This window comes from Equus asinus, chromosome 29, assembly GCF_041296235.1.
Source record: "Equus asinus isolate D_3611 breed Donkey chromosome 29, EquAss-T2T_v2, whole genome shotgun sequence".
NCBI classification, from domain to species: domain Eukaryota; kingdom Metazoa; phylum Chordata; class Mammalia; order Perissodactyla; family Equidae; genus Equus; species Equus asinus.
In genome coordinates this window covers 34,152,822-34,297,000 of record NC_091818.1, presented here as the reverse complement: position 1 = coordinate 34,297,000, position 144,179 = coordinate 34,152,822, and the positions used below count along the sequence as shown (strand labels likewise).

Genomic DNA, 144,179 nt, shown 5'->3' with positions numbered 1-144,179 from the left:
ACTCATAAGAGTACAAATACAAAGAAGCATGGCTCGTTGAGGGCCACCAAAGTAACAATCTGTCACATCTGTCAAAATGAACACGATTTATTTATGGTTGAGCAAATGATTTAGTACACAATTGTCATTATAAAATCATTTTGTTAATTATAAGACAAAATAAAATCATTTTTATGTTTGCATTTTATTTTTCAAAAGTCATACCTATCAAACCCGTTTTACACTGTCTACAATGACATTTTAGTCCCCACTTTAAGTGGATTCCAGCTGAATGGCTTTTTTCTAGTATCAGTTATCCTCAGATAAAAAGAGGTCCTGTATTTCGTTTTTCATTTAGCTTTTCCACCTTCAGTCTCACTCTCAGGTCAAGAGCGCTTTGCAGAGGAGGAGTGAGTCACAAAACAGAATTTGGGCAGTGCTGGTTCCTGGAAATAATACCATCATAATAGCACCCAAACTTTGTCCCTCATTCTGACGTATCTTTTTTTTGCTTTACTCATAAAGAAGAATTAAGCGGTCATTTTCCCACCAGCTTTCTAAGTAGTCACTGATAATTGGTGTGGCTTAAATTATATGCAACAGTACTTTCCTCATCAAGCCCTAATAACCCACAGCTTTTACAAACCACTTTCGTATGAGAGTTCTACGGAAATTAGTTCTGAAAGCCCTATAGTCTTGACAAGGAACGTTTGGAATAAAGCTGCACTTTTTAAATAGAGGTTTAATTTTGTTCTCTACTACATGCTTAAGTTTTAAATGAAACTTTAAGAGCCCTTCATGTTTTATAGTGCTGTGCAGTCTGCACTTAGCACTGAATACCCGGGATATGCCTTCTTTACATAGTGATAGAAAAAAAATCTAGTGTCTGCATTCACCGAAACTTAGAAAACACTCATTTAATTCTTGATGAAACTACAGGGAATTTCTTAAAAAGGGATTTAAAATCCAGCCAAGAAGCATATATGCTAACCATTTTGTTTTTCTCCCCAGAGATCCTCAGTTTAATCGTGTAATAGTCAATGTAACATAAGCCTTTTTTCTTTTTTTTCATCCCAGCATGAATCCGAGAGGTAGTGTAACTAAACTCTCTCATCAAAATGCTTCCACAGAGCCAATGATTTCAACAGTGCTGTTTGGGGCCTCCCCGAGGGAGGTGTTACCTATTCTTTCAGTTCCTCCTGTTGAATAGATCTATCATTTTAACAGGCCTGAACTTTCCGTTCCTTTCACATCTTTTCATAAGCAATTAAGCAAAGAATACCCCCTGCCTTGGAGTTTTGTCATTTTGCCTTGAGTTTCCGTGGTAATCTCAGTCATTTTTAAAGGACCTATAAATACTGCTTCAGTATTAGCTCTGCTCCGTCAAACTTGCAAACAAAACTGCCAAAGGCCGGTGAACTGGTCTCGTGGCAAGCTGGAAGGTAGGGCTGTTGCAGGGACGAGCTTATGAGAAGGGTCTGTGTCTGAGCTCATGGGCGAATCTCAGGAGCAAGTCTTCTGCTAACAGACATTTCCCAGAACCGGAAGCGCACCTCGGGGGCAAGTGTCTCTATAGTGAACTCTTTCAGTAAATGGATACTGTCTTATTTTCAAGAACCTAATGAAAAAGAGATTCGAAGGCTTCCTTCGGAAATAGTTCCTATTCATCACGGTTTATCAGGAATTTCTTCACATCCCATAATAATATGAAGTCTTCCCCTTGGTCCCCTTTCTCTCTGACTTTTCACTGCACTGGGACACTAATCATTAATTCATTCATAGTTACCATGCATTGAGCAGCCGCCGTATAACCATACTATTTATCAACATTCTCCTGGATACTTTATCATTTAATCACTACAACCCTTTAAGGCAAATATTATCAGCCCCATTTTATTGATGATGAACTAAAGCAATAGTTTAGAGAGGTTGTATTAACTTGCTCAAGTTCTCATGGTCATACAACTAGTAAATGCTGGAGTCAGCATGTAAAGCCCATATTCTATCTTTTCAATTAGTGGTGGAAGCCAAGGTCAATACTCCTCTTAGGGAGATATCATTATTCTGTAGTAAAATGTTTACCATGTGTTTGACTGGGACCCCTTGATTTACAATGGCCAGGTTGACACAATATACAGTGTCACATTTCAATAAGTCAGTGGAATAGCTCAAAACAAAATTTAGAACACATGTGACCCAGACCACCCAGACACTTGAACAACCTCACTGAGATTTCAAGTTTATTTTTTTCTAATGTGAGTATTCAATTCTCAGTTCATAGAGCACCCACGGATGACATAGCAGAACCAAAACTTTAGAGATTTAAGCAGATTGTCCTATTTCACCAGAAAAATGGGTATTGGAGTGAACTTACAGACTATTGCTAGTCCCTTGGCCCCATCCACTAAATAACTGGTTTGGGTTAGAGTCCTAGAAGAACAAATTGATGTCATACAAATACACATATATAGGAAATAGAAGGACTATAGTGGCAAGTCCAAAGGACACTGTCTCTCTTCCTAATAATCAAATCCACCAAGACCAAGGTTCCGCCTCTTTACAAATAATGAATTATTCCAGGTATTGTTGGACTATAAATGATACAAGGACAGGTAGCATAATGTCTCAGTCCCTACCACACCATAGCACCCTGCAAAATGGTGGCCATATTGTCAGCTCAACAGATATTGATTGGATCAATGAGTGATCTAATAGTGTGTGGAATTTCTCTCTGATTTAGCGTAGCCTGTTCTACAACTAAACAAGGTGTGTGGGAGTGAAAGCGGAGGCAAATGTACTCTGATACCAATGTCCCCACCCCGAATTCTGCCTCCAAGTCCCAAGCTTCTGGAAATTTCTTTGAGATGAGGAAAGCTGTTTTGACACTGCCCCAGGAACCAGTTTCATTTTGTCCATTTGTGTTAAAAACAGGAGGGACTGAAGGAATCCAGTCTTGGCACCATTTCAGGAGCCCCAAGTAGACAGCACCATTGCTCTCTCCACTTGTGGCTGGCAGTCTTACAGATGGAGACTTTACCAGGCGGCAGTGGCCTTGCACGGCCTCAGTGCATTTTACTCCTGTTTTTGCTCCAGCATGTCTTCCATTATTTTTTCTGCTAACCTCCTAAAAGCCAGACAAAAGAAATTCTCACTTTCTGGCATGACTGCTATAATGAATCTCGTAGTTCAGCAGCTATACAATAAATATGAGCGACAAAATGAAAATAAACACTACCCAGTGAGGAAGACAAGCCTTAACTAGGTTGTGGAATGAATGACAACATCCTTCAAAAACACCTTGCCAAGACAGGTCTCCTACCCTAGGTGACCTTTTCAAAAAGTTTCAATTTTCCTGGGTTTCCATGTTGTCTTTTTGGTTATACCCGTGAGTTTGTTAAGGGCACTTGCTACATTTATATGTGTTCCGTTGAACCAAGAATGTTCTGCTTGTTTGATTCATGTTAAGGAAAGGACCACATGACTCCAAGACTTTTTTTTTTTTTTTGCTGAGGAAGACTCGCCCTCAGCTAACATCTTTTGCAAATCTTCCTCTTTTTTTCGCTTGAGGAAGATTAGCCGTGAGCTAATGTCTGTGCCAATCTTCCTCTATTTTGTATGTGGGTCAGCCACCACAGCTTGGCTGATGAGTGGTATAGGTCTGCACCCGGGATCTGAACCCTCCAACGCAGTGTGTGGAACTTAACCACTATGACACACAACTAGCCCCAAGGCATTCTTTTAAATATCAAGAATACCAAGGTCTTATGGTCACCATTCACGTACAATTTCATGGTTCCTTGACTTCAGGTGCCCTGGAATTGAAACCACTCAGGAAGACATTTCAGAAAACGGACTTGAGTAGAAACAAACCAAGAAACAAAACCTTTTCCCCTGGGGAGAAAACAGCAAAAAGGTGCCAAAGTGTCCAATACCACTGGGAAGTCGCCATCCACCAGTATGAGGCAGTAATAACAAAAAGAAGAATGTGGAGAACATATTGCCCTGAGGGATGGGCCCTGCTCTAGCTCCTTTAACTGTTGACATCGCTGAATTTAGCAATTTTTCCAAAACCTAAAAAAAATCCATAAACTATACAGATTTTAAACTTCAGCTAAACTATACAAAACTTTGCAAAGAGAAACTTATTTTCCAAAGAGCTGTAATTGGTCAAATTCTTGAAAACTATGCTCTCTCTAAGCTGGACAGAAAGTAAAGTTCTTATATATGCTGAGTACCTTTATCACATAACTAATTTCCATATTTTTAATTAAAATGTTTAATTTTTCCTTGTTGAATTGTTTAGATAAAAATTTCCAAATAAACCCAAAAATAGAGTATAATAAACCCCAGGGGCCAATTATCCAGCTTCAATAACCATCAACGTTTCGCCATACTTGTTTCATCAATAGTCACCTTTTTTAAAGCTAGGATATATTAAAGAAAATTCAAATTTTCAAGTCATTTTACCACTGAATACTTCAGTAGGCATCTAAAAAGGAGAAAATATTGTGCCATATAACCATAATGCCACTAACACACCCGACAAAATTAATTATCTAATACCCAACTTCATTGAACTGCCTCAAATATCTAAATCTGTTTACCGTAGGTTTATTTGAAACATTCTGTAAGGCGATTATGTCTATTAAGTCTTTTTTACATTTCTTTCACACTAGAACATTCCCCTCCCTCCTCCTTTTTTCTTCTTATGCCACGGGGTAAAGAAACTAGGTCCATTGTCTTGAAGAACTTGCTGTATTCTGAATTTGGTTGCAAAGCCATTTCTTAAGCTTTGAACACTCTTGTCAGCCACAATTTTCGGAGAAGCATCCTTGAATCTCATGGGCACTCTGCATTACCTCATTTACTGAAACTGTTGTGCACACAATCCGAGCGTCCACACCTTCCTAGTTCTCCCCCAGAGCCAGGTGGAGGAACGAAACTAATCACTTAGAACCCTAAGAAACATCTTTTCTCAGGGGGAGGTCTCTAATAGATTTCAAAGGCGAGCTGGAGGTCCAGAGTAGTGTTCCCACAATTGAGTTAGGAGAAGGAGCAGCCTGGGGCTGTGCAGGAGCTCTTCTGGGAAAGAACAAAAGTTGATTGCTTAAGGAAAAAAAAAACCACCAGCGTTTTTGTTCCAGAGAGGAAGCTCCTATCACAGGCAAATATATAGGACTTGCTGAGGCTTAACGTCTCTTGTTGGAAAGGCACGTAGCAAGAAGCAGCCTGGGGTGCTCAGATGCATTTGCTTCTGTCTACCCAGCTCCATTCCATTCTTTGTATTTACAGACACACTGCCCAGGATCTGCAGATTAGAAGCAACAATAAGGCCGATGTTTGTACAGCACCTTGTTCCAGGCAGCTCGGAGCACTTGGCAGGCAGCATCTTGCTCCGGCTCTTGGAGTGCTGGGAGGGAGGGATTTATGGGCTGGCGGGTGCCTCTTCTATGCACCCCACCCAGCAGCACTGATGGCTCATTTTGGCCGCATCTTGCACACCTGCTTCAAGGTGACTCCCTTAGTTCTCATCCGCTCTGGACTACATTTGAGTTTCCTCACCACAATCCAGGAGAGCCTGAACAAGAGCCCTGGAGTAATTAAACACGAAACTCCAGGGGCTGGCCCCGGTGCGTAGTGGTTAAGGTCACGCACTCCACTTTGGTGGCCCGGGGTTCACAAGTTTGGATCCTGGGTGCGGAGCAACACACCGCTCATCAAGCGATGCTGTGTCGGTGTACCACGTACAAAACAGAGGAAGATTGGCACAGATTTTAGCTCAGGTACAATCTCCCTCACAAAAAAAAAGGAAAGAAATTCCAAGAGACAGTTTTTGACAAACTATCTTGGAGAGCAGCTCAGACACAAACATGCATGTTCTTCAATTTGGATGAATAAACAATGGCTGACTGTCAGCAGCATGCCAGGCTGGGTGCTTGGCACTGGGGTGTACAGAGAACATTCCAGACCTGCTCTCTAGGAGCTGTCAGTCTGGGGACAGTTGTGTTCTTCTATGCATCTCTGACCTATCCTTTTTTTAAAAAATACTTCCAGAATGGATTACAATTTAAATTATTATTCTGTAATTTATACTCCTGCTGATAGAAACTTGAGCTACAAATAGATAAAATTTGGCATAGTTATTTAGTATCTTTTGCCTAGGACGTTAAAGCATTTCACAGATACTGGCCATGAACAGTAAATTAATTCGTATGTTAATTTACAGATGCATAGTTGCAGGAGGGTGATCAAAGTCAAGAGACTTCAGAGTAAAATTCTGACCTCATTACTAATTTGCATTATGACCTCAGGCAAGGCACTCCTTCTCCTTGAACTCCGGTGTCCTCTGTGTCTACAGTATTGTCAGCCAAAAGTATTAAGATCCTGACCTCCAAACCCCCAGTATCTGGAAACATGGGAGAGTTACTGTTGTCACAATAACTGTGGCGGATGTGTTGTTGATATGTAGGGACCAGGATGCTGTTTCTCCTGCACAGGAAAGTTTTACAGATAGTTTCCTGCCCTAAATGCCAGTAGCACCCAGCGTGGTCATTTACACTTGTAAATGATCCCTAACACCCTTCCCAGTTTCACAGTCTATACATATCAGTCTCTAAATGTCCAGTCACAATGTGATTAAGTTCAACGTCCCAGTCATCCGTGCCACGCTCAGAGAACTCCACCAGTTCTTGCTGTGTAATTACAGGCAGATCATTTAAATCTTCGGAGCCCAAATTTCTTCATTTATCACGGCAGGTTGTAGCCAAGAGTCAACAAGGTAATACTTAGAGGGAAGGACTTTAAAAACTGCAAACCTACAAATTAATTCTAATTGTTGAGATGGCGATGAGTGGACTTTGGGCTTTCTGAGGGTTTCTGAGATTTGGGGCAAGAGTGAGGCAAGGAGTGTGGGGCAGGGGACCATGCTCCGGGGGACAGGTCCCATGAAGGGCCAAGTCAACATGGTAGGTTAACAAGCATGAAAGAAATGAGTGCGCGCCTGGGAGGAGGAAATTGATGGTCAGTTGGGAGTTGAGGGACCTAGACCTGGCTAGATGTGGATGCCAAACGAGAGGAGCAGCTAGGGACAACTGTGAAGCGAACACATGGCAGGAGGAACAGCCCAAAGCCTGATTTAGGATGAATGTGGGCATCTCTGGATCTCCTTTCCATTCTCCTTATGTGGTGGTGGCTGCAGAGAACTCACACTTCCTACTCAGTTACCCCTCAAAGTAATTTTTAAAAACAATATCCTTTGAAGTTAATATGTACAATATTTCTTCCTAAGTTTAAATAGTTGCAAAGGATATAACATCTGGTGAATTGGAAATATTGAACATTGAAAAGTAAAACTCACATGACTTTTTAAAAATGTTTCCAGTGCAGTCTAACATCATAGTAATTTGATATCCACCACAATTCATTTTAAATATACACCAACAAGCTCATCTTTAATAGGCAAAAAATTACTTCATTTACTGCTTAAAGTTGTATTTCCATCCCACTTTCCCCATAAAACTGTGTTATCTTATGCCTGAAATCCTTTTATTGATCACCCGTAATACTTATCTGCAGCAAAAATGTGTATATAATTCGAGATTAATCTTGTACATTTTAATTAATTTGAAATTAATTTTTTAAATTTCTTCTGATCATACAGCTCTAGGTATCAAAGAAATATCTCTGGACTAAATTATCATTATGAGTATTATTAATATGCAATTTATCAAAACAACATAAATATAATTTTTATAAATAATTATTAAATGTAAAAAGTAAAATTTTATTGGGAAAACTATTCTTCATCAGACTTCTTACTAAAGTAGATGGAGCTCCTCAACAACGTTATTCCTATTTTATAATTATTGTTGTTACAGTTGTTGTAAGCACTATGAAAGCTTTTTCATAAAAATAAGTAGATGAGAATAGAAGGAATTTTATCATAGCGATGTCAATTACTGAGCTCCTTCTAATGTGGCGATCTATCATCAAAATTATTTTTAATGATCTAATTTACTGACAAGTCAATTAGGTCTTCCCTCGACTTTCATGAAAGCCAAGAATTAGAAATCATCCAAGTTGCAAAGAGATTTATTACTCTGTCAATAGACTCATTCACTTTCTCAAAAAAGCAGCGTTTTGTCTGGCACCCCAGAGGTTTGCTTGCCCTGGGGCAATGCACCAGTGTAAGGAGAGAGGGAGTGAGGGGAACTTCTTGCTTTTATGAAGTGGCTGTTGTGAAAGGAAGACCAGAAAGGAGACCCTCAATTCCCCTGGAATGGCTCACTGCCATTCGGCTCTTGGCAAAGCAGTCTTAGGGAAGTGTGCACATGGAAGTGGTGGACCTAGAATTAAAAAAACAAACTCCATGTACCTGTGTACCCTTAGCAAGTAATCATGTGCCCCCAGGGATGTGGGTGCCCAAATGTGAATCCCACTGCCTTGGAATGTCCCCATTGGGCTGGGAGCTGAGTCTCAGTGGAGCTGGTGACTCTGGACAATTGGGGCTTCCCTGACTTTTCCAAATGGTATTCTCCAAAATGGAGTTTTGTGGGACGTTAGTGCCCTTTGAAGTGTTAGAGATTCCCAGTGAAGAGGGACTCCCAGGTCAAAAAAGTGTGGGAAAAGCTCCCTCTTATTTCCTCTTCTTAGAGACTTGCAATAAAACCTGAATATTAAAGACTAAGGAGATTTGTTTAACCTTCTTTAATGCAGAATTTCCCAAACTAACTTGATCCCCTCTGTCGAACTTTTCCTCCAAAGAATATCTATAAAGGGACTTTAGTAATCTGTTCTGGTCCTGAGAGCTCCAAGCTGATTCTCCTGTGTCTTGCTTATGAGGCCTGACCTATTCATGACAACTATGGACCTCTCTAAAACACTCAGAGGGACCAAGACCTGAGATTGGTTTGTTTCCACGGACTCTGTTACCTACGAAGGAAACCCTACCTTCTGCTCTAGCTTTCCTTTGATGTTATCCATTTTTAGATGGAGGTTCTGGTATAAGAGAAAGGTTTCTGTGCTATTGACTTTGGGCAGCACCCACTGCAGCCATGAACTTGAAAGTGCTTCCTAAATATTATGATCAACTCTCAAATAGCTACAAGTGGACGATCAGCTTGGTGCTTCTCCAACTGTCCTTCTGGGTCCCCTGGTCATTGACAGTATGAACCAAGCCAAGAGAGGATTATAATTAGATGACAGTAAAGTAAAAATCCAACCTACATAAGTGTTGTGTGTGTGTGTGAGAAAGAGAGAGAGTATGTCTCAGTGTATGACTGTTGTTCTTTACATCCAGATCCACATGGATTTGAATCATCTGATTTGAATTTTCCATCTTTTCATTGCGAAACATGAAGAGTTGGCTACATAATAATGATGAAGATGAGTATGCAAAGTTGAAGCATCATGGTTGGGGAGAGCAACCTCCTAAGTTGTTTATCGCATGGGAATGAGGGTCAGGTCACATGACTTGGGTCCTGGTTGGGGACATCTTAGGCATCTGATCTCTCTAAGAGATCACCACTGAAGATACATAAAAATAAGCCCTTGCTACCCTCTCCTTTGTTCACCAGACTACAAGACTACAAGTTAGAAATTCATTAATATTCTATGCACAAGTCCTGAACATTTTGGGTAGCATGGAGATGCAATCAGACTCTCCATTTTTGACTGGAGCTCCAAATTCAAACAAATCAGTCAGTACCTGCTGGAAAAGGAGGTTGGAGCATGAGCCTGTAGAACACCTTTTTTCTTGGAATACAGGGACCACGAAGCATTTCTGAATGTACATTCACTCTCTGCACCTACTCAGAAAAAGCCAACAATGCTGATTCCCGGCTCAGCCTCAGCCAGAATCCACTTCGCTCTTTGGAATCCTCAGCTCTCACCTGTGAAGCTGGAAAATAATGCATTTTTATAAACCTCTGTAAACCAAGGAGAACAAGCCTCAGAATAGCTGGAAGAAATGAGATAGAGAATCAAAACTAGCTTTTGATCTCAAAACCACTTGAGATTTCTTGGAGAATTATCCCCCCCCCCAAAAAAAAATCTCTTTTATGGGAAGACAAAGGCAGCAGAAATCAAATGGTTTGCCCACAGTTTCAGAGGGAGTGCGTGGGGGAAGTGTGATCAGAATGAGCTGCCAGCTCTCCAGGTCTCAGGTCCTAGGAGTTAAGCTTCAGAGAAAGTGGCCCCTGAAGTGCTTGAGAATAAACAACACACAGCAAGACCATCAGCTGGATACTTATTTGAGGGAAAGAAAGAGTTTTCTAAAGCCTCAATCACCAATCTGTTTCTATCCTTTATGGGGGAACTGTGCAGGCAGTCACGGGCCATTACCTTTTCCTCCCCAAGGAAGGGACTCCCACCCTGTTTTTGGAGGGCTGATGCTTGATGTTCTGATTAAATGCATCCCAGGTGCGGTGAACAGCTGTAGTGGATTTTCAACGTGCCTCTGTCTATTTCCCAAGAAAAAGAAACGGTGTTTTCCTCTCCATCGGCTCTTCCAGATAGTAGCTCAGGGTGGGGAGCAACATGAAAGAAACACGTTGCTCAAGAGCACTGTCTGATCCACACCCACCACGGTGGGTAAATCTGTTGTTTGGATTCCCCTGGATGGATAACCGCAAAGCTGAAAGGTGGAAGGGAGAAATTGACCCAGGTGTTAACCCGGGTGTGCGGGGGTGGAGAGAAACATTCTTTGTCTCGGATGCGCCCTGGGAGGTTTCCGTCTTCAGCCTGTGAGTGTGGCTGTGAGCTGGAAGTCTTATTTATACATGCAAAGAGAAGCGCAGCCAGCAGGCGGAGGCTGCCCTGGGCTGCGGCGTCCACACGGTCTCCCTGGTTAGCTCATGGAGTTGTCAGAATGCAGAAAGTCCACTGCAGGAGGTAGGATGTTGGCATTTGATGCTTAAATAAGCCATATGCGTAGGAGGGTGGAACCCATGGGTCATTTCTGGGCCCTGGGCTTTGAGAAAAGTGATAATAGTAATACATGGATTAGACAAAGCTCTAGACGTTGGAATTCCTTCGAATTATTATTCTGACTCTGCCTCAAATGAACCTCAAGTATTTCCAACCAACTTATTTTTCCTACCTATTCTGATCACAGCCTGCAAATTAGATCGTTTGCCTCGGGAGGAAGGAGGATGCTCCTCACCCAGCAAGTCCATTCCAGCACTCATTTGGCATCAATATAAGTGAATCCCCACCACTCTGGGCAGTGTTTAGAAAAGTCATGGGGTGTGGCAGAAAGATTCAGGCTTCGGTGCCAGGCGGGCCATTGGTGTGCAAATTTCAGCCCAGATATTCAGCTTAAACTCTCAGCCTCAATTGCCTTATCCCTAAATTGGAGATGATGTTACAAAGCTGTTGTGAGCATTGGAGGTTATCGTGTAAAGTGCAGGGCACCTCACAGGCATACAAATGGCAGCTGTCACTTCTGTTATTATTATATTTTTACTATTTCTTCAAAATCTGGGAAAAACTGTCACGGGATGGGACACTAGCCTAATAAGCACGAACTTTATATATCAGTGAGGCCAGGCTGGGCTGGAGGGGTAGGTGACTGCCAGGGAAAGCAGGCAAGAGGTCAGGAGGTGGTGTACCTGGGTCAGGCAAGCATCAGTGCCCCAGACCCAGAGGGGAAGGCAGGGGAGAGGACAGTGGAAGGGTAATGATGAAGTCAGCAGACCGGACAGAAAGTTCTCGACTGGGGAGGAGCAGACTTCAGGTCTACACAGTTCTGCCTGGACAAGACAAAGCAGAAATGGATTGGAGCCAAGGAATGTGCTGCCAGGGAGGGGAAGGAGGGAGCTCATTTCCCTGAGCTCCTCCTGTGGAAGGTGTGTGGCTGCTCAGCAGAGGGTAAGGACAGGAGGGCCCCTCTTATGCGGCTTCAGGAGGAGCCTGCACGGTGCAGATGACTAGGGTGGTATATTCTCCAAACTTTGTTGATTGCTTACCTGATTTGATCAGGTACCTTGCACATACATATTTTTATTGATGTGTTATTCATCTGTATTGATGATATATTAAGTATGGCTTAGATTAAAAACAAACACAAAGAGCCTGTCAGTAACAATGCTGTATTAGGCTCTTAGAAATTTGTCAGGAGGGTAGGTCTCGTGTTAAGTGTTCTAACTATAATTTTAAAAAAAGTTCCTGTTTTTTTCCTGCTCCTCAATGGATCTTCTTACACACCCAATTTGGGATACTCCTGAGCCCCCAAAACAGGAGGTGGGGGTCAAAGGAGAGGGTTTTGCCCTCCACCCTCAGGAAGATAACAGAACTCATTTTTCTTTCTCTAATTCCAGCTGTCTGAAGGTAGAGTTGCTTGTTTTTGTAGGTAAGAGGGTTAAAATCAGAGAGAGAAGAACATTACACAACCATTGATTTATGTAATAAAAGTACACAGAGCCGAAATGAATGCTGTTTAGAGGTCATAGAAATTCTATTTCCACTTCTACAAGTGAGGGGTGTTGATTTTTGATTCTTCTGTTGCTTACAAAGCTGAACCTGACACTTCATCTGCACACCGCTCAGACCAAAATAAGAGCTGCCTCATTTGCCCCTGGTAAGCGATGTGAAGATCGTACAACTCAGGGTGTCATCTGGCACAGTGTGGCACCAAGCACAGCTAGGCAGCCGTGTTAAAGAACAAAGGGATGCTGCAAAGGTGGGCCCCACCTGGTTTGCTGCTCTGGGCCCAACCATTGCCAACTGCTGCATTCCCTCCATTTCCCACCACGATCCACCCCTCCCGGCCTTTGTGCATGATCTCTCCCTGCCTGGAACGCCTTTGTTCCTTCCTGGCAATCCCCTTCAGCTATTCATCAAATCCTACTCATTTTATAAATTCAGCTTAAGCTTCTAAAAATGAATCGCTTCCAATTTTTCTGTCCCCTACACAATAGCAATTCCAATAACTAGTTGTCTGTTTGCGTATCTGTCTCCCTTGGCCTTGCTGTGAGCTCCATGAGGGCAGGGAGCCATCTCAAGGATCTTTGGGTCCCTGGCCTAACAGACTCAGTCATAAGGGAATTCAGTAATTTGCTGTTGGATGATTTTCTTCTATGCCCCACCATGTCTTATCCCCTGCCATGCCCTGGAGCATCCACCTTTTGCTTAAGAGCGTTGATTGCTTACCCTGTGCTTCAGTTATTCATTGCCCCATGATAAACCACCCCAAAACTTAGTGACTAACATGATTTGTTATATCTTATGATTCTGTGAGTTGGCTGACCTTACATAAACAATTCTTCTGCTCCATGTGCTGTCAATTGTGGTTGCTTGTGCAGCTGCATTCGGCTGGGAGCTCAGCTCAGCCAGAACAGCCATGAAGACTTCACTCGGATGACAAGCAGTTGGTGCTGGCCACTGGCTGGGGCCTCTGAGTTCTCCCCAACATGGCCTCTCTTCCCCCACAGTCTAGTTGGGCTTTCTTACAGTATGGCAGCTGGGTTCCAAGAGAGCAGAAGCTGCCCATGCCTAGAACTGGCACCACATCACTTCTGCATTCTGTTGGCCAAAGCAAGTCAAAACGCCTGCCCAGATTCAAGGAGAGGAAAGAGAGAATCCACCTCTTGATGTAGAGAAGCTTGTGTATACAGGGAGGGGAGAAATTGTTGGTGGCCAGCTTTAAAGGAAATCTCCCCACTGTGAATAGTTCTTGTTGCAGTACCTTTGTTTCTACTGAAGGATTTACTTCACTCCAATATGCTTGGCAACTTACTAGCTACCTGCTTTACTCATAAACAAACTCAACCACATAATGTATTCTCTCTCTGTCTTTATGCTGAGTTAATTTGCATTCTCCCTGCTAGCTGCCTGCTTTCCAGTCTGCAAATCAAGTCCTTTGTTGAGACAGTTGGGGGTAGGGAGGCCTTTAAAACCAACTTTGACAGGGACAGACACTTCCTGTTTGGAGTCTAATGTGGAAAAAAAGATGCTATTGTGCAGAAACTTGGATACTTTCTTAAACATCTTCGCCAGGAACATCGCATGGAACAGTACGGTTTCATCAGTTAATTTTGTACCAGTAAGGGTAGGCTAGTCACTGAAACAACAAACCCCACAATTTCAGTGGCTTAACACATTAGAGTTTAATTCTTAGTCATGTAACATCCCACTGAGGGTCCAAGTCAATGGGGGTACCTGGCTCCATGCAGTCATTCAGGGACCCAGGGTGGTGCTAATTCTGCTACCTTAAACCCATGACTTCCCAGGCCATCCTGGGCTTTGACTTCCAGCTAGTAGAGGTGAAAGAATATGGGAAATGTTATAGGCCAGGGCTGGGAATGGCATGGATCACTTCCTCTCACATTCCATTGGCCATAACTCAGTCACATGGCCAAATGTAACTATAACAGAATCCAGGAAATGTAGTCCAGCTGTGTACCCAGGAAGGAGAGGAAGCAAGTTCACTGATGAACCAGCAGTCCCTGCCACAATGTCCTGGACCATATATGTTACATCCACAGTATTACTTGTGCCTGTTAACACAGCTCACACCCATTGTGAGCACTCAGACCTGGGAAGAGGAAGGTGAGCATGCCTATAAAATTAAGGGAGTGCTTAGCAGGAAACTTGAGCACATTTTCCATCAACTTTCCCCGAGTAAAGAAAACGTCTTTCCAGACTTGTGCACAGTGCCATCTGCTGCTCAGAATAAAAAGCAGGAAAAGAGATTGCACTGGGCTTGGGGAGCCAAGGAGCCAGGATAGAAGAATCAGAATTTAGTACTCTGGAATCATAATTGATTTGGTAACTGTAGGAGATGAGAGGAAATTCATGCAGCAGTCACTTTCATCTAATAGATATCAGCTACAAATTGTGAGGACGAGGGAGAGGAGTTGTTTGATTGGTTTTGGCTTAATGTATTTTTCTGTGATATTACACTAGGAGTTACACAGGAATGAGAAACAAGAGGAGTAAGTGAAAGTTCTTATGTGGGAAGGCAGCTTAATCCAATGGACTGCTTGATTGGTGTCAAAAGGCCTAAATTTGAGTCCCAGCTTTGTTAGTACCCAGGCTGTAGTCTCCTAAGTTTTACAACGAGGAAACAAGAAGAATTTTCTAGATCCCTTCCAGCTGGGAGTTCTAATCCAGTCACATAGTCCTATACAACACACTTTAAAGATGGCAGTTGAAGCCATATGAATATATTGGATCCTCCAGGGAGAGTGGTTTTTGCTTTCTTTTTAAAAAATTCCAGGGGGTTAGTGTCAAGGTGGTGGCACAGGTGGACTCTGAACTTACCTTCTCCCATGGACATAACAAATTTGTAACTACTCTTGGAACAATTACCCCTGAAAGAGTACTGAAAACTGGATAGAAAGAACCCCTGCAATAAGGGACACTCCTGACTGAGGTGGAAGAGGCAGAAATTCCTTTCTGGAGAGAAGACAAGCCAAATTTGCAAGCCATGGTGCTTCATGGCCAGCTGTGAACAATCCTAAGGTACGTAGCCTTCCCTGGAGGAGTGGGGGACCAGAGCAGGGGAGCGCTACCACTATAAGGATCTTTTGGAATCAGCACAACTGAGATGAGTCACATAATATCTGGCTTTGCTGGCTACTAGCAACAATGGGGAATACCTCCAGAAAAGCTATTGGACATAAGGGCAAAAAAGCCAGCTTTTAAAGGGCCCACACACAAATTTACCCATTTCAGAAAGCAACCTCAAGTCTCTAGAAAGAAAGGTGCACAGTCCTTCGGTGAAAAGAGACTCACCTGATAGGCTATGGGTGAAGCTCAGTGAGAGGTGAGACCTCTCTGGGGACTGAGATACTGGCAGCAGCCCTTATTGTGACCCAGCTCAGGTGTGCTGACACAGATGCTGGCTGATGCCATCGGAGTTCTTCCACTGGCCTGTTAGCCCAGGGTCTGCAGCACATACTAGAGCATCAATTTAATCCAGCTCAGCCAGGGCAGGCAGCCCACCCTAAGGACTGGCCCTACCTAACAGTAAGCCCTCAGGCAACTTGTGGGCCTGCACAGGCTGGGTGCCTGGATCGTCTGCAGCCAGGAGTGTGTCCCTCTCTGCAGGATATGTTCGAGGAGCTGGTGGAGTGTGTGGGGCATTGATGCAGTGTGTGGGGCCTCTGCAGTGGGGCAACTGGGTCTGCCTCAGAGGGTTGGGGTGAGCACACAGGTCATGACTGTGTTGACGGTGTGTGTGGCCCTGTGGGCAGTGGGGCTTGCTACTGCAGAAGACTTGTGCTTCTCAAACAGCCACATAGGGAATTGACGCCACCTTCCAAAGCCTGAAACAATTCGGTGCTCCTGTGCATGGGTCCAGCCCCACTGAGCTACAATGCTGAGAGCTGACAAGAGCCTCGCAAGCCAAAGGCCTACAGGAATTGTAATCCCCCAAGCCTAGCAACCAGCCACACTGAGGGTCTACTCACTTAACAGAAAAACCACAACAGGAATATGCTATTAGACCTTGCAGCCAACTGTGCTGGGACTCTCTGAGCCTGATAAAGTGACTGAAGGGTCCCTAGCAGCCACATGCAGCTGAGCATTACAACTGGCAGGCCAGGGGACAGCCCAGCCTCCCTGGTCACCTGCAGCAAGAGCAACCCTGCCATAACAGAAGGATACACCTAGTGGACACTCCTGGAACATTTGGAGCTGGTGACAAGAGGGAAGCACACTGCTGGGCTTCATAAGGCATCTCTTACATAAGGCCACTCTTCAAGATCAGAAGATGTAGCTGATCTGTCTAGTACATAGATATAAGCACAGAGAAAGAAGCAAAATGAGGAGACAAAGAAATATGTCCAAGTAAGGGAACAGGACAAAAAACCCAGAAAAACAACTAAATGAAACAGAAATAATCTACCTGACAAAGAGTTCAAACAAAAAGTCATAAGGATGTTCACCTATCTTGGGAGAAGAATGGATGAATTTAGTGAGAACTTCAACAAAGAACTGGAAAACATAAAAAAGAACCAATCAGAAATGAAGAATACAATACTGGAAATGAAAAATTCACTAGTGGGATTCAATAGCAGAGAAGATGATACAGAAGAATGGATCAGTGAGCTGGGTGAAAGACTAGAGGAAATCACCCAACCTGAACAGATAAAAGAAAAAAGAATTAAAAAGAATGAGAACAGAATAAGGGAACTCTGGGACAACATCAAGTGCACTAACACTTCTATTATAGGTATCCCAGAAGGAGAAGAGAGAGACAAAGGGGCAGAGAATCTATTTGAAGAAATAATAGCTGAAAACTTTCCTAAACTAAGGGAAGAAATAGACATCCAGGTACAGGAAGCACAGAAAGCACCAAACAAGATAAACCCAAAGAGGCACTCACCAAGACATATTATAATTAAAATGTCAAGAATTAAAGAGAGAATCCTAAAAGCTGCAAGAGAAAGGCAACAAGTTACATAAAAAAGAAAACCCATAAGGCTATCAGCTGACTTCTCAGTAGAAGCCTTACAGGCTAGAAGGGAGCAGCATGATATATTTAAAGTGCTGAAAGGAAAAAAACTTATAGCCAAGAATATTCTACCTGGCAAGGTTATCATTCAGAATGGAAGGAGAGATAAAGAGTTTCCCAGACAAAGAAAAACTAAAGGAGTTTATCACCTAGAAACCAGCCTTATGAGAAATACTAAAGGGACTTACTTAAATGGGAAAGAGAAGACCACAAATAAGAGTAATAAAATTATCAAAAAAAAGCAATAAAATTGCTGGTAAAGACAAAATTACAGTAAAGGTAGCAGATCAATGACGTATGAATAATATGAAGGTCAAAACACAAAGGTACTAAAATTACCTATTTCTATAATAAGAGGATAATGGATATACACACACAAAAAAAGAGGTTAGATGTGATATCAAGACATAAAATGTGGGAGGAGGTGAGTAAAAGAGTAGAGCTATTAGAAAGGGGTCAAACTAAAGAGACTATCAACTTAATATAGATTGCTATATACGTAGGTTATTATATATGAACCTCATGGTAACCACAAACAAGAAACCTATGATAAATAGACAAAAAATTAAGGGAAAGGAACCCAAACATAATACTAAAGAAAGCCATCAAACCACAGGGAAGAGAGAAAGAGAAGAAGAAAGGAACAGAGAAGAACTACTAAAATACCCAGAAAAAAAGTAACAAAATGAAAATAAGTACACACTTATCAACATCTACTTTAAAAGTCAATGGACTAAATGCTCCAATAAAAAGGCATACGGTGGCTGACTGGATAAAAAAACAAGACCCATATATATGCTGTATACAAGAGACATATTTCAGACCTAAAGACACTCACAAACTGAAAGTGAAAGGATGGAAAAAGATACTCCAGCAAATGGCAAAGAAAAGGAAGCTAGGGTAGCAATACTTATATCAGACAAAATAGACTTTAAAACAAAAACTGTAACAACAGACAAAGAAGGGCACTACATAATGATAAAGAGAAGAATCCCACAAGAGGATCTAACACTTGTAAATATCTATGAACCCAACATAGGAGCACCTAAATATATGAAGCAATTATTGACAGACATAAAAGGAGAAATAGTAATGCAATAATAGTAGGGGACTTTAACACTTCACTGACACCAATGGATAGATCATCCAAACAGAAGATCAACAAGGAAACATTGGCCTTAAAGGACACATTAAACCAGAAGGACTTAGTAGATATATACAGAATATTCCTTCCAAAAACTGCAGAATACACACTCTTTTCAAATGCACATGGAAAATTCTCCAGGATTGATCATGTATTAGGTCACAAAACAGGTCTCAATAAATTTAAGAAGATTAAAATAATACCAAGCATCTTTTCTGACCACAAAGGTAAGAAACTAGAAATCAACTACAGCAGAAAATCAGAAAAGGCACAAAAATGTGGAGATTAAACAAAATGCTACTGAACAACAATTGGATCAGTGAAGAAGTCAAAGGAGAAATCAATAAATACCTGGAGACAAATGAAAATGAAAAGATGACATGCCAAAACTTACGGGATGCAGTAAAAGCGGTTCTAAGAGGGAAGTTTGTAGCAATACAGGCTATCTCAACAAACAAGAAAAATCTCAAATAGAGAATCAACAGCGCCCTTAAAGGAACTGGAAAAAGAAGAACAAAGCCCAAAATGAGTACAAAAAAGGAAATAGTGAAAATCAGACCAGAAATAAATGAAATAGAGAATAAGAAAACAATAGAAAAAATCAATGAAACCAAGAGCTGGTTCTTTGAAAAGATAAACAAAATTTACAAACCCTTAGCTAGACTCACCAAGAAAAAGAGAAGGCTCAAATAAATAAAATCAGAAATGAAAGAGGAGAACTTATAGCAGACACCTCAGAAATACAAAAGATTACAAGAGAATACTATGAAAAGCTACATGCCAACAAATTGGATAATCTAGAAGAAATGGATAAATTCTTAGAATGATACAACCTTCCAAAACTGAATCAAGAAGAAATAGATTATTTGAATAGACCAATCACCAGTAAGGAGATCGAAACAGTAATCCAAAACCTCCCAAAAAGTAAGAGTCCAGGACCAGATGGCTTCCCTGGTGAATTCTACCAAACATTCAAAGAAGACTTACTACCTATCCTTCTCAAACTCTTCCAAAAAATTGAAGAGGAGGGGAAGATTCCTAATTCCTTCTACAAAGCCAAAATTAACCTGATACCAAAACCAGAGAAGGACAACACAAAAACAGAAAATTACAGACCAATATCACTAATGAACATTGGTGCAAAAATCTTCAACACAATACTAGCAAATCAAATACATCAATACATTAAAAAGATCATACACCATGATCAAATGGGATTTATTCCAGGGATGCAGGGATAGTTTGACATCTGCAAATCAATCAACATGATACACCACATTAACAAAATGAAGAATAAAAATCACATGATCATCTCAATAGATGCAGAGGAAGCATTTGAAAAGATACAGCATCCATTTATGATAAAAACTCTAAATAAAATTTGTGTAGAAGGAAAGTACCTCAACATAATAAAGGCCATATATGACAAACCCACAGCTAATAACATTCTCAATGGAGAAAAACTGAATGCTATCCCTCTAAGAACAGGAACCAGACAAGGATGCCCACTTTCAACACTCTTATTTAACACAGTATTGGAAGTCCTAGCCAGAGCAATCAGGCAAGAAAAAGAAATAAAACGGATCCACACTGGAAAGGAAGAAGTGAAACTGTTACTATTTGCAGATGACAAGATTTTATATATAGAAAACTCTAAGGAATCCACCCAAAAGCTTTTAAAAATAATAAATGAATACAGTAAAGTTGCAGGATACAAAATCAACATACAAAAATCAGTTGCATTTTGGGCTGGCCCCGTGGCCGAGTGGTTGGGTTCACGCACTCCGCTGCAGGTGGCCCAGTGTTTCGTTGGTTCGAATCCTGGGTGCGGACATGGCACTGCTCATCAAACCACGCTGAGGCGGCGTCCCACATACCACAACTAGAGGAACCCACAACGAGAAATATACAACTAAGTACTGGGGGGCTTTGGGGAGAAAAAGGAAAAAATAAAATCTTTAAAAAAAAATCAGTTGCATTTCTATACACTACCAACAAAGTAATAGAAAGAGAATTTAAGAATACAATCCCTTTTACAATTGCAACAAAAAGAATAAAATACCTAGGAATAAACTTAACCAAATAGGTGAAAGATCTGTACACTGAAAGCTATAAATCATTGTTGAAAGAAACTGAAGAAGACACAAATAAATGGAAAGATATTCCATGCTCTTGGAGAAGAAGAATCAACATAGTTAAAATGTCCATACTTCCTAAAGCAATCTACAGATTCAATGCAATCCAGATCAAAGTCCCAACAACATTTTTCACAGAAATAGAACAAAGAATCCTAAAATTTATATGGAACAACAAAAGACCCCAAATAGCCAAATGAATCCTGAGAAAAAAGAACAAAGCTGGAGGTATCACACTCCCTGATTTCAAAATATACTACAAATCTACAGTAAGCAAAAAAGCATGGCACTGGCACAAAAACAGACACACAGATCAATGGAACAGAATCAAAAGCCCAGAAATAAACCTACACATCTATGGATAGCTAGTTTTCGATAAGGGAGCCAAGAACATACAATGGAGAAAGGAAAGTCTCTTCAATAAATGGTGTTGGGAAAACTGGAGAGCCACATGCAAAAGAATGAAAGTAGACCATTATCTTACACCATACACAAAAATTAACTCAAAATGGATGAAAGACTTGAATGTAAGACCTGAAACCATGAAACTTCTAGAGGAAAACATAGGCAGTACGCTCTTCGACTTTAGTCTTAGCAGTATATTTTCAAGTACCATGCCTGACTGGGCAAGGGAAACAACAGAAAAAACAAACAAATGGGACTATATCAAACTAAAAAGCTTCTGCAGAGCAAAGGAAACCATCAACAAAACAAAAAGACAACCTAACAATTGGGAGAAGATACTTGCAAATCATATATCTGATAAGGGGTTAATATCCAAAATATATAAAGAACTCATACAACTCAACAAAAAAACTAACAACCCATTTAAAAAATGAGCAAAAGATATGAACAGACATTTCTCCAAAGAAGATATACGGGTAGCCAACAGACACATGAAAAGATGTTCAACATCATTAACTATCAGGGAAATGCAAATCAAAAGTACAATGAGATATCACCTCACTTCTGTCAGAATGGTTGTAATTAACAAGACAGGAAACGACAAGTGTTTGAGAGGATGTGGAGAGGAAGGAACTCTCATACACTGCTGGTCTGAGTGCAAACTGGTACAGCCACTATGGAAAACAGTATGGAGATTCCTCAAAAAATTAAGAATAGAACCACCACGTGATCCAGCTATTCCATTGCTGGGCATTTATCCAAAGAACATGAAAACATGAACACGTAAAGACACATGCACCCCTATGTTCATTGCAGCATTATTCACAATAGCCAAGAGTTGGAAGCAACCTACGTGCCTATCAAGTGACAAATGGATAAAGAAGATGTGTATGTGAAGATGTCAAGAATACACACTGGCATACTACTCAGCCATAAGAAATGACGAAATCCGGACATTTGTGACAACATAGATGGACCTTGAGGGTTCTATGCTGAGTGAAATAAGTCAGAGGGAGAAAGCCAAATACCATATGACCTTTCTCGTATGTAGAAGATAAAAACAACAACAAACAATCACATAGAGACAGAGATTGGATTGGTGGTTACCAGAGGGGAAAGGGGAGGGGGGAAGGCAAAAGGAGTGATGAGGCACATGTGTGTGGTGATGGATGGTAATTAGCCTTTGGGTGGTGAACATGATGTAATCCACACAGACATCAAAATATAAGCATGTTGGCTCACATTGACATGATTTCCTTCTAAATTCCTACAACACTCTTGAGTATCCCTTCTACAAATTCGATACAACCACCTGACATTGTCATTCATACGCACATATATATCAGGCGTTAGATGTAAGTATCTTTCCAGCAGGAACTGAGTCTCTTTACATTTACCATGTCCCACCTCATGAAGTACAATGATAGGGCACCAGACGTGTTTGTTGAATTAATGTGTTCAGGAGACAGAGAATGAATGCATGAGTGGGAAGTAGGTTTGAAGATCCTCTCTGATGGACCAATCCTGTCTTTGCTTAGGGCAATGTTTGTCTAAGAGACATCATTCAATCTTCCGCATATGAATCACCTGAAATGATTGTTTAAAACACAAATTCTTAGGCACCCCCTATCTCTTTAATCATAATATCTGGAGCTAAGCCGATGAATTCGCCTCTTAACTAGGACCCCAGGTGATTCTTTAGCATGTAAATTTGAGACCACTGGCTTGGAGTATGTTTAGAAGAGATTTGGGATTTTAGATTTTAGAATCATTAATTGTAATATAATCTGTACTAAACACTGCTCCCGTCCATAGATTTTATAATTAAACTCAAACTTGTAACAACCTGGGTGTCATCCTCTTTTTGTAAGAAATCAACTCTCCTGGAAGAAAGAGACTTTTGGGGTTTTTTTGGCACCCAATATTGTAAGTCAGTTGGAAATGAGGTAAATTGCAAAGCCCGTCAAATTTGTACACTGGAATGCTTTAAAGACATTTCTGCCTGTGGCATCATTTCACTTGGGAGTTTTATAACTTGCAGGAATCCCTGAGAGAAGCAGCATTCTCCTGGGGCAAACCAGGCAGAGTCTTAGTCTTGTCTGCAGTGCTCACCTGTGTGCTCTCCTTGGAATAACTCATGAATGCTCTCCTTCTATCTGCCGTTTGGAAATATCTTGGGGTAGGTGAAACAGGACACAGACAGGGAACCATTCTCCCAACTAGGCTGATGGTCCTGTTCTGGAAGCAGCTTCTCAGCTGAGCGATAGCTCCCTCAACTGCAGCAGGAATAAATCCCCTCTTTGCATCCTCCCACCTTAGGTGAGGCAGACCTTTTCTTTTAATGGAAGGTTTTCAAAGCTTAACAAAGAGAAAGTGAACCCAACAGGTCTCCTGTTCCAACTCAGCTTTGCTTTTTTCGTTTCTCCTTTCCCACAGTAGGGAGCTTCCTCTTTCAGTACCTAACGCTTTGACTTCCCTTCCCTAACAGTGATGTGTGTAGTGTGGATTTCTCCTAGTCTATGTGAGCACTAAGTTAGAGTCCCTTGAAATGAAGAATTCCTTTGGGTTGGCTCTACATGATTTGATGTGTTTTTTTCCTAATCCTCCATTTATATGATGTTTATTTGAAATTCAAGTCACCTGTTATGAGGACTGCGAGAAATAGAACCCTTTCTTCTAGAGTTCTCATGTTAATGCTTTTAAACCAACTTCCCTAGTCTTATGCTCACTTGAGACCTCTCCCTCTTTCATCTTCTCCAACTCCATTCTTTTTATAGGTTTTTCTACAATATTTTCTCTTTGCAATTTTTCAAAGTAATTTTTTTTTATCATTTCCATTCTTTACTGTTTAATCTTTCTCAGAAGCACAAGTACACACACACACACACACACACACACACACAGCACGGAGGAGTTCCCCATGACAGCTCTGTGTTCCAGATTCATTTTACTGGGCTGTCTCCGTTTGACCTACATTTCCACTATTTCACAATATTACCACATTCCGGGAAAAGCAACCATTTTCTCATCTGCTTCATATTTTGATCCACATGTCACACTAAAATGGAGCAAAAGAAAGGGTCTCAGACAGACAATATGAGCGCTTTTTTTGAGATGCTGGCCTTATGCAAATACATTGCATGGTTTCCAAAGACGAGCCTGTGCAGTGTAGCTACGACCAGTTGTTTGGCGCCATCTGCTGGACAGAGATGAGCTATTGCAGGTTGGGAAAATCAGATCTGACTTAACGAGCATCAGGTGCTTACTTCATCCCTGGACCTGTTCTGAACAAATTGTTTTCTGCTGGAACAAGGCTCTATATCCCTCTATGAAAAATCTCTCCAGCTTCTAATAAATATCTCAGACGCTAAGGGGTCGTTCCTACTATTTCCATTTCCTCTGTCGTTTCATAAAGTGCCTTTGTTTGATTTAGCCAAGCAAGTCATGAGAATTAAGGGGCCCTATGACAAGCAGCAAAAATTAGAGAGCAGGAGCCGTGTTTCCTTCATCGTTGCATCCATAGAAACCAGCATAGCGACTGGCATATGGTAGGAGCTCTGAAATTGGTTAGTTTTTGTTTGATTTGTGTTTATGGCTTTTTTGAATGAAATAATAAGTAATTAATATCTGAAGTGTGGGAATATGACACACAGACATCTTTATTTGAAGGAGAGAGATTTTTCTAGACTTCTCTGCCTGGGTGGGTGGGCAAGAATGAAAAACCTCTTAACTTGGAACCCTCTCCCCACCTCTGAAGTTTTTAATCTGTTAATAAGGGAAGAAATACTAAATAGAAAAACAAATCAATAAATTCCTGGAGGGGGCAGGAAAGAATAAGGATTTGGCATTACAGGTACTCCATGAAACCTAGCCTACAATTAGAGAAATATTAGATGCTCAATATCCTTTTCAAAACTGGTAATTAAAATATTTGCCCAGTGTGATGGTTAATTTTATGTATCAACTTGGCTAGGCCAGGAGGCCCAGTTCATTCATGAAACACTAGTCTGGGAATGTCTTGGGGTAGGTGAAACAGGACACAGATGGGGAACCATTTTCCAAACTAGGCTGATGGTCCTGCTCCGGAAACAGCTTCTCAGCTGAGCGATAGCTCCCTCAACTGCAGCAGAAATAAATCCCCTCTTTGCATCCTCCCCCTTAGGTGAGGCAGACCTTTTCTTTTAATGGGAGATTTTAAAAGCTTAACAAAGAGAAAGTGAACCCAACATGCCTCCCGTTCCAATTCAACTTTGCTTTTTTCTTTTCTCCTTTCCCACAGTAGAGAACTTTCTGTAAAGATATATTTTAGATGTGATTAATATTTAAATCAGTAACCTTGAGTAAAGCTGATTACCCTCCATAATGTGGGTGGGCCTCATCCAATCAGTTGAAGCTCTTAAGAGGAAAAACTGAAGTTCCCCAAAGTGGAAGGAGTTCTCTTCAAGACTGCAGCATAGAAAGCCTGCCTGAGTTTCCAGCCTGCTGCCCTGTGGAATTTGGACTCAAGACTGAAACATTGACTCTTACCTGAATTTCCAGCCTACTGGTCCACCCTATGAATTTCAGACCTCTCTGTTTATCCCGACAACGATATCTATATGTATATCTAATATCCTCTTGTTTTTTTCCTCTGGAGAACCCTGACTAATACACCTAGTATGGTACTTTAATGTGTATTCTGCACCACTGGCCTCAAATGTTGATGGGCATCAGGATCCACGCCATTTGAATCATTCTCTGGAAGGACAGCCCAAGCATCTGTATATGTAACCAGTTCTGCAGTTGGCACACTAAGTTTAGAATTCTGATGTGCATCACGCCAGACTGGATTAAGAACTTCCGATGCACGTTATGTGCTTATTATGGAAAGCCCAGAAAAGCGCAAGGGAACTAACATTTGTTAAACACCTGCTATGTGACAGGTACTGGACTGGGCTCTTCCTACTACATTGTCTCCTATCTCCCCCAGTCCTCTTAATGGTATAGAATAACCTCATCACCTCAGCACGCTCAGGTAGCTTGTTCAGGACACTCATTCATTGGTTCATCAGATGTTTGCTGAGCACCTACTATGAGTCAGACACTTAGCATGGCCCTGGGGATAGTAAGATGATTGAGACATGGGCCCCTCATGGAGCTGAAATTCTAGAAAGGGTCACCAATAATAGTCAGGTGAACAAGATAGGAATAATATCGTAGGGCACGTGAAAAGTGCCATGAAGGCAACGAGTAGGGTGAAGTCACAGAATACCTGTGGGTGGATCCACCCTTAAATTAAATTAGTCAGAGAGGGTGAGATGGAGGCTTGCTGACACCTGAAGGAAGCCAACTGAAGAGCAGTGGTGTGTGGGGCGGGGTGGCATCCCAGGCATTGCTGGATAGGAATGCGGTCAGAATTGCTTTACTACAGTCACATTGGAGCTGCCTGTGTGGTGGAGGCATCTCAAGGAGGCAGGTGGATGTCCCAGTATGAAACTCAAAGAAAGGGTCTGCCATGGAGATGTGAAGTTGGGAGTCAATCAGCGGAAAGATGGGAATTAAAGACACAGGAATGATGAGACCATCTGCAGAGAGACTCATAGAGGGTAGAGCCCAGGACTGAGACCTGAAGACGGCAGGCACTGGAGAAGGTCAACAGGAGCAGTACCTGCAAAGGAAGCTGAGGAGGAGGAGGAGAACCAGGAGAGATGGGTGTCACAGAAACCCAGCTAGTGCATGACAGGGCTGGAGTTCAGACCCAGCGTCTACGTCCATTGCCCTTGCTTGCTCATGGCAATTTGGCTCATCTGGTGCATCTGGAGAGTTAAACAGTAGTGCTATGCAGCTGTATCACACTCTATTAATCACGTTGGCATACGTTAGCTCAGCTGATCCTTATGAGTTTGGAAAGCGAGCAAGGCAGGTGTTACCTGTTTGACTGGTGAGGACACTGATGCTCAGAGAAGTGAAGTAACTATTAAATGATGGAACTGGCACCTGAGCCTAAGTCTTCAGCCTGCTGGCTGAGTATCTTTCCTGCTTAGTCAAAACCCTTAGAGATCATTTTTATGGCTCCTTTGTCATCATCAAAAAATGTGTCTTTTTAAAAAAGCATCTACTGCATGAAACAGTGTGCAAAAAGAATTATTCAGTTGTTGCAAATTACTGATCAGAGGGTTATCTGTGACAAACGGAGGCAAAGTAAGAGGACCCATTCTAATGTCAGAGATCTGGACCTAGAGAAACTGAGAAAGAATATAGTTATGGATATTTCCAAAAAAACTCATGCATTTTATTTTTCTTGACCTACAATCTGCCAATCAGAGCTCCCAAAGCTTTCTCTCGACACCCTGGCTTCCAATGCACCATTTTAATGACTTTAGGAAGACTAATGGTTGGCTGCCGAAAAACCTGGGAAAGACTTTTCAGCCTCAGGAACTGCGGGAAACACAAGGAGCCACTGACCTGAAATGTAGTCCAATGTTGCTGAAAGAGAAAAACCCCATCTCAAAACCATCTTGTAGTTTGAGGGGGCTGTATCCTCCAAACACAGGAATAGATGACAGTCATTGTGGAGGGATGGGTGGTCTAGGACAGAGGAAGTCCACTTTCAATCATGTGGAAGAAATCCAGCCACCCTGAGGCAGCTGTCGGGGAGACAGGGAGGGTCCCAAGGAGCCCAGCCATTTGCGTCTTCCCAGATGTGGAGATAAATAGTTCTCTGAGATGGCTCCAGTTTCAGCTACCCTCTGACTGCACCTGCAGAAGAAACTCGGGCGAGAACTGCCTAGCAGAGCCCCATTAACCCCCAGATTCATGAGCAAAATAATCGTCATAGGTTTAAGCCACACTTTGGGGGTGGAGGGGTTTACACATGCATAGATAAATAGACAACTGTTAAACCCCACCACATCCCCAACGTGCACAAACACACACATACACAACTTTGGTAATTAAGAAGCATTTGTTGATTAATTTCAATGAGAAAGCCACTGTTGTAGGTTCTATAGATATAAAGCTGGGGGGGAACCCCAAAACGTGATTTCTCCCCCAAGAAGCATACAAACTAGTAAGAAAAAAAGACCAAAACCAAACCCCCATGAACACAAGGTTAAAAGTGCAGTGATAAAAGCTCGCTAGGTTTTACAGACACAGAGATGGGGCTCCTAAACCAACCTGAAGAATGGCTGGAGGAGGTTTTAGCTGAGCTGAGTCTCAAAGAAGAATAAGGTAGGAGTCAGGAGAAGAGGCAGGAGAATGGGGGTGAGCAGACAGCATCAGAAAGGCACCAAAGGAACACGCACATGCAGTGTGGGCAGGGTCAACCCCTCAGGGTGGCTGGAAATGACACTGGAGAGGCAGACAGGGTCGTGTCACTGAGAGCTCACTAAGCTGGTGAGAGGCGTGGACTGAATCCCCCAGGATCCATCAATGTTGTTGCAGCAGGGGTGTGGTGTGGTCACATCTGAGTTTAGAACAGGCCTCTTTAGCAGCTGGCTACTGAATGGCTTGAGGGGAGAAAAGTTTGGAGGAAGAGGGATGGGCTGAGAAAGCATCAATGAGGGCAGGGTCACTGTGTACTGGAGCAGGCATGTCCCATCTCTCAAAAGCCAATTGAGTTTTTAGGAATTTTGGGGAGGGACTGTTAAACCTTTGATAGCTTGAAATCAGCCATGGCGAGAGTATTTACACCACTGAAATTGATACAAGCTACAAATCTAGGCTCCCCTCAGAGCCAGTTGTTAACCACTGGGCAGCACACCACTGATGGAAGCAGAGATGTTGATGGATTCCAGAAAAACTTAAGAAGTAAAGGGACAGGCCTTGATGGCTCACTCAACATGGGGGAAGGGTCAGAGGTGCCTCCAAATCTCTAATGTATACGAGTGGGTGTATGTTGATGACATGAGTTGAGATGGAGAATACAGAGGAGAAACCAACTCGGCCAAGATAATGAATTCAGGGGTTGTAACATGTTGATTTTGAGATGCCTGAAGGACTGCCAGTGAGCAATTAATTACAGACGTCTGAAGCTTGGGGGAATGTATGAGCAGGACCCCGAGAGAGAGAAAGGTTGTCCAGGGTGAGGAAGGAGAGCATTGAGTGTTAAGCATTCAAGGTGCCGAGCAGAAATATCGGAACACAGATTTCAGCTGTGAGGGCGCTCTCAGGAGGAGCACCCAGGAGCAGCGTGAAAAGCACAAAGAAGCCAAGCGTATGACCACGGGTGCCAAATGCAGCAGAGGGGGTCAAGAAAATAACTCAGAGTAAGTATCTCTAAGTGATAAACTCTGTTTCACCAACATGAGGAACAAAAAGTAGCATTTCTTTAGTATTTAAACCACAGTGACAGTAACCTCTCAGCCTTCTCATTGCCAACGGCCCATTCTAACATTCTTAGAGTCCCTATCTCACAGAAGGTCTAAGAACTCCCGACGTGCTTACACTGTCCCAGGAAATGTCATTTCACAGAGAAGAGGCAGGAGAGGCGGCTAGCCCTCCATGGTGTCTCTGCGAAAAGCCACCAGTTCTGTGTCAGAGACACTTGAAACCAAGGATTGCTGAGGCTGCTGCCCGCCCAACAATATGGGATGCAGGAGGCAAGGATGTCTTTGTCCTCAGTATTACCTTGAGCCACAGTACTACATGCCAAAGGAGGCCAGAGCTCCAAGGACACATGTGTGCACGTCCACACACACACACACACACACACACACACGCAGCCATTCCCCAGGGACCCCATGGTGCTGAGTGTCTGGGACAGGAGCAGTCACAGCATCAGTTACCCTCTGCTCATGGAAAGCTCCCCTCCCCCTGAAATCCCCAGGGTCCCTTCCCACCATCTTGGTCTAGGTCTACCCACTTCATTAGTCATGTTAATACATATGAAAGTGGATGGGCCTTCCCCATTCCAATATTTCCTCATGGGAGGGAGGTCAGTGAGGGCTCAGGGTGCTGCCACCCTTCTAGATTTCTCTGCCCATTTATTTACTTCTACCCGAGGGTGGTGAGATGACTTGTCTGATTGGTTAATTTGGGAAGAATCAACCGGGCACATTTATTCCCCCCTTTTCCTCTCAGGAGTGAGCTGTCCCAAAGAGCAGAGCTCTGCTTTTCTCCTCCAGCGACCCAGGGATGCAGGAGCCTGGAGCCCTGACCGGATGGATGCATCTATAAAATGCTAAAGCTCATCATTAGCAGGCCAAGTTCCCCAGTCATAGCCACACTCTCCAGCCAAGCCTTTATCAGTCATAAAGGAAAATGCTAATCTTCCATCTGCTTTTCTCTTTTGTCTTACTTCTCAATTTGTTCAGAAGCCAGGCAGGAGGATGAGGGCTATTTTCTGAGCCCTCTCAAAGACCGTGACAGAAGAACAAAGAGAAAGGGTTGAAATGTCAATATCCTTCTCCCCAAAGCTTTTGGGCTTCCAGGCAAATGCCAGGACCACCCCAGCAACTTTTAGATATGGGTCAAGGCATGGAGTCTGCCTCAAGCCAGCATCCCAGCCCTTGCCCAAGAAAAATTAATAAGTAAGCGTGCTAGTGCACATTCACTCCGAAACCTTACAGCTCGGGGACTAAAAGGGGCCACTCCAGTGGCTCTTCCCAGAACAAACAAGGTCTGCTCCAAGATGCCTCGGTTTCCCCATGCCACAAAGAGAAATGGCTAAGCAGCTTTGAAATGTCAGCTGCTTCTGCTAAAAACAATTCTACACTCTGTTGCACATCCATTGAATCTAGCAATAGGAGGTCCTCGGGGGTCTTGGACAGAGCAAAAGGGCTCTCAGCCAAAAGCAGTGAGGAAGCGCTGAGCTCTGCATGAGGAAAGCTCATCAGCATATTAAAGGCCATGGAAAGCAGAGGAATATCCCAAGTTTTGCTTAACAGAGGCTTTTTGACCCACAATCTCCCCTTTCAGGCCCAAAACCTAGGAATATGCCATAAAACATTGAAAGTTCAGGGATTCAAATATCCCTTAAGACATTTGGGTGCAAAGAAAATGAACTGGCAAAGACAGCCACAGAGAGGCGGGATTTATCTAGTGATGGAGTTATTTTTAGAATGGCAGGGACTTCCATGTGCTTCTAGGCTGAGCGAAGAAGGTTCCAAGAAAGGTAAAGATGGCCAATAGGAGAAACAGAGAATACGTTTTGGAACAAATCCCTCAAGGAGTTTATAACTGAGTAGTTTTTACTTGGAAAATACGTCTTGTATCAATGATAAGTGAAAGGAAGTGAAACTCAAAACGTATGAGTTTTAAATGCCACATAGATGGCTAATCATTCTTTTATAATATTTCTAAAGAAGTTGGCATAACAATTCCAAGTCACTCTTATCATCAATATTTAAAACTTAAGGAGCCAGCCTTGATAGCCTAGCAGTTAAAGTTTGGCGCACTCCACTTCAGTGGCCTGGGTTCGATTCCCTGGTGAGGAACTACACCACTCATCTGTCAGTAGCCATGCTGTGGTGGTGGCTCACACAGAACATCTAGAAGAACTTACAACTATACACAACTATGTACTAGGGCTCTGGTTGGGGGCGGGGGAGGAAGAAAAATGGAGGAAGATTGGCAGCAGATGATAGCTAAGGGTGAATCTTCCCCTGGAAAAAAAACACACAAAAAAAGGGACAAAGCTGGAGCCATTGAAGTGGAATAAGTTTAAAAAACAAAAAGACTTAAGGCAATTGTTTTTGAGATTTGGGGAGTTATGGATAAAACTCCCAATCTCTACAAAAGGCTCCTACAATGAGCATCAAGAGGTTTACCACTAGCGTTCAGGTGTCTCTCCAGAGCTGTGGTCCAGGAAGTTGCAGCTGCCACCCAGAGGTTGGTAAATTCAGAAAACCACTGCCGTGGTCACAGATGCCCACAGCTCTAGGCTGAGAACAGAGGAACTCCTAGCCTCTGTGACACGGGGAAAGCTTTTAAGGGGGTATGGACAGTGCTGACATTATCTGGCACAGCCTCTGTGGCCCTCTCCCTCCTCCACACCCACCCCTGCTCCTCTCGCCATCAAGAATCAACAACAGGGGTTGGCCCTGTGGCCAAGTTGTTAAGTTCACGTGTTCCACTTCCGTGGCCCAGGGTTTCACAAGTTTGGATCCTGGGCACAGACCTAGCACCGCTCATCATGCCATGCTGAGGCAGCATCCCACATAGCAGAACCAGAAGGACCTACAACTAGAATATGCAACTATGTACTGGGGGCGCTTTGGGGAGAAGAAGAAGAAGAAGAAGGAAAAAAGAAAGATTGGCAAGAGATCTCAGCTCAGGGCCAATCTTTAAAAAAAAAAAAAAAAGGAATCAACAACAGGGCACCCAGTTACAGATGGTCAGATGGAAGGCCTGCAAACCAGCACAAGAGGGTCAGGACCCTGGAAGTGGGAAGGGTGAGACAAGAGCACAGAGGGTTATGGGCGATGGGAGGGTAAAAGGAGGTCCAAAGGGAAAGGGGCTTTCTTCCCTATCATAAGATGGTGGCTACATTGGAGCAAGAAGTATAGTCTGGGGCCACTGGAGAAAGTGCAGCAGGGAGCTAGCTGTATGGAGCAGAGGGGCCATCGCTACAACTCACCTTGTGAACTCTATACTGGGCTGGAATGTACAGCTGGAAACTGAGGGTAAGATTTATATGGTCTTCCAGACTTTCTGGGTGTGCTCGCATTAAGACTGTCTGGGCAAGGGCTGTACTGCTCCCTCCGTCTCATGGTAACATTGTAGGCTGAAGAGCTACATAAAATGATCAAATCAGGGCTCTGCCAGTAGATACAGGGCATTTGGGTGAATTAGAAAAAGGAGTTGCTTCCCTGGGAAGACACGGCCCCAACCAAAGCACATGGCTTGGTGAGTACAGTGCCAGCTCCACTTCAGCCTGCATTCATCCCCATGGCCAAGCACAACTGTGCAGTGAGCAGCCTGCACAACCGTACACAGCAGCCTCAATCAAATCCTAGCAAGGCTAAACAACACTAAACTCACGTTAGAGAATTTATTATATGCAGAATGTTTGGGCGTCTTATTCACCATTTAGTCATTTTTTATTAATGGTGGTTCCTAGTTACCATAAAAAGACCCAACAATTTGGAAATAGTGTTGAGAAGGATAGAAGGACTCACATGCTGCTCCAAAGATTGAAAGATTCTAATTCCACAGGAGAGATATAAATCTTAGAATGAATGAAGGGGAAGCATGCATTGAGCAAACCAATGTTTATAAACAGAAGAAGGAGCACCCTAAGATGATATCTCCTAAAATCCAGAGGAGTCAGACAACTACAATTAGCACAAGACTTCAAGTAGGATAAATCATCCTGAGAAATGGGTTTTTGATCTTGAAAGTTGACATGAGAACCAGGGATGAGAACTAAGCCGCAGATCTGCCAGAGATGACAAATTACAAATAATCGAAGCCACCAAGGGAATATATTGAGACAGGTTGCCTCTCACCTGCCCGCCCTTGTCTCTGAAAACTTAGGCAAAAGAAGCAAGTGAGGCATTAAGGGGCATCCAGGAGACAAGATGGGAAGGAGGGAAGCATCTTTTCAGTTAACGGAACATTGAGGTGTATGTAGAATTAGGTTTAGAACAAATTTTCTCCTCAAATTCTCCAGAGTCTGATTCATTTCAAGAAATACACGGCTGACCACATAAATTATGTTGTGGAGCTTAGAAATAATGGTCACCTCCTCAGAAGGTCATTTTTACATAATAAGTTTATTTAACATTTATGAACACATTTAATCATACAAAGACAAGAAAACAATTTATTGTTACTGTTTATTCTTCTGAAGTCGATGGGAATTGCTTGACTGAAATCTCCAAATCCTAAACCTACTTTTCCCGTCCTTCTGACGGCTCCATGGCCTTTGACACTGTCAATGAGCCGCTTCTTCTCTACCCTTTTCCTCCCTTGCCTTCTGGAACGTGCACAGTTTCATTTTTCCCTCTCTGGCTCCTCCCTTTGTTTCCTCTTCAACTTTCTGTTTCCTTTGAGCCCTTCTTAAATTGGAAGAATTCTCTAGAATTCAGCCCTCATAGAGGAGATTTCTGAGGATGACTCTTAAGGCCATATTTTCAAGCCTAATCTTTCTGCTGAGGTTCAGACCCATTTTCCCAGAGGATTATGGATGTCAAGCACCTGTCCCACAGCTACTTCACACACCTGTCCCACAGGTACTCCACATTCCTCAGACAGGACTAGTCATCTTCTCGCCAACGCTGCTGTCCATCCTGTGTTTTCCATCTCAGCTAATGGTCCTACCGTTACCCAGAGCAGAAATTCTTATCTTCCACAACTCTCTTCTCACCTGTCACATCCAATCATCCCGAAATTCTGTCCACTCCCCCTCTATAGAAGCTCCCAAACTTCTCCCTCTTTTCATGATAGAGTCAAACATATGATACTTTTTTGTAGGTGAGATGAAATCTCCTTATATGTCTGATTTCAAGCTTACTGGGATGGGGCCAGCCCAGTGGTGCAGAGGTTAAGTGCACACGTTCCACTTGGGCAGCCCAGGGTTCGCTGGTTCGGATCGCGGGTGCAGACATGGCACCACTTGGCAAGCCATGCTGTGGTAGGTGTCCCACATATAAAGTGGAGGAAGATGGGCACGGATGTTAGCTCAGGGCCAGCCTTCCTCAGCAAAAAGAGGAGGATTGGCAGCAGATGTTAGCTTGGGTCTAATCTTCCTCAAAAAAAAAAAAAAAAAAGCTTACTGGGAAAGGCCTAACCTTAAAAAAAAATTCTTCCCTGCTGGTGAATCCCTGAAATTCCTTTAACAGACAAAGCTTTTATCACAAAATTAGAAATAATCCTAAATGCAAAAGGCTGGAAAGGTAACACCCTAGACTGAAAGCACACCAAATTGTCACTGCTGTGTCATATAGCCTTCCAGTGGGAAGGGTTGATGGGACAAAGAGAGAGTGAAGGTGCTAAATTAGAGGGTGGGGGATAAAAGCAGGGAAGAAAGGGTCCTAGGGCAGAGAGTAGTCGCTGGGTGGCATTTCAGCAACACACAAAGAAAGTACACTTGAGCCAAACAAGCCAGAATCAACTAAAATATACTTTTTCCCTAAAGGTGAATAAAAACATTTACAAGGATGGGAGCCAAGGTAGACAGGAAACCATTTTATAAAAAGATTCACAGAGACTCTCCCCTTGTTTCTATAATAAACAGAACGGAGCAGTTTCCCAGAATTATAATAAGACCCCATGAATGGGAAGGCTCTAAATTTATTCGAGATCTCCAAAATTCTTGCAGTAGGAAATGCTGCCTAAGTACTTGCGAGTTCACAAACAGACCTTCCTCTTGGAGTTTTCACAGCCAGCTCTTCAAAACTTGGCCCCCATCGCCATGCTAGTCCATGAAGATCTAAGCGTCTCTGCAAGAAGTGTATTTTGGCTGAGACTTTTTTCCCACCTCCCGGGGTCGGATCAAATTAACTTGGTGAGAATTGCTTTATGTGCATTGGAACAACTCTTGTGTAATCTAAGTTATTTTCTCCCTTAGTTCCCAATGGAACCAGAAAGAGGAATGGATGAGGTCAGGAATAACAATGGGGTAATTAGTCGCAAAATTTAAAGCTATATCAGCTGGAGAATTGAACCATGGACCTTAGGAAACAAAGAAGTGTGCTCCCAGCATGCAGTTGTGAAGATCTGAGGAGATAAGCCCCAGAGAAAGCTGTGTTACTACTCACCAGGGCATCAGGTCTATAAATTTAATAACTGTCTACTGGCCTCAGATGAGGGGAACAGGAACTCTGTCCATGAAAATAGAAAAGGGTTACTGTAGCTTGGTGAGAGGAACACTGAGTTTTTGTGGGTATGAAAGGCCACAGGCAATCCAGCTAAGGCAGGTTTACTATAGTCTGTTGGAAAGCCATTTATAAATATATTTCTTCATGAAAACAGGAGACTTGTAGCTTTTCAAATTGCAAAATCATCTATGACAATTTAACTAGCCAAGCATGATGTTAGCCTCTACAGAAGTACGATGGTTCATTTTATGTGGCAACCTCTTTGGGCCACAGGGTGTCCAGATATTTGGTCAAAAATTAACCTGGGTGTTTCTGTGAGGCTGTTTTCAGATGAGTTTAACATTTTAATGAAGACTGCGTAAAGCAGATGACCCTGCATAACGTGGGTGGGCCTCATCCAATCAGTTGAAGGCCTGAATAGAACTGGAGGCTGACCCTCCCCCAAAGAAGAGGCAATTCCCCCTGCCTGACAGCTTTGAGCTGGAGCACTGGTTTTTTCCTGCCTTCAGACTCAGACGGAAACATCCTCTTCCTGGGTCTCAAACCTACTGGCCTTAGGACTGGAGCTACACCAGTGGCTTTCCTGGGTCTCCAGCTTGCCGACTGAAGCTCCTGAAACTTTTCAGCCTCCATAATCGCACGAGGCAATTCCTTATAATACATCTCTCTCTCTGTATATTTACATCCTATTGCTTCTGTTTCTCTGGAGAGCCCTGATCAATTCAAGAAAGAAAAGCCTACACTGAAATTAAGGTAATTTGGCTCTACTAAAATAGGATACCAAATATAATGAACCAAAAGGAATTCTCATTTTTTCAGAGCTGGGGAAACTAAGAGATCACTGCTGCCTCCTCTTGACCTCACCACTGAAGAGGGCAAGGCCCAGGGAGCTCTGTCCCTTCCTGAGTTCTCAGGTCGAGCCCGGGGGTCCTGACAGCCACGCTCGTGTCCCTCACTACATCATGCATTTCCACAGAGAAGTGAGACATCCCATTTTGGAAAAAATGAGTGAAATGGAAAAAAGATAAATCACCTGTGCTCCAACCCTGACAGATGAATTATTTAATCAGAAGCAAGAAACTATGTAGAAAATGAGACACCCAGGCCATTTCTCACTCCTCAGGTATCCAAAGAAGATAAAGGCAATGCTTTTCAGACCATGACCGAGAATTGTGGTGTCTTATAGTGATTATTTTCCCAATTCACTGGCTCTGGCTAATTAACACTTTAAGAGAAAATTTTGCTCCAGGAACTCATAACAGTTTTATAGCAAAACAAGGAAACAAGGATTTAACATTTAATCCATGCTCTGCTTTGACTTGATAGAAAAGGTGGCAGGGACTAAGACAGTGTCTGAGTGTACATAGTGGAAAGGAGTAGGAAGGACTTAATCTGTAGTATTATTACTATGGTATTCTTATTTAATATTTACAGAGGGCTTAAGGTCACCAAAGGATAAACACTCAACTCCTTCCTGATGAGTTGCGTCTCACAATTTAGAGACTTGGGACAAAGGAGAGGAAGGAAGAGCAGACCACACACACACACACACACACACACACACACGCTGTGCTCTGGCTGTTCATAAACCAGAGCCATTGTTCCAAGGACTCAAGACAGCTAAGGCTGCTACAAATTAGCGGCAGGTTTGACCCTAATCCCAGAGCCTCACTCTGATGGAAGCCTCGACTACACATCTCACTCCTCATACTGGCAGATGCTGCAAAGCCAGATGCCAGTAAGAGGAAAGCAACTGATTAGAGCCATATCCATGCACTTGTCAGAGTCCCCGTTTCCAATTCTTTAGAGTGTATACCCAAGAGTGGAATTGCTGGATGCTACGGTAATCCTGTTTAACTTTCTGAGGAACCCATCCTCTGAATATTTGTAGCCAATGGTGAACTGAATCTAACTAAAACTGAAACAAAGCCCAGAGCCAGCTCATCTACAGAGTAGACTATTGACATGGCCACTGTACAGGTGGCCCCACAGAGGAAGAGGCATACCCTTTACCGGACATAGTTATTATTTATTTCAGGCTCTAGTGTTCTTTTTGGTGGTGTTTTTGTAGCTCTATTGAGGTATAATTTACACACCACAAAATTCACCCATCGTGAGTGTACAATTCAGTGATTTTAATTATGCTGAGAGAGTTGCTCAATCCTTATTACAATCCAGTTTTAGAATATTTTCATCAAGCCCCAAAATTCCCTCAAGCTTGTATGTCATCAAAGCCACTCCAGGGACTCACAGTTCTGCCTTCTGTCTCTTTACATTTCTCTTTTCTGGACATTTAATGTATCCGGAATCATAGTATAGGTAGTCTTTTGGATCTAGTGGTTCAAGTATGAGTATTAGTCTGCTAGCTCAGATGTGCATAAAAATGTTACATATCTTTATTTTCTCTCCACCCAGCCCGTGCCCTAGGAGCAAGTATAGGGAAATCCACTTGCAGGCATCCCTGAGGCTTTGAGTGGAGACTCTCCTTCCCTATGGCCATGCAAAATCTAGAAGGGCTTTTGATACCCACTGGAGCTTGGGCCATTTATTGTTCAGTCTATTAACTTTGATGCTGTTAACCTCATTATCCAACCTACAGGTTCTTTTAGGGAAAAAGCAGGTTTCTTTGTTATTTCCAGTGACAAGACTGGACTCCAGAATCTGCTGAAGCTGTGGGAGCAGATTCCCAAGGTCCAGTAAGCTGCATCACATAGCTATGCCCTTCCAAGAGCTTGCCATGTGTCCTGGCGCTGCAGCAGCTGAGGCCTGAGTCCTTGATGCTCATGGTGCCACCAACCTTCACCCCTCTTCCACTCTGGAGGAGTCACCCTTCCCTCCAACTGCCGTGAAAGCCCTGCACCCAACCTGGGCTCCCTCCCCTCCCCCTCCAGGACCCCGGGAGTCAACAACGTCCTTAGCGAGATTGGACTTTCTCAAAAGACTAGAAAAAAGGTTGGTCTTCCAAGAGTCTCACCAATGCCCTTGAAATAGGAAACACAAAGGGACTGCCTGCCTTTCCCAAACAGAGGGGGTTAGGGAGGGGTTGGGGAGGAACACAGAGATCATGAAACAAATGACTGTCTCAATAAATACCCTACCACACTGCTTTGCATTCACTTACCACAAACCACATCGGTGAACAGCTAAAAGCATGCTGTAATTTCAGTTTTCTTAGCTGCACTTAGATTCCATCTACTCCAGGAAATGTGAGAGGAAGGAGGAACCACCCTCGCCTCTTCAGGCTAAGACACAGAGCTGGCTCTAACGCTATAGCACCGCTATAGCACCGCTAGCTTCGACAATAGCCACCCACCCTGTGCCCCAGGCAGTGTTCTGAGGGTTTCACAGTACTATCCTTTTAACCCTCACAGTGACCTTAGGTAGTAGGTGCTGCAGATCCAGATCCCTTATTTAAAGCCTTTGGAGCAAGCTCTGTTTCAGAATTCAGAATTTTTTTGCACTTTAGCAAGGTAATACAATCCATGTAATTTATACAACTTAACATTCCAAGAGAGTCTGCAGTAGATCTCACACAAACTAATGTTCCTTCAATGAAACAAATAACCACATCAAGTGGTCTAAATACTGTAAATAACTTTACATCAGTTTAGGTCATGTTTTGCCTCCAAATGAACTAAGAAATAAGAAAGGCTTTTGGTTCTCAGAACGTTTTGGATTTGGGACCTGTATTATAGGCCCCATTTTACAGGTAAAGAGAATGAGGCACAGCAAGATGAGGTAACTTGTCCAAGGTCACCTAGCTCAGAAGTGGTGGGGGCGCTCCACGCTTCAGAGTACTCCCGCCATGCTGAGAGCAAGTGGGTCAGGAGAAAACTACCTTGATCACTCTCTCTACCAGAAACTCACCCCCGACCTTCCCACTCCACAGCGTGGGCAGCCTTGTGTATGAAACCCCCTCCTCCTCCCGACGCCAGCCTAATCCAGAGCTTCTCTGATACTCATTTTATCTCACCTAAATACGGTTTAAAATAGTAGAAAGAAGCCCCAGGCGCCCCTGTAACAGGCCCAAGAGGGACCCTCGGGAATTGGGTGTGGGGGCAGGTACCGACTTGAGAACCCTCCCTGCCGTCCTCTAGGGGTGGCGTTAAAGGCCTGGGAGGGGGGGCCGGCGGCGCGGGGAAGCCGGCGAAGCCAATCTCGATACACATAGCAAAGCTGAATCCTTCCGGGAAGCCAGGAGAGGGCGCGTCCGCCTTTTCCTATTTGCATGAGTTTTTTTTTTTTTCATTTTCCTCCAGCCAGTGAGCAGCGTGGATGCGAAACCACGTGCTGCGTATTCCCAAAGAGTTGAGCAGCGTCAGCCCCTTGGTTCGTAAACCAAGTTTTTACCCCCGTGTGAAGTCCTTCAAGGTCTTCCTCACGAACGTGCTCCTAGCCTCTCTCTGTCGCAGTCCTCCTGGTACCCCGCCCTAATTTCTGTTTTCTTGTCTCGCACGAGGGTCCTGTTGCCGGCAGCACTGGCTGCACCGCCTTGGCCGACCTTGACCTGGCGATCAGACGCCTTCTGCGTCCCATGTCTGCGTCCTTGCTCATCCCTTCTCGCGGTGCTTAGGATGCAAACAAGGACAGTTCTCCCTCCTTCCTCGTCGTGTTTCCTCCCTTTTAATTCTACTGAGTAATCCAGAGGCATCTTCCTTCCTGCGGTACAGTGGATCCACACGGCAGCGAAGACTGCTTCCCAGATACAGTCCACCTCAATCCAGTAATCCCACCTGCTTGGGGGCACTTGAAGCATCCAGGCGTCAACAGATGGCCTGATCCCTGGGAATGAGAGCCCAAGAAACATCCTGCAGACTTTTTGTTTTTAACGAGAGGTTTATTTTAAGGGCAAAATCGGGTGGAAAGCCATGCATGGTCAGTTAACTAAATCTAGGTGTAAGCCTTTTAACAGAGATGGAGACTTCCTTCCAAGGACGCCTGGGACCGTCCTCCTCTTTCCGTGGGGCGCAGCGACCCCCTGTGGCTCTGGCCTTCGATAGGCACCCCCGCAAGAAAGACCGACTCTGCACACTTTGATTTTAATTAGTAATTTATTTTAATTAACGCTGTCCGTCACCGTAGCCACGTTGACACCTTGGCGCACCCCGCTTGGCCTGGGCTCCAGGCCTTGAACCTCAGGACCCGCGGCGTTGGGACTCTGCGGGCGGGGGCAGGAGTGAGGAGGGGCGGGGCCTGCGGAGGGCGGGGCGGAAGGGGGAGGTGGGCGGAGCCTGAGGAGGGGCGGGGCCCGGGAAATTCCCCGGCCTGGCTCCGCGGTCAGCTGAGCAAGCGCTGGGCGGGGTCGCGAGGCAGCACGTCAGCTCTCGCTGTTCGCAAGCACCCTGGCCGATCCCCTAGTCTGCATCCGGGTCGGGAGCCCTTCCCCAGTGGGCGCGATGCCGAGGAAGCAGTGACCCCCGGAGAGGCCGGAGCGCGGGCGCTGGGTGAGCGGGGGCGGGGGGCTCCTTGTCTGCCCTGGAAGCTGTGCCTGCCTGCGCCTCTGAGGCTGTAGGATGTGGGTGGTGAGGGGTGGGGCGTCCCCTCCGGTGGGAGGGCTGCCCCTGGGGACTCTACAGGCGCCTGCCGATCCTGACCTAGTGAGAAAGGGCAGCGGGGGCGGCCACCCCAAAGCGTCCTTCCCCTGTTTTTGCGGCCTGGCTGGCCACAGGTGACTTGCTCCGTAGGTCACGAAGGTGGTTTAAGGGTGACATCCTCTCGCAGGTTAGGAATGATTATACAGCCAGTTCCTCATTATAAGGGACGTGGTTAAGGGTACGCCTTTGGAAGACATAAAATCTACTCTAGCTTTATGAGATGGCCCAGGCACACCGAGGAACAAGTGACCTCTCTCTAAGGAGGTGGGATTACTGAACAGCTGAAAGGAATCTTCATAAACCGTTGTGTCTAGGAGAGCATGTGTGTATGTATGTGTTTTTGGGTGTGTGTATACATACGTAGAGATAGACACAGAGAGACAGAATATGAATATTTAATGAAGCTGAGAATCCCAAAGGAATTGGTTTTACTGTCGGAAGTGTGTGAGCTGGCCACAGTAAACATCCTAGGAGAAAATGAAACCCGGGTTCAGGTCTGCCTTCTTGACCGGGAAAACTGTTGTGTGGAAGTGTATGCCACAGAAGTGTTGGAGAATGAAATGGAAACCCGAAGCTGTAAAACAGTAAGGCGGTGTTAGGGTATCAGAAACCTCGGGTCTGGTTAAGCCAGGCGGCACTATTAACAGAAGAATCCCCTTGGCTCTTTGCCCAGGGACAGAAGAGGGAGGGGGCCCTGGCTACCTCCCAGGATGTGCCCAGTTTGTAGTGGGCCCTGAGAAGAGGCCAGTGCCAGGGACTTCCCTGGAATGGGCTAGGCAGGGGAAGTCTGAATGTGGCCTTTAGAGAGAGGACAATGATTGGAGTCTTTAGGGGTGATTGATCAGTTTTTCTACTGGGCCAATTTTAGCCGTTCTTTGTATATTGTGTACGATATTTTAAAAGTAGCTTCTTTTTTGTAACTGACCTCAGGTTGCATATTATGCTATGGAATCCAACTAAACCCTCTAGAAAACGAAAATAAACTTTATTTTTGAAAGGAGTTGGTCATCGTATTACAGTAGTCCCCCCTTATCTGCCCAAGGTATGTTCCAGGACCCCCAGTGGATGCCTGAAACTGCGGATAGTCCTGAACCCTGTATATACTATGTTTTTTCCTATACATACCTATACATACATTAATTTATAAATTAGCCACAGTGAGAGATTAACAACAATAACTTCTCTTTGGCATATCCAGCATCACTACTCTTGCGCTTTGGGGCCACTATTAAATAAAATAAGGGTGACTAGAACACAAGCCCTGCAATAAGCCACAGTCATCTGATAACTGAGATGGCTGCTAAGTGACTAATGGGCGGGTAGCATATACAGCCTGGATACAGTGGATAAAAGGATGATTCACATCCCAGGTGGGACAAAGCTGGAGGGCGTGAGATTTCATCACGATACTCAGAAGAGTGAGCAATTTAAAACTTAGGAATTGTTTATTTCTGGAATTTTTCCTTTAATATTTTCAGACCATGGCTGACCGTGGGCACTGAAATGGTGGATAAGGGGGGGACTAGCGTATTGCCTTCTGTTGGTGTGGGGAAGACGTCCATGTGTTTGGTTGCATTTTAATATATGGGCGCTAAGAGAACGCCCATAGATGTTATGATACAGTGATATATCAGAGAGAGTGCACTTCTCTTTCCTCCTCTACAGTGACTCTGCATTTCTTCATGAAAAGGCCTATCATCATCTTCATGAAGTGCGAAAAGGAACATTTGCCTATAGAATGTAGCCAGTCATGAGAAGAGATTTCTATTTGCCTGGGTGGTAGGCCATGGAGAAGTGGAGTTGGGATATAAGAGTCTATCTTCTTTATGTCCACATGGACCCCTTAGTAAAGTGGTATGCTTAAAATAGCCTCAGAATATGCAGTATCTAAGCAAGATTTCTTAGTGTTTTTAGTGTACTTTGCAAAATTATCGAATATCGAAGCCTAAGTATTCAGTAGCACCTTTATTGTGTAACAGGGTTGAGTTTTGGAATCATCCTTGATACTCAGTTGTGCCCCTTATTAAGTGACGATGGACAAGTTGTAAACCTCTGTAACTCAGCCCCATCACTTGTAAAATAGCTCTCTAGTTGAGTGTTAGTGAGGGTTAGAAACTGACAAGTCTGGTCCCGTGATTCAGACATTTTAAGTATCCAAAAATGTGTTAGTTCTCCCTTTCCTCTTAGCCAAAAATACAAGAAATAAAATATGGAGTGTTTTTTTTTGATGGCATTATTGAGATATAATTCACGTACCATACAATTCACTCAAAATATGGAGATTTGAGCTTAAAGATTTGCGTGGGAAAATTAATTTAATGGTACTTTGCCCATGTCTACAAATATATATGGAAACCCTCTTGAATTCCTCGTATTAGGATTTCTGATCATCATATCATGCCCTTCATTTCCACCTCCATTTCCCAACTCCTCGCTGTACCCCTTTATACACCCATATACACACACATGCACACATATACACAGTGAAGCTAGGATATACTTTTTTTGTTTAAAAAGGAAGAATCAAAAATGTTCAAAATATAATTGGAGAGACAGTAGACAGCTTTTGGAATACTTATTAGCAATTGCTAGGAGATTTTTGCAAGACTCCTGGGGACCCCTTGCAGAGGAGGGGGCAGCTATATTTTCAGTTTTATGACTTTTCCATAGGAACTGCTGCCATGTCCCACCAACCACTTAGCTGCCTGACTGAAAAGGGGGACAGCCCCATTGAAACCACAGGAAATGGACCCCCCCATCTAGCTCACCCAAGCCTGGACACGTTCACACCAGAGGAGCTGCTGCAGCAGATGAAAGAGCTCCTAACTGAGAATCATCAGCTGAAAGGTGAGCAGCACCTGGCCCCATGTTTCTTCATTCACCCCAGGGCCTTCAGGCACGTAATCCCTTTGTAATTAGGCTTATAGGTGAGGTGAGCTCCCTTCGCTCTATCTGGTTCCCTGGGGGGAGAAAGAGCACAGAATTTAGCTTTTAGTAAAGCTATAACTTTTTCCGTTGTTTACTTTTGGATACAGGTAAGAATAAAAAGTACTTTATGTATCTCAGGGAAATGGCATAATGACATTTAGCCCACTTAAAAGGAAAAAGAAAGAAAGCCTGTTGTTATAGTCATGCACCGCATAATAACGTTTTGATCAAGGATGAATCGCATATACGATGGTGGTCCCATAAGATGAGTACTATATAGCCTAGGTATGTAGTAGTCTATACCATCCAGGTTTGTGTAAGTACACTGTATGATGTTTGCACAACAAAAAAATCGCCTAATGATGCATTTCTCAGAATGTGTCCCTGTCGTTAAGTGACGCGTGACTGTATTACAGAGTTAGTCTTAAATATTACCTTGTTAAGAGAAAGCGTGCTAATATCTCAAGCCATGGCTTTTGGCAGGACCAATTTTCAAATCTAGGAGTGCTAGACCTTAGCCCTTCTAGCTAATTAATAGGTGTTTGTGCTAAGTGGAGGTACACAAATGAGTTGTATTTTCATGAGACTTTTAGGGACTAGAAATGACATGACAGCCACTAGTCCTGTCTGGAAGCAAAAACTACTCATCCTGCTCCAGTCTTTTTCCAGCTGACCCTTGGGCACAGGCCAAGCATCGCATGTGTAGATTCAGAGCTACATGGTGGAGTGGTCTAAGGGGAGGTTTGATTCATTAAGTCAAGTCTAGCCCCCTGGTGTGTGACACCATCACTCTGAATCCCATACAGAAGCCATGAAGCTAAATAATCAAGCTATGAAAGGGCGATTTGAGGAGCTTTCAGCCTGGACAGAGAAACAGAAGGAAGAACGCCTTTTTTTTGAGATCCAGAGCAAAGAAGCCAAAGAGCGCCTAATGGCTTTGAGTCATGAAAATGAAAAATTGAAGGAAGAACTTGGAAAACTAAAGGGCAAAACAGAAAGGTCATTCGAGGTGAGCAGACTGATCAGTTGGGATTTTATTTTTATTAATATTTGTAGTGGAATCTTATTTGTCTAGAGTTCTAGATCCAAACTTTTCATGGTTCAGGCTAGATGGGTGTTTTGCATTATCTTGAAAGAAGTGTTCTTGCTGAGAAAATTGGTTGCAGTTTTAAAGGTCATGTGTAATCTCTGTTGGGGGAAAGAAATTTATAAAGCTTTGACCACATTGATTATAGTCAAAAGAATGTTGTATTGGTTATAAATCAATATTTTGTATTCATTATAAATGGTGCAGAAGGACCTCTGCCTAGAATCATCCAAGTGTTAGTTTTCAGTTTATGTCTTTGATAGAAAATTACATTTAAAAAAATCCAGTATTACTCATAGTTTTTACTTATTGACCTTGTCTTTTCTCTCAGTCTAAAATAGATTCCTCACTTTACATTTACTTTTGAAAAATGGTTTGACAAATGGCATGTTGTGATACAAGGCTGTATAGGGTTGCCACATTTTTGTTGACCCAAAGAACCTGGGAAATGTGCTCACCCCCAAGAGTGGGTGTCAAAGACGTTAGTGAAAAATCAAATCAGAACACATTTGAAGCCTCTGCCCATACTCTAAGGCGCACCGGGGATTATTTGTTGAGATGGACATCTGTTCATTTTCTTCCAAACCTGGAACTTAGCAGCTCTCTTGGAGGATGGAGCACTGGGTTGATTCAGGGAGGATGTAATCCCGGATATCAGCGATTTTTCTTGAGACTTTACCTTGAATTTTCTTGATCTCTAATTTCTTGAATGTGTAAAGAATGCAACAAAGAAATGAAATGGAAAGAAAATAATGAAAAGGGGATGATCTAGAATAATCTAAAGAATGAAAAGTTGTTTAGAAAAATGTCATAGTTTACATCAACAGTCTTACTCATCACCTCCTGCTCATGGGACACTAAAAACATTCCACTTAAATAAATTTATATTTGTATTGGAAGTGTTTCATTGTTGAGATTTATCACATCTGATGCTTCAACTTGTGTTACAGTTCAAAGAGCATTCAGTCACTTCTTTGGGAGAAATCTCTCATTGTCTAAATATTTTTGAGGTAGAATACTATGAAGAAGTGATTACCTGGGATATATGAGTAATTTTCTAGTCTCTGGGAGAAAATATCTTACATTCTTTTATTTCCTTGGATTTTGGGATGTGAGCTGACAGTTGGCTTTAGCCTGCTGGGGCCTAGCACATTGAAGCCAAAAAGGAAGCTTCCGGAAGCAATTTGTCTGTTTGAGATAGTCTACCTGTAGGTTTTCCTAAAAGGTCCCAGTATTGGAAGAAGTTGAGATGGGAAGCTGGAGCTTTGGGCAGCTTTTTTCAATGCAGATGATCTGTTGAAGCAAGCTGCAAGCAGGACTCAGAAATGAGTCCTTGGGACAAAGAAACACTTATGACTCTAAAGCCCTTGGTCATCAGCTTTCTCTTCCACAACTGTGCCTCCCAGGTCCGCCCCTTGCCTCCCTTCCTCTTCTTTAATTTTTGTTTCTTGGACCATTTGAGGTGATTTGATAAAATTTAGGCCCTCATATTCCTGACTTAGTAAAGCTCTCAAGGCCTCAGACTTTTCTCACTCGTGCTGGCCCATCTTGGCTGCTGTCTCTACAGGGAGTTCCCCCAAGCCATCAGGCCCTCTCATGTGTTCTCTGTCACGTAAGGGAAGGGAGTAGGGAATTTCCTTTGCACGTCTGCCTTCCGATCCTCAGGGTGAGGCTGAGGCATTAATGGTTCTGTCCGATTTCACTGAATTACATATTATAATGATCTCTAAAGAGTACTTTTAACTTTTAATTACAGATTGCTAGGCAAAGGTCGTTAGATAGACTTTGCTTCTTGGAATATAAAACCTGGGAGCATTTCCAGGACATGAGCATAGAGACATTATACAAGTACACAAAAAGGCAGAGAAGTAGTTTTCTTGCTCAAAGGTCCATGGTAAGTCCTCAAAAGTGATGAAAGACCTAACAAATAATGGAGTTGGGGTTGAGATCCCAGACCACAAACCATGGGAGTTCTAGTCCAGGAAGGCAATAGAAGGAGTCTCAGTAGTAAAACGAAGAGAAATTGAAAGTGTTATCTTACAAGACGTTTTGTGGCCACATATGTAGATTCATAGTTTCCCAAGGATAGTGGAGAGATCCTCACAATTGTGAAAAAGAAAATTAACCTGACGGTCCAAGATGCTAGTGTCATGGCCTTATATCCCTGGTCCTCAGACAGGGATATAAAACTCTTATTATTTAAAACTCTTATTTTTTACCCTTATGCCAAGGTGGTTTTTAAAAATCCATCTACCAAATGTCCTCAGGGAGGGCAGGAGGGTAAACGTGGAGATTCCTAACAGGGCCAAGTCTTGCGCTGAACCAGGGCTGCTTGCTTCCTGGTTCAGGCTAAGTAGTACTTTTCCTTTTAGGTTTCCATTCCTTTAAATTCCTGTTTCTTTGGTATGAGTCATAACTAAGAGAGATTGCACAGGCTTTAACGTTTCCTTGCAGAACTGACTCTTCAGTTTCACAATGAGTGCTTTTCTCTAAGGCCTGTGGTAGTGTCCTAGCACAAGAATGTCCCACGTGAAGGAAGAGCATGCTCTCCCTGGTGACGGGCACTTTGTGCTGCAAATTCATACCCACCCCTCACTTTTTAATATTCCTCAGACTAGCTGATTTATGGTCCATTCGCATGCCTTTCTGATACCTTTTGATTCTACTATGAGCCTTTGGGCCTGTTTACCATTCCTTGGGAAGTCTTTCACAGAGGGGGGGGGGGTGTGTGTATGTCAATTTTCTAATGTGTTGCAATCTCTGATAATCTCAAGTGCATATATTTCTGGTGGTGCCGGGCCCATGAAAGCAGTGAAGGTTTCCTGAGGAGGAAATCAGACAGGCCTAGAAGGTCACGGCTGAGGAGACCACAGAGACCATGTGGTGCCTTGTCTTTCTTTCCAAACCAAGAAAACTGAGGGCAAGACATTAAGTGAATCTGCTCGAGGCGACACACACAGTGACAAGCAGAATGTGGACTAGAATCTGTTTTCTCTAGTCCCAAGTAAAACCACACGTCTAAACAGAGTCTTTCTCTTGTGACTTAGTCATATGCAGTAATTGCAACAGGATGAACACAACACATACTTAACAGTGGTGAAATATTAATATTTATATAGGTTGAAGTTTAGTTTTTTTACTTTTGGTACCAGCCTCTGAATTTTCTGTTTTTTTATTTCTCACCAGACTGATTTTAGCAACCTTAAAACACCAACATAGAATATTACCACAACCAGATTGTGTACTGGGAGAATTTTGGACCTTTCATTGTGTTTTGCCTTTACTGTACCAAGTCGTGTCCTTGGTGCTTTGACTTCTAAGTAGACATGACAAGTCTATAGAGAGGGGCGGTGGGTGTGCATTTGTGGGGAGAAAAATAAAGGGAAGACCTTGAGTTGTGGCAGCTTTTTGTCCTTATTTTCTGGGATTTTGGACTACACTGTACAAGTCTTACCAAGTCTCGTTGGTTATTTTCATGATACCAGATTATTCTAGCATGCTGAGGAAGCCTTTCTTTCTTGTAATGAAGTTATTTTAATTTTCTATTATTTGAATACAGTAAGCTGATGTAAAAGCTTCCATTTTAAATGTGATGTCAAAATAAATTGCCAAGGGAAAGCTAGAATTTTCTACCATAAAGTAGAGCTGTCTTGCCAATCGTTGTGGGGGCACTCGAGTTTGATAGCCAGTCTTTAGTTTGATTCATTAATTCACTTTGTTCCTCCTCATTTTCAGGACCCCACTGGGGACCCCAAGGTCCCCAAGGCAGAAGCAGAACAGGAAATGGAACAGCTGAAGACCCAGGTGGCACGCCTTCAAGCTGAAAAGGCAGATCTGCTGGGCATTGTGTCTGAACTGCAACTCAAGCTGAACTCAAGCGGCCCCTCTGAAGACTCCTTTGTTGAAATTAGGATGGCTGTAAGTCTTTTGGTTTCGGTTTTGTTTTAAGAAAAGGACAAAACCTCACCTCAACAGTTGGTCTAAATACCACCGTTTCCTTTCAACACAGGGAAGCCCAATAGTGGGTAAATTTCAGTGTAGCCAAGATAAATTGGCTCTTGTTTATGAAGTATACCATAATGCTCATAAGGATTATCATAGATGAAATAGAAAAATACCGATTGCCTTTTATGACAAAAGAGATACCTTTATTTTTCCAGTATGTCCTGCAAAATCAGACATTTTGTGACTCGCCTAAAAAAAAAAAAGTGTAAACTTTCCCAGACCAGGTCTCAAAGCTGTGTTCAGCATTTCACTTAGGTGAGCAGAATCGTGATCGGAAGCCATAAACTAATGGCTTTAAAACACTTTTTAATAATAGAACCTTCTTTTCAAACAGAGTCTTATAAGGAACCACGGTTTATTAAAAATAAGAAGTGGAGAGAAGAAAGAGCAGAGCTGCTCTGGTTGTAGGTTGGGGGAGTGTCTTGTCTTCTCCCTCTCTTCTAACGACAACTGTGCGGGAATCTCTGAGAACCCAGTATGAAGCCAGTGCCATCAAACTCAAATTTTGTGCACCCCAAAACAGAGGGAGCTAAGTGAGGTGGCATGTGCTGACCCATCCCTAAGCACGTGTGAAGTGTCTGTTATGGCTGTATGTGGGTGTGCGTGTATCCTACTGAGGGCAGAGCAGGTAGATGGAGGGACCTTCCCTTCATTGCTACTGAAAAATATTGAATAGTGAGGGAGAAAAACACAGCAGGATAAAATCCTGTAATGTGCATTGTCATTTTGGCTTTGTCAAAGTGCACATCTGACAAAGGATAAGTGATTAGTTGCATCTCCGAAAGAGAAAAATGGACCTTGTAGATAAGTGTTGGGGAGCAGCTTGCAAAAAGCTGAACTCCTGAATGTGTCTGAAGTATTCCTGTATGACTTTCTTTACTTTCTGTTTCACTTGCCGCACTCAAGATGATCAGAGTTGGAAAATAGCTCTTAATAACCTTTGCCATCCATGCCTCTAATAAATTTTGGATGCGTGAATAGTGGCTAAAATGAAGAGAATTAAAATACCAACTGAAAAGCACACTTTGCCAGAGTACCCTTTCTGCAAATGACCAAAGATTGTGAAACACAAATTTGGTCAAAGAGCTTTAACCTTCTGCAAATAACTGATAAAATTCAGGAGGCCCAAAGAGCATATCAGAAGTTCCCAAATGAGGCTGTTCTTCGGGGTGCGTGGTTAGCTTTCTATTCTCCCTCACTGATGGTTGACAGTTACTTTTAATGTAAACAAGTTTTTCTTGCTTTGCTTTTGTGAATTACAAAACACTGCCCAAGATTTAGGAAGAACGTACACAACCCAAATTATCTGGGACCATCTTGGTTCATCTTTTTGAAGATTTCCTACTAGCTCATTAGAATATAAATGTCTTTCAAATCATTGACGTGGTCTTAGGCTCCTTGTTCCTTAAATGGCCCAAGACGCGTACAAACTTCTAACAGGAGCCAACTTTGTGCTTTGTGAGCCTCGCCCACAGAAAATGGCCTCTTTTTCAACTTTGCTTCTGCAAGCTCTGGCATTTTGTGTTTTCATGGACTGTACAGAAAGGTATGTGGAGTTGTCACTAGTTCTGTGTGACCTTATTAACCTAGGAAAGGAGGGAAGTGCCACCGAGAGACAGGAGATATGTTTTCGTGTTTATGGGATCAGGTTGACTGTGCTGAATGAGAGGAGACTGAACTTCACGCCTTGTCGAGACATTTATAATCCTGACAGGGTGTGTGGGGTGAGGAAGGGTAAATTTCCATTCCATTTGAGTACATTTCATATTTAAATGTTTGGTGGGTTCCGTGGGTTCCAAGTCATCAAAATTCTTGATCTTTTGCTTTTTTCTCTTTTGATAAAGAATTTGTCTTGCAGACATATGTGTTAAATCCCTCTCATTTTTGCTTTTACAGGAAGGAGAAGCAGATGTGGCAATGAAAGAATTCAAGACTCGTCCTGGGCGCACAAGAACTGAGTCTATTGACATGTATGTGAAGAAAGCCTAGGGCTGCCAGACAGACAGACTGGGCAGTCTTGTCACTTTCAGCTGGCTACTGGGAGGTCAAACATGGGGGGCTGAAAAGTCACTGCTTATTCACTTATATGAGGGCCTTTCAAGAATGTTCGGTTTGAATGCTATTTAATGTTGCAGCCGAAACTGGAAGAGAATAAAAATGATACGTGGTGCCTTTGTAGGCTAGCTAACCCTCACTGCTCCCTTTAGAGGTGTTTCATCTCCATCAGATGAGAAGTGAAAACACACTTGTTCTCAGTCCAAAGACCCCTGGTTCCTCATTTGTTCATCACTGTTTGACCTGGACCAGGCTGCCCGGCTTGATAAGTGGGATGTTTCCATTTTCTCTGCCCTGTTCATTCCCGAGTACAAGCCAAGGTGACTCCTATAACAAGGCCAATTATTGCTCTGAGTCACTTGGGTGTTGCTCGAAAGTGCCAGATGTCTTCCTTGTGGAGTCTCAAGTTGACCTGTCCCAAGTATGTTAGGAAATGGACATCTTAAATGGTGGGGGGACTTTGAGGAGGAGATGGTAGAGGAACTGGGCGCCTGGGCCTCAGCAGGTAGCACTCACCTAGAATGGGCTGTTGGCTCGTCCTCTGCAAGTGGCTTACTACTGTGTGAGTCTACTTAACAGAAACAGTTACCGGAACATTCCTCTCAGCATCTCTTCCCTCATAAGCCTTTAATATCTTTTTTTCTATAACTTGATGAATCTACTTATAAAACATGAAAATGGGTTGTTATTTTCTTTCAGTTATGCTCCCAGGCCTTGGTATAAGTGAGAAAATAAGTACTAGATAATATTCTTTCATCAAACAGGGCAGTTGGCATAAGTGAAAATTATTCCCTTTTTCAGTCAGAAATTGCTCAGCTTTCCCCCAGATTGCTTCTTTAATATTAAAAGACTTTCCTGAAAGTGGTGGGAAGGAAGAAAGCCCTGTTTGAAATTTCCAGACCACTTCCTCCTCATTCATCTCCACACGCGAAGACCACTTCCTCTTTTAAGCCACATGGCTCTTGTTTAATAGCAGCTTCTTCACCGTTTGAAAGTATCATGAGGAGTCCGAGGTTGGTTTCTGGGTTTTGAGTTTGAACCTTGCATTTGGGGAACTGGCCTTTATTAGAGTCTGCACTTCAGTAGATAACTGAAAGAGTAGCTGCCATTAGCACCAGCATAGGAATGTTTAGAATCATCCGGAACGTTTAGTTATTGTAGCAGCGGTCTTGGTTTTGTTTGTTTGTCCTTGAAATGCGTCTTGATTTAATCAGAGTCTGAAATCGAGAAGAATGTTTGACACATCAACAGTGCCTACATTTCTCTGCTCTAATAATTTGAAACCAAAAAGGAAAATGATATTCTTAAGAATGTGATGATTTGTGTCGCATTAGAGGAAAGGCAGTGGTCTGCGTGTCGCCATAGGCAGTACGCATGCTTGTGTACTGCATCTGGCTGCCATGCTCTTTTGAGACTAGTTCTCTAGGAAAGCCAAGCACCGAAAGGCAGGCTCCCTCTGCTCCACTGTTTTCGTGGGTCCTGTGGTCTGGTGTCGTGGGCACGGTGACCATTGCAGGAGGTGAGTTTGTGCAGTGTAAGGCGAGCTTACCCATTAGTCCCCACTCCCTCCCTGGAAAGCAGGAGGATTGTGGCCCTGGGGGTTGCAGGGCCAGTTGTGCTCGGTCAGTAAATGGGAATTAATTGGAGAATCTTCTGGAAAATGGTTCAAGTTGGTTCTAGTTACATTGGGCTGCTCCATTCTTAGACTTTGATATTTTCATTTTCTAATGAAAACTTTTTAACCTTTATACTGTCTTGATGTAGGAGCAAATCTGCAGAAGGTACCAGAAATTATTTGGAGTTTGAGGAATTAACTGTGAGCCAGCTCATGCTTTGTCTGAGGGAAGGAAACCAGAAGGTGGAGAGACTTGAAATTGCCCTCAAAGAAGCCAAAGAAAGGTATGAAATAGATGACTTGAAAGATGCATATTTTTTAACAGTTTCATTGAGATCTAATTAAGATAGCATGCAATCCATTCAAAGTGTACATTTCAGTGATTTTTAAAATATTCACAGTGTTATTTTAACTATTACCACAATATAATTTTAGAACATTTTTTCTCCCAAATAAGAAACTCAATACCCATTATCACTCATTCCCCCTTTCTCCCAGTAACTTTCTCTCTGTTTCTATTGACTTACCTATTCTGGACATTTCATATAAATGGAATCATATAGATGTGATCTTTTGTGATTTGCTTCTTTATGTAGCATGTTTTCGAGGTTCATCCATGTTGTAGCATATACCAGTTCTTCCCTTTTTGTTGCTGAATAATATTCCATTATTTAACTAGATAACATTTTATTTACCTGTTCATCAGTTGCTGCACATTTAGGTTGTTCTCACTTTTTGACTATTATGAATAACGCTTACTCTAAACATTCATGCACAGTTTTTTGTGTGGACACATCTTTTTAATTCTCTGGGGTATATACTTACGAATGGAATTGCTGGGTCATATGGTAACTCTATGTTTAATATTTTGAGGAACTACCAAACCGTTTTCCACAGTGGCTGCACTACTTTACCTTCCCACCAGCAATGGATGAGCGTTCTACTTTCTCCACATCCTCACCAACACTTGTTATTGTCTGTCTTTTTGGATATAGCCAGTCTTGTGGATGTAGAATGATATCTCATTGTGGTTTTTATTTTATTTCCTTAATGACTATATAATGTTGAGCATCTTTTCATGTTATCTTCTTTGAAGAAATATCTATTCATATCCTTTGCCCATTCAAAAATATTGGGTTGTCTTTTATTATTGAATTATAAGAGTTCACTGTATATTTTGGATGCAAGTCTTTTATGAGATATATGATTTGCAAATATTTTCTCCCATTCTATGGATTATTTTTGCACTTCCTTGATGATATCGTTTGCAACACAATTTTTTAAAATTTTGATGTAGTCCAATTTATCTATTTTCTTCTTTTGTCATTTGTGCTTTTGGTGTCGTATCTAAGAAACCATTTCCTAACCCAAGGTCACAAAGATTCACTCCTATGTTTTCTCTTAAAAGTTTTAGAGTTTTAGCTTTTACATTTAAGTCTTTAATCCATTTTTAGTTCATTTTTGTGTATGGTGTAAGGTAAGGGTCCAACTTCATTCTTGCATATGTGGAATCCAGTTGTCTCAGTACCATTTGTTGAAAAGACTATTCCTTCCCTCACTGAATTGTCTTGGCCCCCTTGCTGTAAATCACTTGACCATAAATATAAAGGTTAATTTCCAAACCCTCAATCTTATTCCATTGATCTATCTTTATCCAGTACTTTATTATCTTCATTACTATAGTTTTGTAGTAAATTTTGAAATCAGAACAAGTAAGTCCTTCAGCTTTGTTCTTCTTTTAAAAGATTGTTTTGTCTCTTCTGGGTCCCTTGTTTGTCTATATGAATTTTAGAATAAGCTTGTTACTTTCTGAAAAAAATAAGTTGGGATTGCATTGAACCTGGAGATCAGTTTGGGGAGCATTGCCATCTTAACAATATTAAGTCTTCTGATCCATGAACATGGGGTATCTTTCCATTTATTTAGGTCATCTTTAATTTCCTTCAATGATGTTTTGTAGTTTTCAGAATACAGGTCTTACACTTCTTTTTTAAAAATTTATTCCTATGTATTGTATTCTTTTTGGTGCTATTATACATGAAACTGTCTTCCTTATTTCATTTTTGGATTATTCATTGCTAGTGTATAGAACTACAACTGATTTTTGTAAATTAATCTTGTAGCCTGCAACCTTATGAACTCATTTACTAGCACTAATAATTTTTTTTTAGTGGATTCCTTAGGATTTTCTATATGCAAGATCATGTCATCTGCAAATAGAGATAGTTTGGCTTTTTCCATACCAACGAGGATACCTTTTATTTCTTTTTCTTGCCTGATTGCTTTGGCAAGAACCTCCAGTACAATGTTAAATAAAAGTGGAGAGAGCAGACATCCTTGTCTTGTTCTTAATCTTCAGGGGAAAGTTTTCAGTCTTTTAACATAAGTGTGGTTAGCTGTAGGTTTTTCATAGATGCTTTTATCAGGCTGAGAAGCTCCCTTCTAGTTCTAGTCTGTTGCAATTTTTATCTGGAAAGGGTTTTGGATTTGTTAAATACTTTTTCTGTTTGTGGAGGTGATCATATGGGTTTTTTAATTGTATGGGTTTATTAATATGCTGTATTACATTGATTTTCAGATGTTAAACCAACCTTTTATTCATGGATAAACCTCACTTTTTATTCACTAAATAAAACTCACTTGGTGTATAATCCTTTTTATATGTTGCTAGTTTGGATTGTAGTGTTTTGTTAGGGATTAGCTGTATTCATAAGGGATATTGGTCTATAGTTTTCTTGTGATGTCTTCATCTGGTTTTAGTATAAGGGTATTACTGGCCTCAGAGAATATGACACACACACACACACACACACACTTTGGCATAAAATTTATCTACCTTATAGAGTTGTGAAGTCACTGAATTTCTATTTGCGAATGCACTTTTTAGAAATGCAAAGTGCTAAACCATATAAGACATGGAGGAAGTTATGTAATAGTTTTAGGGTTCCAGTGATTGCAACATTAAATCGTGAATATATTATGACATAATTAATTCTCTCAGACATTATAAATGACTCATTAACCTTAAAAGTATAGCACTATAAGAAGCACTTTCTAACTGCAGCAGTTTAAATTTTTAACTATAGGAAGGTCTGTTCTTAAAATCTGATACATAAACTATTTATTCAGATTGGGGTTAACCTGGAAGACTCATTGGCATTTGTCCAACGACTTATTTGATGGTCAGCTCTTTTCGAAGGTGAAAAAGGCGTGGTGTCTGTAAATCTAGGTTTTTACCCAATATCCTACTGCTGTCCCTTAGAAAAGTTTGGAGCTTGACTTCTCAGAGACTGGTACCATGTATTCTAGTGGAGTAAAATATTTGTCCTGCCTGTTTGAAAAATACAAAAACATAGTAACAATGCACAAATAAATAACAGGGTCCCTTTCTCAGTAGCATTAATTTTCTCCTTCATGAGCCAGCTTTCTCTCAGTATTTAACAACTGGCAAGTCAGTGATTAGCCATCAGGACTGATTTTCTCCATGTGGGCTTCAGGATCATGATTTCCTCCTCACTGAGGTAGGACTGATACGTGCACAACCTGGCTTGTCACACACTATATAGGATGTGATCAAAACACATTCCAAGACCTAACCTGTCTTTTTCTCAAATAGGTCAATCTTCAACCATTTTCATGAATCATGAGAAAAATTTATTCTGAAACATTTTAGGTGATTTGTGGGGAGAGGGGGCAGTAGATTTGTCTTTATTTCACTGTTTGCCAGGATTAATAGTTCATGTAATTTATATTTTCTAAACCAACTTAAAATGACAGCCAGTAAGGAGAGGGACTCTGTGGCCCAGGAAAGTTGAGAGGGAGCAGGGAAAAGTCAGCCCAAGATGAAAATTTGCCCTGGAAAATTAAGATAAGCTGTAATTCAAATGCAGGTCAAAACTTTGTATCATATGTGAGTGATGTGGTAAAGGCCCGTCCTTCAACCCTGCACCAGCTGGCTCTTCACCCATTTATGTGCTTTCCTGGAAATAGTGCCTGTGTACCAATTAGGTTTGGCAACTTGCAGCAGATACCATTGCTGTTTGTTTTATTTTTTATTATCACTAAGTTCTTTTTTAAAAGTCAGTGTTGCATTCACATAGTTTTAAAGAATCAGTTGTTCCACAAGCTTCTTACGGCAAAACAGTATTTCTTTGACCAACCCCCCCACTTCCTTGTCCTGCTTCCTAGACAACCACTTTCGACGTATTTAGCTGGTTCTTTTGATACCTGCCTCCATATATCAGGCTTAAAATGCTGCTTAAAATTTTTATTCTATTTTAAACGTAATCTATTGACCTCCCCTGTGAAGGCTGAGGATTTAACTGTCTTTCACTCCCCTCATCATCACCACACACATATGCTTCTGGACCCTTCTTCCCTTCCCTTCCCCCACTCTAAAATTGATTATATTGAAATTTGGTTGGATCACTACCCAGTGTTTACATTATTATGCACACACACACACCCACACACACACAGTTCACCGTTGAGCTGTGCTCTATGCCTTGACCACTTTTCCTTTTTTTCACTTTTTTTTACCTCTATGCATAATTATCTTTTAAAAATGTGCTTATTAGTTTCTCCATACTCTTCCCCAGTGAGGAAATCTCCCAGTTACATTCAGTCATGTGAGTAGTCTAATAGTGTCTCTTCTTCAACACTTTCCTCCTGGCATCTGGCCTGGTGGCTTGCTAGGTCCTGCTATGTTGCAGTCATCTTGGAATCTGCTTTTGTGATCATCCTGTGGAATTCCTTCAGCTCTCCTCTGTTGGATCACCTGTTTCCTGAGTCCAGTGCCTTTCTTACTCTTTAAAAGAAATTCTTTTGAGCCCGCCCTGATGGCTAAGTGGTTAAAGTTCGGTGCTCACCATTTTGATGGCTTGGGTCTACTTCCTGGTTGCAGAGCCACACCACCTGTCTGTCAGTTGCCATGCTGTGGTGGTGGCTCACATAGCAGGACTAGAACGACTTACAACTAGGATATACAACTATGTACTGGAGCTTTGGGGAGGGAAAAAAAAGAGCATTGATAAAAAAAAAGTTTTTTCAACTAGAGCTCACCATATCTTCAATAACTTCCTAAGAAAGAATATAAGGGGAGTATATTTTCTGAGATCTGCATATCTGAACATCTCTCTACCTTTATGCTTAATGGATAGTGTGGCTAGATATAGAATTCTATATTGGATATAATTTTCCCTCCAAATTTTGAAAGCATTACTTCACTGTATTCTAGCTTCTGGTGTTATTGCTGAGAAATTCATTGCCATTCTGATTCTTTTTTTTTTTAACTTTTTGTTGAGATTACTCCATGCAAATGGCAAAGAAAAGAAAGCTAGGGCAGCAATACTTGTATCAGACAAAATAGACTTTAAAACAAAAAGTGTAACAAGAGACAAACGAGCACTACATAATGACAAAGGGAACAATCCAACAAGAGGATATAACACTTGTAAATATCTATGCACCCAACATACGAGCACCTAAATATATAAAGCAATGATTAACAGACATAAAAGAAGAAATAGATAGTAACACAATAATAGTAGGGGACTTTAACACTCCACTGACATCAACAGATAGCTCATCCAAACAGAAGAACAATAGGGAAGCATTGGCCTTAAACCACAAATTAGATCAGATGGACTTGGTAGATATGTATAGAACATTCCATCCAAAAACTGCAGAATACAGATTCTTTTCAAATGCACGTGGAACATTCTCCAGGACTGATCACATATTAGGCCACAAAACAAGTCTCAATAAATTTAAGAAGATTAAAATAATACCAAGCATCTTTTCTGGCTACAAAGGTATGAAACTAGAAATCAACTTCAGGAAGAAAATCAAAAAAGGCACAACAATGTGGAGATTAAACAAAATGCTACTGAACAATTGAATCAATGAAGAAATCAAAGGAGAAATTAAAAAATACCTGGCAACAAATGAAAATACAACATGCCAACATCTACGGAAGAAAGGTTACATGCATATATTCCATCTACCGTCTGTAACCACAGCTCTCTTTTTGTTTCGTTTGTATTGGGATGGCTTTCATGTGGTTATGATTCAGGGTAGGAATGATGCTACATTTGTTTGTTTTCAGGGACTTGTAAACTTCTGTGGGTCCAAAAAGGAAAAGTCTCTCCTTCTCTGCTGAATTGACATGAAGGGACACCAAAGGCACTCATGTAACACACATGCATACACAAAAACACAGATTTTAAAAATATTTCTGTGTATTAAAGTTACATGAAAACAGAGTGTTTTTCAGTGTTCAAGATGAGTTATACCTATCTTTTTTCCTCAGTATGTGTTCATCTCTTCAATCGATTCTAGCCAATTTTAGGATGAAAAGCAAAAACCAAAGCTAATATAGTGAATATGAAGAGATTTTGGAAACCCCTGATTCTTTATCCAAATTATGAACATGTTATTTTTAGGGCTTCTGTGATCGTTATTCCTCTTGAAGCCAAAGGGAAAGTAACTTTTCTACATTCTGCAATTTTTTAGAATTTCATATTTTGAAAAGAAAGTCAATGATCGTTCTGAAATTGAGACCCAGACAGAGGAGAGCAAAGAAAAAGAGAAAGAAGAGGAGAAAAGCACAGAAACCGTGAGTAGTAAGATTCTAAGGCTGCTCTCACAGCCCGTGGACGTGAGTAGGATAGAAGCTGCAGGCGAGTCTTGTGATTTGTTACTGGCTGTAGAAATATAGACATAATTTTAGTGTTGAATATTGTCTATTTCTCTCCTATTTCCTTGTCTTGATTTGAATTTCATTCAGTGTAAGTTGTTGCAAGATGTCTTCCTGTCCTAGAGATTCTAGGAAATCACCCCCCATTTCTTCTTGACTGATTTCTTCTAAATTCCTAAGTGAACAGACCTACTACATGAAAAAGGAATTCTGTCCACTCGATAATGAGATCTTTTGAGGATCTTACCCAGAAACGTGAGGTAGAATTGAAAGATCTTGGTTCTATCCCACTAGAATAGAATAGTTTGGATTCCAATTGAATAAAATAGTTTGAAATGAAAAAGGTTTGTGTTGATATAGTCAGTGTTCTGTGGTAACTTAGAGATGTGACTTTGAGCCTGCAAACACAGAGTCCTAAGCATAGGGAAAGTTGATTTAGCCAGAAAGCTATAAGAACCACAGGAGCCTACACAAAATTCATTTACATAAAATATTCACGTTAGCTAATTCACTTATTCAACAAATATATATTGAATGCCTACTGTATGCTATGCTCTGGGCTGAGTTGCCTACTTTTGAAGAGAATGGAGAACATTTAGAAAACTGAGATGAAGAGATTAACAATACCGTGTGACTAAAACTAATCAACAACCAATAATAGAGAAGTACTGAGACTTTCAAGGCGCTGTAAAAACTCACTGATAAAAATTCTGAAGCTACCAGGAAAAAGGAAGAGGCTACGGTGGAAAGAGTTGAGTAAATTAGAAACATAAATTGGCAACGGAATAGGGAGTGAGTTGTTAGCTGGATAAGGAAGGTTGTGCTTTGACAACGCTGTGAACCAGGGTTAATTTTAATTGTGATAAAGTCATTATCATAAGTGCATCCAAATTGATCAGTTAATGTTCTGTAATGAAACAGAGTCGTGTCCAAAATATTCCTTTTCATACAAGATATTTGAGGCATTGTCAAAAGTTTCATCAAGTCACCAGTCTGTCTTAAGTGAATACTAACGGTTCACACTCTTTTCTCACAAAGAGGGTCATTTAATCTCTGATGCGAATCACATATGTGTGTTTGGGCTTTCCTGTGCGACAGATTGGAAGTGAAGTGGAAACACTGAACCTTCAGGTGACAACCCTGTTTAAGGAGCTTCAAGAAGCTCATACAAAACTCAGTGAAGCTGAGCTAATGAAGAAGAGACTTCAAGAAAAGTAAGACTAAGAGATGAATTTCCTCCTCCTTCAAAAAATGTACATTTTTACAAATATGTTACTATATAGAAACATAGTTTTCCTACTGTGTAACTGACTAAAAGAAAAATAGAGACCCAATTAAAATGTAAGTTCAAAAAAATACTAATTTTCAGGTTAGTATATAAACATGAAATACTTGTAGTGATGTGGGGGAATGGGCCCACGGGACCCTGATTCTGCTGTTTGGGTGCATCTGCTAGGCATCCTGGCCTATCTAAGGACCTGTAAAAAGCAGTGAGCCAGATTTCCTGTGACTTACTGAGCTGACAACCTTGATGTGGACAAACATAAAAGAAAGCTGCAAAGAGCAAGAATTTGAGAGATTAAGTTAGAAAAAACATTTTCATTTTCAGTCAGTTCTGAAGGCTCATATATAAATTCAGAATTTTGCATTTGTTTGTTTCTCTTGATGTAAGAAGTTATCCCAAATGTAGGAAAGCTGAGTTGATGCTGGTCTTCAGATTAGTTGGCAAACATATGATGGGGTTCAGGGCAGGCCGCCCCAAGATGCACCACCCTGGTATGTGGATTATTTCAAGCTGGAGATAATAAAGGCTCAGAAGACTCAGGAAGAACATTTGAGCTTCCCCTAAACTGCCTAAAAGAATTTAAGATAGAAGGTCTGTTCCAGGAAGGAGGTAACACCATAAGACAGCTATAGTATAATGTGAAATAGGTGTGATAGGAAGGCACCAACAAGCCCATTTCTGGCCCAGCAAAACCCGTTTAACAAACATTTGCATTTGTGTCTCCATGTAAATTGTCTTCCTCTCCTCTGAAATCCCAAACCACTATCCCCAACTTCCTCCTTTGCCTTTAGCTGAAGATAATATTTAAGCTGGCAGCTTGGCCATTTTGTGGAGTTGCTCAGTTTTCCTGAGTTTCTCCCATGTATATATGTTATGAAGTTATGTTTGATTTTCTCCTGTTATTCTGTCTCATGTCAATTTAATTCATAGCCCAGCCAGAAGGACCCAGAGGGCAGAGGATTTGTCTTCCTCCCCTACACATATTTTCACTAAAATATACAAGTGTGTGTTTCCTTGAAGTTACATCTACTAAGGCTGTACAGTATTATGATAGTCTGGTACAGCAAGCAGCTCAAGCTAAGGACTTTAGAGAAACAGACCTAGGTTGAAATATGGATCTACAGCTTATTTATGGTATCACCTCGGGCAAGTTATTTATTTAACCCCTCTGCACTCCAGTTTTATCATTCATAAAATGTGTGTCGTAATTCCTACTTCATAATGTCGTGCTAAGTGAGATAATGTTTAACATGCTTGGCATTACTGCCTTGCACATGGTTATCATTGGTTCATAGGTGCACTTATTAAATTGAAGTTCTCTTTCTGATCTTTAAGAGGACTAGGGCACTTCCTTTTTCCTTATTGAATCTTTGTCAGAAGTCATATTCTTTGTGCTTAACAGAACCCACAGCTTTTAAAAATATTACAGACATCCATGGATTGCTCTATCAAAAGCACCTTTAGCCAATTACTGCTTTGGTCTGTGTCTAAACAACAAACATATATTTGCATCACTATTTAAAACAATTATTCCAAGTGGGTAGTAACTGTGCGATCTTAGATCTGTACTTTTTTATAGTAAAGAAGCAGGGAGGGTATTTTATTTTGTACTGTTAAATCCTTGACAAACGCAATCCTAAAATTCTTTGTATTTGCTACAGAATCTTGGGATTTGTTTAAAAGCCACTGATAAATGAAGGAGCATTGTTTATCCTCATGAAATTTTGATCTTTCTTAGATGCCAGGCCCTTGAAAGGAAAAATTCTGCAACCCCATCAGAATTGAATGAAAAACAAGAGCTTCTTTATAATAATAGAAAGTTAGAGCTACAAGTGGAAAGCATGCGGTCAGAAATCAAGATGGAGCAAGCCAAAACAGAAGAAGAAAAGTGAGTGGGCCGTGATGGGATGGTCACTTCCTAAAAGAAGACACGATAGCTCTTTTATACAGGTTGGAATGAGGTTTCGAGAATAAATTTTACAATTTTCTCATATTTATTTGAAGGAGTACTAGGAGACTTTTCTGAGGAGATAAAATTGAAATTTTATTATAACAAAATGATGAAAATTGTTTGTAATCTATCTTGATTCTTTGGAAAAAAGTGTTTTCTTTGAGAGTAACAAAATGCTAGTAGGTGGTGGGATGATAAAGGTAGGAGAGAAGATTTTGCTATTTGAGTGTTCAGAAGTAAGTTGGGAGGCAAGACTGTATGTTTCTATGACTTTTTTCCCAAGATTCCATTTTTTAATTTCTTTTTAAATAGGTCCAAGTTAGCCTCTCTACAGCTGACACACAACAGGCTTCTTCAAGAATACAACAGTGCATTGAAAATGATTGAGGAGCTACAAAGGAAAGAGGTACTCATAGAAAACAAAATTTCCTTTCATAGCCTGGTAATGAATGGAAACTATTGAACATGTCATATGTAAAGTAGTTGTGTTAATCTTTAACCAACTCAAGTTTCAAAGGTGGTTTTTCAGTTTATAATTGATTCCTTGTGTCTAGTGTTTATAACTTCTGATGTTCCACGTATGTATAATGTGCTTGGTGTACAAGATGGTGCTGCTGTCCTACAGTCAGGGTGTAAGCTTTTAGCATTTCTAACAGCGGGTGGATTTGCAGGGGAGCTAAGAGCCTGGGCTCCTGTGTGAGTAGTGCTTAGTGAGACTGCTGGCTGGGGCTAGAGGTGCTGTGCTGTCTGCTGCTTGCAACTATTTTAGGGGCAGCTTGCTTGCTGCCAGTGAACTTGCGACCCGGGACTTAACGGGCTGCAACTTGAATTAGTAATAATGCCCAGCATGGTGGGTTAATTTAAACACCATGGAGAGATATGTGAGGTGATGGATGTGTTAATTAACCCGATGAGGGGACTCCTTTCAATTACGTTGTACACTTTAAATATCGTACAGTTTTGTCAATTGTACCTCAATAAACCTGCAATAAATAAATAAAGACCATGGAAGCTTTGAATTAGAAGTGGTCTTTGAGTTTATATCCTTATAAATATACTTTTTGTTTTTCATTTAACTTTTTAATAGAATATTATTCCTCTCTAGGACCTAGTAAATTTTTAATTTAAATATGATTCTCCTTTTTCCACTGACTTCACAAAGTAAGAGTAATGTGAGTGGAAGAACAGCAGTGTCAGCACGTTACAACCTCACTGAGATCGGAGTTTGTTATTATTTCCCTTATTTTAGTGTTTTCTGTTTTGGTAATTATTGTTTTAGATTAGGAAGTTATTATTTGCAAGCCATAAGTTAAATGAATACAACTTTGTGAATAAGTTATCATTGCTAATTAACAGAACAGTTTAGAGCCAATCATTTCAGGAAAATAAGCCCTCATTAATAGTTTACTAAAATAGGTTGAATTATTTCAAAACCATTTCTAGAATAAACTTGTCTTTTTTTCAGTCAGAAAAAGTGGATAAGGTGGTGCTGCAGGAAGTAAATGAAAAACTGGAACTGGCAGAGAAGGCCTTGGCCTCCAAGCAGCTTCAGATGGATGAGATGAAGCAGACCATCGCCAAGCAGGAGGAGGACCTGGAAACCATGACTGTTCTTAGGGCTCAGGTGAGCGACATTCCGAAACAGGAGCTGAGTGAGGCCAACCCTGGTTACATTCTCAAATGGGAAAGTGATGGTGTTTAAAATATGGTTTTTGATTTTATATTATTTCCACCAATATATTTTTTTAAACTTTTTTATTGAATTATATCACATGTGGAAAGTGCACTGACCCTTTTAAGTGTATGGCTCAATGAATGTATCCATTCTACAGTTGATAGATAGTTGGATTATTTCCAGTTTGGGGTGTTATTAATGTTGCCCGGACATTCTTGTGCATGTCTCTCTGTTCACCTGTGCATTTATTTCTGTTGGGTACACACCTAGGAGTGGAATTGCTAGTTCAGAGAGTATGCATGTTACTCGGTTAACAGTTTTCCAAAGCGGTTGTCCCAGTTTTCGGGCCCATCGATGGAGTTCCCATTGCTCCACATCCTTACCTATACTTGCATTATTAGTATCGTTACTTTAATTTTTAACCATTCTGGTGGGTATATAATGGTGTCTCATTTAATTTGCATTTCCCTGATGACTAATGAGATTGAGTGCTTTTTCAGATGTCTACTGGCCTTGTAGGTATCCCTTTTGTGAAGTGCCTGACCAAGTCTTTGCCCATTTTTCTTCTGGTTTGCTGGCTTTTCTGTGATTTTATAGTTCTTGATATACTCCAGTACAAGCCCTTGCCAGTTATGTTTGTTGTAAGTTTATTCACTCAGTGATTAGTTTTTTCACTTTCATAGAGGTGTCTTTTGATGAACAAAAGTTCTTAATTTTAATGTAGTCCAATTTGTCAGTCTTTTCATGTATGATTAGTACTTTTTGTGTCCTGTTTAAAAACTCTCACTACCTGAAGGCCATGAAGGTATTCTCCTGTGTTGTCTTCCAAGAGTTTTATTGTTGTGCCTTTTACGTTAAGATCTAGAAACCGTCTGGACTTAGCTTCTCTGAATGGAGTGAGGTAAGGGTAAAGAGTCATACTTTTTTCCTGTATGAATATCCTGTCGACTTGGCACCATCTGTTAAAAAGGCCGTCTTTCCTTATGTACTCTGCTGCCCTTTGTCATATATCGTGTCCCTGTACCCATGGGTCTATTTCTGGACTCTCTACTGTTCCATTGAGCTATCTGTGTATCCTTGCTCCAGTCCCATCCTGTCTTATTAATAAGCATCAAAAGTTTTGATATCCAGTAGAGTAAGTCTTCCTATTTCATTGATATTCTTCAAGAGGACCTTAGGTTTTCCTTCCCTTTTTCATTTTCATATACATTTTAGAATCTGCTTAATATTTTCCACACACACAGAAAACCTACTGGACCTACTGGGGTTTTGATTGGAATTATATTAAATAGATATAAATCAATTTGGGGGAAATTGACATCTTTACAACATTGGCTCTTCCAGTCCATGAATGTGGCATATCTTCTTTAATTCTTCTCAGTAATATTTTGAATGTTCTTAGTAAATATTTTTCTCATCTTTTATTAGGTTATTCCTAGATATTTTTTATTTTATGATACTATTGTAAATAGCATTTTTTAAAACTTAATTTTCTAACACTTGCTGTTATATAGAAATACAATACTTTTATACATTGACTTTTTATGCAGTAAACTTGCTCAACTCATATTTTAATACTGACAATAGTTCTGAATATTCTCTTGGACTTTGTATATTGCTAATCGTATCATTTAAATAATGACAGTTTCTTTCTTTCCTTTCCAGTTCTTTCTGTTATTGATCTTTCTTCCTCATTGCACTGGCTGGGACCCCAGTACAATGTTGTGTTACAGTGGAGATAGCGGGCAGCCTTGCCTTGCTCCCAGTGTCAGAGGCAGTGCTTTCAACATTTCACTGTTAAGCATGTCGTGTTTGCTATAGCTTTTTGTAGATATCATTTATCAGAGTAAGGACATTTCCTTCTCTTCCTTGTTTGCCCCAAATTTTTATTTTGAGTGGATGTTGAATTTTATTTAGGAAATGTTTTTTCTTCATATGATGATATAATTGGATAATCATATGCCTTTTGCCTTTAATTTGTTAATGTGGTGAATCACATTGATTTTTTTAAATATTAAACAGACTTTGCATTTCTTGAATTATCCTCTGTTTATATTGCTGGATTTGGCTGGCTTCTATTTTGCTTAGGACTTTTGTATCCGTATTCTTGAGTAGGACTGGCCTAGAATTTTCCTTTTGCTAATGTCCTGGTCAGGTTTTGATGTGAGTTTTAGTGGCCTCATAAAAACAAGTGAAGGAAGATGCTTTTATTGTTCTCTGGAAGAATTTATGTATGATTGGCTTGTTGTGACTGTTTGGGCCCACTCTTGATCCTGGCGGGTGGAGTACTTGGAGGAGAATTTATTAGTGAGAATACATCCTGCCTGAGAGGTAAACTCACAAAAAGGGGGAAAACCTTTTTATTTTGTTTCCTTGCTTAATTAAAAATGAGATCACACCATACCTTTTGTACTACAACTTTTTCACTCATTGTATATCTTGGACATCTCTCCATGTTATTGCTCATAGCCAATATGTTATTTTTTTAACGGTTGCATAGTGTTCCAAAGTGTGCAATACCATGATAGATTTAACTTCTATTAATGGACATGGAGGGTGTACCAGTATTTATCCTATTAGCAACAATACTAAACTGCAGGTTCTTGTATATATGTCATTATGCACTTGTGGAATCTGTAGTAATATATAGAAATGGAATGGTTGGGTCATTGGATATGTGGATATGCCTGTTTTTAAGTTAAATATTACCAAGTTGTCTTCCAAAAATGCATACCCAAAATTATTCTCTCTCCAAAAGAGGACAAGAGCTCCTATTTCCCCACATCCTTGCATCATTCTTTTACGTGTTTTCCAATCTGATAAACAGATTATTTTTAATATAACAATGTCAACAGTTTATTACTCCCTTTATGCATACTCATTACCAGCTGCCCGGAGTGGCTGGCCCAGTGAAACATGGAAGTGGGTGACTGGACATATGGCTTTAGTTTTATTTCTATAGGAATAGACTCTCAGACTGAGCTCTTTATAGCATTTCCTTTGTTTGGGTACCTCTTGATACTGTAGTCATGTACTTTTGCCACATTCTGTACACAGACATTTGTTTTGTTTTGATAGATACTCTTGTTCATTCATTCAGCAACTCTTTGAGCACCTGTCATATGTCAGGTCTTACTGCTCTTACTGCTGGGGATATAGGAATGGATAAAACAAAGACCCAATTCTTACTGGCTCAAAGCTAATAAGTGAGAGAAGTGAGACTAATTCAAATTTAGGTCTGACTCAAAAAAGCCCATGATCTATCAGTGATACCAAAATAAGCTGGATCATTCACAAATGGCAGGGAATCCCCTAAAATAATCTCTTTATTGCATATTTTTTTTTGTAGCTACAATTGTGATAGAATATTTAAATTTTTATTAATTTTACTCTTAAAGGTAATGGATAAAAATTTGTATCCTAGAACCACTAAATATGCAAAGAAATACCTAATTTTAAATATAGAATAATGCTCGATTCACTATTAAGTAGTTCATTTTTACTTTATAATTTTATAAAAATGAAGAAATTGTGATTATGGCATATTTATCTGTTTCTATTTCTGTGTAACAAAATACCCTCCAAATTTAGCAGCTAAAACAACCACAAGCATCTGTTATCTCATACAGTGCCTATGGGTCAGGAACCCAGGAGCTGCTTATTAGCAGGGTGACTCTGGCTCAGAGTCTCTCATGAGGCTGTACCCAAGATGGACTGGAAGATCCATTTCCAAGATGGCTCACTCACACGCCCTGGGGGTGGGAGCCCTCAGTTCCTCACCATGTGCCTCTCATGATATCGCAGCTGGCTTCCCCCACAGTAAGTGATCCAAGAGAGAGCAAGTCAGAAGCCACAGTGTCTTTTATGATTTAGCCTCAAAGCTACACACCATCACTTCTGCAATATCTTAGTGGTTATGTGAGTTGGCCCTATTCACTGTGGGAGGGGACCACATTGGGGTATGAATACCAAGAGGTGAGGATCAGTGGAGCCATCTTGGAGGCTGACTATCACCAGTGTGGGAAGTGGCATGGTATATGGAAGAATCCATGGTATATGGACTTCAATCTGGCTTCAAATGCTGGTTTGACCACTTAACTCATTTCCTCAAGATTAAGAGCCATTAAATGTATAAATGTAAAATGAGCATAGCAATTCTACATCCCCAGGATTTTTTTTTCTTTGTTTTTTTAAAGATTGGCACCTGGGCTAACAACTGTTGCCAATCTTCCTTTTTTTTTTTTTTTTCCTGCTTTCTCTCCCCAAACCGCCCCTGTACACAGTTGTATATCTTAGTTGCACGTCCTTCTAGTTGTGGGATGTGGGATGCTGCCTCAACGTGGCCTGACGAGCAGTGCCATGTCTGCGCCCAGGATCTGAACCCTGGGCCACCACAGCGGAGTGCGCGAATTTAACCACTCGGCCACGGAGCCGGCCCGTCCCAGGATTTTTGATAAAGTGAAATAAGATAGTCAATATAGGCACCCAAAATAGGACCTCGCATGTTTGGAATTCAAGAAATAGCATCTATTTATTATTTTTATTTTAAATTTATCTTAAGGCCAGCCTTCATAAATATGCCTTACAGAGTAAATAAACCAATTACTATATTAAGCTAATCCTGAATATTATGTTTAAAAAAACAGACCAGAGAATTTTACTGAATTAATGGTACTTATAGTATTTAAACCACCGGTACCCGTGTAGTTGCTGGGTTCTAACTGTTTAAAGGACACACGCACACACAACTTAGATCTTCTATTTGAAGGTAGTGGGAAAGTCACGGTCATTACACTGGCTTCCAGCAGGAACATGTACCTGTTCTTCACAAGGTGTGTCACAGGCTGCAGCACTGCCTCTTCACCTCCTCAACAGGTGAGCTGTAGGGAATCCACATTCGTCCAGGTAGTAACTTCTGTCTCTTTTCCCTCCAACAGATGGAGGTTTACTGTTCTGACTTTCACGCTGAAAGAGCAGCGAGAGAGAAGATTCACGAAGAAAAGGAGCAGCTGGCCTTGCAGCTGGCGATTTTGCTGAAAGAGAATAATGCTTTTGAAGACGGAGGCAGGTAAGGTGAGGGGAGACTGAAACACACATCAGCGTGGGCTGTCGCAGAGGTGACCCGTCAGAGGTGTTTCCTAATTTCGGCTGTAAGCATCGTTCTGAGTACACTTCACTTGTGTTCCCAACACTTACTTTGGCTTACAATAAGGCTTGGCAGCGTCTTGTGAAAACTTGAGTTCTTTGCTTTTAGGTAAGCTATAAAAATATGACATTATGTGTTCCAAAGTCATATCCTGCTATTGGCATGTATGAAATATTCCCGACACTTGAAGTAATTCTGGAATTTGTTTTAAAAGACAATGTTGCTGAAATTACTTGTCTTTTAAATTTTCAATTTGAGAAAAATTTGAAATATAGAGAAATAGAAGTAGAAAAATACAGAGAAAAAATAACACAAACCAATATGTACCTCTTCCAGAATTGACAGTTAGCAACATTTATTTGCTTCAAGTATATTTTTATTAAAAGAGAAAAGGGAGTAGTAGATGAAGTTGAAGTCTCCTTTGTTCCGCATCCCTCATTATATTCCTCTCTTCCCTTCCTCATACTGCTTGAAATTTGGTGGGCAGCATCCACATGTGTTTTATTCTTTTACATATATACACATCTACATGATATCTTACAATGAGATAATAGTAATTTTTCTGTGCTTAAGTTACAAAGTGATCACTATAGGTATTGTTCTGCAACTTGCTTTACATAACATTGTGATTTTGAGCTCTGTATACATGTAGATTTAATTAATTAATTGCTCTGTAGCATCTTGTTTTAGAAATGTGCTACTTTTTTCTGATCCATTCCCCTACCAATTGACAGTTTGGTTATTTCTTAACTGATTTTTTTTTAATCCTAATTGTTATTTACTTTTACTACATTGTGTCCTAGTGCCAATAATATTTAAAACTCAAATTGGTCTTAAGTTCTGGTTTTATGAACCTTGGCATTGTAGTTCAGCTCTTTTTTTCTCATACTTCTGTTGAATGTCTACTTAATGTTGAAATAATGTCATACTGCACAGTTTTAGAACATCACATAGAGTGTTGCTTGTAATCCCAGTAGGCAGTCCTTGATGGAAATGCAGAGCCGTCATGGGGCAAGAACAAGTGACTCTGACCAGCAGGTTTACCTTGTTGAAAGAGGTGAGTCACCTGTGATTCTAGATTTCCAGTCTTCCAGGGAATAAATATCCTATGAAGAAGATGCTTGAAGAAAAATTCTACTACATTCTATGCAATAGATTCCAAATCAAGCTACCAAAAATATAGCCCCTATCAGTTTTATTATGACTGTACCCCTATCTCCGTCCATTACCTGCTGAATCCAGATCAGAGTCTTCACGCTGGCAGTTAAGGCCTGGCATAGCTAAACTTTTAAGCCTTCTCTCACTCTATTCCCATACAGATATTAGCCAACTGAACCACTCCCTGTTCCTTGAACCTGTCCTAGGCTTGTAAACCTACATGTACTTGCTTACGCGGTATCCTCCATGTAGATGCTGTTCCCTCACTCATATCCTTGTCTTTCTCCAGTCTCTTTACAGTGAATTCTTACTCCATCTTTAAAACCCATTTCAAAGACCATCTCCATCAATCCAACAGAATGTGACCTCTCCCTCTTAAATTTCCCAAGTACTTTATTCCTGTTTTAGTACTTATCGGCTATTTTATAATTATTTATGTGTTCTAAATATGTATTTAAGTACTCCATTAAATAAGCTGTCTTGGAGCTTATATCTCCACCCACCACCTGGTGTTATGCAAATAATAATGTTACATTTATTGAGAGTTTACTATGCCTGGGTGCTGTGCTGATCACTTCATACACATTTCATGGGATCCTCACAAAATTCCATGAGGTCTATATTATCACCATCTTCTGGAAGACAAGGTTAAATAACCCAGCATCACAAGGCTAGTTAGGGGCAGAACTGGACATGAAACCCAAGGTTATCTGATTCTTCACCACGACACGGTACTGCGTGTAAGAGATTGTCATTTAATTATGTACGACATCCAGATTTTAATTCCCTGAGTGAAACTGGTCATGACACTTATTACAAGTATAGTGCTGTGTTTATTACATGGTTTTAACACACTAGTAATAATGGTCTGTAATTTATAATAAATCACTGTCTCATAGTATATCACTGAAAGGGAAGTATTATCCTTCGATCTAGATATGAAAAAAAATTCAAAGGATTGAAGACTGACATAGCCAGATGAAGAATTAATAGCAATGCCACTAAGAAGAATCTGGGTTTAGGATGCCATCCTAAACTTCACATGAAACTGGTTCTTTAACTTTTTAAAAAATTCTGGACCAGACTAAGTCCCTTCCATGTACCAACTGACTTTTGAAATGGAACTGTATCATAGTGTCCTCAGCAGCAAGGAAGCAATGTTAGTATTTATAGTTAACCATTAAATCTTGGGGAAATTTCCCTGAGTCTCCCTTTTACCTCTCATCTCTCCTCATTCCTCCACCAAAGTTCTTTTACAGGAAAAAATAGGTTAAAGTAAATATTTGCAATAGTAGTTCAGGTTAAAAATAAACATAGTATTCATGGACATATGCAGAAGTAGCAGCCTGTGGGCTTATGTAAATATTAGCCTCCGGTATTTTTTAGTATCAGCAGGTAAAGCTACTTTCTTCTCTAAAAGCTGCGTTTACCCACTTGGGCACTACCAGGCATTTTCTCTAATTCAATTTTAAATATCGTAGGAACAGCCATATAACTCATATCTAGAAGTGCCTATTGTTGTTGAGTCAAAAAGGACAATCTGTTGCATCTGGGTTTCTCAGGGGAAGATTTTCCCTTGTCATAATTATATAAGGCAAATGCCTATTTATGTTAAAAAAAAACTGCTCAAACACTCTTTGACTTACATTTACAATCTAAGTCTTTACAAAGTGCAAATTTATTTATAATTATCCTAATAAGCTTTGTTGTCTTTTAAAAAACTATATTCCAAACAGAGCTTTGTTTTTTTTAGTTTCTTAACAAAGCTGCCTGAAACAATAGCCTCTCTCAAGAAATTTCATTATTGTTGTTGTCAGCAGCCATTTAAGCGTCTACTCTGGTCTAGGACTTGGCTGAGCACAAGGGAACAAGTGGGCATAAGGCAGGGTCACATCCATGCGGGCTTATGGTCTAGTTGGAGAGACAGATGTGCACATAAAAAGATGAATTCATAATAGAAGATAACGAGTAAGTAACAGAATAACAGTGCTGAACATAAGAGGAAAAGGTGATCACTAAGGGCTAGGAAGCTGAGAAAGGCCTTGAAAAGATGTGACTTTCAGCTTGGCCTTGAGCTAGGGTTTAGCTAAGTGTAGTGTGAGAATAACAAGGCAAAGGCGGAAAGGAGTGTGATGTGGTGATCATGAAAACTGAGTGCTCTTATTTACAATGAAGAGCCAGGAGGTGGAGGGGACCCAAAGGCCCCCTGATACAAGAGCCCAGTCTGAGTCTTGAAACCTAGACCAGGACCAAAAGAAAGGCACAGATGTGGGCAATAATGAAGAATTACCAGTCCCCGATAAGTGACTGGTTGTCATCTAGAGGAGGGTTTGGCAAACAGTAGCCCACAGGCCAAATCTGGCCCGTCACCTGTTGATAAAGTTTTGCTGGAACATAGCCATACCCTTTTGTTGACATACTGTGTATGGCTGTGTTCATGCTACAGTGACAGAGTTGAGTCATTGTGAGAGAAATGATATGACCTGCAAAGCAGAAAATATTTACTCTCTGGCCCCTTTACAGAGAAAGTTTATTGACCTCTGCTCTAAAACAATGAGACCAGTAGAAAGTTCCCTCCTTCAGAAATCATGCCTTGTGATCAATATTTCTATTCAAAAGTGCTTCTGAAATTTGCCAAACACAGACTATCTTACATGTTATTCAATTCAAATAATCTGCTCGGAAGCAAATAACCGTGTTAAAGGTTACCTCCTCCTATCATCCTCCAAAAACAAACATTTTGGGGGCTAAGTCAAAGTCTAGAGACCTGCGCTGAGACTTTAGAAATCAAAATGGTTTGCATTGGTCCAGAGAGGTCAGACCAAGGGGATGTCCCAGGAACCAGAAGCCACTTCCAGCCCTGATCCCAGTTTGCACATCTGGGACCTGCCTAGAGTCAAGGCTTATTTTGAGCATTCTTTAATTTAGACTTGAACCTCAACTCCTAAATTGGGGCAAATGACAGGACTCATTCTTCAATTCTTTCCCCTCGCTTACGTTGCCTGGATATCTCATTCATTCTTAAAACTCAAGTGGAATGAGTCTTTTCCAGAGGGCTTGTTTGCACAGAGCAGTCTGATGCAGGTGTCTTTCTCTGTCCTCCCACTGAACCACCTTGGGCATGACATAGCCGTGGCACTTGCCTCACATGCTGCCGCTGTCACTTTTCTTGCCTCATGTCCCCACCAAGTCTGTATGCCTCTCTTCCACATCACAGGGTGCTCAAAACTGTCTTTTGAGTGAACGTTAATTATTTTCTGTGCTTCTGAGAAGGTCTCCTGTTCTAGGATACCTTTCCCATGGTCTTCTCATTGTTTTCTCCACATTCTCTCCTCTTTAGCTTATATCCTCATCTATCTCTTTTCTGCTCTCAACTATTCTCGCTTTTACTAGAACATGTATTGTCTTATACCTAGAACTGAAACCACGCATTTTCATGTCCTGGAACCCAGAATAGAGCTTAAATCCTAAAATAATAGGGAAACAGGTACTGGTTTTGGAGATTTTCTTTGTATGCATACCAACTGCTTCAGTTAAAAACCAAAAAACCTGTATTTACTGCCCACCAAGTATTGATTACAAAGTTTGATGTTAAAATTAACCATCTATTCTCAAACATGGAAGAAATGGAATGACATTTCATTTAATGCTTATTTCCAGGAGCTGAGGATAGAAACTGGCAGCAACAGCAACAACGGAATATTCCAATTCATTCTTGCCCCAAATGTGGAGAAGTTCTGCCCGACATAGACACCTTACAGATTCATGTTATGGACTGCATCATTTAAGTGTCGATGTTTCACTTCCCCAACTGTTGGTAAATGTCAAGATTTTCTTCCTCCAAGAGTTGTACTTTTGTGTTATTTGTTTCCACTCAAATATTTGGGCTCATTGTTTGTTTTAGGAAAAAGAAAATGCATATGTTCTAAACAGGACATTTTTTGTGGATTTCCATAAACTCACAAAATAGAATCCGTAACATACCAGTCTCCTGATCATAAATTCACTTTTTTTTTAACGTTCAGTTTATGTGAGCACGAACTGCTCATGCAGTTAATGAGCGTATGACATCATGGGACAGAATAAGTGTAGTTAGATGGAAGAAGCCTCGCTGAGAGATTTTTAGGAACTTTTTAAGGAGGTAGGAAAAATGAAGTGGTCACAGGTTTAATCAAGTAAAGTGTCTTTGAAGTATTTTTAAAATAAATTATATTGTTATTTTTCTTCATCCACAAGACACATCTGTTTGGGGTTGTGTATATATGTGTATGTCGTAGTTTTATGGCAGCCACAGTCATTGCACCAAAGTTATGAGATGGCTCTTTCCATATAAGCACTGTAAGCTTGTACTTGATCATCCGGACAAGTGCAGAAATACTGGCACACATGACGTAGAGACGTCAGGTTTGCTGGATTTCATATAACCATCACAGTGTAAAGAAGTTATCTTCATTCTTTCATTGTGCTGCAGGTATATGGGCCTATACGGTAGACAGTTGATTAACTGCTAAAAGGAACAGCTGTCTATTAATTTTCTTCCTGGATCAGGCTATGTATTCATAATCACAAAATAGTTACTGCAAAATAAAATTTTGCTTATGACTCTTTCATATTGTTCATATGTGATTGGCTAATTTCATAGGATGCATTTTCTGTATTCAGTTTTATATAAGCTTAATACTCAGATCTGTTTTGTTAATTCTATGAATATGAGCAAAACCCTTTACTGGAGACCAGTATATGTTGTTTGAATTAGAAGTTGTTCTTGCTAAGGAGGTGAAAAGATAAGGATTTGCCATATTTGGTAAACCTACAGTTTATCAAGATTGGCTAATACATTTTTTATGGCCAGCCATACAAGTAAACAATGTCCTTATGCATATATATATGCATATATAAATTTAATATATATATTAAAACAGGAATCAAAATAGTTAATTATATCTTCATGCCAAGAGAAGACACTATACAAATTCAATAGTAATTTCAAGATTCCCCCACCTCACCTGAGAGAGAATGTTTGTTAAAGACATTTCTAAAATAGCTGTACAAATCTTACTTTTAATTTCTTGTTTATGGTTTCTAGTTTAAATTTTTTCCCTTACTATTTTATACTGGAGAAAATAGATTCCTGTAGTATCCTAAATAGAAAGCAAGCCAAATGGTTTCATATTTAGGTTATGGGAATATCCTTTTCTTAGTTCAAGTAAAATTGTTAAGCTGATCTCAACCCTGACATAGTAGTGTGAATGGGCTTAGTAAGCCTGCGATCACATCGCTTGCTTGATAATTGGAAGAACTGCAAATGAAGGCAAGTTCATGTGGTTGGTGTAAATTAAGGCTGTTGTTTTGAGGAAATCAAACAGTTTGGTAAACAACTTTTAAACTCTGTGCATGTCTTATCTAATTAATTTAGTCTGATATCTCTTCAAAGGCCTTGTTCCGTGTCACCAGTTAACTACAACACACAGGAGTTTTAGCCCCTCTTCTAGGGCCTGCCATACTATATTCTTGAAGTTTTGTTAAATGGGAGCAATAGAAAGATGGGAACTGGGAAGAAATATAACTGAGCCAATGAAAATTTCACAGCTAAGTAATTTTATAATGGTAAGTCTTCAAATATTATATTTAAAAATAATTTTGATTTGGTCCAGCATATAAGGATCTTGGAAGTCATCCCTCCCATCCTTGTAACAAGACAAATGCTGAACAAACATAAAATCATCAACTCCTTTTAAATCCCACAGAGAATTGAGGTCACAGGGCAAACTACCATCCCAAAATTGCAGAGACAGACAGGCAGACACAGGGAGTCACAGATTACTGGATCAGAGCCTCAGGAGCAGAAACCATGGCAGGAGCCAGTACCTGAGTTGGAAAACTTAACCTGTAATTGAAGACTTGCTAAAGGCGCAGTGTGGACAAGCTTGAGAATTAAAAACTGCAGGGGGAGCCCAATCTTAAGAGGACCCCCACACTTTTGTGAGTTTTATCTCCAGGAGCCCTACTAGATTCTCACAGTAAAGACTGGAGAACAATCCTCCCATGCTTCCATAAGGGCGAGGGGGAGAGCAGCCATTTTGAAATATACCAGAACATTCTGTTCTTCTTAACAAGGCCTGCCCTCAAGGGAGACTGTTTTACCAGGGCCTAACCTGCTGGAACATTATCAGAACCCAACTGACCTGGGGAAAGGAAATACCCAACTCCAGCCCCCTCAAGCCTTATTCTTCTCACCCAAGGAGGAGGAAAAAAATCCCGAGAAGCACTTTTAAAGGTTCCAGCCCAGGGGCGCAGGCTCACTAAAAGACTGAGGCCTTATCACAGGACCTGAAAACGCTTCCCCTCCTCACTATACCTTACCACCACATCAGTGGGCTCCTGTATAAACTGGGATTACAATGGAAGGAACTGCATATCTCAGACTTTATTTAAGAAGAAGTCTGTTGGGAAACCCAAAGATAAGAGAGGAGGAAAGAACGAGAACACCAGAGGAAATTTTAGCCTCTGACACCTACAGCTACAGCAAACAGTAAATGTAGTCCAACCTGTAACCAGGTAAACACAAAACCTCACACTAAAGCCCTATTTACCTGAGTTCCTTTTACTTAGTACACCATGTCCAGTTTTCAACAAAAAATTATGAGGCATACTAAAAGACAAAAACACAGTTTTAAAAGACAGAAATATCAGAACCAGACACAGATATGATGGATGTAAGACTGGGGCTTTAAAACAACTATGGTTAATACCCTAAGGGCTCTAATGGAAAAAGGTGACCATGCAGGAACAGAGGGGTAATGTAAGCAGAGAGATGGAAACTCTAAGAAAGAATCAAAAGGAAATATTCAAAATCAAAAACACTGTAACAGAAGTGAAGAATGCCTTTGACAGGCTCATCAGTAGACTGGACGTGGCTGAGGAAGTCATCAGTGAGCTTGAAGAAATATCAGTAGAAACTTCCAAAATCGAAATGCAAAGAGAAAGAATGAAAAAGAACAGAATATCCAAGAACTCTGGAACAATTACAAAAAGTGTAACATGTGCAATGAGAATGTGAGAAGGAAAAGAAAGAGAGATGGGGACAGAGGAATTTTTGAAGTAATCATGGCTGAGAAGTTTTAAAAATTAATTTTGGACACCAAACCACAGATCCAGGAAGCTGACAGAACTACAAACAAGATAAATACTAAAACATCTTCACCTAGGTATATCATATTCAAACTGCAGAAAATCAAAAGCAAAGAGAAAATATTGAAAGAAGCAGAGGGGAAAAAGACCTTACCTGTAGAGGAGCAAAGATAAGCAATATATTTGGCATCTCTTCAGAAACAAGCAAGCAAGAAGAAAAGAGTGAAATATTTAAACTGTTGAGAGAGAGAAAAACCATCAACCGAGAATTCTGTGTCCATGGAAATTATCTTTCAAAAGTGAAGGAAAAATAGACTTTCTCAAATAAACAAAAATTAATGGAATTTGTTGCCAGCAGACCTGCCTTACAGAAATGTTAAAGAAGTTCTTCAGAGAGAAGGAAAATAATATAGGTCAGAAACTCAAAGAAAGTAAGAGGACTGGAGAAAGAATGAATGAAGATAAAGTCTTATTTTTCTTGTTTTTAATTGATCTAATAGATAAGAGTTTGTTCAAAATAATAATAGCCACAATGTCTTTGGTGATTATAGCTAAACGACAAATGGAATAAGGAGGGAGGAATTGGGAATACTCTGTTACAAGGTATTTGCACTACCTGTAAAGCTGTGTAGTATTCTTAGAAAGTGAACTTGGATTAGTTGTCAGTGTGAATTGCAAACTTCAGGGCAACTACTAAAAAAAAATGTTAAAAAAAGTACAATTGATACGCTAAGAGAAGAGAGAAAATGCAATAATATAAAATGTTCGATTAAAACCAGAGAAGCCAGAAATACAGTGGAAGGCAATAAAAGAAACAAAGAACAAGGGCAACGAATAGAAAACAGTAACAAATATGGTAGATGTTAATCCAGTTACATCAGTAGTCACTTTAAACATCATTGATCTAAATATACCAACTAAAAGACAGAAATTGTCAGAATGGATAAAAAAACAAGACCACCTATGTGCTGTCTACAAGAAACCCACTTGAAATATAGAGACATATATAGATTAAAAGTAAAGAGATGGAGGAAGATAGCATGCTAACACTAATGAAAATAAATCTGGAGTAGCTATATTAATTTCAGACAAAGAAGACTTCAGAGCAAGGAAAATTGTCAGAGATAAAGAAGGATATTACAAAATGAAAAAGGGGTCAATTCTCCAAGAAGACAAAATATCTTTAATGTATATGCACCTAACAACAGAACATCAAAATACATAAGACAAAAGCTGATAGAACTGCAAGCAAAAAGAGAGGATTCCACTAGTATAGCCGAAGACTTCAAAACCCCTCTATCAGTAATTAATAGACCCAATAGGCAAAAAATCAGTAAGGGCATAGTTGAACTGAACAGCACAATCAACCAACTAGATCTAATTCACATTTGTAGAATATTTCATATTCTACACACAGCAGAATGCACATTCTTCTCAAGCTCTTTCAGAACATACACCAACACAGACCACATTCTGAGCCACAAAACACAGCTTAACAAAAGTGAAACAATAGGAATCATGCACTGATTCCACAGAAAGATACGTGGAAACCCTCAGCACACTGGGAAATTAAACAACAGACTTGTAAATAATGGGTTAAAGAAGAAGTCTCAAGAAAAATTTTAAAATATTTTAAACAAATGAAAGAATAACTTATCAAGATTTCTGGGATGAAGTGAAAGCAGTGCCTAGCAGGAAGTGTATAGCATGGAATACATATATAGAAAAGAAGAAAGATCTAAAACCAATGATCTAAGCTTTCACTTTAAGAAACTAGAAAAAGAATGGCAAGTTAAACACAAAATAAGCAGGAGAAGAGAAATAATAAAAATTAGAGCAGAAATCAATTAAATCAAAACCAGGAAACCAATAGAGAAAATCAGTGAAACCAAAAGCAGGTTCTTTGAAATGGTCAATAAAATTGATAAACCCCTAGCCAGGTTAGCTAAGAAAACAGAAGACAAATTATTAATATCAGTATACCAGCAATGAACAATTGGAACTTGAAATTAAAAAACAATAACATTTACATTAGCACCAAAAAATGAAATAGGTATAAATCTAATAAAATATGTATAAGATCTGATGAAAGAAATCAAATAACTAAATAAATGGAGAGACAGTCCATGTTTATGTATAGGCTCAATATTGTCAAGATGTCAGTTCTTCCCAAACTGACCTATAGATTCAATGCAATCCCAATCAAAATCCCAACAAGTTAGGGGCCAGCTTTGTGGTGTACTGGTTAAGTTTGCTTGCTCCACTTTGGCGGCCCAGAGGTTGCTGGTTTGGATCCCAGGCAGGGACCTATGCACTGCTTAGCAGGCCATGCTGTGGCAGGCGTCCCACACATAAAGTAGAGGAAGATGGGCTCAGGGCCAATCTTCTTCAGCAAAAAGAGGAGGATTGGCAGCAGATGTTAGCTCAGGGCTAATCTCCCTCAAAAAAAAAAAAAAATCAAGTTATTTTGAGGCTATCAACAAACTGATTCTAAAGTATGTATAGAGAGGCAAAAGACCCAGAATAGCCAGCACATTATTGCAGGAGAAGAACAAAGCTGGAGGACACTATCCAACTTCAAGACTTACTATAAAGCTACAGTAAACAAACAGCATGGTATTGGCAAAAGAATAGACAAATATATATCAGCGGAACAGAACAGAGAGCCCAGAAATACCGAGATAGTCAACTGGTCTTTGACAAAAGAGCCAAAGCAATTCAATGGAGAAAGGGTAGTGTTTTTAACAAATGATGCTGGCACAATTCGACATCTGCATGCAAAAAAATGAGTCTAGGGCCAACCCCAGTGGCCTAGTGGTTAAGTTCAGCAAACTATGCTTCTGTGGCCCTGGGTTTGGTTCCTGGGTGTGGACCTACACCACTCTGTTAGTGCCCATGCTGTGCTAGAAGTCCACATACTAAAATATAGAGGAAGATTGGCACAGATGTTAGCTCAGAGCAAATCTTCCTCAGCAAAAAAAAAAAGAATTTAGACACTGACCTTACACCTTTCACAAAGACTAACTCAAGCCACAGACTGGGAATAAATCTTTACAAATCACATATCTGATAAAGGACTGGTATCCAAAATAAACAAAGAACTCTTTAAAGATAAGAAAATAATCCAATTTAAAAATGGGCAAAAGATAACAAGTACCTCACCAAAGAAGATGTACAAATGGCAAATAAGCACATGAAAAGATGTTCAACATCATATGTCATTAAGGAATTGCAAATTAAAACAAGATACCACCACATGCTTATTAGAATGGCTAAAATGCAAAACAATAAGAACACCAAATGCTAGTGAGGATGTGAACAACAGGAACTCTCATTCATTGTTGATGGAAGTGCAGAATGGTACTTTGGAAGACAGTTTGGTGGTTTCTTGCAAAACTAAGTGTACAGTCCTTGGCATTTATCCAAATGAATCGAAAACTTATATCTACAGAAAACCTGCACACTAATGTTTATAATAGCTTTATTTATAATTGTGAAAATGTGGAAGCAACCAAGATATCCTTCAATAGGCAAATGGATAAACAAGTTGTGGTACATCCATATAATGGAATAATATTCAGTGCTGAAAAGGAATGAGCTCTCAAATCACGAAAAGATATGGAAGAACCTTACGTGCGTATTACCAAGTGAAAGAAGATAACCTGAAAAGGCTACATGATGTATGATTCAAACTGTATGACACTCTGGAAAAGGCAAAATTATGCAGATAATAAAAAAGAGTGGTGGTTGCCAGGAGCTAGGTAGAGGGAGAAATGATGAATGGGTAAGAGCACAGAGGATTTTTAGGGCAGTGAAACTATTCTGCATGATACTGTTATGGTGGATACATTTGTCAAAGCCCATTGATGTATAACATAAGGAGTGAACCCTAATGAAAACTATAGACATTAGTTAATGTATCAATACTGGATCATCAATTGTAACAAATGCAAGATGTTAATAACAGGGGAATTGTGTGTGGAAGGGGCTGTATGGGAACTCTCTGTGCTTTCCACTCAATTTTTCTATAGTTCTAAAACTGCTCTAAAAAATAAAGTCTACTATTTTCTAAAAAATGAAAAAAAATTTGGACTATAACATTATTTACCATGAACACAAGTAAAATGCATTGTGTGCATCAGAAAATCAAGATTGTTGTGAAGGTTGGCTAAGATTTCCATTTGACCCATAATGAAAAGGCTGACTTGGAATTGTTTTTAATGATTATCAAATTTATTATGCCATCATTAATTCAGTGGAGAAAAGCTGATGTGACAGTTAGTTGCATATTTTAAGTGTAACAGGAATCAAGTATATGGACTAATATTCAGATATTTTAGTGGAACAAATGAAAGGTACCAAAATGCTTTGCTTGGAAAGGCAAAGAAAAAGTAGAAATAATTTTACGATCTTCTTTGGCATCCTTTGACCTACATAGTTTGTCATTTTAAAAATTATTGAAATAACATTATGGACTCTTGCTATGAAAATGTTAGTAACTGCTGAGTAATTTAAATATTTTTTCTAGTTAAGTAATTGCAAAGATGTGAAGTATAATGCAAAAGGTATCAATTCAAGAACTCTCAATGCACTGATAGATTTATGTATCAATTTTGTCCTTTAAATATATGGAGCCATAATCATGGGTAAAAGTTATTTCCCGTATATAAAATACGTACTGTAACCCAGCATAACCAAGGAACAAATGTGTTGACCATTCTTATGAGTTAATTAAAACTAGCAAGACTAGTGTTTTTTATTGGCTTCCCTTTGCAAAACATCAGTTGAGGTAACTAGATGGAGGAACATATCCTATTGTTTAAAGTAACTTCTGGGTTGACTGAAAAGCAAGACACATTTCTATGGGCAACAAAGACAACATTCTGTTATGAAAATCAAGGAGGTTGGGTTTTCCTCTTTCTAAGAAGGGCCATTCATCTCTAAGTAGAGGGTTGCCTCTAAGCAAGAATAACATTTTTCCCAGTACAGGGTCTTTGTCCAGTCAGTTAGACAAACTCAAATTTGGGATGAGTCTAGAGAGTTCTGCACCGTACAGCAAGGAAGATGTGAAGGCAGATGTAAAGAGATGTCTGCAGGGAGGTGCTGGTGGCGGGGGGCTGTGGAAACGGGCTATTACTCCCAGTGGAAGGTCTGATTTTCTCATTTTGAAAAGCACTGTCTCCTGCTGGGCCTAAGGATGGGAGAATTGATGTAATCATTAACCAGGTAAACATACTCAAAGATATTCTGGGGGCCAGCCCCGTGGCCCAATGGTTAAGTTCGTGCACTCTGTTTCAGTGGCCTGGGGTTTGCTGGCTCAGATTCTGGGCGCAGGCCTAGATGCCACTCATCAAGCCATCCTGTGGCAGCCTCCCACATAGAGGAACTAGAATGAACTACAACTAGCATATACAATGATGTACTGGGGCTTTGGGGAGAAAAAAAAAACTGGAAGATTGGCAACAGATGTTAGCTCAGGGCCAATCTTCCTGACCAAAAAAGTATACTTAAAAAAGAATAAAAGATATTCTGCTCTGCAGTCTCTAGAGGACTCAACTGCATTCACTACACCACAACCCAGACCCTACACTTGAAGCCCTGATACGTCCCCCTGGCTTCAGTCACAAATCTAAAGGTACCTGCTGAAATCACACCGTCACCTCAGACTGAGCTCATCATCTCTACCCTGTCCAAACCAGCTCGTCCTTTAGACTTCTGGTGCATCTCTATAATTCTGCCCATCTCCCAGGTATTGCCAACCTGGCCATCAGCCTCTCCTCTTCCTGCCAAAGATAACTTTCCTTCAGTCGGTTACCAAAGCAGACAGGTTTTCCTTCATAATGTTTCCCATTCTCCCTTCCTTCAACTCTCAGTCCAGGACTATCACAATCTTGTGACGAGCTCCTCTGCCTCCAGTTTCTGGTATAGTCAGTGCCTGAGCACCTATCTTTGTTAGCTTAATTTTCCTAAACAATGCCTTATAAACAATGACTTAAGAATATAAGTCAGGGGGCTGGCCCAGTGGTGCAGCGGTTAAGCTTGCACGTTCTGCTTCAGCTGCCCGGGGTTCGCCAGTTCAGATCCCTGGTGTGGACATGGTACCACTTGGCAAGCCATGCTGTGGTAGGTGTCCCACGTATAAAGTAGAGGAAGATGGGCATGGATGTTAGCTCAGGGCCAGTCTTCCTCAGCAAAAAGAGGAGGATTGGTAGCAGATGTTAGCTCAGGGCTAATCTTCCTCAAAAAAAAAAAAAATAATGTAAGTCAGTATACACTTAATGCTCACATGTGCTGGGCACACCATGTATATTTTCAAGTTTTTCTTATTAATCCTCACAAGACCTTATGAAATAATTATGAATGTCCCTGTTTTGCAGATGAGTAAGTTGAGGCCCAGACAGGCTAAGTAACTTACCCAAGGTTGCACAGTTAGTAGGTGGCAGCTAAAAATCATGCAGTCTTAACTCCAGAGTCTAAACACTCAGCCACACCTTTCTTGTATACCTCTACCTTCCTCCCTCACCTGCTCAGACATCCTCTCTTTACCGCTTCCAGAAGAAAGTTCTCGACCTGGTGTTCATCGCCTTCCACAGTTCATTTTACCTACTTCTTTTAATATTCTACCTCTTCTCTATCTGTTACCTCCTCTCCAGCGAGATTGGTGCTCCCTGTTAGTCACTTTATGTTATTTATCTTTTATTCATATGTCACATCTCCCAAATTAGACTGTAAATTCCTAGAATATGCATCACATCTTCATCCAACACCTTGTATACCTGAGACAATAAGGATTATGGCTGAGTAATAAAAAGTAATAAAAGTGGATCAATGTGCAAAAAAGTATTGGCAATTCTCACTTGATCCTACCCAAAACCCTGTAGTCCACGTATTGCCATTATCAGCACTTTACAGATGAAGAAACTGAGCCCCAAGATGCTAAGTGACTTGTTAAGGAGAAAATACTCCATTCGATTCTTTCTGTAAACATTTAATGTGTGCCAGGTACCAGCAGCAAGAGAGAAGATGAAAGAAGAGAGAGGAAGGTGAAGAAAGTTTTCTTGTCTGCAGATACTAACATTATGGTGGGAAGAAGCAGAAGACAGAAATGATTAGAGTGTAATGTGGAAAGTTCTATATAACCAAGCAGTCTAGAGTTGTAAGAAGCACCGAGTAGGAATACTTAGCCCAGGGGGCCCAGAAGAGCTTCACAGAGAAGGTGACGCCTGGTCTCAGACTGGCTGGATGAGGAGTCGACTAGGTACTTGGAGGTGACCCCATGGTTCCAGGCTTTCCAAGCAGAGGGGTCTGCCTGTACAAAGGCTCTGAGGCAGGCCCGAGCCTGTGATATTTGAGGAAGAGGAAACAGGTCGGTATGGCTGGAAGAAAGACTGACTCAGTGAGGCAAGATAAGAGCTGAGGTTAGTGGAAAAGTAGGCAGGACTCAGGTCTGTAAGTAAAGATCTTGAATGGCAAGAGGTTTGGGATTTATAGGAATGGAGGAACTGTTGGTGAATTTTGATCAGGGAAAAGCCATGTCAAGATTTTGCTGTAATTGAGAGCAACAAGGGAAATGGGTTGAAGTGGGTGAGTAGGCCAGTTAGAAGTAAAAAGGAGAGAGATGATAAGGGCTTAAGGAGGGTCCCAAAAGTGAGGACGTCGAGGAGAGGATGGGTTCAGATGTGAGAAATCATCTCTAAGACTGGGTAAGTGGACACGGAGAATGGGGAACTCTGGCAGGGGTGCCCAGGGAGGTACTGAGCAATATGGACCAGTGGCATCCGGGGGAATGAGGCTTGAGGCTGACTAACCATTCCCTCTCTGCTGCCTGTGTCCCTTTCTTGTTTTGTGGTATGTTTTAAAAGGTCTCCTGGTGATTCTGATGCATTCTATAAATTTTAGAACTACTATAGAGGGAGACAATAATTACAAGGCCAACCCCAGAATGTGGTTCCACCCGCAAAGTTTCTGATTCCGTAGGTCTGGTGTGGGGCCCAAGCATTTGATTCTAACAAGTTCCCAGAAGGTGTTGATGCTGCAGGTCCGGGGACCAGATTTTGAGAACCCCTGCTCTATAGCATTGACATTCACCTCTTCCTTCTTAAAACCCTCCTTCTTTGGCATCCTGGGCCATGATTTTCCTGCAGGCCCACCCCTGACATTGGAAAACCCTGGGGCAAGAATACAAATGGAGGCCCACATACCTGTGCGTACAGTTTCAAAGTTTATAGATAAAACTAACAATCTCCGTGGAGTTTCACACTGAAACATAGCATCTTGAGAAGTAGGCCCAAGCCCTGCAAACCCTGCTTCTCTTCCCATCTGGACTCAGTTCTGTGCTGTACTTGGCAGCCTCTCACCAAGGATGGGGACATGCCAGCCTGCTAGCCATGCTCCCCCCCCCCCGCCAAAACCATTGCCAAACAGCTGCCCTTAGACAGAGGGATCCACTCCTGAAAGGACAGCCAGGGGAAGAGGCCAGGGAGGTTCTCGAAGCCTCAGGACCATTAAAAAAATCAAAGTCCCAAGAACTAGAACTCTGGCTACAAGAGGTTGCCCAGGATCTGGATGGGTGCATCCCCTTGGCTGCAGGAATCCTCACCCTGTGTGAGAGCACAGCTGGAAGAGGACCAGAGCAGGGCCACATGAAGGGCAGGCCCAGGTCAAGGGCACCTTAACCACCCCAGCTGTTTCTGCTCAGCTTCTGCCTTTGGCTCCTTTTCTGTACCTCAAGTGTTTGTGCTCCCCAGGTTTCTGGCCTTCTACATCAGAGGTTCTTGATTTGGAGGGGTGTTTTCAGGAAAATATGTGAGTCCCCTGAAAAGGTATACAAATCTTGAATATATGTGTGCACTCTTCTGGGGAAACAAAGCCCCCCCCCCACCACCACCATTTTCACTGTATTCTCAATGGGGTCTGTGATCACCTCTTGGCAAAAGGTTAAGAAACCACCGCAATAGAGTTCTTTGTTTCAGATGTCATTTTAGATATATATTGATGACTCTCAAACCCTTCTCCAGTACAGACCTCTCCTTTGAACCCCAGATCTGAAGATCAAACTTTTCTTAATCAGTATGTTTCACACATCTATAAAAAAAAATCTATCTAAACCCAAATCTAAAAAAAACAAATCTATCTTCTACCCTAACCCGTTCTGTTCTTCCTGTGTTCCCTGCTTCAGTACATTGCCTCAAAAAACCACCCTAAACTCTCCTCTCTCTCCCCCTTCCCTCCCTCTCTTCCTCCCTCCTGTCTTCTCTCCCTTCTAATTTTTTCTCGAAATTACCTCCACCTCTTTTCTCAACATCAACACTATACTAATTCCAATAATAATTGCCTGATCCCTCACTCGAGGAAAGTTTGAGGGCTTAGATCGGTAGCGTTTCCTATTTCTTGCCTGGATTTGGATGCAAAGTGGACCTGGAAAGTGTCAAGAGGGAAGAAAAGAACTTCAGAATAAGAATCAGAATTGGTCCAGGAATGTCGGCATGATGGCTAAGAATAAATCTACGATGAACCTTTACAATTAGCTGTAGCGACGCATTTAAACCCCTTTCTTCAATTTGATTACTGTAGTTCCTCCATCACTGTGAAGTTTTTAACACCAGCCACTCTTAAACGTGGTATTGCTCTTATTCCTGGGTCAATATAATAGGTTCACATAATAGGGCTAAGCTCATAAACGGAGCATTAATTTACTCCATTAGGACATAGGAAAAAGTCAATGTAGGTGGCATGAGGACTGTTTATTTTCCAGTCATCCTAAAACGGATTTTAGTTTTCCTGAAAATGAAGGTAAACACACTGGAAAGAGATATCATCTTACATGAAATGCATTATCAGTGAGGGAATGCAATGACTCAACAGTCTGAGAGAGAGGAAAAAAAAAAGACTAAAAATGGTCATTTGATCCATCAAAAACTCTTCTGCCCTGAATTCTTTGAAATTTTGTAGAAGCTACATATTATTCTGTATTTAGAAACTGCGTTCTTGGAATTTTGCACAAACACTGTTTTTAGACTAAATACATAAAGAAGTCTGCATTTTACTAAAACATATTCTGTGAAAAATATGATCTCCTGATAAGTTATTCTCAGCTCTGACGCCACTTACAGGTCTCAACGTCTACGGACCACGAATTCCTGGCAAACAGTGGTTTCTACCGTGTCAAAGACCGTCGTCCAGCCTCTCCTTTTACAGATGGCGAAGCCGAATCCCAACGGGATACGTTACTTCCCCAAGGTCAGGCAGAGTTAATAGTGGACCAGATTTTTGTATGTTTTTGAGTCCAATCATCTCAACTGAACACGAGGTTGTGAAATAACTAAGTGCAAACATCAACCAGCTTCTTCGGGCTTGTACACGATCAGGGCACCAGAGGACACCTGTGAGCACAGCAGCACGTTTGGAACCGGCTCCGCACTTTAAGCTTAAATGCGCGGGCTCCTCGCGTCTAGCGTTACCCTCCCCCGCAGAGAACGAGAAACTGAGGCTCGCAAGGATGGGATGACACACTCAGTCTCGGAAAGCGTCACGAATTGAGTTCGGACCACCTCTGCAAACACCGCACAAGAAGACTTACACTTCCCGGTACTGGCCAGGCGCGCCAGAACACCCTTACCTAAAAGCGCCCAAGGCTGCAGGGACCGGAAGTTCCCTTGCCCCCAACAAAGAGGGCGCCGGTCACGTGAGCCAATCAGCTTGCTCTACGTAAGGAGCACGCTTCACCCTCTCTCCCCGGTCTTCCGCTCCGAGAGCTCTGACGTAGCCAATCAGCGCGACGTGCGTCTGACGTCAGAGGCGGGGGTGGGGCTAATTGGAATTTTGGCGGGTCTGGCTGAAGAAGGGAGGTGGTGCGGAGCCGGTAAGAAGCGGGGTCTAGGTGTGGGGTGGCCGTCGGGCGGTGGGAGTGAGGGGCCGCCACGCGCGTCTGCCGGGCAGTTGAGAGACCTCTGAGGGCGGAAGGCGCGGAGCCGGGGCCCGCAGGTGGGCGAGCCTGGAAATCGGCTGCGGCCGAGGGGGCGCTGGGTGCAGATGACCGGGCCGTGCGGGGCTGAGGTCTGCGGGGCACTTGCGAAATGCGTCGGGCCGTCTTCTCTGTGTAAGGAATCAGGTTTTTCTCTTTCAGCGCAACCTTTTAAAACGCTTGCTGAATGCCTGCGGTTTGGACTTTTACCCATTCCTTCATATATTTTTTAAAATTCATAATTTGCTAATCGTTATTGAATGCGTGCCTTGTGCAGAGTTCCAAACCACACGTTACTTCTGCCCACATGAAGCTTACAATCTAAAGAAGGTAACAGATAACAGACAAGTACACGATAGTGGAAGGTGCAGTTTAGCCATGAAAAGGGTGAAGGGAGCGGGTATCAAGGGGGCCCAGCCAGATACGGTGGTCTGGAAGGCTCAGAAAAAATGATAGTTAAGCGGAGACTGAAGGATGAGAAGGAGCTAGGGGAGAGCCTTCCAGACAAAGAGCCTGAGGCCTGAGAGCACTCGGTGTGTTCAAGAAGTTGAAAGCAGGTTAGTCTGGCTGGAGCATCCTTTGAGGGCTGGGTAGAGTTGGGTGGAGTGGAGATAGAAAAGATGAGGAAGTAGAAGCAGCAGAAAGAGAGAGAGAGAGAATAAGAATGAATCCATTGCCTCGCAGGCTTTATAAATTTTGTTCTAAGAGCGGTCTAAGGGATTCATTAAGGGAAAATGATTCATTAAGAGATTCTAAGGGAAAATCATTAAAGAATTTTTATCAAGGGAATGCCACGATCTGATTTATGTACCTAAAGGATGGAGAATAGATTACAAAAGGACAAAGAAACAATACAGGAAGCGAATGCAGTAGTCGGGGCAAAAGAGTGATGTGGCTTGGACTAGACTAGGCTTTTGGCGGTGAAGTTAGGGAGAAGTGGAAGTTTTGAAGAATACTTTGGAGGTAGAACCCGGAGTGCTTGTTGGATGGTCCTTGATGTGAGGATGAGGAAGAGTGCGTGGGTTTGGGAGGGAAAGTGCGGTTGGTTATAGAAATGAACAAGACAGTTTGCTCCTAACCCTAAAGAAGCTTACAATCCAGTAGAAGTTTACAATCCAATTTCCCAGTAGATAACACAGTGTGGGGCACATGTTGGGTCCATGGAAATGTTTGCTGAATAAGTAAAAAGAAAGCACCGTAATTAATAACTCGACATTAGACTCACCAAGGTCATAGATATTAAAGAGCACATATAAGTTAAATAATAGCCTAGAAAAACTTTCACCTTCTTGCAGTTTTTAAAATTCTCTTTCTTTTTTGTTTATGTAGCATTGGTTTATAACATGTAAATTTCAGGTGTACATCATTATATTTTGATTTCTGTGAAGACTATATCATATTCACCACCCAAAGTCTAGGTGCCATCTGTCTCTATACGTGTGCCCTTTTACCCTCACCCCTCATTTTTAAATGAAAACAGGAAAGTGCAAGGAATGATATGAATTTATCCTATTTAGCTATGCCAACTATGCCTCTGAGCTTTGTTAACTAGTACTGAATTGAAATCCTGGTGCAGCTAAGGCTGCAACTGAGTAGAACCACACACTAGTCTGCTAGGGATAATGTAGACATCAAATGTGTTATAATAAGTAAGATGGGATATTAGCCCAAATATTTAGACCAGCCTCGATAATACCTGTTCACGATTTGTCTCATCCATGTAATCTAGTATCATACAAATTACTGTGCACTTCAACCAAGTTTCTGTAACCGTAGTTTGAAGACAAGAAAGAGGGGACTGCTTCTGTACGAGGAGGGAGATGGCGTTGGCAGTAGGGGTGAGAATGGTCAGATTCTGCATGAATTCTGAGGTTAGAGCTCCTAGGATTTGTAGGATTCAGGATTTGTTGGATATGCGGTATGAGAGAGAGAGAAGAGTCAATGGTGACTTTTCTAATGTTGATTTCACACAGCCAACATTTTACATTACTGCCGTCTCCTGGGCACCTACCTGGTCCTCCTTCGAAGTTCTCCATCATCACTGTTCTCTCAACAGCATGGATGGTAAGTCCTGTCTGTTTTCTCAGTCGTTCTTTGTTTCAATGGAAAACCACCCTTATGTCCATGGACTTGTTATTTATTCTATTTGCAAAATAGTGAAAATAGCTACCCCACCCTCAAGTATTATCTGAATGGCTCAAACGAGATCTTGCTTCAGTCACTGAATGTTATTTGTTTTAATCAGGTGGGATGTCTCCTCCTGGCAGCAGTCATTATCTCTCATAATACTGATAGTTGGCATATGCTTAAAATGTGCCAAATGCTGCTCTAAGGTCCTTATGCATAGTAACTGATCGAATCCTCACAGCAACCGTATTTTATAGACAGGAAGACAGATGTTTAGTAACTTGTCACAGGTGAAGCTGTCAGAGCAGGGGTTTGAACCCAGGCGGTGTGACTTCAGAGTTCACATTTGCTACTGAAATCTGTTGAAGTGGTTTTAGTCTAGCTCTGACTTAAATTCATACAATCCTTTCTAATTATGTTCATTTTGCAGGGAAGTGTGCAAAATGTTTACCAGTAAAGAGGTATTGCTTTAATTAGCAGAGCTTAGCCTGAGGGCAGCACAGAAATGATTGTGCCGGCTGTGAAGAGGCCCTAACAAATAAAATGTGTTGTTTTCCTGGTTGTGTAATTGAACTCATTGTCTGAACCTGGATTATTTTTTCAAAATCCAAGTTTATTGCACTTTGTACTTTTAAAAAAAAAATCAGAACCAGATGTTGTTAATTTATCACACTGGTATTATGTGAAATTGATTACAGCTTTGATATAATGATAATTTCCTGTTTCCTAAAATCACCAAATTACCTACAGGGCAATTGATGTAATGTGAAGTATAACTATTTGCTATGAGATGGTCGTGAAAATAAGTAGAGATTGGGTATGTGTTCTCTAAGAAATCATTGTATCTAACAAAATCTCACGTGGTTGGCATGGCTTCACGGTTTGCTCCAGTACAGATGAAATCAAAATGTTTACTGGTGATAGGGATACTGTTGAACAACATTCCTGCTTACATTCTGGTGGAGAGAACAAGATAATAACAAAAAAATAAGTAGGAAAATATCAGGTAGGTAGTAAGTTGGGAGACACTGGAGTGAGTTTGTATGCTGAGTGGAATGCTCCAGAAGGCGGGGAAGAATGGGTGGTGTTGGGGAGAGAGGGCTGGTGATTGTAGGTGGAAGTTCCTGAGGAGCTGAGAGGGATGGGATCCAGAGTATAAAATGGAGGATTGGCCATAAATAGGACTAGACCCTTCATCCGTCATAGGAGGAAAAGTAGAGAACATATGTTCAGATGTGGTAGTGAAAACTGAGGAAGTGTGATTGCTTGTGTTTTTTTCCCGTAAATCATGAGACAAGATCATCAGCTGAGAGTGAAGAGGGAAGAGAGGGCATCAGAGGTTTGAGGAGGTACAGTGTGAAGTAGAGAAGAGGAAAGCAAGTGTGTTTGGAGGGTGGGGATTTTTAAGCAATATTGAATGCCTGTTTCTTACTGTTGGGTATACATTTAAAGTTAAACCAGTCTGGATGGTGGCTTTTCCTCAGTAAAGGTCACCAGTTGGGGTGCAGGCATGGAGGTGGTGGCCTGTTAGATTTCATCAGGATTAAGATTTTGTCAAGGAACGTGAGGGCATGAGAGAGAAGCAGGGGACTTGAGTTGTTAGAAGGTAGTGATTGTAATGATGGAACATGGAGCCAAAGTGAGGATGTGAGGAATGGAGGATGAAGGGTGATAAAAACATTGCAGGCGGGCGGATGGAGTGGAAGTCATTGACGAGGAAGAAATGCTGGGTGGGAGTACCCGCGTGAGTGAGCTGGAAGGATAGGAGATGGGGAAGATCTCAGAGGTAAGTTGTGCTTTTGCTGTGGTGACAGGGCATGACCTTGGGAGTAAGTGGCTAAGATGGGGGGAGGACAAGATCGTTGAAAGTGAGGAGGTCAAGAGACCGAGAGACCAAGATGTTGGCTGGATCATCCTTCTGGGTATTGAAGTGACTGAGGACAGTGATAGCAGTGCGGGGGGGGGGGGGGGTAGGGGGGCAGGACTGGGAGGCTTCCAAAGGGAAACAGCAGATGACAGCAACCAGGAGGGCTTCTTGATGAAAGAAATTTGATGTCGTGATCTGTGTCTTGAAGAAAGGTAAATGGTTCCAAAGTGATAGGGAGCAGAGAAGATGTCAGGGCCCTGGAGTTGATCACCAAATGTTTATTGTGTGCCGGACACTGTTCTAGCCTTTTCAGTGTGAGGTGTGGACGATTAAACAACGTCCACTTAAGGGGATTGCAGGTGCAGCCAGACTTCTCTTGTAGGAGCTGCTGAGGATATAGGGAAGCTTGCTGGGAGTAGATTCTGGGTTCCAGAGAGCAGATCCCAGGGTTTGGGAGCAAGGAGGTGGGAAGATGGGGTCAGCATACCATGGAGAAGACAGAGGATTTTTGGTGGTGACTGGGCTAACCTGGGATGGGAGGCATCACAAGATTAGCCCTGGTGTTCTCATGAAAAAAGATGGGTTCAAGGCGAGGAGTATGGAGCCACTAAGCAACATTTTTCACCTGGGGCTCCCAGTGGTGTGGGCCAAGACCTCTTCTTGGAGTGTGCTCTCTACAGCAGCTGGGAATGAAAGATGGAGGAGGGATGTGTCAGCCTCACCAGAGCACAGGGAGCCAGATTGCCTCTTCTTTCTTGCTGCATCCTGCACTGTTGGGGTCTTTGTGGACTAAGCAAGTCAAACTAATTGTTATGCAAGCTCTGACTTTAAGCTTTAGACCCTTTGTCAGATTCTGGGCCTTGAGTTTGGCTCTTGGCTCTTTTCCTTCTGGTCAGGGAGTGTAGAGTGCTGCGAAGGATATTGATTTGCTGGTCCGGAGATCTCCATCCTAAGCCAGGCTCCTGTGCTGACCTGTTTTACCAGGTGGCCCTGAACAGCCCTTACCCTCTCTGGACTTCAGCCCCTGTCCATCAAATGGGGGAAGGGGAGCAGGGCATTCAAATAATATTTTTGCTTTAAATGCCTCTGATTTTATAAAGGAATAGTGCCTAAATAGAGAAAAAAAAATAAGCACAGAAAGTAAACCAAGAAAGAAGAAATCTAACTGGCCACTTGACATAAGCAGTTCTTCACCTCACTAGTAATCCTGGACATCAAATCAGAACAATGAGCTGCCTTTTTCATTCATCCATCAGATTCGCAAAAAACCTTAAGTGACATCTCAGATATTGGTAAGGTGGTTGGGAGAAACGATACTTGCATACAATGCTAGTGAGAGTGCAACCATTTGGAGAATAATTTGGCAGTATCTAGTAAAATTGGAAAATGCACATACCCTACAATCCCTCAGTTCCCCTTCTGATACGTATTCCCAAGAAGCTCTCCCTCATGTGCAAGAAGATGTAGACACGATTGCAGCACAGCTCATATGTCCTTTATTGGAAAATAGATTAGTAAAATGTGATACAGTCTTTCTATGGAATACTATACAGCAATTGAAAGATGGAAGCTAGAACTATATGTTTTGATTTAGATCAATCATACGTGCCATGTTGAATGAAAACAGGATGCAGAGTAATACATACAGTGTGAAATACAGTGTGTTGATTATGAATACCTATATATTTATGTAAAAAATATGAAAAATGGAGTGGAGTGATGTCAGAATTATGATAGTGGTTGCAGGGGGCTCTGGAGGCAGTAGTAAGGAATTGGAATAAGATTTGGCATAATAAACTTTTTAAAAAACGATTTAACATAAAGGCAAAAAGCAAACAGGACAAAAGGTTAGTGATGAGTAATTCTGGGTGATGAGAGATGAATACTTTTTAATATAATTTTTTGTACATCTCTATATTTTTAAAAAATTTTCTCAAACACTTAAGAAGTAGGGGAATATATATGTTTAGGGCCTAAATGTATGTTTAGTGTGTTTTTCTGTTATTCCTTTCTGGATTGAGTTTCTTGGAGGTTGGTGTGCCGGAAGTTGTCTCATTAGCTGAAGTAGCACAAGTAAAGATCTAGCCCAGTGCCTGGGCCGCTGTAGGCCCTGAGCAAATATTGATGCCCTCTTCCTTAGCCCAGTGCCTTCCCAGTGCATTTGGGAAGAGGGAAAGTGGAGACAAGAACCATTATACCAAGCAAACTGGTGAATCTGCAGTCATTTTAATTGCCTTATTAATGGTGGCTCTTTTAATTAACTATGTTTGTCAACATCAGTTTCACTCAGGTCGGCTTACTTTCTATCCCTTTTCTTCTTTTTCCTCTAGGGGAGGAAGATGATTTGTCTCTGCTGACCGCACTGCTGGAGGAGAATGAGTCGGCCTTGGATTGTAATTCAGAAGAGAATCAACCCTTGACCCAGGAAGATGGCTCACCTGACGCATTTGATGAGCTCTTTGATGCTGATGGTGACGGTGAATCTTACACAGAGGAGGCTGTTGATGGAGAAGTGGAGACGACTGAAGACCAGAAGGAAAATCTGGCCACTCTGTTTGGAGATATGGGGGACTTAACAGATGAAGAAGACGTTCCTGCATTGCAATCAACTAAAAACAGACTCCTCCCCGCTCCTGCTCTCAGTCAAGGGAAAACCAATCAAGAGTTGCAAGGTGCCCTAACTACTTGTTTTCTCTAGTTTCTTTTCAGTAGACTAGATGAAGACTACAGTCTAACAGTTCTCATCAAAATAGCTGTTGATTCAAAGGTGGAGATAAAATAACTGCAAAAAAAGTTATATGAGTTAGTAGATCAAACATTTAAGACCAGCATTTCAGCGTCAAAGGCCCCCTTATATCAGTGCCAGCCACTATAATTGTTCCTTCACAGAATGGCTCTAACACTTTTCGTGCTTATTACATAAAAATACTACTTGGGGAGGATTTGTATGCATATGGAGCCAAGGACAAGACTACAGAGCTACTACACATTCTATTTGAGCAGGAGATCATTCTTGAACAGAAGCTTGAAGGAGTGCTGCTGTCTTATTCCTGGCATCTTCTCTTATATATTTTTAAATTATAATCAAATTCAGTGGTTGGCTGTTTTTTCTGATACAGGAACCAGCATTTATTGTATTAATTATATATTCTATTTATCAAATAAATAGAATCATTTCTTGACTCCTAAAAACTTGTTAGCTGGGGGTATGTATCTTTGATATCTGTCAGTAGTATAGATTCATAACTAGCTTAGATATTAGAGGTTTGATTACTGGAAATGTAAAGTTTATTTCTCTAAGAGAACCTCTTTGAAATGCAAAAGTTCATCATGAGTTCTCAGTATGGGATTATATTGTGAGTCTGCAGGTTTTAGGGGCGATGGGTGGACACCAAAAATAGTTCCAACACTTTCATTGTGTATAATATTTCCTCTGGTCTGGTTCCGAAATTGGTATATTTTTCTTTTGTAGATGAATTAAGGAAGTTGCAAGAGCAGATGAAGTCCTTAGAAGAACAGCTGAAAATGGCGACAATTAAACAACCTGCAAGTCCACCTGTTCTGCATAAATCGCCTGGTAATAAGACTGTAATTCTAGGAACAGTATGCATTTCTGTTATTAAGAAATTGTGACATTGCTCTGCATCCAAGTCCTGCTAAAACAGCTTTTGAGCCCCTTTCTAAATTTCCTTTGCTAATTTCTTTTACTTTTAATCAAGTAGAAAAGTCTCCACGTCCCCCTCTTAAGGAGAAGAAGGTTCAGAGAATTCAGGAGTCCACGTGCTTTTCTGAAGAGCTTGATGTCCCTGCTCCACCAAAAACCAAGCGGGTGGCTCGGACACCGAAGGTTTCACCTGCAGGTGTGGTACTCGAGGGCTCTCTGGTTTCTCACTTGCTTTGGCTCTGTTTAAAATAGATTTTGGCACTGATGTGTTTGTGTGTGTGTGTGTGTGTGTGTGTGTTTTGTTCTGTCTTACCTGCTCATTGAGAAAAGTAAGTTTCTTGGGAATGGGACCTATATGCTGTATTTTTGTACCTTTTCTCTACATTTTAAAGTGCTTAGAAAATCCTTAGGGAGAAGATGTATTTGGTAAATACTTCAAGGATTGAATTTTTTTTTTAAAGATTTTTTTATTTTTTTCCTTTTTCTCCCCAAAGCCCCCCAGTACATAGTTGTATATTCTTCGTTATGGGTTCTTCTAGTTGTGGTATGTGGGACGCTGCCTCAGCGTGGTTTGATGAGCAGTGCCATGTCCGCGCCCAGGATTCGAACCAACGAAACACTGGGCCGCCTGCAGCGCAGCGCGCGAACTTAACCACTCAGCCACGGGGCCAGCCCCGATTGAATTTTTTTTTTAAGTCTATAGTCCTGGAGTTGACTTGAACTGTGGTCAGTGTAACCACTCAGTTGAGTTCTCATGCTAGCAATCTAGAGATTCAGTCTTCAAGTTTGTGAGATGAAGGCACAGATTCTCTTATAAAGTGACCAAGTTTTATTTGAAGCCAGGTTGTATTAAACCAGGGGGTCCATTTTTTATAAAAGGTTTCTTTACCAGAAGTACAGAATGGTGCTCAAATAAAATTCTTCGAGCACACACATATATATACAGAAAATAAAATGAAGAAGATTTATAAGCCCTTTGTCTTGATTTTGTTATACTGCCTCAGTTTGCCCAAGGTGATTATTATTTGGAGGATCAAAGACAAAATGATCTGGAGATAACATAGCTTAGAGTAAGCAGCATTTTATTGACCACTCGTGTTCAAAAAGGCCCTCTTGAATAGCACTGGCATATGACACAATGGTAGAGAATAGTTGCTGCCTCTGAGTGTTCATATTTACTTAACAACAAATTATATATTCAGTGTATCCACTTATGAATAGTACCCAGACCCTTAGGGCCTTTGGTGTTACTAAGGTATTTCATTAGGCAGTGTCCAGAGTTTAGTTTTGAGGGAGTGGGACACAGGCACGGCTCCTCGAGATTCTAAAGTTCTAGAGTTGTTTTGGCCTCTAGATCTACAGTCCCTTTGAGGGTAAACAACACAATCTTATTAAGAGAAAGTGATATTTTATTAAGGAAAATATCCAAGCTTTCTCACCTTCAGGAGCATTATCAAGCTCTTCTAAAACAGGAAAAGTAACCTCATCGGGGATATTTAGTGCAAGCAATAGTGAGTAGAATCCCCTAATTCCCCCTCGCCCACTCCACAAATAAAATGAAATGCAATGAAATGAGATGAAACAAGAGACAAACAAGAAAGGAAAGAGGAGCTAACTTCGGATTTTCTTCAGGTGGAGTTTGATCTGCACACAAATCTCTACTAATTATTGCTTCCTGAAGGGGCTCTTACTCCTTTACGGGATCTGCCGCGCTGCTTCATGTCTGGTGAAACTCAATAATGTCATTACATGGAGGACCAGTGCTTTAGAGCTGCACTGTCTAATCCGGCGGCTACGAGCCACGTGTGGCTATTTAAATTCAAATTTGGTTAAATTAAATTAGACGTTCATTTCCTCAGAAATACAAGTGAATTTGCGTGATCAATGGTCACGTGTGGCTGATGGCGACCGTATTGGACAGTGTTGGTATAAAACATTTCCATCGTTGTGGAAAGTTCTTTTGGACTATACCACGGAGATTTTGAGGGTAGTACAGAAATGGTCTACGCACTTCCTTTGCTCTCTCTAGATTTGGTTCTTGCCTGTGTTGATTAAAAAAGAAACAGTTCTGTAAAAACAATTTTATAGTTAGTGTGGTTTTCTTTTGATTTAATTTTTGTGTTAATTTTCTAGATCCCAAAAGCTCATCTTCAAAGATGACAAGTGCACCCTCCCAGCCACTCCGAATGACTCCTGGGAACAAGCCTAATGGGATGACTAGAGATCAGAGCACAGGGACCCCCAGGCATTCTGGGGAGCCGGCTCAGCCAGTCTCCGTGGAAGCCTTCTCTGGCCTGAGGCTCAGGTCAGTAACCGGAACAACCCTCTCACTCTGCTCATAGGCCCCACGGATGCCTCCTCTTCCTGAGGACTGAGCCTTTTAGAAATAGTGTTTGTGCAGCAGATGCACACAACACCAACAGCTCTTGAACTCGACAAAAGTTGGTGATAAGACTAGCTATATAGCACTGGATTTGACTCATACACTTGCATATGAAATGTTTAAGGATGACTTTCTTTATATAATGAATAAAAGATAACGTGTATGTAAAAAGGAAATGGACAAATAATAGTATTCTTAATCAGAAACTGACAGAAACAGTGATAGAGACTTTTTAAATACATAGAGCTATTACAGTTTAACTGACATACTAGTATCTTGTATTGGATGTTAAGAAAAATAGCTGTACTCTTTTTTTTTCCTAATAACTTTTAAGGCAAATTTATATTCCTCGTTTATATGTGGAGAAGTTAAGATCTTCAGTTAAAATAGAAATAAATCCCAGGATCAGTTTAACTAAAAGCCTGGACCTTGGAGTCTTCTGTGCTGTGTACCACCACTCCATTGCACCTCCATTATTACATTATTCTTTCTCTCGAAGCCCAGGGGAGAGCAATAATCCTTGCTCTGAGACCTGATTGCTTTTAGGACAGTCCATCTGAGTAGCCATGTGCAGCCGCTCTAGAACACTTAAACCTTGTCATCTGATTAAGCAAGGGGTGACCAAGTAGCTGCCAACATGCAGTAGAAGTGTATGGTAAGACTCAGTACTCGCCAAAATGGAAAAAAGTACTCAATATCTTAATTTCACGTGAGATGGTCTGAGGGATGGAATACAGCAACAGCTCTGGTTCTCACTGAGGAGGCTGCAGGTTCCTTTTCAAGGTGAACGTGCCCCTCCTGAGATGATACTGCCCCAGCCAGTTCCTGGCTGAAACTCCCCGTGGATGATGAGGGATGTTGCTGATGTGCGTTTACTGCACATGTGAATTGAATGGAGGTAGACGGAGTTGAGACTACTCAGCCAAAGCTTCTGGGGGGCCTGCAAATTGAGGGGATTACAGAATTGTTTGTCTCTTTATAATTGTTATACCTGGACCTCCGGCCCTAAAAATTACTCCGAAGGATGGTACGATAGTAACTGATTTATTAGCTCACAGAAATCAGGCAAAGAAAAGGATTTCTCCATCTACATCAGTGTTTTTCTCTTGAATATTCTTCATTGTTCAGAGCTAGCTCTAGGACTTTCTATTCTAAAAGACTTCTAAAATAGTCAAACGGCATTTTTTTTTCCAGTTTTCTCTTTTTCTTGAGTATACTATACAGTCAAACACAGAACAATTAGTAATATTTTACTAGAGAAAAGCAATTTGCAAATTCACAAGTTTTTGTGCAGTCAGGAACAAGAATGCATTAATTGAAGCTAGATTCAAAGCTTTATTATTTATTGTTGGCTTAAAAAATCCAATTAGAAATACTAGAAGCTGTGAAATTCTTGTAGAATTGATGAAATGTAAATATTTATTAGTATCAATTTATGATTTTGTATTAAAGTGAAAATAGATTATTTTTAAGAGAATAACATTATTATAGTTTATAAGAACTTAAAGAGTGTGATCTTTCTTGTTTTCTATACAAGCTCCAGTTTTATATTCAAGGAGTGCAAAGCTAGCTTTAAAAATTATCTTATTTTTATTTATCTACTGTGGAAATGTGTGCTTTGTCCATACTACATAACTAAGCCCCCCAGAGGATACGCACTTTAGAGATTTCTGCTTGTAACACCCTTCTAAGTAGCCTAAAGTGCCAGATACTCTCTTAGTAGAAAAATAACCTATTAATTGCTGATTTCTTGACCCAGGCGGCCTCGAGTGTCCTCCACAGAAATGAACAAGAAAATGGTTGGCCGAAAACTGATCAGACTGTCTCAGCTCAAGGAAAAGATGGCAAGTGAGAAGCTGGAAGAAATAGACTGGGTGACATTTGGGGTTATATTGAAGAAAATCACTCCACAGAGTTCTAACAGCGTAAGCCGTTTTATCGATTTCTTAGCTGCTCTATCACAGTCTGACAGTGGGGCCCGTGTTCTTGATTAGTTACCTAGACCCCATCATTATTTCATTTTGAAGTAACTGCTAGTAAGTTCCCAAGTTGCCACACCATCATAGGATTGGTATCCGAGAAGGGTATGTATACAGAATGCCCTACTTAGAGAAGATCTGGTTATACAGGCTTTTTGGGCTTTTCATTGTCCAAATCATTCTTACTGAGTTTCACCACACATGAAGCAGTGCGGCAGATCCCATAGAGGAGTAAGAGCCCCTTCAGGAAGCAATAATTAGTAGAGATTTGTGTGCAGATCAAACTCCACCTGAAGTAAGAAAATAAGATTGCCCCTATGACACTATAATCCCTTGAGTGGAGGAGAGGAGCGGGTAATCAAAGAGCCCGAGTTCACAGATCCTTCAAGAGCCTTCCTAGATGTAAGATGTCAATTGTAGAAGTTCTGAAATTGCTGGCCTGTTCCAGCACAGTATGGTATATTTAATTTAATGGATATTACAAAAGATCTAACTAGTTTTAAAATCAGAGTTGATTGAAGCATAATGGGAAAATTATATTGTGGTGTGGCAAGTCAGAAAACTTGGGTTCTAAGCCTTGTTCTCCCTTTTAACTAGTTATGTGGTCTTAGGTTGACCCTGAATCTTGCTTTAAGGGCCTCCATTTCCTTATCTATAAAATGAAGGAACTGGCTTTTGATTATATCAAAAGTCTCTCCCAGCTCTAAGCTACTACCATTAATCATGCTCAGTACTCATTTCATTCTCTAATTTAGATCTTGACCAACCTTAGATTTTTTATGAGTCCTGACACCGGAAGTTGAATTCTAGATTCTGAGTCCTGCTCCAGCCTTGTTGCTGTCCAGGTGAACGTGAACAAGTCTGGTTTTCACTCAATTAAGTTACAAATTACATCACAAGTGGTGATAGTGACATTGAAATAATAGGTGTGAAATTTATCTGAACTCTTCCAAGAAAGGCATTGTGCAAATCCTTGGAAGAAGAATTATAACACTGAGTCCAGGCAACAGCTTACCACCACCTAGAACTGTACCAACTGTGGGATGCCTCTGTGAAATAGCTTGGTTCAATAGTACTCAAATTATTTTGTTTAAAAAAAAGACTGTGGAAGTGGAGCTTGTCCGTATTATAAGTGATCAGCATTTTGAGTTGCATTCTTCAGATGTTTAATAATACTCCCAAAATTTTATAGTTAAACATAACCTGTTTTCTTTAAATGATGCTTTTGTTTTTCCTTCTAAGCTAAGCAAAGATTTAGAAACAGAGCTGAATCCTCCTTATTAATATTAATAATTAATCAGTGATAAATAATAGATTTACTAAATTTATATTAGTAAGTTATTAGATGGTAGTGCCACAGCTTCCTCTTGTCCTTTTAACATGAGTGTGTGCATATGTGTGTGACTAGGAAGGCGGTGCTGTCCCACTGACTGTTTAGAGCTGTGAATGAGAGACTCTAGTGACAAGTCAGCTAATGGCTTGCCTAACTTCACCCTTGTCCTTCATCTTTAAAATGAGAAGGGTATACTAGAGAAGGGATTAATTTGTAATTAACAAATATTCTGATGATTGTATTATCAGGGTGGATTTTGCTTGTATATTTTTTCACAGTGGAACGCTTGGACCATAAATGGAGACAATGTAACCCATTGTTCAAAATTTATTAAAAATAAGTATTTGTTCCAGGGGAAAACATTTAGCATCTGGCGACTGAATGATCTTCGTGACCTGACTCGGTACGTGTCGTTGTTCTTGTTTGGAGAAGTTCACAAAGAACTCTGGAAGACTGAGCAGGGTACTGTCGTAGGGCTGCTCAACGCTAACCCCATGAAGCCCAAGGATGGTTCGGAGGAGGTAAGAATCTGTTTCCATGATTTTTTTTTTTTTTGGTCTTTACAACTTAGCCGAGTTCTATCAAAAAGATTTGTATTGGTTTACCTCCAGGTGATAAGTCGTGCTTTTATGTCTGTTTTTTTGTTTATTCCTCACCCACCAATATTCTGAATTTTATCAGCTTCTTTCGTTATATGTTTTCAAATTAGTTCCAAGGTTCCTGGAGTTATTTGAACTCTTAAACTCAGGTCTCCTTAGATCTCTTTCATAAATTTCCGTGGTGGCATCCATAAAGCAAGGTTTTATAGCTGAGGGAACTTTGCTCTATTAGTTAGTACAGCCATAGCTGCAACTTGGGAATTTCCATTTTCAAAGTGAATTTTCATCTTCTCAAGCAGCATTAGAGTTTGGGTACTACCCTGTGAATCTCTTGCAAATTGCAAACCTGGATACGCTATGTATAGCAACAGACAATTTCTCCACCTGACCCATCAAAAAAACTTCTCTCTAATGTAGATAATTATCATCAGGAGGAGTGAGAGACAAAGTTATTGCATTCCTTGCTTTCACCAGAGAATGGCAACAAATCTTCATTTATTACAAATGTGTCTGGCTACAAGTAACAGAAAAACTTCACTGCTGTTTCTTTTTTAACAGTAAATGGTGGGGATTTGTTTTTCTTGGATAATAAATTATCCAGATATGGGCAGTATAGTAATGTCAGGGCTAGGGTCTATGAGTTGCTCAGCCTTTTCCTCTTGGTCATAGGACAGCTTTGAAGCTCTAGCCATCACATCTGCATTCAGAGCAGGAAGTAAGCCAGCCTCCTCTATCTACTTTTATCAGGAAAGCAAAAGCTTTCCCAGCTACCTGATCTACCGATTCCTGCTTCTGTCTCATCGGCCATGACCACCACAGTACATGACCATCACTACAGGAATACTGGGAAAACTGGGAACAGGGTCCCGCACCGGAGGCTGAGCATTTGCCAGCCCAAATAAAATCAAGATTCTGCCAACAAAGCTGTAGGAGAGAGTGGATATTGGGTAGAGAACTAAATGTGTCTTCTCCACTTCCCATTTCTAAAACTGTCATACAGCATTGGTTTTACATTTCTATAGCCTGATAGAGCGTTCTTAACTCACACCAAACCTTCTTTTATCCATTCTTGCTGATACAAGGCTACGCCTTTGTCTGCTTTTAACTCCTGCCCCACCTCTTTTCTACAGGTATGCTTATCTATTGATCATCCTCAAAAGGTGTTAATCATGGGTGAAGCTCTTGACCTGGGAACCTGTAAAGCAAAGAAGAAGAATGGAGAACCATGTACACAGACTGTTAATTTGGTTAGTTTCAGCCTTGTTAGGGTGGTTTCTGCTAAAGAAGGGAGCTATTAAGAATAAATTGTAGGTACTTTAGCTGTAATGACCAACTTGGAACTGAGTTTCCTACATATTGGGAAGAGTCATAGCATAACATTTTCGAGGTTCATCCTAGAAGCTGATTTTATTTCTGTTGTAGAAAGAGGGCAAAAGCAGCCAACAATGTCATTTTTTTCTTTCACTGGACTAGAGCTTTACAAGGAATTCAAGGGAAGAACTTCTTCCTCTTAGTCACTGCATAGCTGCACTATGGGAACAATCTTGGGGGTCAGCAGGGAGGGCTCTGCACACAGAATAGTGCTCTCTGTAGGTCGGGGAAAGAAACTGTGTCTGTTTGTGTTGTTCCCCAGCCTGTTGCCCTAATCCTGATGCAGCCCCTCTTCGTTTTTGCAGAACGACTGTGAATACTGTCAGTATCACATCCAGGCCCAGTACAAGAAGCTCAGTGCCAAGCGAGCTGACCTGCAGTCCACTTTCTCCGGAGGACGAATTCCAAAAAAGTTTGCCCGCAAAGGCATCAGCCTAAAAGAACGGCTGTGTCAGGATGGTTTTTACTACGGAGGGGTTTCTTCGGCATCGTACGCAGCCTCAATGTAAGACATTCTTGGGACTTCTTTGGGATAAGGATCTTCCTTGTCATCTTATAAAAATAAACTCAGTGGTTGTATGTTTCTGTAACGGTCCTGGAAGACCTTGTGCATAACTCACTGCCTGGAGCAAGGTAGATGAGGGCGTCTTTTATTCTCAGAGAGGAAAACACAAGGAGCGGGAAGAAATTGAGTTGTTTCATGATGGTCTATAGAGCCCACACTTCCTCTTTGGCTTCTGACATGAATAGTGCAACTCTCTCAGGGCTGATTGGCCCTTAAAAGAGTGTTAATCACAGCGTTGACATCCTTTAAATCATTTCCCTCGCGACTATTAGAGTGAGGTTGCAGACCTCGTGGAACCCACATTTAATTCAGTGAAGGGATATGCAGTGAAGCTGCACAGGAGCGGATGCTGCTGAGGCAGGCATTCAAGGCCTCTCTTCCGGGGATCCCGGCCTCTTCATAGAGTCCCTGAACTAGGTGATCGATGGCCTTGTCACCATATTGTGGAAAGCACATCTGAGGATATGACAGGTGGGGATCTGGCACAAGGGAGCTGCAGTTTGTCCAAGAACAACACATAGGTTTTGTTCCCAATCCAGCAGAAATTTGGCAAGAAGACTCATACTTCCTGCCCATTTTGTAATGTCAAGCACATTTTTAATATTTAAAATAATTTCTATATTTTTCCAAACTGCAGAAAGCAATACACATATGTTGTAAGGAGTACATATATGTATAATTCAGCCAAAAGGAAACAATAAAAACTGTCTATAATTCTACCACCTGGATTACTGTTAGTTCCTTGGTATGTAATATATACTTCTTGGTGGTGTTTTTCTCCCCATATTTATATATTTTTTTTTTTTAAGATTTTTTTTAATTTTTTTCCTTTTTCTCCCCAAAGCCCCCCGGTACATAGTTGTATATTCTTGGTTGTGGGTCCTAGTTGCGGCATGTGGGACGCTGCCTCAGCGTGGTTTGATGAGCAGTGCCATGTCCGCACCCAGGATTCGAACCAACAAAACACTGGGCCGCCTGCAGCGGAGCGTGCGAACTTAACCACTCGGCCACGGGGCCAGCCCCCCATATTTATATTTTTAATAATATAAAGTGAGATTATACTGTGCCCAGACTTTGCAACCTCCTTTTTTTCCACATAAAATAATGACTGTTTTTCTTGTGGATTATTCACTTATGGCATTATTTTTAGTGGCTGCATAGTATTCTTTTGCATGGCTCTGATAATTTGTTTAAACAATTCCTTATGGTTAAACACTAAGGCTATTTCCGACTTTTAATAGTGCAGACAAGGCTTATGTTAATATCCTAAATTTTTGCATAGTTCTTGATTATTTTAAGATAATTCCTACCTGATCAAAGTTATGGCTCATTTTTTATTTCTTTTGCCAAATTGCCCTTTGAGAAAGGCCTTCAAGCAAATGTGTAGGTTGCCTCTTGTTTTACATCTGTGACATAATGCATACACGGGGCCATGGTATTAAGAAAGTGTACTTAATACTGTGCTTTGAGAAATTTTGACAGTTTGTAATAAGTGAATATGTCTGCAGCTTCTTTACCTCGTGAGAGCATTGAAGTTCAGTGATTTTCTTTTTGGGGGGCAATCTTTTCATTTCAGTGCAGCAGCTGTTGCTCCTAAAAAGAAGATTCAAACCACTTTAACTAATCTGGTCGTTAAAGGCACAGACTTGATCATCCAGGAAACTCAGCAAAAACTCGGTAATTTTCTTGCTCAATACTACATTTCTTTCTCCAGCTTAAATGTGTAGTCTAGGATTGAAAATGGTCAGTTCCATTCTAAGTTATAGGTGTCCACTTGTCACCTATGCTCAATGAGTGATATGGTCTAAGCTGAAGGAATTAAGCTCATTTGGGAGCATCTTAAGAAAAGTCAGCATATGAATCTTAGCTTTCTTAGCTTGGTATGCTTTTGAAATTTGTCGTACCTGGGTCTAACTCTTAGTGTCCAGCATTAGAATCAGTAGCGTCAGGGTCCTCGTCAGAGAATGCCAGCTCCACCCTGTACTTGGGGCTTTGTTCATAACAGTGATTAAGGTCTAGCATGGCCCCTTGCCCATGGTGCATATTCCAGAAATAGTGTACCCCACAGATAGCAGCATTCTAATCATTACTTGAAATAAGATAAATTTGTCATGCCCTTATAGTCCTACTAGTCTGATGTTAGAGGTTAAGGGTTTTTTTCCTCTTGATAGTTCATCTGCTTCATTTGCAAGTAACTAAGTTATGAACCAGAGTTTAAAAAGTGATGTCACTTGACATCAAGTGGTCTGAATTTTGAATCTTCTAAAGCTGATGCCTGTGTATTCCAGGAATACCCCAGAAGAGCTTGTCTTGCTCTGAGGAATTCAGGGAACTGATGAAATTGCCAACGTTTGGAGCCAGAAACTTGAAACAACATTTAGCCAAAGCCAAGTCATCAGGTAGAGTCAGCCCGCCCCTGCTCTAGCGTCCACACCTGAGTTCTCGTGGCCTCTGGGAACCCCTCCAGTCTGTGGCTTGTGTTTCAGGGATCATGGGGAGCCCAAAACCTGCTTTCCGGTCTATCTCGGCGTCAGCCCTCTTGAAGCAACAGAAGCAGTGTATGTTGGAGATGAGGAAAAAGAAATCAGAAGAAATACAGAAACGGTGAGAGTAACGGGTTTGCTCTTCCTCGTTTGGATCATCATCTCAGGAATCCTCAGAATGTCTGAAGAGATTTCAAAATTGCAACTTTAGATTCTGGGTGGTTGCCTACCTTTTTAACTTTGGAAGTTTTGAAAGAATTTTAACATCATCTAAATAGCATTTTAAAGTTATATACTTCTGATGTTTGCTAGTGAATCCTGAGACCAGTGGTACAGGCTGCAGTAATTAATATCACCGTGGAAAAGAGAAGAGAGGAAAATTGGAAGAGGGTTTTGTGAAAGGGGAAAGCACGTGTTGACCTGTTTGACTCCCATTTTTCAGTTTTCCCACAATTAGGTTTTTAATTACAGACAGAGCCAATGAGTAGATACTGGAATTATTCAGGTAAATGATAAAAGTGAGACATTGCAATGGAGAGTCATTTTGAGGTAAAAACAAGTGGAAATGGATGTGGAAGGTAGATGAATCAAAGATTCCTGAACTCAAGTTGTCTGAATAATAATAGGAGCTACTGTTTATGGGCGGTTAACATGTACTGAGCATCAAGCTGTACACTGCATAAGTACAGTGTCTCGTTCGGTCCTTACAGTAATCTGGAAGGTACTGTTATCCTTGTTTTATGAATAAAGTCACTGAAGGTCAGAGAACTAGAGGTGAGGGAGCCCAGTTTTGAACTCGTACCTGTTCTGTTCCAATGTGGAACCATGATGCTCTCCCACATCTGGGCTGCTGCTGAAAGGTGGATGGTTCCGTGAAAAGGAGAGTCAATTATAAGTCAAGAGGAAATGCTTTGGAAAAATAAGAGACTGGGTTTGGCCTCAGGCAGGTTAGTTTGAGGTGCTGATGGGATATCTGTGTAGGTATTCATCACGTGCCTGCAGGTGACATAAACGTATACAGTGATGTGTTGCTTAACAACGGGGACATGTTCTGAGAAATGCGTCATTAGGGGATTTCGTTGTGCGAACATCGTAGAGTGTACCTACACAAACCTGGATGGTATAGCTACTACACACCTAGGCACTATGGTGTTAATCTCGCGGGACCACTGTTGTATATGGATCTGTTGTTGACTGAAACGTCACTATGTGGTGCATGACTGTATATATACACGCAGACATACACACACATAAAAATATGTATGGAGTTGTCGACCTTGTGGGAAATAGAGAGCACCTGTCAGTTTACAGGCCTTACAATTTGAAGTTTTTCAGAATTTTGCTGACCAAACAAAACATATCTTTGGGCAGGATCTGATAGGCAATTTGCACACTCAGCCTAGAGCTTGCAAGAGTGGATATGTGGTAGTGTAAAGAATACTGGCCTAGGGTTACCCATACTAGTCCTGAGCCTGATATGTATGAGCACTGGGGTCTTGAGCCTTGACTTCGTCTATAATGTGAGGTTTGGACTAGATGATTTCTGAGGTGTGTTGTTTTTAAATAGCCCTTATAACTGTATATAAAATAATCACGGTGTGAATGCTATCGCCTTTCTGTTAAGGACTTCCAAACGTAACACATGTTATCTCTTCCCGGTAGGGTAAACTAAAATACAGAGATTTGGTGAGCTCCTAAGGGTCCAGAGCCAACCAGAGGGCTAGGAACACAGTCCATATCTCAAGCCCAGGGCTGTGTTCTATAGACGGTACCCACTGGAAAGCCAACTGATAAAAATAGTAAGCAGCTCTAACTTGGTAAAGCAATTAGAGCTTTTTCATTGAAAAACCAGTTAACTGAAGAGGAAGTGAAGCTAATGTTGTTCTTTATTATGTGCTAATTTGAATTATTAACCAAGGAGGGGAAATTATTTCATTAACAACTACTTACAAGCTGGTGGCCTGCCCACAGTCTCACAGTCTTTTCATTTGGTGCTTACACATTTTGTAACTGCATATTTCTTTAAAGATTTCTCCAGAACTCAAGGGAGATTGAGAGCCCAGCTGTGCCATCCTCTTCTCGACAGCCTCCTTCTCAGTCCCTACGAACGGGGGCTGAGTTCCCCAGGCTGGAAGGAACCCCTGCCACACAGATGCCCAAGCTTGGGCGGGGCATCCTGGAAGGAGATGATGTTCTCTTTTTTGATGAGTCACCACCACCAAGACCAAAACTGAGTGCTGTAGCAGAAGCCAAAAAGGTAACTGGCATCTGTTTTCTGCAACATTTGAATTTGCATTCTCCAAGACGTAGCTGGAATTTCAAGCTATATACCTATGAGCAGGAAAGACTGACACCTAATAGCTGTTTATTGATCGTCGTAGTTAGAATCAAAGGAATTTCAAATGATAAAACGGTGTCACCATAATTCCCTTAATTTAACCTGGGAAAGTTAGCCATTATCTCAATGCTGTTTCTTGGCAGGCCTAGAAGAAGGTATTGTTTTACAGCTGGAGACACTGACATTAGAGAAAAAGGTTCTTGGAATTGTTGAGGCAAGACTGTAAAATAGTGGTTTAAAGAATCCTTCTTCAAAAGAAATCTTGCACAGAAGCCCAGTGTTTAGACGGAGAAAAGCCGAGTTGCTCTGATTGAAGTGGGAGTTGGGGGCCCTCAGAACCCCACCTGCTCAGAACGTTCCACTTCTCCCCTTGCTGAGTCACTGGAGCCAACTTGAGCCTCTCTGTTCTTTGTTCTAGTTAATAGCTTTAACCACATGAAGAGCTAGCTACAATCCAAGGCCGTACCTACAGTAATAATAATAACAGCAACTGAACATATTTATTACTACTCTGTACCTATGATACATGCATACATGCTATTTATTATCTACAGGTACGTGCTTTGCGTGTGTTACCTCATTTCATCCATACACCTACAACCCTAAAATATAAGTAACTGCTATCATCCCCATTTTATAAATGTAGAAACTGATGCTGGAAAATTTAACTAAGATTACCGACTAGTAAGTAGCAGAGCTGGAATTCTAGCCTAACTCTGTCTGATTCTAAAACAAACTTCCAAATTGTTTGCGTGGTTCCTCTATGGGTCTGGAAGCCTGCAGACTAGGTGATGTTAAATTAACTGTCAAGATTTAGATAAGCTTAGACTTTATTTATTACCTTATGGACCTGTCTCCCATGCTTTTCAATTTTAATAGTTGTGTTAATAACAGTCAGTAGAATGAAGGTATATTTTGCCACTTTATATTTGAGAACAGCCAGAATTCACTGGTAGTAACTGGAAAGGTGTGCGGGCCTGTAGATGCCCAGCTCATCTTTTAGATTTTTATCTGCCTCTCTTTTCTTTCTTTCTAGTTAGCTGCTATAACCAAATTAAGGGCAAAAGGCCAGATTCTTACAAAAAGAGACCCAAACGGCATTAAAAAGAAGCAAAAGGACCCCCAGGATCTCCTGGAAGTGAAGGAACGTGTAGAAAATAACAACACATCTTCTCCTCAAGGTACTGCAAATGTCAGTTAGCAATGAGAAAGAGAAACTGCTTATAAAGAAAATGTTCTAGACCATAACCAGCATCCTTGACAGCAAAATTCATTCTTTTACCTCAGTTTACGTCTCTGCAGAACGCCTAAATAGAATTTCCACAACTGGAACTAATTGTTGTTTATAATCACATTAAATTGAAATGAAATTATGCACAATTTGAAAACTCAAGAAAAGAGTTGTTCATTGGAACTTTGTACATATATTAGTATAAAGATTTACTTTGCAGGAAGTAGAATTCCTTTGTTTTGAGTTGCCCTATTTGTATTTTTAAAACTCTGAAGTTGGTAATGTCATTTTAACCTCAGTTTGTAAATAGCAATTTTGTTGTTATTGTTATCTATTATCATAATCAGCTCCTATTTTAAGGTGAAAAAGATTCTAATCTAGTGGTCAAATTCCATCCCCCCCGCCCCCACCGCCATATTCTAGTTTCTACTTCTCAGCTCCTTTCTTAAGAGCCTTCCTTTGCTGGTACCAAGTTGGGTAAATGAAGTTTGAAGGGCCTGCTAGGCAGAGGCAGGGAGGATGGGGAGGCTGAGTCCATGGCTGGCTTTCTGGAATTCCCCTAACAGCTCATGTTATTTTCTTTCTGCTCTAGCTGAGGATGAACTGGAACCTGCCCGGAAGAAAAGGAGAGAACAACTTTCCTATCTAGAATCTGAGGAATTTCAGAAAATTCTAAAAGCAAAATCAAGGCACACAGGGATCCTAAAAGAGGTAGAAGCCCAAAAAATCAAACATGACAGAGGTGTCCTTCAGACTTGAGGCACTTTGTCGTGGGACTAAGAATCTGCTGCTTTTACCTAAACCAGGATGTAGCTATGGGTCACTTAGTTTGAGTTTGCTTTGAAGAATAGGAATACTTCTAATAGATTTTAATTTCACCTTGGTCCTTGCATTGAAGAGCATCACTTAACATTATTTAAATAGACCTCACTGTTATAAAAATGTTTACCAGTACTTATGGGTGTGAAATTATGTGTAAATGGTTCACCACTAGCTACTATTTTCTGCCTTGAAGTAGGGGAAGGAATTTTCCGTTCACATATTTTGATACTGGCATTTCAAATGCACTAAATCAACCCTACTCTCCCAGTGCCCCTTTTTAATAACGTATTTCATATTGCTCCCTTATTATCCTGAAATAAAATTTGTGGATAATGTAAATTATTTAACTAGTGATTTCAAAAATATCAATATTATATCCTAGCTGTAATGTAAAGAAGAAAGAAGCAAGATACTTATGTTAAAAATATGTATTTCTTTATGTAAATATGTGGGCCAACTACCCGGGAAGAAATGATGAAGTAGTCAGAGCTTGGCTTTCTAGGTGTCAGTGAGACAACTAGAAAGGAAGGCCCATTAGGTGTGTTTTCTTGGTAAGTTAAATACCGTGGGGCTATTTCTTTGACGATGTCATTTTTTTTTAAACAGTGAATAATCCTGGGAAACTTTTGAAGACACTAAAGTACAGTTGTCCTTCCATATACACAGGAGTTGCCTAGTTGGACTCTTGGAATAGTCTATGACATTAAAACCGTGCACAAGTATTGTGTATATTATATATAAAGCTGATAAATTCGAGGGTTATAATCAGGGTTTTCATCCATGTGGATGTCCCGTAGAACATTCAGAAGAATCCTTTGTTGTAGGGGACTGTTCCGTGTCTTGCAGAAGACGTGGCATCCGTGGTCCCTGCCGGTAGCAGGGGTAGCAGTCATTGGGATAACAAAAAAAAGTGCTCCTACATATTTTCAAAATGTTCCCTAGGGACAGTATCGTCCCGTTTTAGTGCTGCTACTCAATGATCTGCCCTTCTTTTGATTAAAAAATCCCTAACAAATATAGTTATATATTGTATCTTTCTACTAGAAAGTCAGGAGAAATGCTCAAGCTGACCCTGAAAGGCTGTAGAACTGTGCTCCTTCCCTCTTGTGGCCCTTGAAGGCCTTGGGTCCTTGTGCCTTGTGTAGCTGCACTAACTGCAGAGCTGTGACCACATTTTGCTGCAGATATCTCCGCCCTCATGCCTACTTCCTGTTGTTCCAAACCACCAGGGATTGCTCGTACCAAGTGCTTGGTCTGGAGAAGAGTATTGGATAGACCAGGTTGTTGTCTCTGTGGGGGCGGTGAATACCTTCCATAGCTTGAGTCTGTATTGGAACAGTAGAAATAATTCCCTTCTGCTGCATACTTGACATGATGACACTGTTAATAATGTTAGTATTTTAAGGCTATATTTAGTGTTTTAAAAATCACCAAAAAGGTACATCATCTTTTTTTGCAAATGAAGAGCTTGTGTCTACTTATGATCATCTTTTGGAGTGCAGTTCACTGAACTATTATCAAGTCCTTATAACAGCTTGTCTTATCAGTTCTATTTTGATTCTTATTAAACTGCTGCCAGAATATGTATTGGATTTGGTACAAGGTCTCCTGTATGCCTTGTCATTTAGGCCGAGGCTGAGCTGCAGGAACGCTATTTTGAGCCACTGGTGAAAAAAGAACAAATGGAAGAAAAGATGAGAAACATCAGAGAAGTGAAATGTCGAGTAGTGACATGCAAGACGGTGAGTGCAGAAGATGGCTCTAACTGTGGGCCTTGTTTTGTGCTGTTGTCACTCAGGAGGATCTGAAAAATCTGTGAGATGTGGGGGCCATGTCTTGTGATTGGAGTCCTGCATGGGTCATTTAATTAGGCTGGAAAACAAACTGTCTGTGGTAGACCAGGACCTGGCTTCCTGCTGACCTGGCACCAAGCTCTGATGGCCGAGCGTTTGTAGTGAGATTCTCCTCTCACTGGACCACAGCTCCCAGTTCTGTGGATGAGCCTCTCACACCTCTTTCCTTTACCCATGGACCCAAGTTATTCTTATCTCTCCCTCTCAAGTTTCCAGCACATCCTCAGTCCATAGTTCATAGACCCTGGACATCATGTTATGATCCATCACTATTGTCCCTTTCTCCTCAGGGCTTAATCTACTAAGTTGAATCTCCAGGCAGAGTGTGAATGGTATTATTGTCTCTGTTTGCAGAAGTTTTACCCTAAAGCTGTTAGAAAATTCTAAATCCTCTATTCCTCCACATTACTGAAAAATGGCAAAAAAAAGTTCTTGCAAGATACTATCCCTTCCGTTACCGCTCATTTTAAGTCTACCTACGTGGCTAATCGGCCCATAAACATGTGTAAGAGGAGGAAGAGGCTTAGTGTTTTCCAATTTTCTCCATCTTTGTTCCTTTTAAAACCTTATATTCTCCTTTACATTTAGGGAGCAGCCCTGAACCAGCTGCTGCCAAAAGGTAGGGCTTCCTTGAGAAAGTTCAGACCTTGGAGGGTAAATCAAGATTTTACCTCAGATGATAGCTTTTGCTCTGACAAAGTGGCAGCCCTGAGGATGTTGCTGATGTATAGGTTTCCTGTTGCTGCTGTAACAAATGATGACCATTTTAGTGCTTAAAACAACGCAAATTTATTGTCCTACAGTTCTGTAGGTCACAGGTCTCTGTGGGTCTCCCGTGGCCCTAATCCAGCTGTGGCAGGGCTGCGTTCCTTTCCGCAGCCTCTAGGGGAGAATCTGTTTCCTTGCCTTTCCCGGCTTCTAGAGCTCTTGTATTCCTTGGCTTGTGGCCCCTTCCTTCATCTTCAAAGCCAGCAATGGCAGGTTGAACCCTCTCGTCGAGTCACCCCGACCTCCTCCTCTGTGTCTCACTTCCACTTTTGAGGACCCTTGTGATTCCATTGGGCCCACCTGGACAATCCAGGATACTCTCCCAACCTTAAGACCAACTAATTACTAACCTTAATTCCCCTTCGCATGTAACCTAACAGACTCACAGGTTCCAAGTATTAGGGGGTGTCCCTCTTGGGGGGGATTATTTTTTGCCTACCACGGCTGGCATACCACTCTGTTCTGTCCCCTTTGAGGTTGCCAGAACCGAGAGTTATCTAGACTCAATGTAATTATGAGAAATTGCATTGCACTGTCCTGGCAACTATTTTGACCTTCACCCACCATTTCTTGTTCTCTTTGGTCCTTTTGAGGATCAAAATTAAAAGCGAATTGCTTAATACATTGGTTTTGCTGCTTATGAAATAGGAGTGGTAATAAACTTACATCCTTTTCAGAGGCCATATAAGAGAAAATGAAAGAGCTGCTGATCAGCCTTCCTAATTAGGCCCCACACCTCAGTGTCCTATAATCAAGGGGCGACAACAAATATAGGACAGATCAACCAAAGCCTTTTAAAGGTTTCTGATACTTTTCTGCCTCTGCTGCTGCTATTCTCTTGATGTCGTGGAAGGTTCTTGTGTACATCACACCTGGCCGGTAATTGGGGCAAACATGAGATAAAGTGGTATCAGTAGGAGGGAAAGTCAAGAAATTGCCACAGCTGGAAGATGTGGTAGTGACTCCACCAGCACGTCCTGGGTGGTGACAAGAGAGCAGAGTGCCCTCGTAGCAGCTAGCCAGCTTCTCCTTCAAAGCTCTTGACCGGATGTTGCCCTTCTGTCGGTTTTATGCAGTGTGCCTACACCCACTTCAAACCTTTGGAGACCTGCATCAGTGAACAGCACGACTACCACTGGCATGACGGCGTCAAGAGGTTTTTCAAGTGTCCCTGTGGAAACAGAAGCATCTCCCTTGACAGACTCCCCCAAAAGCACTGCAGGTATGAGAATTGCCTAGGTAGGGTCTTTTGTCCCATCTAGGGTCCTTCACCCCTTTTTCCAATTCCTGCATGATGCTGTTCCACTGGAACATTGAACAGTCCTTGGTGAGGGTCAGGCCTTATTTCTGTGACTTCTTACAGCTCCTGGATATCCCTGAAAGCTGCTGGAGGGAGGGACCTTGCCTTTTTCACTGCTGTATCCTCAGTACTTAGTATAGTGCCCGACCCATAGTAGGTCCTCAAAAATGTTTGTTGAATAAATAACTGAAGTATGGGTAGGGTGAGATGGTGAATATATGTGTGTTGGGGGATAGGAGATGGGATTTTTTTTCTCTGCCCTAAGGAATTATCCATTTAAGATACTTTTAATATACGAATATCTGTGTTTTAAGGGTATTTTGCTTGTTTTTGTTTTTGCTTTTTGGGGGGATTTCAGATCCAGAGGCAGAGCTGCTGTGCTGGACCACTCAAGGGGCATCATTCACATAGAAGTCCATGTACATGACACCCTGTGGAGTTTGTAGTACATGGTCCCTGGTCCATTCAGGCCCTCCTCATCCTGTTTATGTATTCCTTTCATCCCCTTCCTCACTGCCATCGTGTCCTTTAACCCTAGAATCAACTATTCTAATATGATTAATGGCGTCCTCTTGTTGGTTTTCTTGTAAAATGCATACTGTTTTATAGGCAGGCATTTTTATTTTATATAATTGGTTACCAAGTTATGTCTCCTTTTCTTTCTTTTTGCTTGGTTCTGTTTCTAGGATGCATCTATTTGCTATGTGCATCTAGTCTGTTATTTCTACGTAATAATAGTCCTCCATGCTCAGCACCCATCACGCCATCTCTGGATGCCCAGCTCACTTCTGGCACCCTCCACTCTCCCCTACGTGTCCTTTTGGAGTCTGGTGTAAGAGTTTCTTGGGCATATACCCAGGAGTTGAACCAACTAAGTGGTGCCAGGTCGCTCTCCAGGATGCCTGTACCACCTGCACTCCCTTTGGGCAAACACGAGGATCTCTATCTTTCCTGACATTTTTCCCAAAGAGATAGCCTATCTTTTTTTGTATTTTTATTTGTCTGGTTTTTGATATTTTGACTATCTTTTCATATGCTTTGTAGCTTTTTGAATTTCCTCCTCTGTAATGATCTATTATCTCTTACTTAATTTTCCTATGGGGGTTTCTTTTCTCTTGTTTATTTGCAGATGTTCCTTGTGTATTGAAGATCTTAGTCCCCTTTAGTTTTAATCATTGCAAATATATTTTTACCAACTGTTGATATTTATTTAATTTAAATCGTTAGGGAAGTTTACATAATATTATAAACCAATGTGACCTCAATAAAATAAAAAACGTAAGATTTTAAAAATAAGTAAATCATTAGGGGATTTTTTTTTACATTGTAATATGCTTTTACAGTGTTTTATTTAAGTTTCTTGCTCACCCCATCCCGCCTCCCAAATTACAAAGATATTCTTCTACATTTTTTTCTCTCGACGTCATACACCTTTCACATTTGTGTCTTCAGTTATTCGGGAAATCCATTTTCTACGTGGTCTAAGGTCACCTGCAAATATTTTTTTGTCCACATAGTGAGCCATTTCCCCCATTACTATATACTGGAGAGTTCCCTCTTTCCTCTCGTTGATTTGGACTACCCCAGGGACATATTAAGTTTCCATGTGTACGTGGGGTCAGTGTCTGAGCTCTCTGTCCCTTTCATTGATCTGCTTGTTCTGGAGCCAACTCTGCACTGTCTGACTTCTTGGGTGTTGTCTTAGATTTTCCCTACCCCTTTTTTCTTTTATTTTTCAATATTAACTTAGATTTTCATGTATTTATCTTCATGAATTTTAGGGTAAGTTTATTAAATTCTCAAAAAACTCCAACTGTAATTTCAATTAGGGTTGCATTTATTGAATGTCAGACCACGTGTATGAAAACTATGGGGTGGCGCTGATGTTGTCTTTCTCCCTGGAGGGTTCGCGCTCCCTTGGTCCGGCCTAACACCCTACTCTGCAGGGACTGTGAGTCAGGACTGGGTTGGAGACCTGGTAAATAAGGTGCAGTCTGATTCTGCTTACTCCCTGGCCTTTCGTGGTTTTCCGAGAGCCGATGTGTTCAGATGCTGATGTGTGGTTCCCACAACTGCCAGAGAAAAAAAATGCACCTTGCTTGTTCTTCATAGGCCTTCCACTTATGTTTTTAGCCTTTGTGTCCCATACAGGCCCGGAATTTGACAAATATCCCAAAGGGAGTATCAACCATTGTTTGAGAACCCCAGGTCTCCAGCGAGAGTTCTGCTGGTGGCCCTCTACCCGCAGTGGGCCTCCACCAGGGAAAGTGTCAGGTTCTCAGCTCCCTGCCTGGCCCAGAGTCAGTGAATGCTCCCAGGGCAAAATTGGCCACAGAAGTTAGCTCCTCTCTTAAGGGTTCTACTCTGAGGCCCCCTAGCTCTTGTCTCAACAACTCTCTAGTGCCTTCACATAAATGATTTCTGTATTTCATTCAGTTTTTCTGATTGTTCTAACAGAGCACTAGTCTAAGCACAGGAACTCTATCCCACTCAGAAGCAGAAGCTCTGATTAGGATCACATTGACTGAATAAAGTAGTTTTGCCAGAACTGATGTCTTTATATATGCAGTCATCCCTTTTTAAGATCATGGAGTGTCTTTCCATTTACTCGTATCATCTCCTATGTCTTTCATTAAGTTTTAAAATTGTCTCCACTGAGATCTTGAGTATTCTTAGCTAATTCTTAGATATGTTAGTTTTTGTTGGTACTGTGAATGGCGACTTATTTTTTATTATGTTTTGTTATTGCTTATTTCAGGTGTAGGTAAACGTTACTACTTTTTTTGTAAGTTGACCTTGCCTCTGGCAAGTTCAGTAAGGTTAACTCTTATTCCACTAATTTGTCTTTGATTTCTCTAGGTAAATGATCATCTGCAAATAATGACAATTTTATGTTTTGTTTCAACCCTTACACCCCTTATTTGTTTTTCTTTGTAGAGTTGGCCAGAACCTCCAGTACTATGTGAAATAATTGGGATGAGAATGGGCTTCCATTTCTTGATCTTTACTTTGAAGTGAATGAGTACAAATTTCTCCTTTAAGTATAAAACCTTTACCAAGTTAAGGAACACCCTTCCTATTTCCAGTTTACTGTGAATGTTATTAGATACCTTTTCTTCATTGTCTAATCTTAACTTTCCTTTAAATAATTTATCCCTGTGGTGCATTACCGATTTTTCTGAAGTTGAACTTTTCTTTTATCCCTTGGATAAACCCTACTAATCTTGATGGTTTCTTAGGTGAATACATTGTTACTTTCAATTAGCTAATATATTACATAGGATTTTTCTATATGTATTCATAAGTTTTTTTAATGTATATAAACCTTATCTGATTTTAGAACCACGATGATATGAGCCTCATAAAATGAACTGGCAGCTTCCTGAAATAATTTATATTAAATAGCAATTAATTATTTCTTAAAAGTTTAATAAAGCTCAACTGTAAAATTATTTAGGCCTTATTTGTTGTGGGAAGGGAATGGCTTTGATAACCATTTTGGTTTCATGCCTTCTCTTCTGCCAGTTTTCAGCATTTTATATTTTTTGAGGAATTCATTTCATATAGGTTTTCAAATTTATTAACATATAGTTGTTTCTAATACGCTTTTATTTTTTTCAATCTATCTTGCTGTTTCTATTAATAAGTATTTATTGTATTTTGTTCTGTTATTTTTTTCTTTGCTCTTTCAAGATCAGCCTTGACAGAAGTCTCTTTATTCTGTTAATCTTTTCAGAAAACCATCTTTTAGTTTTCTTTTATTTATTGATTTTCTTTCTCTTTTATTGATTTCTGTCTTTCTTATTTCTTTGGGTTTGCTTTGTACCTTTTTGCCAGCTTCAGTTAAACCCTTAAACTCAACTTACTAGTTTTTAACCTTTCTTGTTTCCTCCTAAATGTATTTAAAGCTACATATTTACCTCTAAATATCCGGCTTTAGCCTTCTTCCACAAAGTTTAACATGTAGTTACAAGTATTTCTTAATGTCCTTCATGATTTCCTTTTGAACCCAGGAGTTAGTAATGTTTAATTTTCAAATACATGGAATTGATTTTAGCTATCCTTTTTGTCATTAATTTCTGACTTTATTGCATTATTCTTAAGGGACATAATTTGTATGATATTGGTCCTTTGGAATTTGAGGCAATTTTTAGATCACCTTTAGTCTTCCCAAGAATGTCTCACCAGGATGTTCTCACTAGGTTTTTGCTTGCTGTTTGGTTTTGGTGGTTGTTTCCTTCCTGGAATCCGTCCTTCACTCTCACTTCAAGTTTCTCCAGGGTTGGTTTAGAGGGGAGGGGGCGCAGACCCCAAACTAGTTCATCACCTTGCCAGGAGCTGGTTTGTGAATTTTTTACAATCTAGTTTGTAATTTTTTTAAGTAGGTCTTTGTATATTGATACTTGTCTCCTCTCCAAAATATTGTAACAGCAACAGCTTATGTGAAATGTTTGAGTATCAGAGAAATTCTCTTCAAACTGGAAGAGCAGGATGCCTTTTCGGCCTCCAGGTGGCACTGTTATTCTTGTAAGAACAAGTGCTTTCTCTGGTGTTTTTCTTGTCAGTTGTTTATCTACAGCAGAAGTGGGCAAAGTTTTTTGGTAAAAGGCCAGATAGTAAATATATTAGGCTCTGCAGGCATTGTGGTCTGTTTCACAGCTACTCAACCTTGCTGTTGTGGCTCGAAAGCAGCCATAGGTAGTACACAAAAAATGGGCATGCTGTGTTCAAATAAAACTTTATTTACAAAAACAGGCTGCAGGCTGGATTTGGCCCATGGGATGTAATTTGCCCACCCCTGAGTAGAACAGTGATTCTTCTGGTAATGTAGTCATTGATCTACTGGAAGGCTGCAAAAGTTCTTTCAACTGATATTGAACTGGTCTCTAGATGGGGAAGGTGGTGGAGAGGTTCAAGGCTAAGGCCAGTAGCAAGCTGACTCTCAGGGCAGGAGTAGAGTCTACACTAGGCAGGGAAGAAGGATGAGGCAGGTAGGACAATTCCCACACCCCAGATCCTCTCAGATGCAAGGATGCTTGAAGGCATACTTCCGTGACTTTATTGTGCATCTTTTCTGTTTCTCTTTTTCTTCCCTGGAGTAAACTTTGTAGAAAATAAGCTTTTCCCATAGTATTTACATCTCTTCTCAAAATTGGACTCATCCCCCATGTTAAAAAATGAGACCAAGTCTCTAGGCCCTTTGAATAATTAGAGAGTAAACATCTTGGGATTATAAAGAAAAGAGGGGAAGGATTATCCAGACCAGAAGGAGAATTAATCCTTTCTTATTACAACCTTATAGTTCCAGAAAAGGAGAAAGGGGCAAACCTTATACTACAGGGCATCAGAGGGCTAGCTCCCGGAGTCTTAGGGTCACCCCAGTGTCCATCAATAGAAACCAGGTTCACAGTCGTCACCTACAGCATGCGTACTCTGTTATATGGTCATTTGAAATTCCATCTTTGAGCTATCTGACTTATTACAGAGTTGAAGGCCATTTCTCAAATCACTGGTGTGTGTATTTTCAGTAGCATTTGAGCATAGCCTGTAATATGAGTGTCATCTTGGTCGGTTTCTGCTTGAATGGGGGATACTCTTCCCCTGAGTGCTGTGAGCACTGTTGTCTTCATGTGTTTGGGCCTGTACCTCGTTGCTCAGTAAATCCCATCTTTTCTGTTTCAGTAATTGTGGCCTCTTCAAGTGGGAACGGGACGGAATGCTAAAGGTATGTCATTGCAAGGTGACTAATATTAATAACCCACACCAATAATGTTGACCTATTTCTTATTAAACTATTTTCATTTTTCTAGGAAAAGACAGGTCCAAAGATAGGAGGAGAAACCCTGTTACCAAGAGGAGAAGAACATGCCAAATTTCTGAACAGCCTTAAATAGCCCTGACTTCAAACAGGTACCTGCAACCTGCGTTGCTTCTTGTGGCTCTGGGAAAGCAGAATATTGACTTTGTATTGCACGTGTTCCTGATTGACATAGTCAAAAGAAATACCAGTTAGGCCTACAAGCCTTGCCTGCTTTCTTTCCTCCATTGTGTTGGTTTGACACCAAATTTAACATCGACCTTTAAGTGGAAAATCAAGGTACCATTGTCTTCTGTGTCCTTACTACTGATGGCTTCATTCACACAAATTTTTGATCCCTAAACTGGAAGGTGAATCAAGAGCTGTGTTTTTGTATCTCTTGGGTTATAGAGTGTGCAGTGTCACTTCTTTATCACAATGAGATTTTAGTATTTATATGGATACTCAGAGGCAAAAGAATTAATTTAGCTCACCCCCGGGAAGTTACTTAACTTCTGGACTTCAGTTTATTTATCTGTAGAATGAGGAAGGTTGGACTAAATGATCTTGAAATGTATCTTTCAGCACTCAAATTCTACAAATAATATAACTGCTTCCCATCTAGATAATTATGATGATTGCCCTTCATGTAGTTGTGGTGTACTGATATGACAAGCCAGCTACCTCCTTTCTATTCTAGTGTTTCTCTGTTTAGTTCTTCGAAATTGATTGTCACTGAATCACTTGGCATTTCGATTCATATCTGTATGGCTGTCTGTTCCCTTATAATATTGTGGAGCTCCATAATGGAAATACCTAAAATCTCATCATTTTTAAATATGGCTTTATTTAAATATGGCTTAAAGAAACTTCAAAACTTCTAACAAGAATGAATGCACAATTTGAGGAGCTGTGAAGCCTGACTGAAACATGGAAACATCCCAAAAGACAAAATCTCATGGAGTTGGGACTTATAGATATATTTCATTGTACACATCAAGAATTATAGGTCAAACCTCATACAAATTGCCACCTAAAAATTCCATTTAGGATATTCCTCTGCCTAGGCAACCTGATTTGCCAAATACTATTTGAACCAAGTGAATGCTGATACCACCTAAGGATTGGGTAAATTGGTAGGATTATTATATTGGGATTTAAACTCTAGCTAGAAATAGGTTAGTTTCCCCCAAGATGGTATTATGGTAGGAACATAACACTTACGGGAGGTGGTTGTGGGAAACAGTTGATTTAGGTTTTAAAAACCCGGAAGTAAAATCTCTGTGCCTTATATTTCATCAAACTCTGCTCTGTCTGGGTAAAAGGTGCTGTGTCTGACCCTTGTGTTCCCCTTAAAGTCGTATCCTAATAACTATATTTTTAGAAGTATTTCACTTTCCAGGAATTTTTTCCTTTTTAATTTTTAAGGAAGGGAGGAAAGAATAAAATGTTTAATTCTTAATAAGAACCAAAAGCACTTGAAACTGGTGTTTTTAGTGGCTCATTTAAGTAGATATATTCGTCCCACACACTTAAAACCAACCCACGTATTTGAAGTATGTCACAACTGAGCAGCTGCCTAGAAACTGTACTTGTGGTTGCTCTGTGGGGATCCCCTTCCTGTGTAAGAAGCACGTTCTTGTTTGAACCAAGGGCGTCGTTGGCGTCCATATTAGCTTGTGTATAGTATATAAGTAGTGTGATATTCTTGTAAAGGTGAGCCGAGTCTGGATGCCCTCATTTTTTAAAATTTGATTTTAAATTTTTAAATAACTTAAAAATATACTTGAGTTACTTCTCAGTTACTCTAGCTCTTGGGAGACTTGCCTTTGAGGTGCTTTGTGTGTGAGCTTTCTTAGAATATTCAGGGATGGGAAGGGGTGGGTGGACCTGAGAGGAGACTTACTCATTTGCATTGAAAATAGGATTCTTCAGTGAGATTGGTCTTTTCATCCCATCCTCTTTATCAACATGTATTAAATGCTTTCGTGTAAATCCAAAATGTGTGTTTAATTTTTTATCACCCCATCACTGACAATGTAGGACTTACTGTGTAGTTACAGGCCATGAGAACAGGGAAGTGCACAGTGATCTAAAAATTTAGCAAGCAAAAACTCATCTGTCCTTCATGGAGAACCTGGTTGGTCTGAATGTTCTGCTCTTCACAATAAACTTCTTTTTTTTGCTGTGCCTTTTTCTGTTTAGAGGAAATAAGTACCTTTTTAAAGAAGATCACCTTTCTTTTGAGTTTTGTTAAAATGAAATATATTTTCCCTTTTCAGACAACAAAAGGAAGACAGAAGTAATCTAGATAACAATGATCCAGAATAGCAAATAAGAAACTTCTGAATGATTGGTATGGAATCTTTTCCAAAGGGAAGTTAAAAACACTACAGGTTGACTGAGGTATAGCAAAGTGGACAGGAAGAGATTGCATGAATTATGATAGAAGTAAAGCTTGATGTTTATAACAGATTAAATTTCTAACATTAATTTTTTTAAATGAGGAGAGTAAATCTGTTTGCGTTAAGTACGTCAATGATAGCAGCCCATCAGAGCTTCTCCTCCACCAGTAAAGTAGACATCTCTGATCCCATGGGTAGAGAGATGGAAACAATACAGCTCTCCAGAAGGGTGGATGGCTCCAAACATGGAGTTCTATATTTACCAATATTGAAGAAAGAAATGGTGATATACCTAAAGAAAATAATACAGAGGCACCAAAGATGAAAGAAATTAGTTGACTTAAGTTGACAGCAGTTTGTGAAAAAACTGGAATTTTTGAAATTAAAGGAAGCCCAGAATATAGCCACACTGCTGGACTATCGACATCAAAATGGGAAAGAGCCCCGCCGTGACCTGCACAGGTTAGACCATCTGTGCGATGCTGACGTACATTTTGGAGAAAAGCAAGACGATGGTAATCAAGATGGTGAAAACTCAAAGCCATTTGGCCCAAGAAAGGGCAGAAAGAACTAGAAATATATGTACAGTTGATTTTTATTATTCATGGTAATTATGTTTTATGAAATCACCACTAGCTGAATTAGCGGGTGCTGAACCACTGCTCCCAGAGGAAATACAGGGTTTGGTTCCTGCAAGCCTCTGCTCACATTTTCATCAGCAGATTGATACAGCACCTTGTTTTATATGTGTTTCTATTTAGAAAGACCTTATTTAATATATATTGTTGATTCACTACCGTGGAACTCACGGCCCACAGCACTATGCCTCACCACTGAATGAACCTTATCTTAGCACACTATTTTCTCCGGATGGTGCCTCACAGCCTTCTTGCATTTAGGAACACCAGACAGCACTTCAGCACTACACTTGGGGGCCATTTTAAACAGCAAAGTCACCAACAAAAAACTCAAAAATGTGAAAAACATGGCACAAAAAGGACATTTGTTTATGGTACCAGAGCTGAAACAACCAAGAGTGTTGCTTTGTCTCACCTCACCTGGCAACATGGACGTTGGGCAACTCAAACTTTTTGTTACTCTGCACATGCACATGTTCATAAATGACCACAAAAGCACCACAAGTATTGGTTTTGGAGTTACAAATAAATTTTAGCAATTAAATGAATTTGCAAACACAGAGTCTACAAATAACCAGCAGCAACTGTTTAATATTTCCCCAAACAAGACCAGATTGGGAGTTTCCCATTCTGCAAGATAGAAAATTGGCTAAATGATTTGAAAACGTGGGTTGAAACTAGGATTGGAATCAAGTCTGTTGTAATGTTGCTTGAGCAAAAACTACTCTTGGTATTTTTTTAAGTCAACTTTACTAAGGTCTAAATTTCACACAGTAAAAGGCAAGCATCTTAAGTGTACAGTTCCATAAATTTTGACAAATGTACACACCCATGTAACCACCACTACAAGCGAGATAAAGGATATTTCCATCACCCCAAAAGGTTGCCTTGGGCCACCTCCCAGTCAATCCACACCCCCCACCCCGGCTGTCACTGATCTGTTTTCTGTCACTATAATTTAGATCTATCTTTTCTAGAGTTTCATATAAATGGAATCATACAAAATACACTCTTATATCTGGCTTCTTTCACTCATCATATTTTTGAAATACATCCACGTGGTTGCATGTATTGGTAATTCATTCCTTCCTATGTTGAGCATTTCGATGTATGGGTGCGCCCCAATATTTATTATTGATGGACATTTGAGTTGGATTGTTAACAGTTTGAGGCTGTTATAAATAAAGCTGCTACCAATATTCAGGAATAAGTCTTTCTGTGGGTTTGTGTTTTTGTTTCTCAGGTAAATATTTGGGAGTAGGATTAGTGGGTCATATGGTAAGTGTGTGTGTAGCTTTCTAAGAAACTGCTACACTATTTTCCAAAGTGGTGGTACCATTTTACACGCCCACTAGTAACGTATGAGAGTTCCATTTGCTCCACGTCCTCACCAGTATTTGGTATTGTCAGTCGTTAGAATTTTAACCGTTCTGATAGGTGTGTGGTGGTGTCTCATTATGGTTTTAATTGTGTTTCCTTCATGACTGGGCATCTTGTTTTGTGTTATGGTCCATTAATGTATCTTCTTTGGTGAAGTATCTGTTTACTTATTCACTGGGTTGAGTAGGAGTTCTTCCTCTGTTCTGGGTACAGGTGTTTTGCAGTATATGTATGGGGACTATTTACTCCTAGTTGGTGGCTGGCCTTTTAATTTTTTTAAGTGTCTTTCAAAGAGCAATTTTTCATTTTGTTCAAGTCCATTTTAACAATTTCTTCTCTTTTGGTTCATGCATTTTGTATTCTAACTAAGAAAATCTTTGCCTGCCTTAAGGTTACAAAGACTTTTTCATAGAATTTTTTATATAGTGTTCGCTTTCACTTTTTTGGTCTGTGATCCATTTCAAGTTAATTTTTATATAAGCTTTGAGGTATAATGGTTGAGGTTCATTGTTTTTCAAATGGATGTTCAGTTATTACAGCACCACTCAGTGAAAAGATTATAATTTCCCCATTGAATTATTTTGGCTTCTTTGTCAAAAATCAGTTGACCATACCTTTTGGGATCTACTTCTGGACTAAATTAAATATATATGTCAATCCTTATGCTGGGACCACACTGTCTTAATTACAGTAGCTTTATAATAAGCCTTGGAATCAGGTAGTGTTAGTCCTCCAACTTTGTTCTTTTTAAAATTTATTCTGGCAATTCTAGGTTCTTTACATTTCCATGTGAATTTTAGAATCATCGTGTTGACTTCTACCCAAAAAAACCCTGTTGGAGATAGTGTTTAATCTATGGATCAATTTGGGGGAATTGACATCTTAATATTAAGACTTTCTATCTATGAGTCACTCTGTTTATTTAGGTCTTTGTTAATTTTTCTCAGTGATGTTTAGTAGTTTCAGTGTACAGATTATGTGTGTATTATATCCTGTTCAATTCTAAATATTTCATACTTTCGATATAGTAATTGGTATTTTTTTTCCTTTTTAATTTCCAATTATTATGTGATAGTATATAGAAATCCAGTGCATTTTTTTTCTGCTGACCTTGTATCCTGGGATTGTGCTAAACTTACATATTAGTTGAGCAGCTTTTTTATAGATTCCTTAGGAGTTTTTTTTTTGAGGAAGACTGGCCCTGAGCTAACATCCATGCCCATCTTCCTCTACTTTATATGTGGGACGCCTACCACAGCATGGCTTGCCAAGTGGTGCCATGTCCGCACCCTGGATCGGAACCAGCGAACCCTAGGCCGCCGAAGCGGAACGTGCGAACTTAACCGCTGCGCCACTGGGCCGGCCCCTAATACTTCATTTCCTGTTTATATGACTTTTTTTCTTGTTCCCAATCTGCAGAAGAAATCATTTTCTTTCAATATTAAGTATCAAGGAAGTACTTTGAGTAGGTTGGACGAGAAGATCCATAAATCTCAGTGTGGCTTTTGTCTGTCTTCTCCTACATTCCCTGGGGTAAAGTGACCAAGAGCACTAGCGCACTTGACCTTGAGCTGCAAAGCCAATTCAAGTCCTGGGTTGAGTGCATTTTCAGGTTGTGATGCTGACTTTATTTCTACGTAATTCTTAACCATACCAAAACAGTAGTAGTATCTGACTGTGTTGTTCATGTGAGTTAAAGGTACAAGAAAAGTTGTCTTCAGTGACTTACTAAAATTATATACTACTCTCTTTTTTCACCAGTGATTTCAGGACACCAATCGAATGGTGGATTTGGATTGTTTATCATCTAAATCTGCTTACAAAACATAAAATATCTTGCCCCTCAGTATCCCAACTCTGTGCTGGGTACATGCTGCACAATCAAACATGAGCTGATAAAATCATAAAGCCAGTGCTCCCTGCCTCCTATTAACAAGGTTGTCATTTTTATTTAGGAATGTTTTTAATTTGGGGGTGTACACACTAAATGATTCAGACTCACTAGTGTGTGATTTGAGGCTCATAATTAGAGTGTCTAAATTAATGAGAAGTTATCTAGAAAAATATTTTCCACCTTTGACATATTAAATCAGTGCTGTTTTCCAGCATGTCCCCTCAAACATTGCCATTCCTGTAGGAAGCTTTTTCTTTAAGTAAGCTTTATGAGAACTACTTAACTATAAATTAACTACAGGTTTTTTAAAATGATAGACAATTGGTTTAATAGGTAAAGTAGGCATCACTGGTCAAAAATGAATTTTAAGGTTTAAAAAATAAAAAAGGAAAAAAAGTGTAACTAGATACTTAAATGTACACCAATCACTTGAAGGCTACTCAAGACTTGGGAATAATGGTTTCCTTTGAGAGACAGGGAAGGACGCTATTCTTTTTTATCCTTTAAAAATTTGAAACCATGTGTTTATATTACCTATTCGAAATATTTTTAATTAAAAAAGTCAAAATAAGGTAGGAAGTGGACAAAACTTTTTTAAAGTGTTAGTACATTATAAGATCACAGGGCATACCAGACTGACTACTTGTGAACCGGAACATCCATATTAAACCAATTTGCTTTTGGACAAATCCCTTAAGAACTTTTAAATTATGAGAAAGTTGTCAAAGAATTAGAACATAATTGATTGAAAATGAATTAGAAATGAAATAACCCAACCAAACGAAACTGATAAAAAGCATCTAAGAAGTTTTAAAAAATTTTAAAGAGCATTCTGAGGCTCACAAAAGTTACCACCTCCTCCCCGAAAATCTAAATAAACAAACGCTCATGATAACGAGTTGCAAAATCTCCCCTGGAGCACACACACACCAAAAAAAAAAAAGAAAAGAAAATGACAACATGCAAAACTAGTGAATAAAGAAATAATGTTTACACTAATTCATGCTTTGACAAATTTGTTTTCCACCACTTACCTGGAACCCCTAAAGGACTAGGGGATAGTAACTCTTCTCTGTTCTTTCAGAGAAGAGTTAGTTAAAAGAATGTCCCAACGGCCACACTTTTGACAAGGCCAGTGTCTAAAAATGGAGATCGCTCCATTACTGACTTTCTGTTACATGTGGCTGCCTGGATTCCCGATCGTGTTACCTTTGGCTTGTTTCACCTTCCCCAGGAAGTGACTGTGATTGGCTTTTAGTGAAGGAATTCTCGGTGGAATTTGAAAACCTTGAGGTATAATGGGGCTCTTGTTAAGGATGAGGGTAGAGCAAAGTAATAGAATTCTTATTTCTGCCAGAAATATGGGAGCTATTTCTGCAAGCGTTCTTTATCTAGAGCCAGCATGCCAAGCGTGGCCATTGAGGGCAAGGACAGGGTGTTTTGTTCTTGTAAGTTGGCTGTTCACCGAGACCATTCTTGGTTTTTGACATCTGTATGGTCCCAGTGTTCCTTCCTGTGGACACGGCGGGCCTTTTGAGACAGGTGGCTTTGGGGTATGGCTGTGAGTACAATCTGTCAGCTGCCATCCCCCTGGTTCCTGGCCCTCTTGGCAGAGGGCATTTGGGTATTTGAGTGTGTAATAGTTACCAATAAGAGCCAGATTGTGACTCCTTTTCTTTCCTGGCTGAGGTGAGAGAGCAATGCTTTGCTTTTTCTCTATTACAGAAATTGAGTCTGTAAAAACACACGCCTCCCTCATAAATTAAGCTTACTGACCTAAAGGGTTGGGGATTGGATCTGGCCCTCAGGGCCTGGCTTGGCCTCCAGCTCTTGGCCAATCAGGAGGGCAGTTTCATGTGGGTAGAGTGCCAGCTCCTTGATATCTCCTCCCCATCAGCCTGCAGTCCTGGCTCATGATCTGAGCTGGCACTGCTGTCCAACTAGCAACCCCAGTTGGCTGGCTCGCCATCTCTCACTTGGCTTGGTAACCGAGCTAAGGATAGGCATGTGTTGTTCCTATATGTCTGTTAGCAAGAATTTCTCATCTACGTGTGGGATTCGGTACCATGAGGAGCCTCACCCCCAAGAGCACAGACCTTGAGTTGGGGGTATATCTGGCCAGTTTGCTAAGGCTCCGTGTTCTGCCACTTCTGAGGGTACGATAGGAAGTAGATGGCATCCGTGCATGTGTCTCCTGCCCAGTAATTCAGAGATGACCATCTCTGACCTTTGTTTCATGCAGGCTGACTGATTGTTCTGCTCTAGATCAGAGACTGGGGAGATGCAAGGCAAACACAGCACTCCATTCCTTTCTTTTGAGATTTATGCTTCAAAACTTTGAACTACTCATTCCTCCCAAATAATTTCAGTCTCATCAGATAATAAGTAAAATTAGTAATGACGTATTGAGGTATCTGCAATGTTTTTATTTTATGCCAGCTTCTTCCACTGCTCTCACATTCTAATTTGAAGCTCCTGGTACTTTCAGTGAGGGCTGTGGAGAGCAACGTTTCCTATACAGCCTCTCTGTTGAAAACAGGCCTGAAGGCAGTAGGGTGGCTGGTGGGACTATATGGATCATGTTGGTGAGGTGAGCACTGATACCTGCTGAAGTCTGATTTGGAGAATAGAGCTGAGGGTGAGATTTGCCATCTGAGGAGGCACCATGAATAGTGTATATTGCAAGGTTCCCTCTCTCCGACTTTTCTGCCAGTGCTTTCAATTTGCTTGGTTTAAGATTGGCAAAGATGTCCAGTGATAAGTACATAAGCTCTTCAAAGAGAAATCTGATTTATGCAGTTTAACATGCGTATAAGTTGTGACCCTTTATTTCATTTCCGGAAATCTTCTTACTGAGAGAGGAATGGGTAAATAAACTCTAGCGTATTCACTGACATGCAAAGGAAGCAAAGACACACACACTCATACCCTGATAGTGCCGTGTCATGTAAATATAAAATAGAGCTTACTGAGGGGAAACTTGAGAGCACAGACAATTCCCTGAGCACCCATTACCCACAGAGAAGTGTGCTTAAGCTGGGCAGAGCTGCACCAGATGCACCGTGGAAAGTGTTCCAGTTAAAAGGCCCCATCCCATAATGCTCTCCTTGCTTCTAGAAAGTAGCGAGAACATGTAGGTGACAATGTAATAATGCAGCTTCTTGGTTGAGGTAAATGCTCATGTGAGACCTCATTGGAAAGAAGGAACTTCCAGAGCTTGGCTTCTGGTACCAGCAGTTCTGTCCAGTGAGCTCAGACCCGCTGAGTAACTCCTTCCTGTGCTCCTGAGAGTGGGGCTATCCGGATTTATATAACTATACATCATGTTGCCATTATAAAGAATGGAGCATGTGTGAGTATAAACAGAAAAAGTGGAAGCCACTGACAGGGCTCGCCTCAGGGTAGAATTGAGGCAAACAGAAAAGACTCCTCTTTTGTGTAAGAGATTTCTGTATTGCTTGAATTTGCTACTCTCAGCACATATTGTAACTAAAATAATTTTACAGTAGAAATGTCTTGTTTAAAGAAAAAAGATTGGGTAAGGATAAGTCAAAGTGTAAAGAAGGTTTTAAGTGGTGAAATGCAGTTTTCAGTTGAATATTTTATGCATGTTTTCCCAAGCCTGAGGAAGCGTTTCCTTACTCTCCTCATTTCCCTTTGGAAGCATTTGATCCAGTTTAGACATCCACCGACAGCTAAAATGTGTTGGTAATACAGCTTTAGACTAAGTACCTCAGTCCCCGAAAAAGCATCATCACAATATCCTGGAGTTTCAGCTAGCAGTCCTCTCAGTTAAGGCACATTTAACACAAACATCATGCCACTGAAAACTTGGGCACACTTTGACTTCTGTCGTGATGAGACTTGACTTGTCCACATTATGAATCCCAGGACTCTTGGGGAGAGAATGGCTCCTCGGTTCTACCTGGCCAGGTAAATTTAATGAGAGAGTTTGCCCAATGCCCTTCCTACCTTCCCAAGGCCAGTTCAGCTCCTGCTTGGAGTTTGTGTGAGAAAATACAGTGCTGACTACATTTGAGGTGATTTGGAATACACATACTCCCTTAATCACTAGAATGTTTCTAAAGATTTTATCATTCTTTCGGAAATTACTTAAAACGTACATTCGTTGCAAAGTGTCCTGATCTAAGAAATAGTGCCACCCCTGCTGGAGTATTTTAACGCAATGAGCAGCTTTTCCTCAAAGCAAAGTTGCCCCGTGAGGCCCTGGGAGCTCAACCTCAAAAGCAGGCTGGACTAGCTGACCAGGGACCCCAAGTCATTGGGGAAACAGAGGACCCGGGCATGGGGGCAGAGAGATGAGCAAGAATGGATGCTTATTCTTCTAGAGTCCTTTTTGTCTCCTAGAGTACTGTGACCTCCCCCACAGAGATGGCTGCTTAAGTTGTTCTTGAGTTTTCTGCATTCTTAATGTGGGATTCCCAAAGGTAGTTGAGAGTAAAGATGGAAGTAGGATAGATGCTGAGTGTGGGGCAGGAAAGCAGCGTGTTTGGGAGAGAAGAAAGGGGCACCGCTGTGGGTTGAATTTTGTCACCCCAAAACATATGTTGAAGTCCTAACCTCTGGTACCTGTGCATGTGACCTTATTTGGAAATAAGGTCTTTGCAGATATAATCAAGTTGGGATGAGGTTAGTAGGGTGCACCCTTATTTCAGTATGATTGGTGTCCTTAAAGAAGAGAAGAGACACGACAGATAAACAGAGGGAAGATGATTTGAAGGCATGGGGAGAGAAGGAAATGTGACAATGGAGGCAGAGATTGGCGTGATGCTGCCACAGCCAAGGAGTGCCTGGACTACCAGAATCTGGAAGAGGCAAGGACGGATCCTCACTTAGAGCCTTTGGATGTAGATGAAGTGTGTCTCTACCAACATCTTGATTTCAGACTTCTAGTCTCCAGAACTGTGAGGGAATAAATTTCTGTTCTCTTAAGCAGCCCAGTTTGTGGTACTTTGTTATGGCAGCTCTAGCGGACTAATACAGGCGCTATGAAGGCAAAGGAGGTATCATCAAAACTTGGTTTCACCTGCTTTCCAGTCTTGGTTACAGCAGCCTCGTTGTAATCTGGCGCTGATTGATGTGACTAAGAAACTAGAGTTGAACCTTAACCTTTTTTAGACACATGAGAAGCACCTGGGCTCAGTAACCATCTCAGAAAATTTTCACCACAACAGTTGTATTGTTCTTTCATTCGAGTGACTACTGAGACACGCCGAGGACACAGTGAGCAGTACTCCTGAGACCAAACTTCCAAACGCCCCAGTCGGTGAGGGGAACATTGCTACTCAGGGGAGGCAAGTTGATGCCACTCAGTTTGAGATTCAAGACAGTAATGCACAGTGTTGACTTAGCGTTTTTATTTGTAAGCTATAAGCAAACATGTAATCTTTTCTCTTTACTGTGCCTCTCTTCATTGTTCTGTCAGACAAGAGTCTGACTTTGGGGACAGTGGCTAAGCAAGGGGAAACCACTGAGGGTTTGGTACTAGGAGGCCCCACAGGTATTTGTTCATGTCAGAAAATCACCTGCAAAGAAGCGAAAGCCAGGGCATTTGCATCCATCAGAATGAGAGGCATGTGTGTGTACAGAGCAGGCCCCAAGTTGAGACCCTGTGAGGGTGTCTGCTATGGGGAGAGAGTTGCTCGAACACCTGGGCTGGGTATGTGTGTTTCAAGCTCCATCTTCCGGGTCTGTCAAGCCGAGGTCAGATGTGGTGGCGGTTATAGAGATATGACGGGTAAAGGCCATCATAATGCCACTGGCGCCACTGCTCAATAGCCTCCCTCCTTCGCTCTTCCTGTTCTGTGGAGGAGAGAGGAAGTCATCATGTCAGGATGGAGAAGACTCTGGGCTGAGGAGAGCCACCAAACTCTCTTGGCAGCCTTCAAGCCAAACTGCCCACCCTGTGGTGACATGAACCAACTGCCTGTGTACCTTGGTGACGATCACAGAATGTTTGAACTGGAAGATCCTGAAAGAACACCAAGTCCAAAGGCCTCATTTTTTTGGATCGGGCCCAGACAGGTGAAGGTCACAGAGCTGGTTGCCAAGAGAGCCAAGACCAGGGTCTGGCATTCCAAGTCAGGGCTCTTCCCCTATATGAAAGAACCTCATGCAGAAACTGTCTCAAAGACACAACAACTAAGAACCAAAACACAAATGTGACAAGATGACTACAGGCCATAACATTGAAAAAGCACGCAAGGAAATAATTGTCAACTTCCAGTGATGGGATTATGAGTAACTTTTTCCTCTATACTGCTCTGTGTTTTTTAATCTTGAAAAATAAAATTATGTTTTTAAAATTGACTGGAAAAAGGGATGGATGAAGCAAAGTGTGGGGAAATTAGATAATTGTTGATTCTGGGTGATGGTTTTATGGGCGTTCATTATACTATACATTTTTCCATATGTTTGAAATTTTTCGTAGTAAAAGGCTAAAAAGAACAGGAGTTTTAAATGAGTAAGAAAGTCCTGATTTTGCTGTCTTTAATAAGACATTTTTCTGAGTAACGCTTTTGTGCAGTTGTAGAATTAGGCTATTGATGCCAATTCAGGACTGCCTGTTATTGTTAGGTGCCGTTTACGCTGGAGGAGATAGCACAAGGCCTTCAATGTTTAAAAAGTGTCCGTGAGGCCCCTCAAAAGTTAAACAGAATTACCATATAACCCAACAATTCCACTCCTAGGTATAAACCTAAGAGAATTGGAACAGGAACAAATGAATGAGTAAGCAAAATGTGAGCTAGATAGATGAACGTATATACAGTTGTCCCTTTGTATTCAGGTGGATTGATTCCAGGAGCCCCCAGATACCAAAATCCGAGGATGCTCAGGTGCTTTATATAAGATGGGCATAGTGCAATGAATACAGTTGGCCCTCCTTATCCACAGAGTTTCTTTTTGAAGTAATGAAAGGGTTTTGGAAATAGACAGTGGTGATAGTTGCACAACATTGTGAAGGTACTAAAAGCTGCTGAATTGTACACTTAAAAATAGTGAAGATGGCAAACTTTATGTTATATATATTTTACCACAATTTAAAAAAAGTATTCATGAAAAATGTTGGGAGGATTGGAAGTCCTAACAGAAGATGATAATATCAAGGATTCAAACCCAAAGTGTCTTCTTTGCCTGTTTTTTCTGACGTGGGCTTCACCAAAAGCCTGTGAACCCGACTTTGATGCTAGTGAAATGTATCCTTTGTGTTATTGGGCTATACAGGACAGCCTGGTGGCTTCAGGGTGTGGAGAATGGGGGTCCCTATGTCTTTAGCACCGATGAGAGCCAGATGCCCTCAACAGAAAGGACCCCTTGTTACCACTGGGTGTTCAGGCAACATGGCTGCTGGGAATGTTTCTTTTGTATGTGAGCTTAGAGTTGGCACTGCCCTTCGTGCTGAAAATCCGCTTCTGCACTTGGTGTCCAGGGACAGGCTGGAGCTCACAGAGTCTGGCCCAGGCTAGAGCTTTGGATATTAGCCTTCAGCTGTTCAGGCCTTTCTCAGATCGGGTAGACCAGCTACTTTCCCTATCTTGAGGGCATGATTTTGGCATAGAAGTTAATTTTTTTCTCCCAGGTCATGCCAAAGTCTTCTTAGACCATTTCACTTAAAGGGGAGGCCTCTCTGGTAAAGAACCATGGCCTGGACAGTGTGGCTTTCATGTAGGGGACCACCTGTGGGCAGGTATCCTTTGCCAAGCCAAACGTCATGCAGCCAACTTCGGATGGCCTGACTCAGGCTCTGGCTTTGAAGGTGGAGGCAGGCTTATGCTACCACATAAGCCTTAGAAATGGGAGCTCAGTGCACTGTTTATCCTGGAAGTTTTGGAGGCAGAACTCAGGTATTTTGCCTTGTGACGCTGGTGGTTTTGAGTAGAGTTGCAACCAGGAGCCATGACTAAGCTGAGTGAGGCTGTAACCCTTCACAGCCCACTTCCCCAGACCAAGACCAGTGTCCTGGGTGGGCTGATAGAGGGGCCTTTGACATGGGATTTTCAGGCCTTCAGGAAAGTCATTCTTGTCCGGCAGTCTCTCTCCAGACCACCCACCTAAAATTCCTCCATTGGAAACCCCAGTCCCTCCAGTCACCCATGGTAATTCCTCAGCATTTGCCTTTATGAAGCAGGTACCTCCAGGAGAGGGCAGACATCCAACCAGTCTCAATTATTCTGAGCATAGGAGACATTGTCAGATCAAGATAGCTAACCAAAACCAGGGGGATTGTGGGGGCCTTGGAGAAGGGCTCTGAGCACTGCCACAGCATGGAGATTTCTGGCAACCTGGCCGCCGTGCAGCAGTGTTCTGGGCCAGAGGCAAGTGAAGAGGAGGAGGATTGAAATGAGTTTCACCTTTGTTGCCTTTACCATCTGGCAGGCTGGGCCTGCTCCACCTCTTTTCCTCCTTCACTTATCTAGCTCTGGGGAACCCCCTCTGGGCCGCTGTGCTTTGCTCTCCTCACTCCATCCCTCCTCATGGGCCAACCCCTGGATCGAAGAAGGTCTCCAAGACCTCTACACGTTGGATCATCTTTCGTTTACAAGAACATGAGCTTTGCTGGCTAACATGCCTTAGTTCAAATCCCTTACTAGCTATGTCACCTTGGGTATTTACATATCCTTTCTAAGCCTTAGTTATTGAAACTGTAAAATGGAAATTTTAAGACCTATCTGAGAGGCTGATCATGAGGATTAGATGGTTCGGTGCAGTTCCAGATGGAGTAAGTGCTCAATCAGTGGCGACAGCTGCTGTCACCACAACCCCCAGAGGCCTCTGCCCTGCCCTGCGGTGTCTTCATCTTTGTGGGCAAGGCCTGAGGTTCTTGATCTTAGTCTCCGGCTTTGGCTGAAGATCTGCCATCCCTAAAGTGCCTAACCCCTCACCCATCATCATGAGAGGGAAAACAGTGATGGTTTTCCACTCAGGTGCTAGGGATTTGGCCCTGAAACATTTAAAAATATACAAAGTGCTGTTATTAATAGTATGAGTTAAAAAAAAAAACAAAAAACAAAAAAAAACCCCTGAAGGAATTTTGGAGGCTGCATACTCATTTTTCAAATGCCTTTCCCCAAGCTGTCCACCAAGGTACTCGAATCTCCACCAGAAGTATTTCTGTCTGTATTCCGTTGAGTTACAACAGCCTGAATTTTTCCCAGGATGTTCCCAGAAAAGTTTAATTTGCCAGGATGCAAGCCCAACACCTGCCTGCAGGGCTCAGCCAGGTGTCACCTGCAGGACAATGGGCGTGGCCTACAGTCCTCAGGTACCTGGTGACTATCCTTTTCACTAAGAGATGCCCTAAGAGGGTGTTAGCTCCCCAATCCACCAGAGCAACCAAGTCAGGAGGTGACAACTTCAGAATTGAAATCGCTGACTTCTTTAACAAAGATCACCTTAAATGGAGCCTTATGTCCAAGCTCATGTGTATCCAGGAGCTTGCTCAGGAGCATTTCCATCAAAGTTTGGAGAAAGATCAAAAGAGAAAGAAACATGCACACGCACTCACACTGGCCTGCTGGTCTGATGGTCATTAAATGTTCCTAAAGACTTTTGCTATGGGTGATGCTTGAGGGCACTTCATAGATGCAAAGTCAAACTTCACCCTGTGGGAGGCTGTGGTTCAAAGATAGAGCCTCCCTCCACTTAGACCCACTTTCACACTCATTGCCTCCCCTTGAGGCCTTGGTGAAGTCAGCATGTCCTAGGGGGAGGCAGGAACCCTGCCTGCCCGAGTTGAGGGCAGGAAAGAGGTGTGCCAATTGCCAGGTGAGAGACACTGAGGCAAAGGCCAAGGCCTAGCAAAGAAGAAACTAACGGCAGCCGGGTGGGGTCACAGGCAAGACACATAGAAACTTGCAGGTGCCTGATGCCGTGGGGGATTTGGAGCCTTCACATCAGCTGTCGGTGTTGGTGTTGGAAGTGAGGAGGGTACAAGGCAGGGCACTGATGACCAGTGCTTCCTGAGTTCAGTTGTCCTGGTTTCCTTCCACCAGTCAGATAAGATGCTGATTATAGTGACTAGGTAAATAAAGGCCTTGGTTTTCCAGGGTGAGTGGTTTCTAGAGCCTTTACACTGATGTGACTCCAAGGCATTTGAAAGTGAGTTTGAAATCCTCCCAACCCAGCTTTACCAGAGCTAAACCGTTAGTGTAGGTGTTAGACAGGCCACCACTGGGCGTTCTATCCTCTTCCATGCCTTCCCAAGTTCTGTAGGCATTTTTGTGACTTTCTCCCTTCTTTTCAAGGCTCTCATGGATGTGAATTGAGTGTAGGGCTTCCCTTACCTCTCTCCTCCCATTAAAATTTAGGGAGAAAAAGTGGAGGCAAATCATGTGATCTTCCCACAAAGTCCCACTTGTCCTGAAGATGCTGGCTGAAGGGCTCTTACCATCATTTTGCTCCTCCACGAAGTTCTCAAACTCGTTCCTTTGTTCCTTGTGATACTCTCTCCGCAGCTCGTCAGCCCGCAGCTTCTGCCTCTTCTCCACTGGGAATGGGGAAGAGTTGAGAATGGCTCCCAGAATAGGGACAGCTGCACACATTTAGAGGAACACTAATCATTTTGTCTAAGAAACATAATATGGTTGGGAAGGGGTTGTTTCTTTGGCGGGGTGAGGATGGGAACTTCACTGAAATGGTTTACTCATGACATATAGACTTTAAAATTTGAAGGAACTAGGAGGTCCTCCCATCCAACCTGAGACTTGCCAACAGCCATGTGAATGAGATTGAAAGCGAATCTTCTTGCAATTAGGCCTAGAGATGACTATAGCCCAGGCCAACACCTTGCCTGAAGCCTAGAAAGACCCTGAGCCTGAGGCCCCAGCTAAGCTGTGCCTAGATTGCTGACCCCAGCAAAAGGGTCAATAAGTGTTAGGAAGTGAGACAATAAAATGTTGTTTTAAGCTGCTAAATTTGGAGATCATTTATTACACAGCAATAGGTAACTACTACAGGATATGGGGTGATCAGGTAAACTTCCTGATGAAAATACCAAATGCAGGTATCCCTTATTTTATAAGGCAATGCAGTCCAGTAAAGTTAGCTGTAAGCCTTTAATGAGGAATCCTCAGTCCACATTATAAAATTGGAGGTACACCTCTATGGTTGAAAGAAATACCCCTAATGGTAACTGAAAACTGTCACCAAGAATACATAAATATAGTGACCATTCCTTGGTGGTTGACCATTGAAGCTCGCCAACAGTACCATGAGGCCCAGAGGGCGTCCCCACCTGAACCACTACATCGTGCCTCACCAGCAGTGCAACTATTCCTCACTTGCTCTAACTTAGCCCCCCAAAACCTCTCTAGATTATAGATTTTTAGATGTAAAATAAATTAGTTTCCAGCTCCATCCATTTCTGCTTTCAAATCTTTACATTGACCTCAATGGTGTGAGAGCTGTGGTTGTCTGGAGGTAATTGTGTAAAGCTCTCTCAGTTTCAAGATATTTCTTTTAACTGGACCAGCTGGAAAAACTGAGGACAGCAGGAAGACCATGTCTGGTGCAGGATGAGCTAGTCCCTCAGAACGCCTCACTCCCACAGTATGATTCCCCTCACATCAAAGTGGGGAGACTGAGGTGCTGTTACCCCCACCAGCTTGGATGTGCAAGAGAAAGTGGGGGGTTGATAATGGAAGCAGAGAAACTGAGGAATGCCATTGGTTTCCACCCCCACCCCACATTACAGGGGTATAGGGAGAAACAACCAGAAGTATTTCTTTGTGAAATGATAATACCGTAAACCATCTCAAATCCTTCTTGAGAGTAAGCAACTTACAATAATAAGTAAATTAATTAAATACTAGTTATTTATACTATGTTTGTATTATTTAATTTGACTCTGATTAAAAAGCAGGTTATCTGTGAATTGGTCTCAGTGCAGATTGTTTAGATAAATCCCATGTTTTTTCCACCTTTGTGGAAGGTGGAAGGGATTGGTGCTCTAGTCCTTCCCCATGCGTTGCAGCTTGCCCCGCATCCGCACATTTCTTAGGAGGGGATTCAGGCTCAGAGAGGTCACCTAATCAAGGTGACACAGCTGGTAGGAGTCGTGCTAGAACAGGGGCCAGAGTGCCACACAGCCACACTCCACTGCTGTCCTAGAACACACCTTGCATGGCAGCATCCCCCTTATGACCCACCTTAAGCCCCAGTGTTGCTCTTGGTACCAGAAAGCTGTTGTGGGAACTTAGAGTCTAGGAAGCAGGGCCTTGTTGAGCCACTGCCAGTTCCTAAAGAAGCATTTTCCATCCTTATGTACTCCAGAAAAGAAACACTTTCCAAGGGGGGCCGGCCCCGTGGCTGAGTGGTTAAGTTCGCGCGCTCTGCTGTGGTGGCCCAGGGTTTTGTTGGTTCACATCCTGGGTGCGGACATGGCACTGCTCATCAGGTCACGCTGAGGCAGCGTCCCACATGCCACAACTAGAAGGACCCACAACTAAAATATACAACTATGTACTGGGGGAATTGGGAGAGAAAAAGCAGAAAGAAAAAAAAAAGATTGGCAACAGTTGTTAGCTCAGGTGCCAATCTTTAAAAAAAAAAAAGGGAAACAATTTCCCAAATTGCCTTTTTGGAGGTGTCACAAATTGGACCTTTGACTCAGCAATGAGTCAGAACAATTTAATTTTGGGGACAAGATACCATTTTTATACTGTTCATCCTCTACATTATACACATCCCTTCTCAAGAACATGCATTTCATCGGATTAGTTCCTCCTTTCACTCTAAAGTAACCTGTGTTTTTACTCAGAAGCTTGGAGATGTCAGATGCCTGTTTCCTGGTTCCAAATTCAAGTTTATCAAAGTGTCACTTGCCCTTTGGCAAGACGTAATTGGGCATTGTTCTCCTGCGCATCCACACGAGTTGAGCAGGTGTCAGCAGATGAATTCAGGTGCATCCTAGGTATTCACCAGGCTGCCCTGGGCCCCCACATCTGATACAATGAGCTTCTGTTGAGGCGAGGGACCTCTGGCTTCATCATGCGCCACATTGTTCTGAATCAGCTAACAAGGATGGAAACTATTTGCTTCTCCTAAATTGACTCCTGTTCCTCACTGCAAGTCTGCCAGAAGGTTGCTTCTCTGATTTCCATCAAGAACTTCCCAACCTCCATCACAGTCTTCTCAGTGTTTCCTGATATTTGCTAACTTTTAAATCCTAAGTTGTGTGAGGCCTGGAGATTTCCCCAGTGTGGTTATACTTATTCAATTTAGAAAAAAAGGAATTTTATCTCCAAGCATTTTCACCTCCTTTTGTGCCCTTCATTTGAAAACAGTCCTGTTATTTTTACTGAGCAGGTTACCTTGCTGAGTGTGCTGAGGGACACAAAGAGTTTATTCAGACACTCGCACAAGGAATGAATCAAGCCAGACTCAGAGACAGAGCTCAGCGTCCTTGGAAAAATCTAGTTCAAAGGCAGAAAACTCAAATGCCTTCAAGGGTCGGCAGGTCATGAAAATGAGGTCCCTCATTTTCCACCAGAGCCTACTTCAGGCAAGAAGGAGACTTTGCTTCCAAGCCCAAAAGTTCCCAAATGCATTGGAAACAAGAACTTTCAAAAACATTGCTGGCTGAGCACCACACTTTCAGGGGCTTATAAATAAGGAAATGGGCCCAGGGAGAGGAAGTGTCCGAGGCCACTTAGCAGCAAAGCTGTCACCAAACCGCCTTCCCCTCTCCCAGTCCCGTGTGCTCCTGCTTGCAGTGCTATTGCTCCTGCAGGTAAGGATACCCTGCGCAATACCCCAAAAGCACACCCTGGGACAGTGTGTTCCCTGTTGACCAGAACATATGTTTTCCCCTTTATGTTTTTAACTTCTGAAATCAGGATGCATCTCATCACCGTTAAGTGCATTGATGTGGCGCTGTCCCTTTTCGTTCCTTACTCTGACAGCTAGTCAATCAAAGATGTGACCTGCAATTGAGGAAATGTGGTGGAGTTTCTAATTCAGAGCTGCAGTCACTTTGATACCCGAGGGCCTAGGTTGAGCCCTCAGTCCCTTGAGGTCCCTGCAGCCTGGCTGACCTGGGAGAGAGAAGGAACCGGAGGGGTGAACAGAAGACAGGCCACCAGCATCCTTACCATTGACCTCATCTCGGGATTTGGGGGACCGCTGGCTGCGCCTCTTGAGGAAATTTGAGGCATCTGATTCCTGCATGAAAATTCTCTGTTCCACACCTGAAACCCGAGAGAGGCCAGTCGTAATCAGCACAGGCTCACCAGGGCTGCCGCCGGAGCCGGCCCACCCACCTTGCAGCCCTGGGTGGCCCCTGCACTCACCTTCCTGGGCCTCTTGTCCTTCCACCTGCCTGGTGCCCACTGACACACCAGTCCCCTGCTGCAGCACTGTGGAATGAGAGCACACTGTGAGGGCTGCAGCACCTCGAGGGGAGTCCTTATCCAGAGCCGACCCTTGAAGGATCTGTGGCTTGCCAGGGTCTGGTGTGAGGCCCTGGGTCCCTTGCATACCAGCCGCAGAGCCACTCTCTCCAGGAAACTGCCAGGCAAGCTGTTTTCTCTGTGTTGTATTGTGTTACACACACAGGCGTGCTCACACTAACACACCCACCCACCCAGGCATGGCCATCTTAACAATAAGCACCCCTCCTCCTACTAGACCCCCTGAGCAGCCTCACCTAACGTCAGTCCATCCTGGAGCCTCCCCATACTCACTGGACAGGAGCACAACAGCTAAGAGACAGGAGATGAGGAGCAGCTGTCTACAGGCCATCTTTGGAAAGGCCAAAGCTTCACCAGGGAACCACAGGGCAGGCAGAGAGGATTCTGCAGACCTCAAGGCTGCCGGGTCCTCACTTCTATGTCAGGCAGGCCAGGAGGGCGGGAGAGAGGCAGGAGGCAGGGATGCCACTGCAGAGGAGTGGGAGGGGTCCTGGCTGCTGCTTTCATTGGCTGCTCCTGTTGGAGCACCAGAGATGTTTTTGGTGACTTGCAAACCTCCCAGGAACAGAGCCTGTCATCGGGGCCCAGGCGGGGACAGTTTTAAAGTGGCCTTTCCAAGATCTACACCCAAGGAGTTACTGTTGGAATGCCCAGTCCCACAGTCAGGATTCCAAAACAAAGGGCAAGTTTCAAAGAGCTCTTGGCATCTGCTTTGGGGGTGGGTGTGGGCATGGGGGTGGGGACCCAAGCCCTGGAGGCTGAAGCATGCCAGATGGAGGAAAAGGGGCTCAGCTGGGGACTTTGACTCAGACATCAGGCCAGGAGGGACCATAAAGACTGGAAGACCTTATCAGGATGATGCTTGCATAGACACATGGGCCATTCTGATGGTAACCAGAGTACCCCTCACCTTGACACGTTGTCCCCAGCTGTTGCTCACTGTCAGGCAAAACATGGACCTCTTGGCATGGGGTCCCAGAGCCCTTTCAAGATTTTGAGGAAGAGAGACAATCAGCCCTCCACTGTGGAGTGGGAAAGGTGCACAGTGTGTGAAGAGCCCCACAGCTCAGCATACTATTCTAGGAGGAGACAAAGGCACACCCCATGTCAGGGAAGAAATGGGTTCCCAGGAATGGGAATGCTAATAGAATCACAGCTCTCTGGGGCCATCAGAGCCCAGCCTCTTTGGAGGTGTGTTCTTGACATTGTCATTTATTATGAACCATCCTCAACTCTTTGCTACCAGCCAAAGAGTTGCACTTTGGGCATTGTTTAGGATTTTCCTAATGTTGACCATCATTAGACCTAGAACACAGCCACACCCACCCAAAACTCCCCTTTTGTTAGACTTGCATGGTAACATCCCATGTGTGCTTGGACCATTGGCCAGGACAAGAATGTTAATGGCAGAGAAAAAACCGAGGCAGAGTAAACAAAACAAATGGGTTGGTTTCCAGTGGAGGAAAGTGCTGCCATCACCTGTGCTGGCTCTTGGTGGCTAAGAGCACACATCAGGCTGGGAGACACTAGCTGACCCCACTTATTGGAGGTGGAGGTGGGCTCTGTATGATCAACCCAGGAGGAGCAACACTCATGAGGACACATCAGCAAGAACTGGTCTATCAGATTAACTAGATGTTGCCTGGGAGAGGAAAGAGTCACAGGGCAGCATGATTTCAAAATCGCAGGGACACTGGGTGAGAAAGTGGGTGTGTGAAATACCTGTGACATCCTTGATACCCTAATTCCTCTTGCTGTCTTTTTCAGTTCCATTCATTTCAACCACAAGTACTTATTGAAC

At 41.4% G+C, this 144,179-nt stretch overlaps 3 protein-coding genes across 6 annotated transcripts; 2 read left to right on the top strand and 1 right to left on the bottom strand.

Annotated features, from left to right (window-relative positions):
* The first annotated feature begins 41,066 nt into the window (after positions 1 to 41,066).
* On the top strand, positions 41,067 to 75,668 carry OPTN (optineurin). Of its 2 annotated transcripts, none has more exons than XM_070500887.1 (14): positions 41,067 to 41,306; positions 44,127 to 44,303; positions 45,191 to 45,393; positions 49,207 to 49,389; positions 51,373 to 51,446; positions 53,296 to 53,430; positions 59,660 to 59,762; positions 60,942 to 61,057; positions 62,867 to 63,016; positions 63,392 to 63,485; positions 64,545 to 64,703; positions 69,692 to 69,822; positions 70,878 to 70,957; positions 74,719 to 75,668. In XM_070500887.1, exons 2-14 carry the CDS (start codon positions 44,138 to 44,140, stop codon positions 74,844 to 74,846), a joined length of 1,722 nt encoding a protein of 573 aa, XP_070356988.1. In that variant the 5' UTR covers positions 41,067 to 41,306; positions 44,127 to 44,137; the 3' UTR covers positions 74,847 to 75,668. The 2 variants fall into 2 exon arrangements, with proteins under 2 accessions (XP_070356988.1, XP_070356989.1); XM_070500888.1 differs by having other exon boundaries at positions 41,141 to 41,306; positions 70,875 to 70,957.
* Positions 75,669 to 88,979: 13,311 nt separating this feature from the next.
* MCM10 (minichromosome maintenance 10 replication initiation factor) lies at positions 88,980 to 125,876 on the top strand. Of its 3 annotated transcripts, XM_070500885.1 has the most exons (21): positions 88,980 to 89,050; positions 91,126 to 91,216; positions 95,477 to 95,818; positions 96,619 to 96,723; positions 96,866 to 97,006; positions 98,944 to 99,115; positions 100,953 to 101,118; positions 102,859 to 103,026; positions 104,235 to 104,351; positions 104,781 to 104,980; positions 106,617 to 106,717; positions 107,329 to 107,439; positions 107,527 to 107,644; positions 109,552 to 109,780; positions 110,898 to 111,042; positions 111,685 to 111,803; positions 113,543 to 113,656; positions 115,612 to 115,757; positions 121,518 to 121,560; positions 121,646 to 121,745; positions 123,915 to 125,876. In XM_070500885.1, the coding sequence occupies exons 2-20, from the start codon at positions 91,210 to 91,212 to the stop codon at positions 121,727 to 121,729; spliced, it is 2,628 nt and encodes an 875-aa protein (XP_070356986.1). In that variant the 5' UTR covers positions 88,980 to 89,050; positions 91,126 to 91,209; the 3' UTR covers positions 121,730 to 121,745; positions 123,915 to 125,876. The 3 variants fall into 3 exon arrangements, with proteins under 3 accessions (XP_070356986.1, XP_014705680.1, XP_014705682.1); XM_014850194.3 differs by lacking the exon at positions 123,915 to 125,876 and having other exon boundaries at positions 121,646 to 123,634; XM_014850196.3 differs by lacking the exon at positions 123,915 to 125,876 and having other exon boundaries at positions 88,981 to 89,050; positions 96,869 to 97,006; positions 121,646 to 123,634.
* A 7,438-nt stretch (positions 125,877 to 133,314) lies between these two features.
* On the bottom strand, positions 133,315 to 142,854 carry UCMA (upper zone of growth plate and cartilage matrix associated). The gene is made up of 5 exons (XM_014850199.3): positions 142,652 to 142,854; positions 142,259 to 142,324; positions 142,061 to 142,156; positions 138,358 to 138,456; positions 133,315 to 133,772 (listed from the first exon to the last, which is right to left on the bottom strand). Exons 1-5 carry the CDS (start codon positions 142,707 to 142,709, stop codon positions 133,675 to 133,677), a joined length of 417 nt encoding a protein of 138 aa, XP_014705685.1. The 5' UTR covers positions 142,710 to 142,854; the 3' UTR covers positions 133,315 to 133,674.
* Between the last annotated feature and the right edge of the window lie 1,325 nt (positions 142,855 to 144,179).

Bases quoted from the DNA above. Each gene is read 5' to 3' on its own strand.
- OPTN (XM_070500888.1), top strand. From the start codon at position 44,138: ATGTCCCACCAACCACTTAGCTGCCTGACTGAAAAGGGGGACAGCCCC. The intron at 44,304-45,190 runs GTGAGCAGCACC...AATCCCATACAG, and splicing joins TGAGAATCATCAGCTGAAAG to AAGCCATGAAGCTAAATAAT. The intron at 53,431-59,659 runs GTATGAAATAGA...GCAATTTTTTAG, and splicing joins CTCAAAGAAGCCAAAGAAAG to AATTTCATATTTTGAAAAGA.
- MCM10 (XM_070500885.1), top strand. The intron at 103,027-104,234 runs GTAAGAATCTGT...TCTTTTCTACAG, and splicing joins CCAAGGATGGTTCGGAGGAG to GTATGCTTATCTATTGATCA. The intron at 111,043-111,684 runs GTACTGCAAATG...TTTCTGCTCTAG, and splicing joins CAACACATCTTCTCCTCAAG to CTGAGGATGAACTGGAACCT.
- UCMA (XM_014850199.3), bottom strand. From the start codon at position 142,709: ATGGCCTGTAGACAGCTGCTCCTCATCTCCTGTCTCTTAGCTGTTGTG. The intron at 142,325-142,651 runs GTGAGTATGGGG...CTCATTCCACAG, and splicing joins AGCTGTTGTGCTCCTGTCCA to TGCTGCAGCAGGGGACTGGT. The intron at 142,157-142,258 runs GTGAGTGCAGGG...CTCGGGTTTCAG, and splicing joins AGGACAAGAGGCCCAGGAAG to GTGTGGAACAGAGAATTTTC.